The sequence below is a fragment of the Rhipicephalus sanguineus genome, chromosome 8 (assembly GCF_013339695.2).
Source record: "Rhipicephalus sanguineus isolate Rsan-2018 chromosome 8, BIME_Rsan_1.4, whole genome shotgun sequence".
NCBI lineage: Eukaryota > Metazoa > Arthropoda > Arachnida > Ixodida > Ixodidae > Rhipicephalus > Rhipicephalus sanguineus.
This window is the reverse complement of record NC_051183.1, coordinates 31,638,260-31,760,155: the sequence shown is the minus strand read 5'-3', so window position 1 is coordinate 31,760,155 and position 121,896 is coordinate 31,638,260. Positions and strand designations below refer to the sequence as shown.

The window sequence follows — 121,896 nt, the reverse complement described above, 5'->3', positions numbered from 1 at the left end:
TGATTTTCGACGCACCCGGGAGTATCAAGAAGGCGATCGATATCATTGCAGCTAGGTTGAGTCTCCCGCGAAAATAGACCCAGCTTATCTCGACCCGTACGTCGAGGAATGAATAAAGACTCAAAGCTGTCCACATTATCGGATAGTTCCGTTGTAAGGAGAAAAGCGTTCGAAACCTTAAGGCGTACTTTAAATAGTGCTTGGGGACATGAGCGTGTCCTCATGAGTCAAGAAGGCTTGGGCGCTAAAGCACAAAGTGATGCACCAGGCCATAACAGATTTCTAAAGTGTTCGGGAGTAACGTCCAGCAGAGTGACGCAGTTTTCGTGCGCACCAGAAGGCAGGGCGTCTGTATTAGAAATGTGTTTAACGTAGGATATAAAAAAAAGCCAAATAGAAGTAACATCTAATGCCAAACATATTGCTATCGAAATGATGACCAAGAGTAAGCCATATTTATACATGGAAAAGCTGTCTGAATTCAGCCTCATAAGTCTAACACCATCTAAACTGTCCTTTAGAAGGCAACATAGCCCCAGGTGGCATTTCCAGACACAGAAACGCATACGAGACCTACAAAAGAAAGAAGGAAAAAAATGCCGATTATTTCCATATTTATGGCCGAGATGCAGCGAAGCGTGCCTCGGGGGTTTCGCAGCAAAACAAGTAGCAACTTACATTTAAACTTTGCTCATGAATCACTGCAGAGTCGACGTTTAATATGGATCGACATTGACACACCTTCCGAGTTTCGGTACGCAGGAAAGTGAGATCACCTTTTTCCGACGCTTGGGGGAAGTTTCTAACGAGGAAAAAAGTAAGAGGGGGCGGTTATTCGTTCCGGAACGTCTCGAAGAAGTCGTACGTCTTCATTCGCAAGGAACCGAGAAATCACGAGATCTTTCACGCTTGGCCTTTGCGTGCCGAAGACGTCCTAACAGCGTTTTTTTTATTCACACCCATGATTCTTCGCGACTACAATGACGTCACGGTTGGCTGCACACTCTTTTTCCTCCCCCTTCGAAAGGTATCTCTAGCTCGGCTCGATTCTTGTTTGACCTTGGCTATATTTCTAAATCGCTACACGGAAGCAGCTTTCGCGATGGCTCGTGGATCTCCGAGACTCGATCGCGCACCTTTTAGCTGCTGCTGTTGGGCCAGTCTCTCTTCATACGCTACCAGCGTTGAGCCGTGAAGTGACGCTTTGCTTTTCTCTCGACCCCTGACCTGTTTGCGTTTTTTATCTACCTGCGTGTGTGTGTTTCTTTTTTCCATGTGACATGCCAGTTGTGTCAAGTCGTATCGAATAGTCAAGTCGTTGTAGACACCGGTGGTTCTTGTCTATCGACTTGTGTGTCTTTTCTTTTTGGGTGCGACATGCCAGTCGCGTCAAGTCGTACTGAATAGTCAAGTCGTCGTAGACACAGGTGGCCACTGCGTCAACGACAATGGTGTCGCCGGGCGAGGCCGTATCCCGTCTCATCCCGAGCCTCCTGCTGGGAACCGTGAGAACGGCACTGGATTTCCCGTCCGAGCTGGCGAATTTCTACACCGGAAGTGATCCGGACCGATGCACCGGAATCGTAAGTATGTGCTCTGGTGGAATCTTTACCACTATATAGATCACTGTTTGTACTAATTTTGTTGTTAACACGCTGTTAACTTTAGAGGCCCTGAATAGATCTCGAACTGAACTCGGCGCGATCTCGCCGTCGCCGTGCCGTCCCAAGTTGGAGACCATACGTGTGGCTGAGCCTACTCAGCGTCTACTTAGCCGAACTGTTACGCTACCCGTGCGCCACATGTTGTAAATCGCGCTGCATACCACAGCGAGCAGAGTGTGCTAGTGGCGTGATTCGCGCTGTATTGCTGCACATCAAAAGGTCACGTGATCCGCAGGGTTTTGGAGACACGTCACTACAGAGCGGTGTAAAGAGTGGTGGCAAGGAGCGTTCACCTTAGGAAAAGCAAGCGCACTGCCCACTGCAGTGTCACTCCTCGACATGATAGCGTTGATAACAGGAGGGTTGGCGGTCATCGAGCGAGCTGTTTTCACGACACTCTAAGGCGCGTGAGGCCAGACGTGTTTCGTTGATGGGCCATTGTATTTTGTAACTAATGCTGCCAATATAACTTCAAACCTTAGTTTGTGCAAAATTACAATACGTTGCTATGCTGTGTGCGTATTACCAGCCTCATTGGCAGAGCTGCAACTTTTCTGTCATATCGACTATCCCTTTGGTCGGGCACAAATATGCATATTTCTCGTTAATTGACGCGGTGATTCGTTCGAAATCACGCAATGGCACCCACACATTCAGCTGGAACCCAAAGGCGGAGAGACGTTTATTTCCGCACCTAATCATGTTTCAACCAACATGCGTGTGCACAATAATGTTTCAGACCATAGGTACAGACATGCGATATTAAGAAAAAGGATCGACATGCTGTGGGAGTTAGACAACTAACTGGTGTTCTCCTTGTGCTACAGGCGAGCGGGATGCACGATTTTATTGGCGTGTCTCTCAGTTTTTGAGAACACTCAGAGCCTGTCGCCTGCCGATGAAAATCTACGAACTCATCAAGTCTTTTGTCTTTTAGAGTATTTAGATATCTCATTACCTCCCTCACGCAGAGTATATCCTAGGCGAACTTGCCCAATTCGGCAGGAATATATGCGTTTCATTAAACAGCTATTTCTTTCTCATTATCTCACATGTATACAGAACGCTTTTTCTTGTCCGCTGCGGTGGTTGCAGAGCTCGGCTACTATTCCGAAGGTCGAGGGTTCGATCACGGCCGCGGCGGTCGCATCTCGATAGAGGCGAAATGTAGAGGCTCGTGTACTGTGCGATATCAGTTCGCGTTTTAAAGAACACCCTATGGTCAAAACTTTCGGAGCCTTCCGCTACGGCGCCCCTCAAATTGATATCGTGGTTTTGGCATGCTAAACCCCAGATATTATTTAATAACAGTGTGCCGTTAACAGCGGCCATTTTACTGGAGCGTGGTCCTGGGCGTTTTATTGGAATAAGTTTTGACATATGGGAGCACTCTTTCCATACATTTTCCAGTTTCGCAGAACACGATTTCGCGGAAATAACAGAAAATTTGAGGAAAATTTTCAGTTGTAGCTGCAATTTATGGAACGAGGGTACAAGGGTGCACATCCTGGAACTCAAGCCAGTATCTTTCCAGGACACGTTCGCTCGTGCTGAAGACTCAGTAGCGTTCCAGCACACCTGGAAACGAGGATGCGTGCGCACACGAACGGACGTGAAGGATCCGCTTTTCCTAACCTCAGCCACCTGATCGGCAATCTCGATGCTTTCTTCATCGTGGTGCAACCCCATGTTTCAACGTCTTTCCGGTAGAGACACCCCCGAAACGTGCGGTCACTTACACAAGCCAGCTCCCCGAACAGATTCAATGAAGCCTTCTCCGTGTCACAGCATCGAGTTCGCCACCCGTACGACGCCGTGTTCCGTTCTGTTTGCCCCGGAAGGGACTCCCGTTGGTAAACGACCCAGAGTGTAAGAAGTGTGTCAGTTGCATGTCCCTGAAGTCATCGCACGCGCAATGAACTAGGTGGATGTGTTACGGAAACAGAAACGCCCTTTTTTTCTGAGACACGTGAATGCGCCCGATTGCCAGTGCGGATGAAAGGGCACGTTTCGTTTCGTGTGTGCTGGCTTGCGAGTGTGTGCTTCTCTGTATGATGTACTGTTTCATGGAGAGTTCAGCTTGTGAGAGCAGCCGGTAGATAGATAGATAGATAGATAGATAGATAGATAGATAGATAGATAGATAGATAGATAGATAGATAGATAGATAGATAGATAGATAGATAGATAGATAGATAGATAGATAGATAGATGAAGAAAATGAAAGGCAGGGAGATCAAGGAGACAGTCCTCTAGCCTGCTACCCTATCGAGGAAAGATATCCACCCTGAGCCAACGTCTACCTTTAGCTCTAAAAGACAAAAAAGGTAGAGCTGTATTAGGAAATGACAGCTTTACAATATAAGTTTGAGCAAAAGCAATAGGTAGTGTCCCTGTCTACGCTTCACCCATAATTATCATGTTATCGCTGCGAATGACACTAACTGTGCCGAGTGGCAGATCATTGACATGTTCGTACTTGGGAAGGTTTACCGTGAGGCATGCAAGAAGATCACGCGGATGGCGATCAGTAATCATGAAAATTTATGATGCCATAGAACTATATCTCTCAAGTGAATAACACGGGTAGTCTTTAGGTCATTTCTTTACGCTTTGGTGTAACGAGGTGGCTGGGTGGCAGTGTTACGGAGCGAACACTGGCTCATCGACTAACCACAGTTACAGAGTTACCGCTCGGCCCTGTAGAGGCGCCTACACGATTCGATACGTGTTGCCAATTATTCTTCTAGCAGATTATATACCGACATAATTTCGTATCTTTTCTGCACGGCAATAATAATTGCGTATACATTCCGGACAGCCTTCTATATGTCCTCAATATCGAAGCTTCCGAAAGTTGGCCGTAGACTTACGCGAGTTATGACGTCATTCAAACGGAAGTCAATCTGACCTAGGCCGATGAATGTGTTAGCATTGTCCGCGTAGCTATTGTGTCTGCGTGCGTTTTCTTCAACGAAAGACATGGCGCAACCGGAAACAACGCGCCTTTCGCTGCCGGCTGTTCTGTGCTAATACCTCTTCGCTGATACAATCGCTTTAGGAATAATGGAGAGATTATAAGCACGTGCCTATCACAGTGCGTAGTTCATGAAAACATCCTCCGTATGGCATGCGGCCATAAGTATTGGATCACGACGGATCAACGCGCGTGCGGCTTGGCACGGAGATGGCCGCGCTTTTTGTACGATTGCTATAGATGTTAGAATGAAAGAGAAAGGTCATGGTTAAGTATCACTTGTTTATAACCACAGCTGTACTCCAGAAGGTTGCCAAGGGTGGGGGGCCGGTGGCGTTCTTTATGGTGGAATGAAGAAGAATGTTTAAGAAAGCACCATTAGGGACATGGTAGCGAGAAGAATAACACCTTATGTTTTATCGCTGCTTGGCATTTTGCTCCAAAGGCTGCTCCAAAAAACGTAATTCTTTCATGTCGAAACATCCAAGTATCCTTTTTGGAACAGCGCAAAAGACGAAATACACAGAAGAAGACTTAACAACACGAGTCTGTTGTTAAATCTTCTTCTGTGTCTTTCACCTTTGGCAATGTTCCAAAGTGAACCGGAACCAACTAGCCCAACTCTCCCTTTTGATCCAAGTATCCCGCTCATAGATGAACAGAACGTACAACAAAATCCGTAAGACCATAGGCAGGCGTTGGTGACGTCACCAAACCCTGAGGACCATGCTCCGGCTGGTAGAAAGGGTTCGGTCATCGGGTGCAAGCCATGGCTACCTGAAATAAGGAAGTCACCCACTTCTGGGCGAAGAGAGCGCGCGTACCGGTACGTCACCGTACGTCACCCACGTGTTGCCACTGCGAATGTAAATTGTGTGACGTAAAGTGTATATATATACAAATGTATGTATTTGGTTCCTCTTTAATGCTCTTCTATTTTAATCCTCTTGTTATGATTCGTATATCGTCTTGAGTTCTGGATTCCGTTTTCCCTTCATTTCGTTTTCGTTTTTCGTCGTGCCGGTGTTCAGTTTCGATTTTGGTTTTGTGTAGCGTGACGGACGCCGACAAGGCTAGGCCCTAAGGCGCTTTGCCCCTAAAAATGTTTAATTCTCTCTTTTTCGAGAGAGAGAATGAAAGTTACAGGAAATACAGTGAAATTAACCAAAGAAACTCCCATCTGCAATTGGTTTCAATTCAATTGTGATAAGAAACTACGACAAGGAAATGTACGAATGACACACATACTGCGCGCATGGCGTTGGGCGTGTGTGCAAGGGAAATCAAAATAATTAATTTGGTTGTTGCTGGTAGATCAACGGTGCAGCACTGATGAACACGATGTTGTGGATTTGCTCCTAGCCGTGGTCACTGCACTCCAGTGAAGGTGCTATGAAAAAAAAACAACAAAAAAACATAACTGTACGATAAATAGAGTGGCGAAAATGATACGCAGACTCCGAGACGGCGTCTCTCGTAGCCATAAGAGCGTTTTCTTGAAGCGAAGCGCCATAAAGTGAAGTAATTTGCATTCAAAGAAATAACTCGGGTATATACATAGTGTAACGCCTTATACAGCCGCAAAAAGCTAACGCGACACGATATCTTAAGTGTGAGTGAAATCACGTGGTTCGCTTACGACGAAGAAATACATTCATGAAAACATTAAAGCGCGTTGAGCTGCTCCCTTCCTTGGCGCAGGGGTGAGATAACGCTACGTTTCCGGTGCGTAGAAGAAAGTCATGAAAATCCCCGTGACACACACTGAGTTCTCAGAGATCAAGCAGCGCTGAAATATGTAGAAAAACGACTGCGTTTCCTTTACCAGTAGGCGTCGCCTTAAAAGAAGCACAACAAGTTAACACGTTCACACAAGGAGGAAAACACTGCACACGTTCGTGGCATAGACAAACCATCAAATCGACTTTCCTAGACCTTGATTTGGAAAGAAGACTGACAACATGCACAGGGCCTTGGAGCTGTCGTTTCTTTCTTCCTTTTTCCGTGATGACTCAGAGCTTATACGGCGGATTGGCTTTTGCTCAATGAAATGAATGTGCTCTTTATAACGCAGTCAAAGCTTATGGAATAACATCGTGGTATTTCCCATCCTCGTCACTCATTTCGTAAAGATGCGATGCTCTGGTGGTTAAGCGCGAATAAAACTATAAAAAAAGGCCAATGACGAATTGTTGTTGTTGTAAAGCAACGTTTCCAAGGCGTCATGACTTAAGTTAGTGTATCTGACGCAGGTGACTCAATGTGCACGAAAGCAATCAAACCACAAACAATAATAACGCAAACGAATCAATCTATTTTGATGACGCATCTTGCATACATTTGTACTGTAGAGAAAGCGACAAAGAGAGAGAGAGAGAGAAGCAAGGAAAGACAGGGAGGTTAACCAGACGCACGTCTGGTTTGTACCCTGCACTATATCGCTGCATTAAACTGCCTAGGTGGGATGAGTCCCATGGACTGATTTATTTGCTATTGCATCACAAAAGAAGTGCAACATCAGCAGCAAGAAAAAAAAAATATGAAGTAGGGAGTATGGGCCGTTTGAGTGGTTGGCTTGATCTCTTAAAATGTGATGTGTAACTGGGAAGAGAGAAGGCAGCAGAGGATGACAGCAATGTCGTCCTCCCTTTACTTCAGCTGCATAGCCAGAAATTTTTTTCGGAAAGGGGGGGTGGGTTCAACCATACTTTACGTATGTACGTGCGTGCGTTTGTATGTGTGCGTGTATATGTACACGTACAAAATCTAAAAATTCCCTATTCCGGTAGCCAAGGGGAAGGGTAGTTGAACTGCTACGCGCCTGCTTTACTCCCTTTCTCTCCCTCTTCCTCATGCAGGAGCAACTGATTAGAAGCAAGGGTTACCCTTTCGAGCGCCATAATGCGATTACGAGTGATGGCTACATCATCGAAATGCACCGGATACCCCACGGCCTGGAAGACTGCAAAGAACCGTGCCACAGACAACCCATCCTCCTCATGAGTGGTCTACTCGGTGACTCGTCAAATTTCGTGCTGGACTTCCCTAAGCAATCAATCGGTAAGATACGTGATCACGTTTTGTCATTGAGTTAATTAATTAATTAGTGTCTTCTCGATAATTTTTTCAGCTGTGTCAGCTTAGTGAATCAATAAGAACACAGAATCCCTCATGCACTCGCCTAAAACGACTCCAAGGCGAAAGCCATCTCCTTTTTCTTCTCAGCCAATGTACTGATCTTCCATGGCCCCCTACATAAGCTTTCGGCACCTAACATGGTTTTGCAATGCCTCCCAGATCGTAGGCATTGAACATTTTCTGCATCTCACCTGGTTTTGTACTGTCTCCGGAATCGGCCCTCCTTTGACCAAGCTAATATGTCATCATGACGTCATCACGTGACGTCATGGTGACAAGGTGACGTCATCACCTGATGATTTTTTGCATCACTTGTGTTGACTTTGCCTATGCCGACGGTAAATTTTTGCGTTTGGTGAGGCATCTAAGGCTTTCGCCTTAATATAACTGCCGCCTTCCGAAACACTGCGAGATTCAAGCCTCGGCTACAGGTACCGACATGAATTGCTTCGTAACCTGTCACACACAAGTTCATGAGCGAAACGTCGGAGTGTGCTGCCCACTGCCCTCGGTCTAGTCTTTATATACAACTTGAATCACAAGCAAGTCCACCCGCATTTGTGAGCACATTGACAAAACGTCGCATGACATGACACAGTTTTTGTATTTGGTTCCCCAATAAAATACACTGATTCAGCCATCTTATTGAGGCTACGTCCCGCGAAGCCTAGAGGCAGGTAGGTAGGTAGTAAACTTTATTAAGCTCCAGAAGAAAATACACCCCGTTTTTATATGGGTAAGACTGCGGGCTGCTGCCAAGCCCAAAGAAAAAAAAATAGGATTAACGTCCAACTTACATCTGTACCTCATGCATGTTGCATCTGCAGGTTACGTGTTGGCCGACAACAAATACGACGTGTGGATGGGAAACGTACGCGGAAATACGTACGGCAAGCGTCACAGGAAGTACAACAAGCGTTCCAAAAGATTCTGGAATTTTTCGTAAGTTGTTTTGCTTTTCTTTTCGTCAATGCATGTAATGCTCTTTTTATTTTAGCTTGTCATTCTGTGTACCGACCTGCACTTTATAGACCATAAGAGGTACAGACATTTAGGTCCATCAGAATTGGTGTATTTTCAATGGATGGTGCGACGTTTTGGTGACACTTTTCACTTCCTCGGAATACTTCCAGAACATTGGAATGACGATGAACGTCATTCATTACTATGAGTAATTAGGGAATGAAAATTTTGATATTCGTGATATCTATACTTTATGGATTGCAGGTGCACTGTTATTCTCCGATTACCAGTATTATTTATGTACTCCTAACACAATTTCTTGACGTGGATTGATTTCCTGAATTTCGTATTCATTTCCTGCAACTAAATGACAAATCCGCTTAGTAAACACCCTACTATGTGAGTATTGTGGTAAGAAAACGGCTAATTAACAGGAAGATAATAAACATATACATATAAATAAAAAGAACAGAACGCTTCACAATTGTCCAAAAGCAAAAACCTCTACATTGTAAATATGTAGCACTGAACACATGACAAATTATGTAGAGCTAGTTATATATTATAGAGCCACAACAAGACCTTTGACAAGTGTTACAGTGCCGTAGTCTTCTCGAGTTAGGTTAATTCGCATCAATGTGCCCTAGAAGTTAAATCGATCTCAAAAACTCATCAGGCCACACGATAATGTCATCGTTAAAGTCCCTAGATTTTTCGCTTTTAAATCTATGGACTTTAGTCATCGTGAGTAAAAGTACAATGGCATAAGTGACTCTATGAGTACTGCGCGATTCCCAGGACATTGCGAAATATTATAAAGATACAAGATGTGGTTTAAATAATGGTGTTCTTACAACGATGTTTCTTAATGGCGTTCCCAACTTTGCGTTTTGTTGGTACCCGTGCGTACACCTTTCAACATGCATGCAGCAAAATCAAAAGAGTTGAATGATATGAGTGACAATGTCGTGCCATCGATTTGAGGTGCATGAAGGAATTTTTGATGCACAGAAAGCGTCAAACTTAAGATTCTGTGCAAATAAACGTCACAAGCTTATCTGCTGTTCTACAATATACAAACCACTGCCTCAGGTTCCACGAACATTCTAAGTACGACCTGCCGGCCCAGATCGAATACATCCTCAAGAAGACTGGCAGAAAGGATCTGCTGTACTTGGGAGTCTCTCAGGGCACGCTGCTGTTCTTCACCATGATGTCTGAGAGGCCGCAGTACAACGAAAAAGTGAGGACTCGCGAAACGTCACCGACCCCTATGAAAGTATTCCTGCTTTATGCATCGAATGAGAAGTTATGAAATCTCGCAAAGCATTTCACACATACCAGTAAAAACTGTGAAATCTAAAGCGACCTTTGGCACTCGCTAACTGGTGTCGTATGAAAGCCATATGTCATAAATGATTTCTAGCTAACTTTTGAAAGACAGTTGTCAATTCGCGGCATGCTGAATTTAAGCTCATAAACTCGTATAAGCACAAAATTCAAACCAAGAAGTCACTTCTGTACTTAGAGGAAGTGTAGATGCGTTGGTCTGCGAGAACGCACTCAATGCTCGAAACATCGACAGTGGGTTACGAAGGGGGGCTAGTTAGGAGTTTAATTCGAGCGTGGGGGTGGGGGGGGGTGTAAGGAAGTGAGTTAACGCCCCATTGTGCATGTGTAACATAGATACATGCAATATGGTAAACAATTCTGTCGAATTCAGTCTTAAGGAAACAGCCACTTTCAAAATAAAGAAAAATTTGACAGCGGCTATTTCATACACCATACGAAAATTTGGGATCAAGAAATGGCAAAAACCACAACTTACACAAAAGGCACACAACGCCCAGAGAAAGTGGTTGCTTGTAGGGCAGATAGCTGAAATAAATATATACGCAGGTATATTTAATATATCTAGGGAAACTTCGACGCATAATTTCTGTGCTTGGTGTCGTGTGTCCGTTTATATATGCTTCGTATTGAATTTCGTCCTTTTCACCAAAATTTAGGCATGTCTTAACAGCTTTCAAATCACTATAGACGTCATCAGAAGAAGTGCCGGCCTCGTTATTAAAGAGACACTAAAGTGAAACATTGAATCAGTTTAGATTGATAAATTGAGTTCTGAGAACTCTAATTTCGCTAATTTCACCATCATAGGTTTATGAATAGAGGAGAAAATCAAAGTCAGATTCTCGTTTTTAAATTTCGAGCCGTAATCTCCGTGCTTGACGTCAGGGATTTCAAAACGTATTTTTCGTAATTTGGCGGCGTTGGCTCATGATAAATTTCTTCAAACTTGATATGTTAAGTCTATGGCCCCTTCAGAGGACAATGCACTTCATTTTTAGTGTTTAAGGCCCACGTAGGGCTTTGTAGATGCCGTCAAAATCTATGACGCCACGGCGTTTGGTGCGAGAATTTCAATATGGCGTCGCCACCCACAGTTCCTTCTTGCGCGTTTTCTCAGCGTATTCTCGCGGCAAGCGTAGTCGTTTTGATATTGTGGAAGAGTAATTTACTAATACGAGAAAAATCGTTTTTCTCTTTAGTGTCCCTTTAATATTTTGTCTAACAAAGTCAAATTAGCGCGAATGAAGACGTACACAAAGACGAGGCAAACGAGGATAGGCGCTGCGATCAACATGTTGATGAGCGATGATGAACGATCACTCATACAATCAATATTTGACAAGTGCAATCAGTATTTCTTTTATTTCTGTGTTTTAATGCCTTATTTACTCGTAGACTTCTTGACGGACATGATGCAGGTGAAGGCGTTCGCGGGCCTGGCTCCATTCAACAAGCTGTCCCACATGAACGTCGACTCCCTCGCAATGCTGATGCCTTTCGCTGATCAGGGATTGGTGAGTTCATATTTCACTCAAGGATCGCATTTCATTGTCCACATTGTTCAATACAACAGCTGGAACTTTTACTAGCCTTGCTATAAAATAAAAAAGAAAAATGTAATTGGCACCTGTCGTTAACTAATGAAAATGAATCTCGGAGGCCACGTTTTCAACTCGCTGCGGGCACCAGATGTGGTACAACTTCCGTGCTTTTTAAACATCACGTACTCGTTGGAAATGGCGTAAACGATGGTAAATTCGATATTTCTTCGCGGCATACTGGGGAACTAACAGTAGCAAGTGTTATAGCATTGAACAACCCAGACCAGAACAATGGAACCTTACAGTGAAATTGTGAGCAACATTTCAACGATGTGCGCTAAACACTGTGCTAAAAATGATTTTGGTGGTATAAACGCAAATGGCTGTGAAAATTTTGGGCACATTGTTTTTTTATATTGCTATATTTTTTAGACATAGTGAAAACATTTTCTAAAAGCACGATTGCCATGCCCGTTTCCGTGGTGTAGTGGTTATCACGTGCGCCTCACACGCGCAAGGTCCCCGGTTCGATCCCGGGCGGAAACAATTTTTTTTTTCTTTTCCCAAAGTTTTTCTTTTTTTAGCTTATTTGAAGTATAGGGTCCCTTTGCACGAGAAATGTAAACAAAATAAAAAAGATGACCTAAATTGCAAATGTACGGAGGAAACGTGAGCTTCAAAATATTGTATAATTGCTTAAGGAAAACTGTATAATTGCACGTGGGAATAAAGGTGTGCAGCCGCATGACCTATATGTACGATTGAAATTTTTTTAACCATGTGGATTTAACCAGTACAATTGAGTGAGAAGAAAATCAAGATGTGTTTCGGCTTCGAGCTTTCTTACGTGAATGAGTAAGGGACCGTGTGACTTATTCTTATTTGAAATTAGGTTGTTCAAGTAGTCAAAGTTCTTGCTGGACTTAATGACTATGGTATCATATATCAAGAGCCATAGCACGCGTGCTAATGTACTGACTACATAGAAAATAAACTTGAATTGTAATTCTTGGCATGTCCCGTGGTTTCCTCTTTTATTTCCTTTATGGGGCAACGCTGTCCGCAATGGACGAGCCTGTTACCGTATTGCCGAACGTATTGCTTCGCACAAACACGTGGTAAGTGCTGAACATCTGTGTTGATTCTAATGTGCACGCAGCGCATGGCTTACGCCCTCGGAACGTACGAGATCATGCCCCGGGGATTCCCTTTGCTGCTGCCGCTGGCACGAAGCTTCTGCGCCTTGCCAACGAGAGCCATCTGTTCCTTACTCGGAGACGAGTTTGGCAACCTCGGCAGCAAGTACATGAACATGGTAATCGCATAAACCTACAAACTAAGCCTTGTTTGTTACTCTACCTAACGAGCCAATAACACAGGAAATTATGTGTTTCCTCATCATATTAAAAGTGAAATTGTATCGGCGCATATTAGCACTTAGCACATACTCCTGCATGAGTGTTTATGATTTATTACTTGGTTGATTTAGCTTTCCTTATAGCAAATGCGGGACACGCAAATTTGTTATCGCTGCTTTCGCGCATCGTATATTTAAGCATGCTTGCGCAATGCGCTTTTTTGCCGGCACTTTTTCAATGTACATTCGGTCGAGGGTATTTTTTACTGTGGAAGATTTACTGTATGTGCAGAAGGAAGTGACGCACTTGTTGCAAGCATTTCAACGTTCAACCAAATAAATCACTTATTCAGCGATGAAGTGATTACAGAGTACGAGCATATATTTAGGTGATTGCAATACAGACGTGTTGAAGATCGCCTTCGGATGTCTTCTTTTAGGAGCGGGCATAAAATAGGCTGTTGCTGATAATCATGATAACAGTGAAAAAAAAAAAAATGTTTTGCAGACACAGCGGAATGGCTATATCTCTAGTGGCTAATGCTTCGTTTTCTTTTACAAATAGGCTCACACTAAGCATTTTAAACCTATATTATCAAGGTTGCCTTATGTGCACCCGTCGTAATTAAAAACCTTATGAACAAGGACAATCGTTTGCGATATGGTTCTGCAACCAAAGTTGAGCTTTTCCTGTATCCTTTTCAGTCGCGTATTCCTGTCTACCTCTGCCATGTGCCCGCCGGAACTTCACTGAAGAACATCGTTCACTATTCCCAGGTATGTTTACAAAGTGCAAACAAGTTTAGCGTTCAGTTGCTTTCCGTAACAACAGTATTTCGAACTTCCCAGTTCTCTGAGGGCCACGTCGTAGCTAAATAAAATGGCGGTTGCGAATAACATAACGTTCTAGTAAGCCCATCGCTCGTACAGCGACAACGTGCGAGTCTCTTTCACATTCAGTTAAAGTTGAAACGACCTGAACATGTGAAGAAATACTGACAAGCGTCAGAGCGTCGTCAGAACTGTTCTAATATGTTTGTAGTCGCAAACAATCTGATTTATGCTAGCAGGAGGTGGACATGTCATGGCGTATGACATATCCGTTTGATCCATTCTTCTTGCTATTGATTGCTGCGGATTGTGCAGGCGAGCTTGAGCACAAGGCGCTCTTCACGGTTGCTTACTTTTTATGAGCAACAACATCGTATCTAGCTTTGCTCCAACTAGTTGTGGTAAAGTTTTCCTCGGTCAATACGCCGAAATTATGCGTCGGTCATTTTTAATTGCAAAGAACAAAAAAAACGTGGGGTTGTGGACGACGCTGGTGCAGTAGGAGGAATAACAGCATACATTTCTAATACAGACGAGTCCCAGCAATTGAGCTCATATTTTATGAGCAGTCGGGAATGAGATATGTTGTTTAAAGTATAAGAAAGATGTAAGAAACAAAGGGTTTGAATTCAAAAATATTTTCGCGTATGAGTGCTGTTTGTCACTTGGTGGTTGCCTCCGTCAAAGAGATTTACGACACTAGGTTTGAAAGGTGGCTGTTGCTGTTTGTGGCGAATGGTTTTGTAAAATTTGTAAATTTTGTAAAAACTGAAGCGAATGATACGTCGACAGGCAGGTGAAAATAATGCAGAACGGATAACTGAAAGCTAAGGGACGTAAAATACCACCGTCCCTTGAGCCCGTGCAGCGGGTTGGGGATCCTCCAGGCGTCTTAAGCTCCGCACCACAGTGGCACTATAAGACCACTACGAAGCCCGGCTGTACCCATTTGCAACCGCTGGGTGGGCGGCCGGCACCGGGGATCGAACCCGGCACCTCCCATATTGGATGCTGACACCCAAGCGTTTCGCCACCAATTCGGTTAAAATACCACCGTGGTCTCCTGTTCGTCTATAAGCGATGCTTAGCATTTTGGCCAAACTGTCTTTCTAGATCATACCACGGCCTTCGAGTGATGCCAGATCTCGAAGGCCTTACTTCTACTCTGGGTTATTTGAAAGCTGCCATCACGTATCCGCATCACGCATCGCGCAAACGAAAGCTAACATCCTTCGTTACCGGTCTTTGAGAAATAGTTGCGCGCGGATGAATTATAAACCGGAAAAAAATTCACGAAATTATGTTGCTACATAATGAAGTTAAGTGAGCTGGGCACTATTGATCGATACCAGTCATTCGAGTTCAGATGGCATAAAACGTATGTATAAAAAGTCACATATTTAAGTGCACTAGAGCACCCTCGGAACCACAATAGCATTTTGTAAAAACGCTGTCTCCGGCGACGCTCCCTGTTCAATGATTTCTCATCGCTTGAAGTCTCCATCTCCCCGTTTACTTATGTCTTGTTTGCATATATTTAAGTGTGATTTTGCTTCAAACGCACTTATGCTTGAAACATTCGTTTTTATTTGTTTCTATGCGAAACACGCAGCTTGTCAAGTCCAAGAAAGCAACCAAGTTTGACTACGGCCCGCTTGATAACAAGATCTATTACGGTCAGGTGAGCAGTACAAAAGATGACTTCATCGCATTTATTTTGTTATAACAATGTGTCCTAGCTACGACGGGGAAAGTTGTGCAAGAAAACTGCTTACGAGATACGAAATCGGGCGCATCGCGGTTTTCTGTCAGCATCGAAGTCGTCCGCAAGCTGGGGCACACAGTGGTAGATCTGCACGCCGTGTTGAGCTTGTGGTTGCAGGTTTGTTCCCAGCCATGTCTTCCGCAAATATCTGAGGGCGAAATGCAAGAAGATCAAAAGTGTTCCGGGGCCTTCCATTATGACGTGCTTCACAACTATATTGCAATTTCGGCACATGAAAGCCCGGTGATTTTCTCTTTGGCATGCTGGAGCATATAGTAATTGAGCTATAATTGTTTAACTGAATGGCCAGTGGAGATTATGCAATAACTAAGCAACTGATGTAACAGAATAGGTAGGAGAAACTTTATTTCGTCACCGTTACGTAGGTTGATTTGCCCTTGTTTATCCAGGCTGGCTGGCGACATCCTGAGCTCGTTATGAGGCCTAGAGTTCGGCGTCAGGCTGGAATTAGAACAGCACCGCCTACCATATTTCAGGTTCAGGAGAGTACGTGAGGTTAGAGGGAGGCTTGTAGACCATAAGGTCTGATATTACGTGATTCATTATTGCTAGTTCCCCACAGAGCCTACAGAATGGGCTCACTTGACCGAGTTATATGTAGGAATATATGTGCAGGTTTTGGCAGGAGTTGGTTTGCAGTCGCTGCATTGTGAGTTCTTAAGCCCGAACGCTGAATCCTTCACGTTCCAAAACGTAACGTCCAAAAGTGCACAGGGCACTTCACTTATCTTTTTTTGCGCTTCGGAGCTGACGTAACAAAAAGTCGTACAGAAGAGGGAATGGTTAATTAGCTCTCACTACAATGTCACCAAGAAGAAGAAATGGGCATGGGCAGGGCATGTATCGCGTAGGCAAGATAACCGCTGGTCATTAGGTGTAAAAGACTGGATTCCAGAAAAGGCAGGCGTGCATTGGAGAGGCAGGACGCTAGGCGAAAAGATGAGGTTAAGAAGTTTGTGGGGATAATGTGGCGGCAGGAAGCAAAGGACCGTGTTAATTGGCGAAACATGGGAAAAGCATTTGCCCTGCAGTGGGCGTAGTCAGGCTGGTGTTGACGATGACGATGTAATATGTACGTCCTGCAGGAGGAGCCACCAGAATACCAGATAAGCAACGTGATGACCGACGTGGGACTCTTCTGGAGTCGCGGTGATCAGATCGTGCCGCCTGCTAATGTGCGCGAGCTCATCGAGGACCTGGGACCATGGGTCAAGAAGAACCACTTCATCGACGACCCCTACTACACGCACGTGCACTTTGCCATGGCACTGAACAACCCGACGAAGTTGTACAAGGACCTGCTACAGTTTCTGGATAAATACGCGACGTCTTCCTAGGACTGCGAGTTATTATAGCTTGTATATACAATGCCGTACGCTATAAGCCGTCGGTGCAGTGCACATATGAAAAGAACGGAACTGCGTCGTCAGTAACGAAAGGTTTGAAGCATTGAACATTCGGAGGCAGTACTTGTGGAGCTCTCCAATTGTCTTTTGGAGCTCACAGCATTTCCCATCGATGACATTGTAGCATACAATGCTGTAGGGCTATAAAGCAAGTTGGCGCAGTGCATACATGGAAAGAACCGAACCATGTCATCAACACCGAGAGGATTGGAGCATTGAACATTCGAAGGCAGTGCTCCTAGAGCGCTCCAACGGTTGTTGGGAGCACTCGACGTTTTCTTCGGGTGAAAGAAATATGGAAGAAAGCCAATTTCTAAATTTAAGGATGTACTTCGAGTGCACCCACAACCATAACGTGTTCCGTTTACGTCATGAGGCCGTGACGCGCATATGAGCTTGACTGGGAAGTTGCTTTGAAGAGCTGCGTTAACTGTAGACGTTTCTGCGCTCAGTAAAGTCGAATAAAAGCAAAGGGTAGAGACAAGCGCAAATAAATTTACGCCCGCGTTTGTCTACCGTATACTTCTCGTCTTCCTGTTTATGCGCAAAACGTCTTCATTGATGGAATGCCACCAACTCTCTCAAGCCAATATTCTCCTCTGCTGCGTTAACTGCTGTATGTAGGCCACAATGGAGCAGTCACAATATTCACAGCAGTCGCAGCGCCCGTTCGCTTTCACGCACACCTAGACATACGACGCGCGGCGCGATCTTATAGGTTTAGACTTTATACGGAACATGACGGCGACACCGACGGCGACGGCATAAATGCGCTTGGAGTGTCCATATAATTGCAATCGAAATAAAAAATAATAAAAACCCGCCTCCAAAACCTGCCCCCTGCCCACGCCCACCAAAAAAAAAAAAGACCTTTATCGCACACATTTCAAGAACGTTAACACATACGTTTTAATACCACACAGTTGTGGCAGTTACACGGGCATTTTTGACAAAATTTGCTTCCTCTCATTAATAAGCGCAATGCGCACACTTTTCACAGGAATGACAACCCCGTCAGCTCGAAGCGCTATCTATCTATCTATCTATCTATCTATCTATCTATCTATCTATCTATCTATCTATCTATCTATCTATCTATCTATCTATCTATCTATCTATCTATCTATCTATCTATCTATCTATCTATCTATCTATCTATCTATCTATCTATCTATCTATCTATCTATCTATCAGTCCAAAGGAGCCGCGTGAACTCCAGTATTTCTTTCTTCAAAGGTGAAATGCTCTTTTTACAAGTAGGCCCTAATGCTGCCGTTTCTCTTCTTCGCGTTCGTGAAAAGGAAGCAGATGAAAGACAGCACTGTGTTGCGCGGCAGTGAAAACAGAAGATGAACGGGAGCCTTTTGTAACCGTGGCTCTCGCACGTAGTCACAGCCGCAGATAGACGACGCCCCTCTCGCGGATCGAGTAGCGGACGAAAGTGCCTTGTGGTCAAGCTGAACCCACAGAGACGTTCACTGCATGAGAGAGACAGAGAGGAAAGGGTCAGAAGCGGTGGAGTATGTATGGGCGGCGGACAACCGTTCAGGTCTCGGCGGGTTATTTGCCCGTACGTACGCGTCGCGGTTTTCTATACAAGCGCGGTTCCGCCCGGTGCACACACAGCGAAGCCACGCGTTTCATCGTCGTTCCCTTTCTTTTGCTCGTGATGCTTCGACTAGCCCGCAGCTGACTGCCATCGAAGCTTCCTTATCACCGATATAAGAACACGTGTGTTCGTGGTATGGGTGAGCTCATCGTGCCAGAGGTGTTACTGCGGCGCACCTTGAGGTAGGTGCGTTGATCGTTTATCTAAAAATGATCGACGCGTGTGCTTTGAATATGCTTAAGATTGCTACATTACTTCGGCTAAAGATGGACCTGTGATACGCTTTGCTTGACTTGTCCGGGAGGTAGCGAGTGAAGCACTTTTCGGTCGTATGAGTGAAAGCGAAGTGTATCAGGATCTACAGATAAAGATGACTTAGAAAGAGGGCCGCTTATAAACGGGTCCACCAAAGTACTGATTTCTACCGTGTATACCAACATCAGCAGATGTTACAGACATAAACGGCCCCTGGTAACGGATCAAGCTCTTGACGACAGGTCCATGTCGGAACAATCAGCACTAAATGCAGACACGGACTGTTGTCGCACCGGAAATCAATTAAGGCCTCATTGAACTTTTTTCGTGGCCGTGGCCCGTTGGATACGTTATAGTACTCCCGTTCCACACTTTCTTCTTTTGTTTGTTAGTTACCGCGCGCCGCTCTTCTTTCCATCTTTCTTTGCCCTCCCTCCTCCCTAGTGTAGGGTAGCAAACCGGATGTTATAATTTTGGTTGAACTTCCTGTATTTCACTCTTTTGAATCTCTAACTTTCTCTGAGAGTGAATCCAGATTATTACGCTTCTGTAGAAGAGGCACTGCTCTCGGCTGAACCTATGTGAGATGTACAAAGAAGAGATTAAAAAAATCTTCTAAGGAGCTCTTCAGGGGCTACTGAAGATTTTGAGAACGACCGGCTGAGTGATGCAAATTTGTGAGCTGCCAAGAACCACATCCGGGACGCTCGCGCACGCTGGCGAAACTTCATGGAAAGTTATGAAATCAAAACAGGTCTGGGAAGTGTGTAGACTCAAAAGTCCAAGAGTATTTCTTAACAGTCAAATAAGAGAAGAAAAAGCCCGAGGCAGCGCTTTCGAAAACAGAAGTCTAACATTACTAAAAATAAATAAAGAAAGTGAGAGATTTCAACGCTATTTAAATTTATGGTCTATACACAGCGAAACGTGTTTTGAGTGCCTCGGGAAAAAACAAGCCGTAACTTTCATTCTGACTTCGCACTGAACCGTTAGTCGACGCTTACAATTTGTTTCCTTTTTAGACCAAGACGGACGCCCTTTCAAGGTTTCTGAACGCGGCAAAGTGCCATTTACGTTCTGAAACTCGCGAAAAGCACCCCACCTCCGCCAAAGAGCCTTAGAACTTTCGTTCCGAAACGTATCAGCAAGCCAGCTCGTTATAATAGGGGACAGTGGCCGTCTTGCTCTTGAAGCCACGTGGTCTGCCGCCCACAGCCAGTGCTACACCTTGGCGAGCTCCTTCTTTCCTCTCGCCCATCATTCTTCCATGATGACGTCACGGTTGGCTGGTCATCTCTTTTCCCCTCTCTCTCGGAGACTCTCTCATTCACCTAAGGCTGGACGCTAATTGACCTTGGCTATATTCCTTTATCGTTTTTACCGAAGGCGCTTTTTGTGCGGTGGCTCGCACGTCATAGAGACGCCGGTTAACCTACACTCCTCCTAGCCACTGCCGTGGAACTTTGGTGTCCTCCTCGCTCGCGCAACCAGCGTTGCCACCAGCCGAGGAGAAAGTGACGCTTTAGTTTCTGCTTTTGTCTTTCAATCTCTGGCACCGTTTTCGTTCACTCGCTGACGCTCTCCTTGTGTTTTCTATTCCACGCCACGCTACCAGTCGCGTCGAACGAGTATATGTGTGAGTCGCGCCGTCGTAGTCGACAGTGACTTGTGAGCAGTGTCGACGAAGATGGTGTCACCGAGTACGGCCATATCTCGGCTCATCCCGAGCCTCCTGCTTGGGACCGTGAGAACGGCTCTGGACTTTCCTGCCGAGATGGCAAATTTTTACACCGGAGGGGACCCGGACCAATGCAGCGGAATTGTGAGTAAATATGTCATTCCTTCTTGCATGACATCCGAGAAATGCCGTAGTATATTGCACGAAATTTGACCAGTTTCGGAAAGGTGCAAGCGAGTACTTGAACGTTTATGTAGTTTCCAGAAACAACGTGCGAGGAGTTCTAATTTGATGTACAATAGGAACATGCACGAAGAGATTATAGAGAAAATCTACTTAACAAAATACATGGAATATACTTTAAGAAAGGGAATTTAAGGGCTCGTTTTAACGAGCACCAACAGACAATCAGGCCAAGAAAAGTGTGGTAGACGTTATTTGTAGTAATTATGATTATAACTACTACAAATAACATCCACATTACATTTGTAGTAATTATGATTATAATTACTACAAATAACGTCCTATATGCTTTCCTTGGCTTGATTGTCTGTTGGTGCCCATTAATGAAATATACGCGAAATACATAAAACCTACTATAATAATTCCTTTAGGAATATCATTTTTAGGAAAGAACTGTAATATACGAAAATGTTAACACGGTATTTCTTACACTGTCGAATGAACCTTGCAAACATTTTTCGCCCAAGGTGCACTTGTTGGCCTCTTTGGATAACTTTTGCACCACGCGGCACTATGTATTCGTCGCTTTAGAAATTCTGTTGTCTCGACAGGCACTTCCGGTCATGCTTCAGACACTATCAGAAAGCATACATATGCTTGTCACAAGTCACGCGTTGAGTATTCAATGCTCGCGACATTGCCTTTACAATTTTGCTTGAAGTTCAGAATGTACAGCATAACTAGGGTTTCTGTTCTTCAATGCAACCGGGGACAGCTTCGACAGTTTCGATATGTGTGCATGTGAGGTTCGTCTAGGGGTATTGTGACAGCTTGTTGTTTTCAAAAGACACCTTACGCGAACTTTTTCGTCGTCTTCCAATGTGAATCGGGCAGACAAAATTGGTGTCAACTTTTGCGAAATCTAACAACAAAAATGCGTTTATACCACTTCCATTGGTATTCGCATGCATGAGACATTTCATCGAGGACAACTATCGCACATAATCGCCGCTGAGTTATTATTAAAAAGGACCGAAATTAATGTGGATAATAGATTATCTTGATTTGGCAGACTAAAGCGTATATGAACCAATCAGCAAAATTTGGGAGACCAGAAATTCGAGGAAAATAACTAATGGCAAGTGATAAGAGCTATAACAACAATACCTGGTATCAAGGTGCAGAGTACGATGGCATGGGTGAGGTTAAGGTCAATCAGCAGCAGTTAACAAGGTTCTCTTTCCTGAGCGCAAACACTAAAGCGAGTCCACGTTTCGAGTACATACGGGATACGATTTGTATACATCGTGCTATCTCTGTCGATCGGCGTCACCACCCTACCGAGCATTCCATTCGGTCGTAAATATGACCCCGTTGCTAGATACGCACTTCCGCGCACAAGCATCCTGATTTGCAATGTCGATTGCTATTTCTGACGGTGATGCAATGGCATATTTCGACATGTCTACCGGGTAGCTAGCTGCACACGCCGATACGTACACGGTCGCTTACATAAATGTGGCCCGCATGAATTCACCGAAACCGCCCTCCTCGTGGCAGCATCGTGTACAGCACCCGTATATTATACAGCGTGTTCCGTTCTGTTTGCCCCGGAAAAGGCTTCCGTCGGTGTAGGCGACCCCGAGCTTTGGAAGTGTGTCAGCCCGCTGTCCCTGAAGCCCTCGCATTGAACATGGTGGGTGGGTTACGGAAAACGGAAGCGCTTTTAGAACATTTTAATTTGAGGCGGGCGAATGAGCTTGCGCATGAGTGAAGGTGAAAGAGCTGTGTTATTTGTGCGGGTATGAATGAAAGGAGGGGAATGGATCACGAGACCCGTTTGTTTTGTTGTCAGACACACAGCCATATGGCGCCAACAGATCATGAAGCCGAGGAAAGCATAGACAGAGTTACTTGTAGTTTTTATGCGAAGGGCAGTCTGATGGGCTCACATAACATTAAGAGACAGGAAGATAACAGACTGGATTAGAAAAGAAAGAAGGGTAGCCGGCACCCTATAGCTGGCATTAAGAGGAACCAATGGACCTGCGCCGGCCACATGATGCGAAGGTCAAGTCACCGTTGGTGGTTTAGAGGGACGAAATGAATACCAAGGGACGTGACACGTAGACGAGGGCGGCTAAGGGTTAGATAGAGTGACGAAATCAAAGAGATTTGCAGGCATAATTAGAATTGGTTCGCACAAGATAGGGAAAATAGGAGATAATTGGGAGATGCCTTCGTACTGCAGTGGAGATAATAAAAAAAATTAAGGCGGCTTCGCACCAGTGGTGCCAAGTCTGAAGGAAGGGCGGAGCAGGGCGGCCTTCTTTGTTTCTCTTTATTTTTTCTCTTTCTTTCTTCATCTCTTTCTTTCCCTCTGTTTTTCTATGTCTTTTTTTTGTTGACTTATATTTCTTTCTCTCTCTCTATACACTTCTTTATCTTTCTTGCTCTCTCATCTTTCTTTCTCTTTCTCTCTCTCTATTTCTTGTCTCCTCCTTCTTTCTATTTCTCCTTTTGTCTATACCTTTCTGTCAATTTATTTGATTCTATCCCTTTCTGTCTTTTTTTATCTTTATGTTTTCCTTCCATTAATTCCTCTCTATTTCTTTCTTTCTCTTTCGAATCCAGCCTCGTGAAGAAATGCTTTTCGCAAAGAATTTCACTCTATCTCTTTCTTTCTATGTCTTTCTTTCTCTCTCTCTCTCTGTACTGGTTCTCTCACCCATCAGTTATCAAATCTGACGCCGGACAAATCGGCGCACGTGTTCCAGTAGCGAAGCAGAAGATGAAGAAGAGGACGAAGATATCGCGAGCCGGTTCATGATGATGACAAGTACCTGTCGACGCGAAACGGCACAACGAAAAGCTTGACAGCTCCGCCGTAATATGTTGAAAATGATGATGATTAATCACGGCATCAACGGAAATCGAATTAAACTGGACAAAAAAAAACAACTCGCTACCGATGGAATCTGAACTCACAGCCTTCGCGCTACGTTTGTGGTGCTCTACCAACCGAGCTACGGCGGCGGTCGTTTTGGCGCCCACTACCGGTCATTTGTGCATCTATCCAGTATATGGTTAGCCATATATCTAACCAGTATATGGTTAGCCAGTATATGATTAGCCAGTATATGGTTATCCAGTATATGGTTGCACCTCAGTGCGTGTGCTTGGCACGGGAGAGACACTGAAGCTAGTAAATTTCTAATTTGACGATGGAAGCCAAACCTGCACGAAGATTGCTACCGTTAGCTGGCGGACTATGAGTTTGCAAAATCCTTGCTGCAGTCCTGGCACAAGACCCAACTGGAAACCTTCAAAGTAACCTGCATTTAGCATTCCTATGTCTTGCACCGAATTCTTCCGAATAAAACTGAATATAAGAACAAAACCGGTCACAAGTCAGTGCCGGAGAAAAGAAAACAATTCGTAGACAAATCACTAAAAGAAACAGGAAAGGCTGTTGGAGCTATCCAAGACTGTATCAAAGTATAGACCTGACATGCATATGCTGGAATCTCGATGATGTGCGCAGATTGTTTACCTTAGCTTTTGTTCGACGAGTTTATCACTCGATCTTATGAATCAATAAATCATGGTCAAGTGTGTTGTAGTTCACCACCGGTGTTAGGTGTTTTATGACAAATTATGAATGATTTGTAGAAGTGTATCTGAAACGGTTGCGTGCAAAGACCACTCCTAAATATATGACTTCGTGAACACGAAGTTCTCAAAGTTCTGCTAGCCCAGGTGAACTCAGGTTTATACCTGAAATAATCAATCAATATATGTATGAATGAATTGTAACAGGCTTCTTATAGAGAACAAACGAATGATTCAGTCATAACCAGTCAATGAGCATTTATATTAGACCACGCGCAACCTGATTCTACATTTATGCATATTTAGGTACCGGTCCGTGGCTGAAGGAATGACATGATTGTTGTGTTCGTTCTGCATTTCTTAAGGCGAATGCGGATGCACTTTGCGATAGCGAGCTCCATGCGAGCTGAACGTTGAATATCCCGCGACTCGGCCATGAACTAAGTGTTGCGGTCAGGAAGTAAACATATAGAATCACGCGCACGCGCGTAGGAAAGTAGCGCATGAGGATAAAACGTGCGGCAAAATAAAGATCACGCATTAGGCATTAAGATAACGCGATTACGTACAGGAGGACGCAGAGGATGAAGTAGGACGAAAACAAGAAAGCACTCTCGTAACTTCTTAGGCAATCAATGCGCGATCAATAATTTCTATTGATGTTCGACTGGAAAGGAGAAAGCTAACTGATGAACTACAACGTGAAATCTTGTGAGCGATATGGGAAATTAATGGTGGTCTTCATTTTCATGAGATACATGATAGAAGAAGCTTAGAATAACAGAGAGCTGAGCTAGTTGGTAACTATTCATTCTAAAAATACAGGGCGTGCAAACACGGACACAAGAAAAAGTCAGTACATCACAAACGCCGACTAACAACTAAAGAGACGCACAACGGCGGAAAAGAAAGAACTTATCTGCGCATGCCCATGCAACAGGCGAACCTATCAATCCGGCACGCGTGGCGGTCTACGTGGAAGATAACTGTTAAGGACGTTGATTTCTTTCTTTCTTTCTTTCTTTCTTTCTTTCTTTCTTTCTTTCTTTCTTTCTTTCTTTCTTTCTTTCTTTCTTTCTTTCTTTCTTTCTTTCTTTCTTTCTTTCTTTCTTTCTTTCTTTCTTTCTTTCTTTCTTTCTTTCTTTCTTTCTTGTGTTCGTGTTTGGACGCCCTTTCTTTTTAAATGAATAGGAGAAGGTTGGGATGCATCTAAGGAAATATGTTTACACGGACTTGACGGTAGTGACTGTCGAGGAAATAAATAAACGAAAGTATAAAGACACAAACGAATAAATAAGCTAGCGAGCAATCAAGCAAGCAACCAAGCAAGCAGGTTAACCGAAGCAGAGTTACATCCACTAATAAATAGCTCTTCAAGAGATGAAATGGATGAACCTGCCTACTTGGGTATCTGTTATTCTCCTATTTTGCATATTTATAAATTGTTATGGATACAATCAGGTTATCACTGTGATAAAGATATTACAGGAAGGAGTTTCCCACGATTCTCGATTTATAATAGGCCATACTCAGAAAGCTTTCCACACGTAAGTTAGCTTTTCTATTTTCCCGGACGCGTTCGCTAATAATACATCCAGTATTGGGATTGGCTATTATTTTTTTTTAGAGAACGATTCAAGCCCACGCTTTCAGCATATACACGTCCAACTATTCTCAGTAGTTCTTCGTTCCTTATTTTTTCAAACAATGGAAGCGCACGCTTTCTGTAAATAAATTTCTTACTTTTCTGGGTAGTTCGTTTCTCATTTTTGACGCTGTTGCTTGTCTCGGAGAATAAAAAAATAGCACGGAATTCAACCAGAGTGTAAGAAAAATACCATTAGTATTTTTCTTACACCATGAATTCAACTAACTAATCGTTCTCGAACCATCCAGTTAACTGGTACGTATTGGCTATACTAGGAACTTAAGTGGAATCACATTTGTATATCTACCCGCCGCCTTAGCTTGGTGGCCAATCTGTCGCGCTGGTAAGCTAGAGGACGCGGGTTCGATTGCAGGCCACAATGGCCACACTTCGGTGGCGGCGAAGTGCAAAAGGAGAGCCTTGTAGATAGATTTAGGTGCGCGTTAAAGGGCCCTGCACCACCCCGTCTTCAAAGACGAGGGAGTGGTTTCTTTCTCGTCTTCGCTACCTTTCCTAGAGGCTATATTTCCTCCTCGCCACTTATTTCTTAAAAGCACGTGTATATGTAATGCCAGCACTAAGCGTTGAGCCTATCAGGATTTCGCGTTGCTGGTTATACGCTGTTATCTCGGGCTGCGCAGTCGAAAACACAAAAAATAAAGTGAAATCAGTTGATCGCGCACGATAGTCATGCGAGGCAAGGAAGAACGGGTGGGCGGCTGCATGGCAAAGCAGTGTAGGACACAATTCACAACTGATATTTCGCGTATATGGACCAATCGAGAGTATGTACCCTAATGACGTCACGCGAATTGCTGTTCTTGCTTCACGAAGTGCGCCAGAAAGACGAGAAACGCCAGGAGAGAACAACGCGCTCGTTTTTCTTTTTTTTTTGTATATTCAGAGGCTGGGGGAGGGGGGGGTGGTTTAAAAAACCTTATGTAGTCAAAGTTAAGCCGGAATGCTCCAGCTGCGGCATCCCTCGTAATGAAATCCTAGTTTTGGCGAGTAAAACCCCGAAATTAATCTTTTTCTTGACCACTGCTGTAGCAGTTCAGACGCTGGGCCGCAAGGGCAGGTTACTAGTCAGAAGCCAAGTGCGCCTTAAGCGAATTTCACGTTATTACACAGCCCCTTGCGCCGCGACAGGAACGTGCCCTTCATCGATGCACGGGCAGCAAGACAAACCAGTTTACGGTTAAAGGTGATCTTCGGTTACGCGTAACTCTTGGAAGGGTGAATGCGTAAGTGTTTCGTTACGAAAGGTCTGACGCTGCCAGGCAGGACTATGGTTTTCACGGAGCGCGTTTTCCCGCATACGAATGCACGCGACAGCAGCGAGATATCCTACAAAAGAAAGTTCCGAATGACGTCAATATTGAAACGTACAATGAAGCGTGTTTTAAATCATGCAATGCAACGCATCTGCATCCATAATAGCGGTGGGAAGTTCTGCGCCTCAGGCAACTTGGGTCTCGCTTCGTGTGATGCCCTCAGTACACTGATACCTATTGAAGTGCAACGCTCATGAATTTTACGTCCTTAGTTTCATATGGGCTATAGGCAATGCTGTAAAGAACAGGAGCTCTGCAATAATTTTGTACATGAGGGTTTCTTTGTAGTACACGAATGCCTCACCACAGGAATTGTCGTAGGGTTCCTTTGTGGTATACGAATGTCGCACCACACATATATTACCTCATTCAGTCTAGTGGTTATGGCGCTCAACTGGTGACCCGAAGGTCGCGGGACATTAACGGCGAAAGATAAACTTCTACATTTTTTAAGATGGAAGGCCTCGTCGCCGTGCCCAACATGACATGACATGACATGACATGACATGACATGACATGACATGACATGACATAACATAACATAACATAACATAACATAACATAACATAACATAACATAACATAACATAACATAACATAACATAACAACGTAACAAAATACACACACACACACACACACACATTAAGTAACGCAAGTTTCCTTCGTGCTGCGGCAGAATAAAGTACGCACGTTGGCCATGACACATTAGGCTCTGTTTTTATTTGTACAAGGAATGACTTCTCACAGTAAATTGAAACGAAAAAAAGGAAGTCACGGATACTTCCTTGAGCAGTATGCATTACAAAGATGCATTTTCTTCCCAGCGCTTAATGAAGACTAGCAGGCATAATAGCTTTACCCCTTCGGCTGCCACCTGTGGACTTATTTCCTTCTAAGATCCGTGAGGTGATCTTTGGCATTCCCTTTACTTTGGGGTTTCTCTTGACAACGCATCTTACAGCACTGTGCGCGTTGCAGTGCTAATTGCTACTGTTTGTAAGGCATCGCACACGAATGTCAGTCTGCCTCGAGAGTCGCCCATCACCCATTCTCTGACACACATCGTGGTGTGGAGATCGTAGATGCATATTATCGTAGTGGCTACGCACACTGTCACAAGTCACGCGAGAGGTATTTTCCTGGAAAGAGGCATGCGGATATTTCATTGATAGAGAGGTCACAGTAATCGCAGTCTATGTGTCTTCTTCGGTGTCGTGTCGGCTGGCGGCTGTGATAAAGAAGGTCTTCAGCACTCGGCTCCCATAAAGCCCTGTTGTGACGTTTCCGCTGACAGCTGGAGGCGTACGATCAAGAGGTTTCAGACTTAGACGCGCTCACAAAACTGAACACGTGAACGCAGACACGCACGCACAGTAGCAAACGCGCCAGTCTGTACACACACACACACACACACACACACACACACACACACACACACACACACACACACACACACACACACACACACACACACACACACACACACACACACACACACACACACACACACACACACACACACACACACACACACACACACACACACACACACACACACATAGCGTGAGGTACGCAGTGAGTAGCACTGCGTACCTCACGCTACTGAAGCATTTTTGAGTAGTTGTAGCAGTAATAGACTATTGAAAGCTAGTATGAGTAAATCTTGTTGCAAGAGAAGGGGCCTTCAAATTTGTAAGAGACACTGGTGTCATCAAAATGCATTAGTTTGTTTATTTATTTATTTGATTTATTTATTCAAGATTCTTTATAGCGCCCAATAGGGCATGAGTAGAGGGCACAAGAAGAAAGCAATATATAAGGTGAGAATGCATCAATAAGTACAGATGAATGAATGAAAAAAGAAAGACTACAAAGGAAAAAAATGAGCAAAAGAAAATAACGGGCCAAATATTGCGAACAGAGAAGGGTGATTCCACGTAAGATCGAACAAACGATGGCTGGTCGACCTCTCAAATTTATTTCAAAATTTTATATATTATTGCCTGATGAGTGGAAAGAAGAGATCCGCAATTTATTTTGCCGCCAAAAATTTTTTCGAACCACAGGAAATCAATAATGACGAAGAGGTGGAGTGGAGCGCTCATCCGCTCTGCTGTTTTGGCCAACTTTCGTTATGAATTGCACAAAATATATTAAAGTTAGGTAGCTGAAATTTATTTACCTAAATATATGCATGTTTTTGCTTCTGCTCAGGTATTTTTAGTTTTTATGTGTAGTGTAGATGTTTTTATAAAAAACCTCAAAAATGGCCCAATCGGCAAAATTTTCTTTAATTTGAAGGTCTTTATCTCAAAAAAGCCTTGTAGCAGAGGTACGAAAATTCCGCATTACGTTCTTCGCATGCGTATCTACCAAACTGCCAAATCTTGTATTTATATAACTTTTCAGTAAAGAGATATAACCGGGCTAATTTCAAGAAAACACCGAACAATGAAAACTTCTGACGACAATTAAAAAAAAACCCCGTTTTTTAAATTTCTTAAACTTTGTCCACTTATTCTCCTCCACATCAGCTTTCACAATCATTAAAAACATGTTGCATAATGTCGTTGCACTAATAGTTACGGCCCCTCCAATGAGACCCTTAGGCAAGGATGGGCAATTCCGACTTCTTGCCCAGCAAGTGTATAAAATGCAGGCAGGATTGAATTTCTTTTTATTAAAAGGTCAGCAGGTACCTAAAAAGGTGTCGCCGGCACTGAAGACGTTAATTTTGAAATTATTTGGTCACTGCAGCGGCCACGAGCGCGGAGCTACCGAGTAGGCGCGCGCGCACCCGAGATGCTCGTTGTAAGAGACGGCGCAGTGAGAGCTCGTTCTCGCGTCCTCAGACCGATTGAGTTCGAAACAGCAACACCTCTCAGGTGACTTGAACGCACGTGCACCGGTAGTCGCAGTGATCTGGTTAATTGCGTCGATTTCTTTTTCAGGGGGCATAAGAATGTCATCGTTAAACTGTGCGTTCCGTGAAGATCTTTCATTGCAGTGGTAGCAAAAGCACGCGTAGCACAAGTAGTCCGTCTCACTGACAGTCACTGATCTTTCGGGCGTTAAACGTTCCTTCAAAGCATTTATGTCTAGGTCGGTAACTCTGCGAAATTTTGGCTACTTTGCAATAATTAAAGGAGTACTGACACGATTTTGAGACATCGCAAAAGGGACATTTTTTGCTTCGTTGGTATGCAGTGTCCACGCTGTCCACACACTGGAGTCGGAGAACACGTATAAAATATTTTAATTTGACTTTGAAGTTTTCGTCGCTGAGCATTTGCAAGCCAGGCACACTGCAAGGACATTACCCGACAAGTCAAGACAGTTCCTCCGAGTTCGCGAGTTCTGCGTCCTGCATGCAGCCTAAATCGTAGAAATCACTGTGAGGGTCACTGGACGACAATTCACTCATCGTTGTCTATTGCACCACGACCAGATGACGGATTTCTCGCTAGTACGTCGCGAATTTCTGTATCTCCGTGACGTCACACTGCTATGAAACGACGCTGAGAAGCCACCCCCTCGATATCGAAACCGAAAGTGTCTTTTTAAGATGGCGCTAATTAAAATATATAGGATGCATTCCCAGGCACCACAATAGTCGTTTTACGTTTCTCGACACCAGTATTTTTATTTAGAGCAACAATCCGAAATTTTTTAAAATTCGTGTCAGTACTCCTTTAAGCTTATTGTGCTTCGAAAGGTAGTCTCCACAATAGACTCATTCAGAGCTATACTTTCTCGTCATGACACGCACAGGAGGAGTAGAGTAAGAGCAAAGCACAAGAACTATCCGCGCCGAATGAAGTGTGAACAGCGCACCGAACGCGCGGCCAGTTCACGCCGTCTGCTGCCGACATCTAAGATAGCCAAGCGCATCCGGTTACGGATAGTTTTGCTTTTCTTTCCTTTGACAATCCATATTTTGCTTTGCCACTGGAGAGCCACGTTCATGCTTTCCACTGATCGCAACTGGCGCAGCGCAGTTTCTGTGGCAGCAGCGTGCGTCAAGCGAGCGCTCATAGCTCCCTTATAGAGTTTTCATCTTGCTTCCATCTCCGCCGTGTTATCAGCGCCTAGCTGAGATGCGAACAGAGGGCGGATAGAATAGCGAAGCTCCAGTGCACGTGCGTTCAAGTCACCTGAGAGGTGTTGCTGTTTCGAACTCAATCGGTCTGAGGACGCGAGAACGAGCTCTCACTGCGCCGTCTCTTACAACGAGCATCTCGGGTGCGCGCGCGCTGATCGGTAGCCCCGCGCTCGTGGCCGCTGCAGTGACCAAATAATTTCACAATTAACGCCTTCAGTGCCGGCGACATCTTTTTAGGTACCTGCTGACCTTTTAATAAAAAGAAATTCAATCCTGCCTGCATTTTGTACACTTGCTGGGCAAGAAGTCGGAATTGCCCATCCTTGCCTAAGGGTCTCATTGGAGGGGCCGTAACTATTAGTGCAAGGACATTATGCAACATGTTTTTAATGATTATGAAAGCTGATGTGGAGGAGAATAAGTGGACAAAGTTTAAGAAATTTAAAAAATGTTTTTTTTTAATTGTCGTCAGAAGTTTTCATTGTTCGGTGTTTTCTTGAACTTAGCCCGATCATATCTCTTTACTGAAAAGGTACATAAATACAAAATTTGGCAGTTTGGTAGATACGCATGCGAAGAACGTAATGCGAAATTTTTGTACCTCTGCTACAAGGCTTTTTTGAGATAAAGACCTTCAAAGTAAAGAAAATTTTGCCGATTGGGCCATTTTTGAGGTTTTTTATAAAAAGATCTACACTACACATAAAAACTAAAAATACCTGAGCAGAAGCAAAAACATGCATATACTGAGCTAAAGAAATTTCAGCTACCTAACTTTAATATATTTTGTGAAATTCATAACGAAAGTTGGCCAAAACAGCAGAGCGGTTGAGCGCTCCACTCCACCTCTTCGTCATTATTGATTTCCTGTGGTTCGAAAAAATTTTTGGCGGCAAAACAAATTGCGGATCTCTTCTTTCCACTCATGAGGCAATAATATATAAAATTTTGAAATAAATTTGAGAGGTCGACCAGCCATCGTTTGTTCGATCTTACGTGGAATCACCCAGAAACAGCATTAATTGTTGAAATAAAAAGAATAGTCACCATTCACACACATAAAGAAGAAAATGCATGAAGACATTATGGAAAAAAAAAAGAATGAGGACGAAATGATATTCTTTCAGAAAATGTATCCGCACTTGATCATGAAATGATTGATGGTAATTGAAGTGGATGCGTTATTGTCGGGAAGATAATTCGAATTGTTCGTGGAAGTGCTGATGAACAGAAAGCGTTAGCTCGTCCGTTTACGCCTTTGATGTTGTATTGATTATGTCAGTGACGTGAAACTTTTGAAGGCGCTACATGTGTTAAGAGAGGTGGCCTGATGCTGTAGCGATATTTATGAAATAAGCATAAAAAAGCGATGTAACGACGTGTATTTAATGGCACAAGTGATATGTCATGCTTGCTCCGTGCTGTGATGTAGTCTGTACTCATGTACGTATAATGAAACGAGCGCCTATGTTTTGTACAGACTCTAGCCTGTTAGTTTGGTAGTTTTGATTAGTGTTGTGGTGTGTTCAGGGTATGTTTTCTGCATGTAGCGTACTCATCATACTCCTCTGGAGTAGCGTTCTGTAGGCGTGCCGCATGCCAAACCTCCCCAATACTCATCAACAAGCCTTGCGCTCCTCTCTCTTTTTCTGACTAAAGCACCTTGCTTCTGAGCACGTGGTCTTGCGTTCCAAGGCCTTTGATTAGGGTAGAATGCAAAAGAGACATACGGGGCTTTTAGTTCACTTCGTAGAAGCTGATTCGTCGACAGCTATGGATGGAGGGGAACTGTGTTCCTAATATCGAATCTACTGCTTTGGAATGGCAAACTGCCCATGAGTCATTCAGTCATACGCATACATACACAATACCACACAAACATATTGTGCAGCGTTACAGTACTTACGTAGGTCGCATTCACGGTTTCCTTTTCGCAATATGTCTGCGTGCGAGTTGTTGGAAGCACGTGCTTTGGAGGAAAGTCCAGGCGTTTTCTCGGAGTCGCTACGCATGAACGATGAAGGAAGCGAATTCCGAGATCGCCCTCGAAACCATCACTATTAGACTATTAGCGTAAACTGTTACCTAGCGCTACAGGCGCGACGTCGAGCGTGCCAGGCACGCATGAGAGTGAAAGCTGCCGTCGCGTGATACTGCAAAGAAGACGAGCTTAAAAGCCACAGAGTTTCCCGCCCAATTACGTCAATGCGTGTTTCAGAACGCCTCATAGAGTCACGATTCCCATGGCGCGGTATACCAGGCCACGTCGAGCCTGATTGCGTTTGACCGTTGCCGCTACATGTAAAACCGAAACATTGTGATCTTTTTATAAAATGAGATTATTTCTTGCTTCATAGCTGGCTTCGAATGGAGAGAGTTGTGATACGGCTTTGGCTTTGGATGTACTTATAATAGCAGAATACACATTAGTTAAAGTTGAATATTAACTGGAATAGTTGATGACGTTGTAAGCAGACACAGGTCGTAGACTCTGAGGTACTGAGAAGTTGGTTGGCAGAAGAACTAGAGGAATGACCTTAGGAATATCAGCATAGGTAGTGACGAAAATATGAAACTTTATATTCATCGTAGATCAAGAGATGTTATGGAGGATGACGCACATGTCGACTGTTAACCATCGAAAGAAGGACGCCACGGGGCTATCGCATCACAGTCACTTAGGTGTAGCCATAGAGACCTATGAGAATTTTTTATTGTCACGCTCTTTTCTGCAGGCACAAGTGCAGTGTTTGAGTGGCTATATACGTCGTCAAAGTAGCGCAAGCTTGTACGCGTATCGACAGTTGACAGTGTGTGCGGTGTCGCTGCCATAACATGATGCCATAGATTGACATTGGCCCGGCGCTTACATGTGCAGGCACATTTGGGCAAGTGTGTCTGCACCACAAAGGCCGTTCCTGCTCCAAGGATTTTAGAGTGTTTAGAAACAAGGACAAAGATGATGTCTTTCATCTACAACGATTCAGACATACGTATAGCATGGGACATCGAACGACGAGCAACGTTACCGCACACACGTACATTAGCACGCACAATTTTGCCGCGGACCTGAAACATATTTCATGCGACTGCAGTCGATATCCATTACTCAATCTACGAGTATGATGGTCACGGTGCGCTTGCATCACGACTCGGGCTTCAATCTGCGGTGCATTCAAGGGTCGCGAAGAAACACCACTTGTGGTACTTATAGACATTTCGAAAACCTTTAATATGTGTATACGTGTTACAAGATATCATTATGAAGCATACAGTTACAGCGCTGGGGAATACAATATAAAAACAGAAAAGGCAGAGGATTGATACATGCGCACGCATGTATTCGTGTTTAGTCTTCCCATTGTACCGTCACTCTGTTTCACGATGACCAATTCGACAGGTTTTCATCAATATTGACGCATATATCAAGTTTCAGCATTTATTTTAGAAGTCCGCAGCCACCTGTGCTGCACTCTTAATCAGGTCCCGCTTAAAGTGCTAGATGTAGCCAGGAAACCGGACATTTTTTCGTCTGTTTCCTGGCTATAGCCAGCATTTAACCAGGACCTGATGAAGAGCGTAGCACGAGATAACGTGCCATATTTGTTCGCACTCCTATTTCCGTGTAGATTCGTAAGTTTAACGTGGGTTGAATTTAATGATATGAAGCACTCCCGCTGCACATTTAACGTCATCATCTGAACGGCTATGCAGAGCAAGCTCGGTCGAAAGCGTTCATTTCTCCCTTCTGACTTCGTAAATGATTGCTTGCGCCTCAAAGGTCCTTTCTGACTTCGTAAATGATTGCTTGAGCCTCAAAGGTGAATGCGTAGTAGAATAATCACACGGGCTTGCATTCGCGCCCTTAAAAGTGACGCGGAAGTTTCAAAGTTGCATAAAACAAACAACGTACGAGGTCACCACGACCGCATGTATAGTATTGGGAAAACTTCTCTTACGCAACTGTTATCCTTTAGTCACAGCCGCGAAAGCAGTGGCGTTATCATGGGTGACCCAAGGGCGGTTAACGAGGAAACGCTCGCACACTTAGAAATCTGCGATTACGGGCCTTTCTCTCATTTATGTGGCCATGGTGTCCTTGTTTTGGTTGAAGCTAATGGCTAGCTGGCTTATGTGGCGTCAGCAGGCGCAATGATTCCAATTATACTTATACCATGCGTCCCCAACTAAGAGGCGCCATATTGTTGGTCATAGGCCTGCATTTGGTGCGTCGTTGTTTTCACATGTAACGTGCGCCGGGTGAGTGGGTAAACCCACGCCTAATTAATGGCCTACGGGGCTTCGTTTTGCTAGCGCTGTTCCTTTTCTTTTGATCTTGCCTCTCTGCCCGGATAGGTGACGTCACGGCAAGCGAGGTGTTTTTACGCCGGCTTTCAATGGCTCTAGGTTGCTACCTTGGTTCTACTAAATAGAACCGAGAAAGAAGTAAACATGCTGGCAAACTGGTGCGTGCCCACACTGTCTCAGATTTTGTACAGCCCGCTGCATTGTTAAAGGGAACAGTCAACTGTTAGTAAAAGCAGCGTAGCTAGAAAGAAATGCCCATTCTCTCGACGCAAAAACGCTGGATTAGCCGAGCTAATTGGTTAGCCGAAGATTATTGTTCTATGAGTCTTTCGTCCGCGCACGCGATCCTCCAAAACCAAGCCGCATAATGCTTCGCTTTAAAGATTATCACAAAAAAGAGAAATAGGAAAATACCGTAGGTAGGTGACAAGCGAAAGCCTTCAAAGTTGTTTTCCTCGACCTTCATTCGAAGAAGAAGGGGGATCTCTTGTCTGCCTGGGAGTTCTTTTTTCAACTGTCTCCAGTTTCGAGATGATTCACGCACGGCTTATACGGGGCATCGGCCTTAGGCGAATCGAGTAGGCCTGTACTCTTTAGGACGAAGTAGACCGAACGGCAGCGCGGTATTTCCCGCCTTTATCAGTCATTTAGTAAATGTTGCTTTAACGGCGTCTCCAGGGAAGACAGAAAAAAAAAGAATTAACGTGATTTGAATATAGACGTGAAGAAAGCGTTTTCGAGGGTGCAATCCATCAGTGTGTATAGGAGGAGTGACTCAGTGTATGAGAAAAACGAACACGCGAAGCTCAGGGTGACGCACGATTTCTTGCGCCTGCGCTGAAGACAGTGTGGGCGTGGTATTTGGCGAACGCTGCAGTAAAAATAGAACATTGAGCAACAAGACGGCTCGTGAAGGTGTGCAACTCCAGACTGGCTTTCCTGCTATTCTTTAACTAGAATGGCTCTGGTATACGCCCGCCACGGTGGTCTTGTCGTTATGGCGCTCGGCTGCTGACCGGCAGGTCGCGGGATCGAATCCCGGCCGCGGTGGCCGCATTTCGATGGAGGCGAAACGCTAGAGGCCCGTGTGCTTAGATTTAGCTGCACGTTAAAGAACCCCAGGTGGTCGAAATTTCCGGAGCCCATCACTACGGCGTTTCTCATAACCATATCGTGGTTTCGGGACGTTAAATCCCAACAATTATCATTATAATCGATTCCTGGCAACGGGAGCCACATTTGAAAGGGAGCGAAATGCAAGAACACTCGTGCGCATAAACCTAGGTACAAGTGAAAGAACCCGAGATGGTCAAAATTAATCCAGAGTCCTCCTCTACGGCGTGTTTGATAATCAAATCGTGGTATTGGCTCATAAAACCATATCAAAAAGGTTTCGGCCGGACACGCGTAGAGGGGTGGGGCGAAGAACCAAGCAAAGGTGTACTTTAAAATAAGACGACGCAAAGACAGCTTAGGCGGCATAACCGGCTTCAACAGCTGTCCGAAGTGAAAAGAAAACGCACAGAAAAGTACCTAGAAGTCATGCCGTGACGAGAGCAGGTTGCCAAGGTTTTCCAAGGACGTCTCCGCTTGGAGTCGCAGTGTTTTCCGAGGCATTTTCGACGATAGCGGAAGAAGCGCGCGCGAGCAACCGATCATAAAACAAGAACGCGTGGCTCGTTCGATCTTTCTAGGAGAGGAGGAAAAGGACGTCATTGCGAATGCGTCAAGTGAACCAGCGCTGCTTTTATTGTCGTGCCCGGCTTCGCATTGCGTCCGAGTGCACGGTCGTTCGAGTCACGCCCCTGACGTTTGATTACCGACAAAAAAAAAAAAAAAGAAAGTTCCTTTGGGGAGGCTTGCGACGGAAAAAAAAAAGAGAAAAGCATTGGTTGCGTGTTCTGCTTTGCGCTGCAGTGGTGAGTCATATTTGTTGAAATGTGACTAGCATTACTGGAGAACCACCGCGCCGACTATAGCGTGCTGTGGTGGTGTTGTCTAACCCCTCGTACAAGTGGCGTAGTCAGGGCGAAGGTTCGGGGAGGGGGAGGGGGGCTTAAAGAATATACGAACTCTTTTTAATTTTGTACGTTTGTGTATTATACGCGCAGACATAGAAAAACAAGCACATACGTACATAAGCACAAGTCGGATAATCCCCCCCTCTCCCCGAAAAATGATTTCTGGCTACGCCCCTGCCCTGTAACCAGCGTAGTCAGAGGGGAAGGGAGTGCTAAAGGGTGCTCAATCTCCGCCTCTCCCCCTTCCGAATTTTCACAGTTTGTATATATATTTATACATGCACACATACAATCACAAACACGACCACACATATATAGGGGGAGGGGTGAGACACCCTCCTGTCTCTGGAGTAAGTAAAACTCTGGCTACTCACCTGCCCTTGAAGTACGATCATATGTATTACGTCACATGTTTGAGACTTCGATCCCCTTTCCCCCATGGAAAACATGAGAAAAAAAAAGATAGAGAAAAACGAATTAAAAATAAAGGAGCGAGAGAGCAAATAAAGATACGAAATATAGGACTAATATTAATAAAATAATATTATTTGGCATGATTCCAAAGTTATAACACAGAAGAAGCCACAAACTGTAGACGTTTGCACCTTGGCGACAGTTGTACTTAAAGGGGTGGTGCCATCAAATTTCGAGGCTATAACAAGCCTGTTGTGGGCTTCCCCTGTATGCAAGGACATTCAACACGAAGGGTCGGAAACTGTAAACGTTTGGAACATATTTTAATCCACTTCCAAAGTGAACCTAAATGCTCATCCTCCCGATCGAAACCCATCGCTAGCGCGCCACACTGACGTAGATCTATAGGATGGTCAACGAAAGTTGTAGTGACGTCACACCAAATCTGCTGTAGTAACGTGAGTGGCCTCCGGACATCCGCCACTTCCGCAACGTACGTACCGGCTGTAGTGAACTAGAATATATTCAATTCACTACAGTACCGGCAAAGCATCGGTTGCTACATCACTCGCCGAGTTTCGATCGCTTCGTGGCTAAGTGCGTCACAGCCTTGTGTGGTCACGTTAACGCCTCCTACACTTCTACGTCACTGCCCAACCTCGGCGCCCAGAAACCGAAAACGAAAGTTGTCCACATCAAAAGGCGATATTAAATTATTTAGCGAGAATACATGAATCTTGGTGCGTGCATCATGCTTCCTGGAGCTGTAGGAAACGCTTATAGCAAAGAATTCGCAAGCCACAAATTTGGTGGCACCGCCCCTTTAAGGTGAAAATTTCACGGAGTCCCTTTTGCATTCACCTAAGACGAATTGAGGGCGAAAGACATCTTCTCTTTCTTCTCACTTGAAGTATTGATCCTGCACCGCACCCTTCAAAGGCTTCGTGCACCTAGCGTAGTTTTGCACTGCTTCCAAGATAGGAGGCACCTCACCTGGTTTTGCACTGCCTCCGTGATCGGCCCACCTTTGACCAAGCTACGATGTCATGGGATGGCGGCATCATGCAACGTTACATCACGTGACCTTATGTCACAGATTTTGGTGATCTGTGACATCATGTGGTGACGTCACCTCGTGATAATTTTTTGCATCACTCATCCCCGACGCCGGAGGACGCGAGACGCCGACGGTCAAATATCGCGTTTCATTAGGCGTGTAAGGTTTTTCGCCTTAAATGAAACGCTAGCAGGTTGTGTTTTGTTTAGCCAATTTGAATATTTTGTGGCGTATGAAGGAACTGCATTAATTTTATGCGGCGTTACTTGAAGAGACGGACATGACATAGGTTGGATATCAAAGCTCCTAAATCAGTAAATTATTAGCGTGTTTGTTTTCATCATTTTTGAGATAGATACGTTAATCCACATGCTGCACTTCGCCAATTTTAGCAGATGGTATTGTAAGCCCGATTCATTTGGAACTAGTTTTGAAACTAGCGGCATCTTTGCGATAATTAAGTGCATTCCAACACTGTCAGAATGCGCTTTCCTATCCACTTTTCAAAGATGATTTTTTAAGTGACTAGAGCTCGAAAATCCCTAAAACAGCAGTGCATCTTGCGACAAACTCTGGTAACTATCTAATGAAATATGGCATCGTCCTCAAAATTTTCTGCAAACGGATACTATGTGTGAAGCCATCAACATTTAGTCAAGAGCCGTATCTGGACATTTGCCACTACTGGTACTACAGACAAAGTACACATTGCTTTGAATACTAATGTTCTTGCGTACACTTTATCCTGTTGATGAGGTTACACGATACTGCGATACACGTTTGTGTATATCACTGCAGATTTCACGTCATGTTATCTTGAAAAATGTTTTATTATCCTTACAAGAAAGCTGTTTCTGAAACGCCAACTTAGTTCGAAACAGAATGCTTCGCGTTACTATCGAAGTGTAATGACGGCTATGCATGAATGTAATGCATTTTCTCTGTGGTTCTTTTGAATCATATAGGAACAACTGATTCGAAGCAAGGGTTACCCTTTCGAACGCCACAATGTGATCACGAGCGACGGCTATATCATCGAGATGCATCGGATACCTCACGGAAGGGAACCCTGCAAGGAACCGTGCCACAGACAACCCATCCTCCTTATGAGTGGTCTCCTCGGTGACTCTTCGAATTACGTGCTGGACTTTCCGAAGCAGTCACTCGGTGAGATTCACATGCCTTCGTGAATGAATGACTTGATGAATTATCGTATTCTAGAGAAGTTAAGTGGTGTGGTTAGTTAAAGGAATGCATTAATATGCTAGAATCTGTGAATAGCGGTATTCCAAAAGATGCTAAGGAATTGAGGCCCTGGCTGCGGGTTCCCGCAGGCAACCTAAGGAAGAACTTTCAAGCAAATTCGCCCTCAATATCTTCGAACTTCTTGTGCAATGCCCTCTATTAGTGACTGTGCAATTCGTATCACAAGGAAGCTCATTCGCATCAGCAAAGAGCGTGTCAAAGCATCGCATGATATCGCGTAGGTCTTGTTAACCGTGTCAGAACATGCTTACATTAATCCACCAATCGCATTGAAAGTTCAGTTGTTTTCGTTAAGCCCTATAGAATCCCGCTGAAAGAGGAGCACACTTACTTTAGTATTCCCAAGGGAAAAAAAAGGACAGTAATTCCTATCCCACTCACATGTGTGTTTATAATGCATGTTATCTTTGCAGGTTACGTTCTGGCGGACCACAAATACGATGTCTGGATGGGAAACGTGCGAGGTAACACGTACGGCAAGCGTCACAAGAAATTCAATGCACGTTCGCGAAGATTCTGGAACTTTTCGTGAGTGAATTTTCTTTTTGTCGAGATAGCAATTACATCAGCACAACAGGCGCATTTTCACCGTCACCGTCGCCGTGAGGTTCTGCATAAAGTCCAAGGGCGATTACACTGCCCCGCGCGTCGTATGGTCAATGCGCGAGTGAAAGCGTGCGGGGTCAGCCGACGATCATGGCTCAAACAGAAAGGAAACGTGCTGGCTGTCTTCCATAGCACGGAAGGCTCATAAGAGTGGGGGAGATCCTGATGAGGGGCTGCGTGGCTCCAATATAAAGTGTTTATTTTGAGCTGCCGGGTGCGGTGGCGCGCGTCCTATCATGACAGGAATCAGCAGACGGTTCATACCTTTGTACGTGGTGTGTTCTCACCGTTCAATTTGTGTATAAGTCATAGCGAGCGCGGAAATCCTTTCGCCCGGTGCAGAGGCTGCGTTTCCATGCGCGAGCGTTTTGTTGAATTACGCCAGGTCCACATAGAGAATAAATATCTTTATTTAGAAGGTAGCTTAGCTTAGTCCAGGATGCCTTTAACTCGGGCAACGTTCTGGGAACTTGCGAACAGCATTAGCTGATCCTCTTGGTTGGAGCTGGTGAGATGCTAAATGACAAATCTGCTAGCTTTACTTCGTATAACACTGCAGTTTGTTGCTGTCGCATTCACTGGTTCTAACTTGCGGCAAAACTTAATTTTTTCTCGTTGTTTCGGAAGAATCTCGTATTTTAGCCACGATTCATTCTCGTAGTTAATGTAGCTATGTAAAAAATATTTACATATTTAGACGCCATGAGTGTTTACATATAAACCATGAATTAAGCCAACAATGTTTGTGACCAGCAAAATCCGAGACTAATATGTTTGACCGTTAAAATGTATGGTTGCTTTTCAAATAATTCTTCTGATGTAACGGTACTTTTCACTATGAGTAAACGGTGATTGTTACTGTTGGTTTCTTACTTGATCCTTATAGGAAAAAGTGCGACATCCGGAATGCATACATTACGGTTTGCGTTTCTTCGATATACGACGTACCTATACGTCCTAGTGTGCTCGAATAATCAACCATCAAGGAAAGTGTTGCAGGCAGAGATACCGTGCGTCGTCGAGTGAACATCACAAAGGAAGTGAGAACGATGCAGTTTAGCAGAACTCCGCAAAGGGTACGAAGTTTCAGGACAGAGAACATTGTGATACATCTGAGTCATAGCACAGTACCTACAGTTTACCGAAGAGTACAGTTTCGTCATGTCACGCACTTGACGGAAGCTTTCGGGTGGTTGTCAATATTTTATTTCATAGAGAGAGCCTTAGAGGAGAAAAAGGCGGGGAACTTGAAGTGCTGGGGAAACGTCACGATACAGTTATACCTTGCCCGATTATAACGCAAAACTTTTGTCCACAGGTTTCACGAACACTCGAAGTACGACCTGCCGGCTCAGATCGACTACGTCCTCAAGAACACGAGCCGGACAGACCTCCTCTACCTGGGCCTCTCGCAGGGCACGCTCATGTTCTTCACCATGATGTCCGAGAAGCCAAAGTACAACGACAAGGTGAGGGCATGAAACGTCACACTTTCTTGGTGGTATATAGTCATGATTAACGACACCACGATGGTGAAAATCGCGAAGTGACAAAGCGAGGCATCGTCTGTCAACAGACCATTGAGTGTATTTCGTAGCGTAGTGTCCATATGTCACAGCGACCGTAATTATCCGAACAGTTGAGGTCATGGTGTATCGGTTGTGACGACGCATGCGTGATCCGCAAGTTGTTTTTCAGAGGTCACGTGACTTGTTGAATTCAGAACACGTAGTACGTTGACATAGTAAATGGAGCGGAATGTTGGGAGGGGTGCCACGGAACGTAAGCTCTGGGGAAAGCCGCCATGTTTTTCTTTTTTAGATGCCGCCCTACAAGCATAAGCAGATTCTGCGTCCTTTATGTATGTTCATGCGTGCGTTTGTACGTGCACCTGTACACACATGCAAAATTGAAATATTACGGGGAGGGGTAACCCCCCCCCCCCGTAATTTTTGATACATACTGTGGGCAGTATGTACTGTTCACAGAGACAATCACTTTGCAACGCGCTCGACAAATTGGACGACCGCACTCTGTCGGAAGAAAGAATCCTGCGCCATCGACTGGCCCCAACGTCACAGAAAAAGGCTGTGCAAGCGCTACTGCGCTTTCTGCGTTCGACCGGTCTCTCAGAACGGCTCAGACTGGAACGTCTTGCGTGTGTGTGCATGTGCCTGTGTTTTTTTTCGTTTTCATTTTATCTCTCTCACTCTCTGTCCTCTTTCCTACCCCTATTTCCCCACCCTTGTGCAGGGTAGCAAACTGGTCACTCGCGCCAGGTTAACCTACTTGCGTTTCCTTTTCATATATTTCTCTCTCTTGATACATACGTACATACACGCACGGGTTTGCTTATTATAATGGCTTGTGCTATTACACGTTCCTTTGCCGTATGCATTGTTACATTGTCGTACGCCTGACGCAGGTGAAAGCATTTGCGGGCCTGGCACCGTTCAACAAGCTGTCGCACATGGATGTGGATGCTCTCGCCATGCTGGTGCCTCTTGCAGACCATATTACGGTAAGTTATTACGATAAGTTTACGGTACATATAAATCAATGAATAAATGAATAAATAAATAAATAAATAAATAAATAAATAAATAAATAAATAAATAAATAAATAAATTTCAGAGCATATGAGATATAGCCTCGTTAAGCGTTATAGGTAAAACCACAACTTGTGGTTTTAGATGCCTCCAATCCTCCGGCAGCCTGGAGCTGACAACGCAGCAAAAATCGCATTCTGTTACACAACGGTTATTGCAATAACTTTCACTACGTCTCGCAATACCAGATACAATCGCAAACTTGATGACTTTTGTTCTACGGCTCGCGCTCGACCTTAAGGCACTGATCAACGAACCTTTTCTGCAATTATAGATGGTCCAAAGTCGTTAAGAAGTGCGTTCTCGCATCCGTTTCCGTGGTGTAGTGGTTATCACGTGCGCCTCACACGCGCAATGTCCCCGGTTCGATCCCGGGCGGAAACAGATTTCTTTTTCATCGTGAGGCACATTCTTTAAATTTTTTTCTTGTGAAACAAACATGGCTTCTTTACGGCTGGACAACAGAAACAAAACATAGTGTACTGGGACAGGGAAATGATCGGGACGGCCGCAGCACCAATGTACAGAAAGTGAAGCCCAAACAGGATCAATCCGCTTGTGGCGCTGCGATCAGCAGTCTGCAATGTGTCGTCGTTTAAGAGTTGTGCGCGACTCCGTCAAGGTGGTGCACGGGCAGAATGCCCGCTTCCCACTCAAAGGCCCGGGTTCGAATCTCAGCTGCAGATGGTAGGTTTTTATTCTTAGTGTCACTTTTTGTAGCTGTATTGGTCTTCCTTTTTTTTCTGAAATCTAGATTCAGATGCTGCGTATTGCTACCAAAAGTAAAGTAAAATGTGACATCTCGTTTTGAGTCTGGGGATCAAACATCTGGGAGGTCACACGTTGCGTTTTTGTTGAATCCCTGGCGGTGGCGCTGCAAATAACTACGCTCACTGCTAAATTTCTTCTGTTTTACTTCACATTTCGCGTTACTTTTTGAAGCAACACGCAGCAACTGAAGCTAGTTTTAAGAAACGAAGGAAAACCTATGCAGCTAAAAAAAAGGTGACACTAAGAATAAAACCCCACCATATACAGTTGCGGCTTGAACCAGGGCCTTTTGAGTGGGAAGCGGGCATTCTACCCCTGCACCACTTCGGCGGAGCCGCGCGCTACCCTTAAAGGAGTACTGACATGAATTTTAAAAATTTTCGGGTTGTTGCTCTAAATGAAAGCACGGGTGTCGAAAATCCTAAAAAGAGTGTCGTGGTGCCTGGGGATGCATTGCATATATTTTTAATACCGCTTCTTTCAACCAGCAGTTTCGGTTTCGGTTTCGAGAGGGCGGCTTCATAGTGACGTGTCAAGTCTGCCCGTGACGTCACGGGCAGACTGCAACCCAGGAAATATGCACCTGCTGTTCTTTGATGTCAGTCGAACGTGGTTCATGATGAGTGAACTGTCGTCCAGTGCCTCCGACAGCGATTTCTGTGATTTAGGTTGCATGCAGAACCCAGACTTCGCAAACCAAGTGAGCTGACTTGAAACGTCATAGGGTTCTCCATGCGGTGAAGCTACCTTGCAGATGCTTGGAGATGAAAACTTTAAAATCAAACTGAAATATGTATACGTGTTTCCCGGATGCGGTGTGGGGAGAGCGTTAACACTACATGCCAAGGAAACCAAAAACGTCCGTTTTGCTGCACTTCAAAATCGTGTCAGTACTCCTTTAAACGACGACACGTTGCAGACTACCGATCGCAGCGCCACAAGCGGATTGACCATGTTTGGGCTTCACTTTTCGAAACTCGTTCCGAGCACTCCCCTGTTCTAGTATACTCTAACCATGGCCTCCGAGATAGCCGGCGCGCGGCGTGTAACAAGCCGCGCGCCCGCCATCTCGGAGGCCATGCTCTAACAAAGAGGATGTACAAGAAAATTTGGAGATGGCTCTAATCCTTCACTTAGGTGTCCGGTAGTGGCTCTCGCACCTCGGTGTTCGTGTGCCCTGGTGTATTCTCTAGGTTAACATTGCGTATCGTCCCACTACTGATGCGGATCTCAGGGGCCACGTAGAAGGAAACGCGTGGTTGAGATCTGCTCCGCCAGGCGCTACAACGATCCGAGCTGCTCACAAGAAAAACCGTCTGCTCCTTCAGTGAACCCATTCACTCAAATTTAATTAACTATCCTGACAGTTAATTGACCCTTATCCTAAGTAAACATAGGCTCCGATAACATATGTATACAATATAACTCTTAACTTCAACCAGGACTTTCGATTTCGTACCAGTTTTATTTTTTTACAAGACTTTTTCTGAATATTCGGAAAACCAGAAGTAAGGGCTTTACCGGAAATGCTCGGAAGAGAAACAAGAGCGTCACTCTTTACTCATGCCACTAAAAATTATATTTACGACAGTAAATGTCAAGTGGGCGTCTTAATGTTCGTGACAGCCTGTAGACATCAAAGTACGTTATTGCATAAGCTATACACATCTAATTAACATTTTCAAAAACACGTGTACGCTCTTTCATCACTCTGACTCAAAGACTAGACAAAGTACCTGACAGGGCTAGTTGGTTGTGCACGCTTGAAATAAACAGCGCAAAAAACGGACCTGTGTTTCCTTTCCATCGCCGTCCGTTTATTGCGCTGTTTATTTCAAAGATTAGAGCCATGAAAGAGCATCCGACTGGCTGATATGGGTTGGTAAATAAACGTTTTTTATTAACGCCTAATGTCGTCAGGTTCATTTTTCGTTTGTTGTGCGCGTGGTGAGATTTAGTCGGTACGATGAACAATGCCGAATCAGGCAAATTAGCAGTCCTAATTGTGCCAGTGGTGACAAGTTGTCTTACAGACAGCGACAAAGAAAGTTAAGGGCATCAACATTAACTATGTCTGGCTTGGAGGTAGCCCCTGGTAGTCACCATAGCTTTATTTAAAACCTTTGTCTGAAATTAACGTTTTTGCAATGACCAATTGACAGTTGCTTTCGCTTAGTAATATTGCGATGTTCTCTTGTTGGGATTCGCCTTCTACCTCTATTTTTCCCTATTCTTGCTACCTTTCCCACACCAATACGATAGGCGTAGCGTTGCTGTCTCCTCCATCATGAAGTTTCTATCAAAGCCTACGTCTATAGGCGCATTATCTGGCGTTGCTGTGTTCCGATGGAACAACAACAACAAAGTCGAGGACAGCAACAATAATAATGAACGATTGTTTGACACTGATAACAAAGTCATACCTTAGTGTAAAAAAAAAAACAAAAATGTTATCACCTTTTGCTGAGGCTTTTCCTCCCACAACAACAACATTCGTCAGTCAAGCTAAAAATGCAGTGCCCGGCACTCTTCTATCAAGAATGCTGTGTCAAGCTGACGCGCGAACGCCACTCGTGACCTAAACGTAGCAGGAGAACAACATCAAATCTAGTGCAGACACTCAAGTGTAATCGCGTTTATTGTTGTGGGACAACAATGCGCCGATAATAGTGCGCCTGTGTTAACATGGACACTGTTCTGCACTAGAATTCGCAACCATCTGAGTCACGAAACGTTGACGCGATGAAATAACCAAGAACTGTGGCACATTACATGTATGGTAGAAGCTTTCAGAGTGTCACCACGGATCATAGGAAATGAGCAAGGGTTGACCAATTTTTCCTGCTCGTCTTTTCTTTTTCATTAAGCATTCATTCTTTCAGCGATATGATGTGTAAAATACGGCAAATGCATATCAATCAATCAATCAATCAATCAATCAATCAATCAATCAATCAATCAATCAATCAATCAATCAATCAATCAATCAATCAATCAATCAATCAATCAATCAATCAATCAATCAATCAATCAATCCGGGAATGTGTCAAACTGGTTTAAAACAGCTCTTCTCTCCTATTTGCGCGCAGCGTATGGCCATTACCCTTGGCCATTACGAGATCATGCCCCAAGGGTTCCCTATGCTGCCACTGTTCCGAACATTCTGCGCCCTGCCAACGAGAGCGGTGTGTTCCTTCCTGGGCGACGGCTTGACCAACCTGGGCAGCAAGTACATGAACGAGGTACTGAAAGTGCACTTTGTACCTTAACGGTGTACCGGAAGCGGTGACTGATAAGACAGGCCGAGTACCATACGTCATCAACTAGCTACCACGTTACAGATATACTTGAATTTGTTGTCGAAGCGTTCCTAGTACTCCTTTCATCTGCAGCGCCGTGTAGAGAGCTTTTGTTTTATTGTTTCGTTCGTTTTCCGCTGAGTTTTTTTTATTAGGGTTTTCACACATAAAAGGAGGCGATGAATTTTACTTACAGCTTGCAGTAGACGTCTCCTTTAGGTATGCAACTTGTTCACAAAAAATCTGCGGCTTTAATTACAATTCCACAGTTCAATTTTGGAAATGACCATACGACGGCAGCGGTGATCGAAATAGTTTAACTAAGAGCGAACGTTTGCTCGTCATCAGACACTCGTTGAATAAGCGTGCCATGCTCCATGACCAAACCAAAACTTATAGCTTCGTTGAACCATGCGACAACGTGGATCAGCCACTGGCTATCGTGATCCGCTAATAAGCACACGAGGTCGAAGGTTCGATTACTGGCCTTCGCGGCTTTGCCTTGGTTAGTGTGAACCGCAAGAAAAATTCCCGTGTAGTTAGATTTAGGTGCACGTTAAGGTGCTCCAGATGCCACATATTACCGAATTGTTCATAACCGAATGTGCATTTTCCGCATGTCAAACGCCACAATATAATTGTGTTTTGCTTGCAATGTTTCAGTCTCGAATACCGGTGTACCTCTGTTACCTGCCTGCGGGGACTTCACTGAAGAATATCGTTCACTTTTCACAGGTACGTTTTCAGATGACACACACTCTTTTTCGAGGGTTTGCTTTCAGTAACACGGCGATGTCTTCATCAAGTGATGACGATATGAATGTTCAAGAAGTGTCGTTACAGAGGAGATATGTGGTTATATGACACCATCTTGTTGTCTTGTCGTTTTTCTTGTGTGAAATATTGCTTTCTATCCTTTAAACATGTTTAATGAAACACTGGAAAACGTCAGAGGCACCTTAGTAATCTGCCTTGCGCACAAAGACTGGCATTTGCAAAGTTCTGGCATTTGCCAATGTGTCACTTCTTATTCTCTAACCATGTCTTTACGTGCATTTCGTTTGCCGTTTCAGATATTACTTTTTGTTGCACTCTACACAGTTGACTATATTGTATTCCACTGATATTTCATATATCTTAAGCACTGTTATTGGCTTCTGATTATGTGCTATATTAACGTCTTTTACGTTGACGTCAATGATATGTTGCCAATAATATGCCAATTACTATGTGTCTAATTACTCATAGACCGTCCCCCATACAGTTTTGTAACTCCGGGACATTCTTCTGTACTTACGGCGATTAAATGAATCAACGAATAAAAGGTTGTGGTGAGGAACATAACCGCGGGTTAAAACCTGAAAACATATCTTTCATAAGTTCTTTCTGATATTGGTTGGTCAACTTCTAAACGACGTATTCCCTGCATCAAGATTCGCAGAAAATTATTTTCACGTACAGTTCTAACGTAATAGCGGTAGGGTATCTCGAAGGCCATGCTCATGCACTTGTATAACTTCAGAACTTGCCAACATGTGTTTTTATAGCTGTCATTCAAAAAATTCTTGGAATATGTCAATAACTGAAAGCAGCTGCTGCGGAGGTAACAAAAAAGAAAACAACTGCATGAAATGTCATTCTGTAAGTCATGATATACCTATAATGAACTGTGCAATTCCTATTAAATAGCACTTATGTGGCCATTAATCTTTTTTTGGGTCGTGGAGAATGGATAAAAAAATACATTTATGCAGGCAAAATGTGATTCACCATCACATTAACAGCCAACTAATTTTGAAACGTTTTTCTTTCTTGGCACTTCAAAACAGCTCATCAAGTCTAAGAAGGCTACCAAGTTTGACTACGGTCCAGAAGATAATAAAATATATTACGGCCAGGTGAGTACAAAAAAGTCGAATTTATTTTTTGTTTTAGCAGAGACCCGTGATTTTTGTTGCTGGCGCATGACATATAACTTAGCGCATATTATTTGGTGCATATTACAGTGCATATGCACTAGTGCATCATAGTGCAAATTATAGCTAATTCAGATGTGTGGAGATATAAAATTTTTAACGAACTTGCAGTCTTAACGAGATTATGAATATAGTGAATTAGTGCACGCCAAGTACGAACCCCGTGTACATTACTGTGTACGAATGTACGCCTTGCAAGGCTAGGTCTGTGTGCAGCGAACAACATCCTCCATCTTTTCCTAGAAGTGTGTTTCAGCTGAACTGTCTCTTGGACCCATTGGTATTTGCTGAATGACGTATTTTGCCGTAAATTAAAACATCAACAAATGGAAAACACGTGGACGACATTCCCGGTGCCCGTGACATCATTTGTGTACATTGTTTATGTATTTAAAGGCGTGTTAATTCGCAGCAAAATATGCCATTTTTATTGGCAAGGAGCTTGAGGGTATGTCTGGGGTTGCCACGGTCAACTTCCAGTGCTTTAGTGTATGCAGAGGCTCGACAACCACCTTTGGCAGTACTCCGAGCTAAAGAAACATGTCGAAATTTATTTAGAATTTTCACGCAACATGAAAGTCATCCTTTATCTGGTGCACTAACACAAAGGACGGCAACGAGACTACAGGAAAGTGTATCATCATTTCAAGCAGTAGTACCAGGATTTAAACGATGGAAACCTTCAAAACCACCTTGGACGCTGCCGCTTCTCAACGTTATCTATGAAATAGATGGCATACGGAAGAAAGCAGACATGGCGCCTCTAGTAGCCGCACAGATGGTACTTCATCATTTTCATATAACGCATAATGACAAAACGAAGATATATACAGATGGATCATGCACTGAAGAAGCGTCAGCCTGTGCGGTTCTTATACCCGAAATACAGGAAAAGAGAATGTACAAATTATCCCACAAATCTTCATCGACGACAGCAGAATTGGTGGCTATCTTTGAGGCAGTTAAGCTTATCTGCGAGAATTCTGAGCCACGAAAGTGGGTGATATGCACGGATAGCAAACCTGCCCTTCAGCTAATCAGAAATGCGAGATCACTTTACAAAAATGGTGAAATAGCACAATGTATTGCAGAAACGGTGGAATATGCCTCAGCGCAGGGTCACAACATTGTATTCCAATGGATACCCAGTCACACTGGAATAAAGGGAAATGAAGAGGCTGACAGCCTCGCGAAGAAAGCATTGAACGAAGGACGGGATTGCGCAATCCCTGTGTCTGGGACGGATATTCGACATTTTATAACGCAAGGAGCTAACCATTGTTCGATGGAGAAGTGGTTTGATAGCCCTAAATCAAAGGAATCAGTACTTTATGAAGTTGATCCACACAGAAAATTTTTCATAGCGACAGATCTCCCACGACACTTAGAGACTTTAATCCACAGACTTCGATTGGAAGTAGCCTACACAAACAGCTTCCTGCACAAGATACATCGATCCAACTCCCCGGAATGCCATTGTGGTCAAGCAGAAGAAAATGTTCGCCACATTATGTTGGAGTGCGTTAAATACGCGAATGAAAGAGAAAAATTAAAGAAAAAATTAGCAAGTTTGGACAGACGGCCCCTCACATTAAAGAAATTACTTGGACCATGGCCTGAGATGCATCTTCAGAAAAAGGCGAACATCTTCCTGACAGATTTTTTAGTGGAGACCGGACTGGATAAGCGCCTGTGATAAACAGCCAGGGATTGATTTATATGAAATGTGTTAGTGCATATACTGTTAGTAGAAAAGGAAGGTGTGCGGGTGAACAGTTTATGATAGTGTGAACTGCTGCAAGCAAACTGTGTATTGGTATGATTTTTTTTTCGGATTGTTCATGTTTAGGTACCGTTCAGTATTATTCTTTGTTTTTTTTTTTCGCTGCATAACTTCGTGATATGGAGTAGCCGAGGCAATATGGACCTCAACCTCTCCACAGCAAAACAGATAGAACAGAACAGAACAGATGCCATTTTTTCAAGAGTAATGCATGATAGCGAGGGTAATATTTGACTGGCTATGCATAATCTATCTATCTATCTATCTATCTATCTATCTATCTATCTATCTATCTATCTATCTATCTATCTATCTATCTATCTATCTATCTATCTATCTATCTATCTATCTATCTATCTATCTATCTATCTATCTATCTATCTATCTATCTATCTATCTATCTATCTATCTATCTATCTATCTATCTATCTATCTATCTATCTATCTATCTATCTATCTATCTATCTATCTATCTATCTATCTATCTGTCTGTCTGTCTGTCTGTCTGTCTGTCTGTCTGTCTGTCTGTCTGTCTGTTTGTCCGTCCGTCCGTCCGTCTGTGGTGACATCTTTGTTAGGTCTCCTCTATAAGACGGTATCTTGCAGACGTCGAAACGATGAATTAGCAGTTATATCACAACTGTGATGTGCCTATGTCCACAGGAAGAGCCCCCAGAGTACAAGTTGAGCAACGTTAAGACTGACGTTGGAATCTTCTGGAGTCGTGGCGATCAATTTGTGCCACCTGCCAACGTGCGGGAGCTCATCAAGGACCTCGGACCATTGGTCAAGAAGAACCACTTTATCGACGACCCGTACTACACGCACTTACACTTCGCCATGGCGCTAAACAACCCCAGATTGTTGTATAAGGACTTGCTCGAGTTCTTGGATCAATACGCGACGTCATCTTGAGTATGCGTGCTGTAGCAGTGCATATAGGGCTTGAAGAACAGTGTGGAAGGCGTACCGCATGCTTCGTGTGGAAGCTTGGCGGCATCTTTCCTATCCAATGACTATATGCCTAACAGTATGTTATGTACAATATACTCTGTGTTGCCTAATCGTTTAGCAGGTGTATTCTTATAGGATGTGGGCTGATACACCGGAATCTAGACAGCCTCCTTTCATTACTGGCATTCGCGGCGAAAATATAGTGCGGTGCAAATGAAGGAATGACATAGGTGTACATCACGTAATTCGGTGCAACATAGTGTATCATACTGTTATATTGCAAAATACGCAAACATGATAGAGGAGGTGTAATATTTCAATATGTTGGCCACAGAACCAGCGGAATGATACCCTCCTGCTACAACGGTCACAACGCAGCACTCACGCTTGCCAAAAGCAAAGCATACCACTTTTTATGCTACCAGCATAAGAATGTTCCATTAATGTCTTGTTCGTAGCAGCCTTTTGGTCGAAGAGTTATAGTTGCAATACATAAGGTAGGGATTACCTATTAAAAAGCGCACTGTGAAATTCGCGTAGCAAACGTGATAGTTTTTGAAGGCACTACATCAGTACACTAAAGAAAATCGGTTGTGCCACAGTTAGCCTCTGTCAATATTCATGTTACGATTCCTGTTAATATGTATGATGCACATAACAGATGTTTCCATCACTCGTATTTCTGAGTTGAAAGCGTTTCCCCCCTATAAAGTTAGCCTTCTTTCGTGCGCTAGCAAACGCAGACCTACTTCAGTAGCTAAGGGCTGCATGCTAAGTATGAAGCGGATAAGAAGTGCATCACAGTTGTCTAGAAAATCACCTTGAGACTTGCCCCTGAAATAAGTTGTACCTATATGTTATTATAAATAGTGATTTTTGTAGATTGCAAAATGCTTAGTCTCAGAATGTATGTACTTTTGTATATAGTGTAGTTTGTAACGCAGTTACATGTGTAAAAAAAGCTTGTAAGTTGTTTATGTCATGTATTAAGGTGCACACACGTCTCGACGATGTAATGACCTTGGTAGTTTCTGGTTCTACTCTTTTTACACGTGTATTTGTTTCCGAAGAAGCATAAAATTGATAACATGGTCTATGCCTCTGTCTTTGTGAAGCCTACGCTAATTACTCGCATAGCACCAGCCCTGCTGGCCGATGCTGTCTGTCAAAGTAATTGAAATAATAAGTTGTAATCAACGCAATGCTTTCGCATACGTATTTCTCACATTTAGCGCTGAATCGCCGCAAAACAGTTTTTCGCATCAGTCAAGAGAAGTCTACTCGGAATGAGAGTGACAACCCATAGGCCCAAGCAATTTGGAAAAAAAATAATATTGCATGTAAAGAGACGCTGCGTTTTCAAAACAAATTTCAAAGGTAAGTCAGTCTCGTATTTCGCCTCCCCTTCGGTATTTCAATTCGAAGGGGAGGAAGAAAGGAAGGAAGGAACAGGAGATAAAGAAAGGGTAGGGATGTTAATCAATCTAGAAAAACTGGTAAGCTACCCTGAAATATTCATTGAACTAGGCGCTTAAACATATTTTATAAAGAAACTCACCTTTTAACCATATTCTTGTTGGATATGGCTCTAGTAATATTCTTGCCAATGACAGCGACCATTTCTTCATTGCACGCCATTTATCTCTCATATGGTTCTTCGACGGGGAGAATGATTACAACCATGCAGCGAGAGGTGCTAAATAGTTTCTGACTCCGAGTGTCAGCACACCACGTCTTCGATTTGGCCTGTTCTACACACACAAAAAAAAAAGAAAAAAAAACGCGTTTTTTTGTACAGAGTGAGAAAAACGAGAGTACACAAATCTGTACAGAAGCGCCCCAATGCGTTAAGAAGGGTGTGACCCATATTTATGCGTAAGTTGTCACGCAAAAAAAAAGAAGAAAACAAAGAAACCACGGCTCCTTTTTACCCATTACGCATTATTCCCACAACAAGCAGATCTCCCGCGCTTTGAAACGCCGGTTTAAGGGAACGTTTCGTTGGGGACCCCGGGGAGCGTTGTAGTTGCTTATTGATATTTCGCAAACATGCCACAGAAAAGCAAATGTTAGACGCTAACTACTCTGACGACGTCGGATAAAGCTAAGCTGCGAAGAGCTCAATGAACTGAAGAAAGCGACGATGCACATAGACAGAAGTGCAGTTACTCATATATAAAATTCGAGAACAATCGATGGCTTATAATTGACGAGACCTAAATGCTTGGTGCATATGGCTACGGGTAGACGAACCCCTTTTGAACAATCACGTTAACTCGTTCACAATAGCAGGCATGCATAATTTAACTAATACATATGGATAAGGACAGCCTTCTAGAAAGCATAAAAATAAACATGCATAAAGACAGTGGTGTTCTATTTATTGCAAAGCATTTGGAATATACCAGACGCCTTACCGGGGCGTTTATGTTTTGTTCCTCAAATACCTGAACTAAGACGAAGGCTGTCGACAAGACTGCAGTCTACGTCAAAGTTTCGGTATTTGAAGAACGACGTGTGAACGCCCCGGCTGGTTTCCAATAGTTTAAATGCTGCTTCCAGTGCATTTTCAGATTGCAGATGTAGGAAGGACACAATGCGAATTATAACGTACACATGCACTTTACGACATGGCGAATGGCGAAATCTAGATGGTTTGGGTGCACGCCTTTTGTAATATTCAGGCACTGAAATGCCATTACATAGAGAAGATAAGCAGCGGTGGGGGCCCATATGAGGCAGATGATGTAAAGGAAAAAACCAAAACTGGTGTGATGCGCTGACCACCAACGGACCCCATCATTTGCTCTATAGTGTGTCCCGCAACAGAGATAACAGGCTGTCGTTGAAGTGCTTAGAGACACTAGAGAACGCCGCGGAACCACCAGGCAATCCAAACACCATTGGAAAATTAAGAAATTTTTCTAGTGCACCGCTGTAATTCTGGGGCTGATAATGATATGAAAGCGAAAAATTACGGTCAAGAAAGGAGTCAAACAGGAATATACAATCTCTCCAATGCTGTTCACCGCAAGTTTAAAAGTATTATTTAGACGACTAAATTAGAAAGAAGGAAGATAAATAGGAGAGAAAGGAAAGACAGGGATGTTAGCCAGTTTAGCATAAACGGTATGCTACCCTATACACGGAAAATAGATGGGGTAGATTGAAAGAGGAAAGAAAGAGGGAGTACACACACCACGCCCCAGTCCGGAAGTCTTGCGCGGTATACGGCACCATTATGAGTCCACAGCCGCTCGTGCAAGTCTCTTGTCCCTAAAAATCTTAACAAGGCTTTCGTTGTTTTAATTCTAGATGTCTTTTCAGGATGGCCTTCAAAGATAGTTGCTAGCGACATCGATCTGTGGTGCAGGAAAGCAAGATCAATTGCCGTCTCTGCACAGCGTAGCGAAGACAGTTGCAGAAAATGTGCTGCAACGTCTCCTCAATACCAGACGTATGCAAGAGCGTTGTCGATATAGCTTCTTCCTTGTCGCCTTCAAAGCTGACGAAGTAACATTAAAGGTGTGTTCGTTCCTATCACGCCGTAATGTCTTGATAAACACTAAAATGTCACGTGTTGTCCTTTCTCAAATGCCGTATGAATGAGGTGTCTGATATCGAATACCATTTGTTCGTACGGTCTATGCCGCAGGCGTAAATATCACTTTTTAAAAGCATTCACATGGGTGGGTAATCGATACACAATATTAACACGATAGCGCTAAACGGCTAATTTCACTCAAATTCTAGTGTCGGTGTCGCCGCCGTTGGTTGTGGGCACAGAAGCTTCGTTATAATGAAAAATCGCGAGAAATCAAAATATTAAAATCATTGCTCGAGCCGTAATTGAATCCAGGCCTTCTGCGTGGCAAGCAGTTGTCCCACCGCAGAGCCACGCCAGGATTGATACGAATGGGGGCCAGTGCCAACTTGAACTGCTTCATTTTATGATTTTTGCCATGACCGTAACAACGAGCGCTAGGTCTGCGCCGCTGGCAAATGTAACCTTTTTGCACGCACTTATGCCTGTGAAAATGCTTGCGAAAAATATGTGACCATATAGCACATGCTCAGAAAAATTAGAGATATTTCATTTGTTACGTATATAAGATCTGCAGCCTAACAGCGCAGAAACACAACAAAAGACAAGATGACACACCGACAAACGCTTGTCGACGTCCTCTCTTGTCTTTGGTGCGTTTCCGCGCTATTACACTATAGATAATACAGTACCAACTAGCCTGAAGCTCTACCGTCCTAATGTATATAAGTTTAGTTTCCTGTTAAAACACACGAATAAAGTTTAGAAACAAAGCAATTAGTTTCATCGGAACCTAGCACGTAAATTTTTAAGATACTTCAAAATGGTCAGTTGTCGGGCTAGTTGGTTAGACATCTTGCATAGGGGAGCGCGGATTTGGTTAGGAAGAAAGAACACACGGCAGAAAAGACGCTCTTTTCTGTCGTGTTTTCTTTCTTGCTAACCAAATCCGCGCTTCCCTATGCAAGATTCCAAGATACTGCGGTGCACATATGCGCGTGTTTAAAACGCGTTGTGTATATTTCTAGTAAGTTATTTTGTTAAGTGCACTACCAATGTTTGCGGGAACGATCGTTCGAGGGATCATAAAACTCGGAGGACGCTTGAGCATCGCCTTCAAGAGTAGAAGGCGATAGCGTAATCGGGCCCCGTGTGCATCGCCTTCTTAAGTGCTAGCCCGGCTTCGGTCCTTGGTGCAGACCTCAACCGCGCCGCAAGGAAACGGACTTCTATGCGCGTAACATTGGCCCTTTCGAGATATTATAGAATGCCTACTGCAAGTACAGATGCGCAGTGCCCACTACGCCATAATTCTTCCTTTTGCGTATCAGCGAAGGGCCCACTATGCGTCCATAAGCCAACACGCGAACCTACGCAGCAGCTCACTTTGTTGATGCTTTTGCTGATGACGATGATTAAGTATGTCTGAGCGCTTCGTAATGGGCGGGCCTTTAAAACACCCACTCGTTGCGCAATTCGCATGTTTTGACGCCTGGCGCTATTCGACGCTCTGCCGCGCAATATTACATCCGTTAAGAATACTCCTCCCACTAAAAGGTATTCATATATTGCTTTTTTTTTTCGAATCTGCTTCAAGCAATGGGGTGGCTCTGTAGTAGAACACCTGCTTACCACGGAGAAGTCGTGGGTTCGATTCTCACCCGAACAAAATATTTTCATTTATTTTATTTGCATCTTTCTCGATTTTTCGGTCACAGACATTGCGCATTTTTCGCTCACGACGAACGACGCCGACACAGACACCGGAATTTCTGCGATACGAGCTGTTTAACGCTATCGCGTTAAAATGATATTCGCCAGATCAACAGCGGGCAGTTAGCCCGTGTGACTGCAGATTGCAAATCCGCATTTGACAAGTACTTGGTGGTGTGACGGAGTGGTTCCCAGCCTACATGTGAAATTATTGAGGCCATTGAGATTGCCATATTGGGTATACAGTGCGTGACTGTGCCATCTGCTGCGCTTAAAAAAAAAACAGTTTCAATTTTTGTACCTTGAGCTTGAGCAACACATGTGATATGGGCAAAGGTGCCATTTTTCGTCATATATTCTGATCTTTTTTTTTGCCATTTCTTGATTTTCGTTTTCCTATTATTATTCGTTCTTGTTTTTACATCATGTCAAGTCTCCTTGCATTTAATCATGCCAAGTCACCACTGCATTTCTTAAATTTCAGTTGTAACTCAGCTCTTTGTCTGTTGTCATCATTCTCGTTTTGTCTGTTTTTTCTGTGCCGTGAGCCTTTACACGTAAATGAAGATGTTGCAGTCTAGTACTATGGGACCCTCGTCTGTATATCTTATGCCTTGTAATTAACATGTTACGTAAAATTAAATCTGATTGGCTGATTGATTGAAAGCGTGATTGTGCTGAAATGGTGAACACAATATCTTATATCTCACATTGACAGAGTGGTAATTTGGACAAAACATTTCCTGTACAGTTAATTCTTCAAGAGATATTTTTGGGGCCGGACAGAAAAGAGCAACCAAATGGTTTCCCTTCCCAGTTTTTACAGAAAGGAATGCAGATCGATATGTTGAAAAGGAACTTTCCTCCACCTGGCGGGGAGGAGTCTGTGTGTGTGAGCACAACTACCGATGAAATATACGAGAAGAAATGTGAAGTAACTCAAAAGATAAAATTTATGCCATATCGTGGTGCAGGGTAAGATATCTTTAATTTAACTTTCATGTCATTGTAATGACCTAACCGTCACATGAAAGTGACCAAAGATAAGCATATGTGTATAAATATAGGAAGCATGAAGTTTATCAAGTCTGTGGTTTTATGCAGTGGCAACCGTTATTTATTGGCAAGTTTTAGAAGCAGGCTTCTGTTGGTTCTAACAAACGTTACTGTTGACCCTCCTTGGTGCGTTACCGCAAATTTTAAGGCAATGTTACACAATAGATGGCCTAATTATTCATAACAATTAATTAAATGTATTGCTAATTAATGTTTTAAAATATTTTAAAATGTGATTAAGTTACTCTGCAAATTAGAGCTGATGGAAAGTAATGACATTATATTACTATTACTTTTGAAAATTAATGAAATGACTTGAACAAAAGTTCATTGGTCATGCACATCTCATGTACACTTTAATTAGAGCCCGTACACATTGAAATCTCACAGATATTTATCCATTTTCTCGCGCTTGAGGTTGGTGCTAAAATGAACTTGTATTTGATTTTCTGTTCTTTTATTGTCAATCTTTCATTCCAAAGAAAAGCGGACATGATATGTTTCAGTCTAGGGTAATTGAATGTAATAAATAATTTTCTTGAATTACTTGCTTGAAGTAATTAATTATTATACTAAATTAGCAGACCACAAAAACAATACGTAGTAGTAGTAGTAGTAGTAGTAATAGACTTTTATTCAGCCAAATTCATAGGCCGAGCATTTCGACCGCCTGCGCGATCAGTCGACGCTGTTCTTCTTCCCCTTCGGCGCCGATCCAGTCGAGCCAGGTGGTGATGGAAAGGGAAGGGGGAGGGTAAGAGCTGGATTGCTGAGCAGTTAGGCAGTAGAAAAGGCAGTGTAGCAGGTCTGCATATGTAGATGGGCAATTGGGACAGCAGGGGTCCGATCTATATTTATAAAGAAAAAGGCGAGAGGGGGTGATCAGGCAATTCATTTGTATGTGCCGTAGAATTCGAGCTTCTAGTAGAGTGAGCGATGGATGAGGAGGAGGGTAAAGACGCTTGTCGAGTCGGAGCTGTAGGTATACCTCCTTGATAGTATGGCGCAGCGAGATCTTCCCATCGTTCTTGACGGAGCTCCCACTGTCTTCCGAAGGTGTGGGCCAGGGGATGAATGGTGCCCGGTGCGATATATCACGGGCGAGCCGGTGAGCTAGCTCATTGCCGTCAATCCCCGAGTGCCCAGGAACCGAGCGTAGGAAAACAGGGGAAGGTTGCAGTGCATAGACAGCTCGCTCAATCTCCTGTTGGAGGTATGGGGGTAATGTGCGGTTCTGTTACGGATGGCGGCGTAAGAGTCAGAGTATATCGTGTACTCGGGAAGTGAAGGGAGGGAAGAAAATGATTGTAAGGCATGGACAATGTTACATTACTTATTACAGCAAAAAGTAATTTATTTGCTGGAATTTGTGTATTGCCAAGTCTGCTGTGCAGGCATCAGTAGAATTGCGCTGCTGAGACAGATGCCATGAACTGACCCCAGCTGCGATAACAGCATTTCGATTTGATCCCTCATAATCATGTCGTGGCTTAGGGATGTTGAACCCCAACAATTAATATTGTAGTACTTTGATTGGGTCAGAATGTGGCAACGTTCGCGCACGAGGGTTGCCTTAGACGTTTAATCCGTAGTGCCCTGCGAACGCGTTTCTCGTGATTATTCTGGTGGTTTGGCATGCAAGCACACCTGGTGCCTTTAAAAAATTATTGGTGCTACGATTGTCGCTCTTCTTTCATCAACCCGGTGTTGTGTTGACATGACTTTCATTTATACAAATAGTTACTGGTGAGCATACGTGCAGGTGGAACGCCGTTAAAACTTTGAAATTGGCAGTTACAGCACCTTCTACCAACGATATTGGGTTGGCCGGAACAACAAGACCATACAAACAACACCGTTCACCAGTAAGAAAACTCCTTATTTGTTTATTCCCTTCTTGCTTAACGTGTCACCCCGCATAATATAGCGTACACCTAAAACCCTCAAAATAGAGTATTAAAGAAATTCTTGAAGCATATGAGAACATTTCAGTAAGCCTGTCGCCGGGTATTGCGGTCCTACTGTTGGATATATTCAAAGTTTACTGAATCTGTACGTATCCAAGCGTCTTTGCCACACCTTGCTGATATTAGTTCCATGCCACAAACACAAAAAATGTTTTGTAGCTCTGAGCCAGCACAAATTTTTCTTATTCTTAGTGATACGAGGTACACTGGATGATTCGCTGGTCGCGTAGACGTGTTTTTAGTTTTCTCTTTAAATTATGGACGTATAAAAAATGCAGGCTACCCTAACCATTGGCTTAGGTGTCTGGTAGTGGCCCTCGCAGGTCGGCGTTCGTGTTCTCTGGTGTATTCGTTTAGTTAACCTTGTGCTAGCTCTGAGATCCGCTGCCGAAGCGTATCTCAGAGGCCACGTTGGAAGAAGCACGTGGTTGAAATCTGCTCCGCCAGGTGCCGCAACGATTCTAGCGGCTCTGAAGTAAAGCGTCGGCTCTTTCAATGAAGTCATTCTACTAATTTTTATTAATTATCCCGAAGTTAGCTGCTTCTTATCTTAAGTAAGGTTATGCTCCGATATCAAATCTATGAATTATAACTCTGAACTCGAACCAGAGCCATCAATTTCATACCGTTTTTTTTAACTTATTTTCTGAATATTCGGAAAACAGATGCAAGTGCTCGAAAGGAAGTGCTTTGTAGAGAAACATATGTGTCACTCGTTCTTCGTGCCACTAAAATATTTTTGGTCAAGGAATACATTTCTTTGTAGCAATTGTGGTAAGCAGTAAAGCTCCGGTACATTTTTCACGTAATACGTGACAAATGGGCAGATTTAGAAGGTAGCTTTACGCCAGAAAACTAACGCGCGCAATCTGCGGACAGAAACTGGAGGTGCAGCCTACAATGACCAACATCCGAGATCCTAGGAAACGTTTGCCGCTACTCCTAAACGACGCCACAATGCCACGCTACTTATCTGCCGGATAAATGACAACAAATCATTTTTATGAGCATTCGGAATGACCAATGAGCATAACGTGAGCAAGATTGCTTCTTGCGCTGCACGTGATAGTTACATACGTACCCGTTACTGAGCAGCTGAAAAGCTTGTCAAACTACAACAAACTGGCGTGCTTTACAGAATACCAAGAGCTGGTGCACTATGGGCAATGCTACTGTTATGTTTCACGTAAAATGCTTGAAGATGAAACACTCATGAAACATAAACATACAAAAGGCGCCTTGCGTCTACAGACGTAACACTGAGCGCATTGGATTAGCATGTTCTGGTGTGTGTTTGGAAAAATTGTTGACGATTTAAAGTATTATACGTATTCTACTATGGGAGAGCAATGAGCAGTCCTGAATACTGCTATGGTGACACCGAAGAGGCTATTAGGAGCGGAAATGGCAACAAACGTATGAGAAAGACACTTTAACGACGCCCATTTTCTTGTATAATTTTTGCGAGCCATGGATTTTACTCTATTCGCCTCGGAACATGCCGCCTTTACTCGAGTATAGGCCGGCCCCGATTCTAAGTCGACCCCCGAATTTCGCAAGGCCAGAAAAAAGAAAACTTAATCATTGTACTCGAATCTAAGCCGACCCCCCCCCCCCCCCCCACTTTCGCACACCGTTTTTTCGAAAAAAAAAAACACCGGCTTAGATTTGAATAAATATGACAGTAATCTAATACGCCCAGCTTTCCATTCTGTTGTCCTTCCATACGTAGAAGCCTTTTTGAAGTCGAAATGGTGGTTTTAGTGATCACTATAACCAGCCCCCTTCGCTTACAAGCTGTGAGTAATTTATAATTACTTTTTTTCGACAGCACTACCACACGCAAAGTATGAACTTCTGGCTTCTGGCTCGAACTGTGCCGTAGTTAGTGTGACCTTTATTGGAGGTAAGTTTAAGATTCAAGTGAAGAAAGTACAGCCCCGCACGGCTGACATAAATATATTACGATCTTCCTGTTAATAAGTAAATGATGTTTCACTTTGAATACGTGATAGCACGCACATATGATGCTCCATCGCACTCGTAACAGGAAATGACCACACTGGAAATCACAGCGGTGCAAATATATGGCCGTTCAACGGTATGCCGTGAGGTACAAGCACGTCGTGATGCACCCCCACGAGCCAGATCTATCTTCCTTAGTTTTTCCAATGACCACGTGAAACGTTATGTCTTTCGAGGGCGATAATGTGTTACGCGGTCACAGCGCATTAAAACACTACCGATGGCGGGAAAGCGGACTTGTCCGGAAAAAATATTTTAATAAAAAAGTTTGCGCTTGCACCAAAGGGCTCATATAGCAGCCCTCCTGGCGAACTAAGAAATATGGCTGTTTAGACGCGTCCTTTCATTTTGACGGCTTCCAACACAGCGATGAACGTCATCACCCATCAGTTCTGAATTGTACAGCAGTTCGTCATAGGGCTGTCTTTAACACTTGCCGCGCACAGCAGCGCTCGTAAAGATCAAGGGGCTTTAAGCGCTCGAGGCCTCTTGCACCATCTCGTGAGCAGCTCGTGAACACCGCTGCGGCATTGAAGAAGCTGAAGTAGCTCAGAGACTCACACGTCGCCAACTTCAAAGAATGTCTATAAATAGTTTACCGTTTGCACATTGGGGTCATTTATGTGCTTGTGGCTGAATTGTCACACGCCATGACGCTGAGGTCGGTGACTTGACTTCCCAGACTCGCCCACTTAGGGTTTCACAGCGACAGCTGCGAAAATGCGACGTGAGTTTCTATATATTCGCTACCGCAATAATATGACAATAGTCCTGATAAAATTGAAGGTTTCACGCGAACGTTTGAAAGGTCAGAACAATAGTCAACACTCGGATCCTCTTTTGCGAAATGCAAAGGTTCTCAAGAGAGAAGAGAGAAGTTAGAAGTGTCAAAATACCAAGAAGATCAGAAACAAATAAATACATCGCTGGAAAAGTGCAAGTCAGCAACCTTTCTGCTGTTGTAATCTCACATAAAAAGATGCGCTAAAAATTTCCCATAAAACTTCGCTGGCTATCGTCACTCTCATCATTATCAGCCGGCTATGTCCATTAGAGGGTTCCGTCCTCTAATGGACATAGCCGGCTGATAGTAATGTCGTTCTACAGTTAAAACTCAATCTAGTGAAACCCTAATTACGAAGTTCCCAACCTAACCAAGAAAGTTCTATTTTCCGGCAGGTACCCACCATGGGGATCAATGTTTTCATCAGTTTAAGTTAGCGAAATCAACTCGGCAGCACACCCGATGCTCTGAGAACTTTAAGGTCGTTAATTTCGCCATCATTGGTTTATTAATAGAGGAGAAAATCAAGTTCAAAGTTTCATTTTTAAATTTCGCGCCGACACCTCCCCGCGTGACGTCACGGATTTGAAAGTGTATTTATCGTATTTTGGCGCCATTGGCTCAACAATGTTACCACAAACTTGGTATGTTAAGTCTATGCCCCCTTAGAGGACAATGTACTTCATTTTTTTACCGATTAGGGACAACGTAGTCCGTAGTAGGCGCCGTCAAAACATGTGTTGCCACGGCGAATGGTGCGGAAACTTCAAGGTGGCGTCGCCACCCACATATTGTTTTTGCGTGTTTTCTCGCTTACTAAGCGTCTTCTCGCAGTAAGCGTGGTGTTTTTGGCATCATGAAATAGTACTTTACTAATATGATAAAAATAGTTTTGCTCTTTAGTGTCCCTTTAAAGAAGGTTTTTGGACATAAATGTGTAAAAAAGCGGCGATTTCTTCCTAAGTTTGACACAGACTGGTATTTCTTGAAGCGTGCGCTCAAACGCGATTGTGTTTAAACATCTAACCGCCCTAGTCCTGACCCAAGTTCTATTCTGGCAAGGGTACACGCCGCGCCCATGCCCGGAACAACGGACTCAACAGTCAGTGTGGCTCTTGCGTATCAGATGGCGCTTGGGGCGGCGGTGTCTTTTTGTCGCTATAAATGCTCCCACAGGAGCGTATGGTGGTATCGTTTATACAACCAATGGTGCTAACCGTATCCTCGCCACTTTCTTGCTTAGCCTGCTCGCACATTCGTTTTCCCCGTCTTTGCATATCGGCAGCCTGCCACAACTTCACGCCACCGTTCAGACCCTGGCCTGCATCGCCCGGACATGGGAGGCCCCATGTCCGGGCGTCGCTGGGTGTCGCTGCATTGCGTTACAACTTTAGATTTCGAAGCACAAAAAGACTGTTCTTACAATTTTAAGAACTTCCACCTGTAGTTAAAACGGAAGCACATTTTTGTGAAACACTTGACTAGAAGCTATCATTTCAGTTCTTATTTAAATGCAAACGTGTACTAAAAGATACAGTTCATTCCAGATTCGGCCGATACGACCACTAGCCATAGCGACGGAGCAAAGGGAACACAATGTGTTCTATGGGTGATGCACAAGGATGTTCGTAAGCCAGATGAGTGCTGCAAAAAGTACTTTGAAACAGAATGTACAACTGGAACGCCAGAAGAGGTGTACAGTCCAGATGAATGTGATACCGGCTCACGAATAGTATCAGTTTAGACGAAAAGAGACTAGCAAAACCAGCAGAATGTAACAATTCTTTATTTCTCACCGGTAAAAATATCCCAATAAAAGCTGCGGAAGCAAAATGTTGGCTACAGTCATACTCGCTGTCAAAATTTGCGTATGCTTGATTTTGCAACGTTCATTGACATTACCGGCGAAATTAATTGAGCCTAATCGCGGAGCCGTTCAGGAGTCCTAAACAAAAACATGCTGTTTGGCTGACGCAGATAAACAGAGACGTACCTTGCACATAGCAACTACCTGAAAATAAAATTTACAACACAAGTAATACGCCGAATAAGCAGGGAAAAGGAGTGACAAAATACAAACGCATATAAAAACGTCCCAGACAAGAGTAATTGAAGGTGCTTGTGAAGCGAACATCGTAGTTCAAAACGAAAGTCCATATAAATGGCTTCTCTCGGTGAAAGTTTCTGCAATAAGTAAAGTTGCAATGAAAGCTTTTTGCGCCGAGCACCGATTTCCCTCTACAATTGTGGCTCCTATTTTAGAGCTCAGTCTATCAGTGAGCTTAGAGACAGAGCTGGTCTAATGACGGTGAAACGAAAAATGCAACATAATGGACTGCTATTCTTTTTTCACATACTGAATGAAGACTACAGGGTTCACCTAAGGGAACACATCGCACTACAGCCATTTACCACATCCAGAACAAAACGCTCGAAACATATCACACCACCTAGCTACTGAACATATTTATACAAGTATTCTTTTTTGGTTCGGAGCATCGATGACTGGAATCGATTGCCTCAATACATAGTCGAACAATGCGATTTACAAAGGTTCGAAAAGGCTTTGTCAGAATATTTGTAACTAAATAGCTTGTTCCTTGTTGGTTGAATATGTTCAATGTACTGTATCAATATGTTCAATATGTACTATGTCACTTTAAATATTTTTTCTCTTTTTATTCTTTCTTTTTTGGAAACGTGTACGGAATGTATTCGAATATGTTTCTTTTTATCGGTGACCTATGCGGGATGTATTCTAATATAGTTTTGCGTTTTGTTTTATTATTTTCATATAGTGTGCCTTCTTGAGCGTACCATGTGAAATTTGTTTCCACAGTTGTTCTTTGTACATGTCAGCTATGTAACCCCAACTCCTGTCTTGGCCCTTGGGCGGACAGTATGAATAAATAAAGAAATAATTAAAAAAAATGTTTGACCTTTGGAATGACTTGTAGAGATTTCTCCTTTGCTGCATGCATTCTCCATGAGAATGACAGCTGAGAATATTGTACATTCATTATTAGTATACTTTGACTAGATAAGATAATGCAACTCCTCTAACATAGAGACGGCTTGGCCATGCTGTTCATAGAGGAGTAGACTGACATATCAGATTTGCACATGTAACAGGAAAAAATAGCCTATAAGGATCGCAAGCGCTCTGTCAGACTGTGATTGATTGCAGCTAATAATCCTTGGATTAAAAGAGCTAACTCATGAATTACTCAAATGCAACCGACTACAGTTACGTTACTTTCCTTTCAGTTCTAAGCCCGCCTCGTTGAACGATTGTGACACTCCTGTGGGAGTGTCACAATCGACAGCGCAACGGAGTCAACACGGACAGAAAGAAGAGAAGGACACAGCGCTGAACTCACAACTAAATTTATTTTCGAAAAGAAAGAACATATATACAGATCAATGAGTCACCAAGACCAAGCACGGGTGTAACAACACAAACAGAATAATCATGTCTTGTCTAACAGATACTTGTATTCCTCATCTAGAAGAATGATTGATGGATGACTTATGCACTTGCTGTTACATCTAATAAAAAAATGCTTCAGCTATCGACATGTCTATATTTGATAGTGGTTTTCTGCTTGTGGGGCACACATCTACATGATCTACAATGGGATGCCAAATGCGACGTCACAGCGGCACCTGAAAGTGTCAACTCCTGCTCACGTAGGCGTACGTTTAGGCAGCGCCCCGTTTGGCCTACGTATTCACTGCCACAAGAGAGAGGAATGGCGTACACCACGCCAGTAGCAGAAGGCACATACTTGCGAACATGATTGGTGACACACTTGTTTCCTTTCCCTGGCCTCTAACACAACGCTCTATCTACCCAGGCGCACACATTACCTACTTTATTACGCGCTGGAAACAGCACGTTTACGCCATACCGCGCACCAACGTTTTTCAAACCATGCGCGGTTCTGTGTAGGTAAGGGATGACAGCATGCCTCTTTTTCTCGCTAACTTCCGGGGCACTAGGATCACGGTGACCAGGCTTCTTCAACTTATCAGTTTTTCCAAGACGGAACAAATCACGTCACTCGGAAAGCCAGAGTTTGTAAGACGAGCGACCTGAATATCAAACGCACGCGCCATGACGTGCTTGCATGACTTCTGAAGAGCGGCACCCAGTACAGATGACGCAATTCCTCTTTTTACAGTTTTTGAGTGGCCTGAATTGAAATTTAAAATTGGCTTAGTGGATCTCGGTTGGCATTGCCAACAAACGTGATCCCTGACAAAGGCCAGTCTTAAATTGAGGAACTGTAGCTCATCGTTTCTTGGCAGCTCCAAAGTGAAATGCAGACCCATGCCGTATTCCCTGAAAACCTTCATAATATTAACAACCAGTACAGAGCAAAGGTTAGTGTCAAGTAGAACCAAGAAGTCATCGACGTACCGGAAAACATGGGACGCTAACTCATTTAAATGCTTTTGCAGCTGCCTATCCACAAACCCGAGAAACATATCGCTGATTACAGGAGCTACACAGGACCCTATGCAGATGCAAGATTTCTGAACAAAATTATTTCCCTCCCAAGACACTATGGTTAAATTCAGGTACGCCTGGACGAGCTCTAGAAACGATTCAACGGAAATGCCGCACTGGCTCTGAAACAGCACCTCATCGTTATCCTCTCTGATACACTGTTTTATGCACCTTAACACTTCACTATGGGGCATAGAATAATACAAATCTTCCACATCTGTACTCATGGCATAGCGGTACAAAGAAGGCTGTTCTTTTAGTGAAGTGATTACAGATTCCGAGTTAGAAATTTACTATTTACTTGCCAGGTGTCTTTTTCTGGGACAATCGTTCTTTAGTGGCATCCAAATCTTGTGCGTCTTTACTGAAAAGAAAACAGATAGTTCTTGCTTTTTTGCCTTCTTCACACTTGTCGCTAGGCGTTCCAGATTGTGCGTTAGTAACATGGATCGAACATGTTCCTTCACTCGCCCACTTTTTACATCAACGCGCTTAAAGCTTTTCTCTAATGCAGCAGTTACCTTATCCTTATACATAGAACCATCCATAGTGACAAAAAAACCTTCCTTGTCAGCAACCAACACACGCAACTTAGCTTCACAAAGAAAGTCTACTAGCTTTTTCAGCCTGCCTTTGTTATGCGTAGTGTGTTCAGTCCTGACAACGGTGTTCATGCAGTTCGAGACGCACCTGGAGCGGTGATCCTCGTCGACGGCACCCGAAACACACCTCGCTGTCGCCACCTTCTCCAAGTGGTTTAATGACGGTTCAAAGCAAAACTTCCGCTTGTAAATTGAGGGGATTCAAAATACACATTTTGTCGTGTCAACGGAAGTGAATTCTGCCACGTCTATTTTGTTCCAACACAGAGCTCAAGTAACAAGAGTAGTTTGTAGTGCCGCAGAAAAAAAATTAAGGCAGCTTCGCGCTAGTGGTGCCGAGCCTGAAAGAAGTGCGGAGATGGGTGGCCTTCTTTGTTTCTTTTTATTTTTATATTTCTGTCTACATCTATTTCTTTTCTAATGTTTTGTCCTTTTTGTGTCGGTCTATTTCGATTGCTTTCTTTCTTTTTTTCTCTATAGATTTCTTTCTCTTTTTCGCTCTAACTTACTTTCTCTTTCTTCCATTGCTGTCTTTCTCACTTTGTATTCCTCGTTTCCGGTTTCTTCCTATCTATTTCTCTTTCTTTCTATATCTTTCTGTGTAATTCTTCGGTTCTCTCTCTGTCTGTCGTTCTTTCTCTTATTTTTTCCTTGACTTTCTATTTCGCTCTTTCTAAGCTACGCTTTACTCTATCCCCTCCTCCTTTGCCTCCTCACCCGCACATCTATACCTCTCACTCTCACTTCCCTTTCCCAGCTTCGTGCTATATTATAATATACAAGGCAATGTTTTGCTCTTCTAGCATGCCTGGACAGCCGAGTGGTTGGCAGTGCAGCGTCTTACAAGATGGGGGAAAGGGCTAGGCCCCCTTCCACCCGAAGAGATGAGGGAGGGCGGTGTTTTACCGAAAGTAAATATTGAATATAGGCGTTTTTCAAGACCTTCAGGAAGTTATATTACAAGTTATGAATACGACCAGGAGAGCGCCCAGACGTAGGCGGCTAGATAGGTAGATACGTAAATAGAAACGGCAAAAGTGCCTGACGTTCGCTATGAAATGCTACGCAAATAGAAATACAAAACCACAGCGATATTTCAAGCGCGGTGCGGACAACATTAGCTGCATGAGCTGCCGTTAAGTTGAGAAAACTGTAACAAAGCCCCAAGTGCATGTTTCGACAAAACTTGCCGAAAGATGCACGCTCACAAGGCGGCCGTGTTCCATGGCTGGGGGCCTATTGTAGCAGCCCGCGAAAAATATAAATGCAAAAGATGCAGCTCCTGTTAGTTTTTCATGCGAATAAAGCGGGTGGTTACATGCCACTGATTGCAAAAAATTGTTTATTTAGTGTCCGTAAGTCGTAGAGCAAAAAGCCACCAATGCATTACAGAAATATCAAATGATTTAATTGATTACAGCGGGTCAATCGGACCTAATCGGTTATGTAGGAGTGTGGTAAGAATATAATTTAGAGAAAGTTGCTGCCTTCACTTCAAAGTTATATATTGCTTCGATAGACGAGTGCAGAATAACGGAGGCAAAACAGGAATGCCTGCATGTTATGTGGTCGGCTCAGAGCATTTTCTGCCTCCACGGTGGCCATTTATCTCATGTCGTCAACTTGCTTTGCAAGGTACATGGAGCAAGGTACATGGAGAGGTACATGCAAGGTACATGGAGAGTGTGAGACTTTAGACGTCTTCAAGGTGAGCAGTAAATATATTTGCAGTAATAAAGTCCCAAAATAGGCTGGACAATTTTCCTTATTCCTGTTAATACCTCTATTACACATTGTCTTTTTACTCGTCGGTTCCGATCTGTGCTTCCTATCTGCAAGACCGGTACACTGTACTGAAGGGAATAGGATTGGTCCCTTAGCGGAGATTCAGTGAAAACATTTTATTTTGCTGGTAAAGTTCCAGCGCGGAATGGGAGGGCAGACTCGTCAGGCCACCATCTCATTTTCCAGGCTGCTTGGGCCCGACAGAGGAGGCATTGAGGTCGCTCAGGGCAAACACTGCGAAGAATGGCTTCCGAGAGCTCGAAAGGAGCTACGGGATGGGGTGTACCACGGGGTCAAACGGGCACCACATTGTTTCGTGCTACTGGTCCACGAGCTCTCGGATATAAGGATATTTCCGCTTGTAAATAGATGGGATCCATAATTAAAATTTTAACAGAGGGTGGAAAGGGTAAGCTTCGACGGGTTTTCTCCCAATAAGAAAATAATTGCCGGGGTTCTACATCGCAAACCACATGATTATGAGTGACGCTACAGTGTGCTCGGAAATTTGGACCACCTGGGGTTATTTAACGTGTGCCTAACTCTATGTACACGGGCCTCTAGCATTTCGCCTACATTGAACTGCGGCCGCCGCAGCAGGGATACGATTGCGTGTACTCGTGTAGTTTCCTAAGGTTCACATGTTCACAGCTGGGCGGGTCACTTGGGTTGCATGATGGCGTTGTCAACGTCGTACAGCATTATCCTAGTTCTCTTAAAAAATCGCCATTGAATTTGTACCGGCAGTTAATTTTTTGTAGTTTAGTTTGCCCCTTCTACAGCAATCGCATAAGCTGTGGCGTAGTCACTTGGCATTGCTGTCTATTTGTTTCAGTTATGTGGGATTTCAGAATGTGAAGTTAGACGGAATAACTGGTTGACCCTAGCTAGCAAGAACGAATGGGAACGCCGATAGAACGGACAAGGCTGGTACATGGAGGAAATGTCATTCGCGTGCCTGTTCAGCAGCGTGATGGCTTGCGAAATAATATCGTATGAAAGTGAATACACAAATGGCGACATTAGCTAACGGGCTGATAAGGGGTGGGCACATGGAAGTGGCGCCTAAGGCGGTCGTATGCCCCTGTCACTCTCCGAAAAGAAGTGATAAGCTTGGCGTGAAGCTCCTAGACGGCTGTTTAACGACCGTCGGGTATGATGGATAGATATGTTCAGGTTTACCTGCTGAAAAAAAAGTCGTGACAGCATAATTCACTATCTCGCAGTACGGGTATGCTTAGGAATGCTTTATCCAATGTGTGCAGCCAAATCGGTCATGGGTAATAGAAATAATGTCCAAGAAAGCATAGTGGTCGGAAATGCTGCGGGAATCTGTGAGGCGTCCACACAAGTAATCAGTGCCACTGAAGAAGTGAACAAATTTTTAATGAATGCGTCCGATTACGCGTGCTTCTTTAATCGCAATTCGAAGCACCCCAGCAGGAGAGTGGGGTCCTTGGGCGTGGACAACTTGAGCAGCGCACATCGGTGATCTCAGTAAGAAGGAGCACACGGGTGAAGCTTTGCGACTGCTAAAAAGGAAAACTCACGTGCGCTTGATGATGGGGTAATATTATTCTGTTAGCGTTTCTCCGACCGAGTGTTACATCTGAGTGTTTCTGGTTGTTGCGATCAGTGCATTTGCTAAATGGCAACAAAAAAGTTTGATATGAATTGTGGTATCTCATTTCCACGGGGCTTGGCTGTTTAAGGACGTATTGAGTCCGTCATAGTTGATTTGTACTTACTAGCCTAATTTCTTGCTGAATACAGTTTTGCTCCGTCTAATCATGATTGTCAATTTTCTAAGGGTAGATATGAGTTCGTGTGAAACTTGATCAGAAATGCCATTTAAGATAGTTCATAACAGAAAACATGATATCCATAACACGTTTAGCAGAATGCGGAACCATGGAAGACGTCGGCGCTATTTCAGACTGCTTTCCCGCAGATGGTGTTTTCTCAGGCCCAAAATAGCACAAATCAAGCCTTGACGTAAGCGGCATTTGCACAAAGCAAACATGAAGGGAAATAAACACGCTCAAGAACTGAGAACTGGAACTCAATACGTCAAAACCTATGAATCACTTCCTATTGATTCTTGCAAAGCCTCACAAATTCCTAGATGTACATCGATTACTTTGGGGAGGCACATGTCAGCGAACGTTGTTGACGTCCTTTACTTCCTGTTTACTTTTCTGCGCACTTCCTGCGGTCTGCCTGGAATAGTTCAACTCTTTTTTACTTAGGTCAAAGTCACTCCGATTCTGGATTGCCTCAAACATCTTTAGGAAATGTGCTAAAACGTAAAGCATTGACGTATACCTGACGTTTAGGGAACTAACTTCATTTGGTTTTTTTTTTTGTACGCATAACAAGGATGTGGCTGATTAAATACCGACCACTTATGGTGAACCTTTTACGCTGCGTTCAAGCAATTTCGCAATATTCTCAAGAGCGAACCTCGCCGGCGATCATAGCACATTGATTTAACGGCGGCTGGGCTAGTTGGTAGCAGTACTTGAAAATTTCAAAACAGCGCAAACAAACAAACAAAACAAAACGACTCGGACAAGAGGAGAATGATGCCCTTCCGTTTTTGTCCGTACATGGCGTCTTTCCTCTGTTAGCAAGATGCATAAAAAATAGCGAAGCTTGCACCAAGTCACGCAAGGCTTCAAACTGCGAAGCTGGACGACTCTGAAGTCTAATCTGGTTGCTTCTAAGTTGTTGCTAGGGTTTATCTAGGTGATGCTAGGTTGTCACTACACTCTAAGCACGGTAACGTTTACTAAATGTGCACGTTTTCCTATATTCGTGTACCTATAAAATAAATGTTAACTGGTGACCGTTGCAAAATTCATCGTCAGCCTGTCTACGCCCACTGCAGGGCAAAGACCTCTCCCATGTTCCGCCAATCAACCCGGTCCTGTGCTTTCTGCTGCCACGTTATACCTACAAACTTCTTAATCTCATCTACCCACCTAAGTTTCTGTCTGCCCCTCATGCGTTTGCCATCTCTTGGAATCCAGTCAGTTACCCTTAATGATCACCGGTAAAATTAACCTGACCAAATGAACCTTTATTAAAAATGCACAAATTTACTTTTGAAACAGAAGTTACGAAACTGACCTTCAGTACCGGTTCACAATATCGAGCGTTCTCACGTAGAAATATAGGTTAAGTTCACAGTACACGGTATACTGTTTACACAAAAAGGCTTGCAGGAGATTTTATACGGCAACCGCTCTGCGCCTCTTCTTTCCTTCGCTCTTCTTTCTTCGACGCATTCCAGGAGGCTAGGCTCATCGCATGCTTTGATCAGCCAGGTGTGCCGCAGCAACAGAAGCCCGGCTTTCCATTCTTTCGCACTTCCTGGCTACGCGAGCCTCGTTTTTAAAGACGATAGTCTTTCTTGGGATACCTAAACGGAGAAATTTTGGTCTGTCTGTCTTTCTGTTTGTCGGCACGTCACTCGATTCAGCCACTCGGCCAAAGTTGAGCCACTTGCCCAAAGGCCAGCCATCTTGAACTGGTACGGCTGTTCATACTTGAGAACGTTGTCGATCAAAAAGTAAATATCACGCGTATCTGAGGCGCAACATCACTAGGTAAGTATTAGGTGGTGTGTTCGTTTAACAGAAAATGTATACATACGAAATTCTAAGGACCCTAGTTTCTTAAGCTGCGGTGAAAATGGCTGAAACTTGCCTTCCTCCGTGCCCTCTGCACGAGCTCATTGTTGTGTTTTGGTTTCGGTTCTGTATTGCACTGTACGAATGCCAAGGGGCGCCGCTCTGGCATTTCTGTTTTACGCAGGCGACGTGTACATAAAAGAGTGTGTGGAGAGTACTCGTTGAGTGCGGACGTTTCTTCTGCTTCAGCGCATCTCGCCAAACCGCGTGTTCGGGCTGGCTGGCGTCCCCGCCGGTCGCGTTGGTCACCGCCGGCCTTCGCCTGCTGCTGCGCCGGGACTACCAGCCCGCAACACAGCACTCATGTTTCCCGACGTATTGCCAGATGGCGTCCATATCTCACGCAGCGCCTCTTCTATCGTCTTGAGACGACATTTGCAGCGAAGCACGCAGATACGCGGCCAATTTTTTTTTTCGTTTTTTTCTTCGCGCTTGCTTGTGCGGTTTTAATACACCGTCTATATACATATGCTAATAAATGCGAACCTTTGCGGAAGACGTTACATGGAAGGTGCTTCTCGGAACACGCGCGCTGGCACATTGTAATAATTCAAGTGCATGGCTGCTTATAGAACGTGACAATTGCGGTGACCGAGACCAAACATGTCACCCGCGCTCATTACAAGAGGGAGCCAAAAACAAACAAAGAAAAAAAAAACGAAAAACAATAGCATATTCGAGGCGACTTGGAGAGCGTGTACTAGAGTACATGCTCAACAGCGATTAATATTAAAATGTGGTCGACCTGTCAGTATCCGTGAAGACCGCAGATTTTATAAGAGTATCATGATATACGTGTCAGGCTATCCTCCCTTGGTCCAACTTCTAAGCAGCTTAGGCATTATGTCGGCGTGATTATACCACTTGAATTATTTTCCTCCTGCTCGTGCTATTTCATTGTCTGTGATTTGTGCTTATCAAAGTATTTGTTATGTGACAATAAATACCTGTCGTCTATGTGTTACAAGGCTATTTGCCATTTTTTTCACCTACAAATATGGGATCAGCAATGGAAACGTGGATACTGACAAAACGTGAATTTGACAAAGCAGGGAAGCTTCTGAAGGCGGAAAAGTTGTGTGCGGAGAACTGACATTGCTCCTAGCGGCGAAAGATAGGCAAAATAGATATACAAGCCGCTAGCCATACGCCGCGTTAAGTTAGTGTTACGTATTTCTCGTTAAACTCAAATAAATGTCTGAAATCAGCGCGTAATAAGCAGCTGGCTGGTACGTATGTGCATATTATATACGAATGCTGGATGATGTCATCAGAAAATCTCGCAGTAAATGTATGAATGCGCACAAATACAATACCAACAGCGCCTATCGAGAGCTGGAAGGCTGCTTTTCGAGAGATGCAAACTGTAATGCCTAAATATCTTCGTAATTGGATCAAAAGAGGATACTTGTCAGACACAAATGGCACAACTTATAATTAAGAATGCCTATCCATCACCTGCTCTTCTTAATTATTTCTTTAGAGGCAGACCGCATTTGACCGACACGATGCTTGGGGTAGAAAGAGTGACGTTATGATGCATGCAAGCTCTAAGCCAACTCCAAAGGACATTGTTTTGTGTTTTTTCTTGCGATGAGGCAAACGTACATCTCTTGACACGGACACCGCAACTGTCGTGCTCTAAGCAGACATGCACCAAAATTATTCTAAAGCTCCAGCGCGTGCATTGAGGAAAGGGCTGCCATATGGCCATATGACATCCTCCGTGAAAGTTATCATCACTGTGTGCACTTATTTGTACGCTGCATATTAAAGCCGCAGAAAGAAGTACGAAAGATTAGGCGTGCACACAGTGAAGCACTAAAGGTAAAGCCACGCCTCTGTTGCTAGGCGACAGTTGGCTGGGCCAATCATGCACGTAGTGAATGGTCCGGAATGTGTTACAGAAAGAAGATCGAAAGAAAAAAAAGATCGGCCGCGTATCTGCGTGCTTCGCTGCAAATGTCGTGTAAAGACGATAGAAGAGGCGCTGTGTGAGATATGGACGCCATCTGGCAATACGTCGGGAAACATGAGTGCTGTGTTGCGTGCTGGTAGTCCCGGCGCAGCAGCAGGCGAAGACAGGCGGAGACCAACGCAACCGGCGGGGACGCCAGCCAGCCCGAAAACGCGGTTTGGCGCGAAGAGCTGAAGTAGAGAAACGTCCGCACTCAAAGAGTACTCTCCACACACTCTTTTATTTACACGTCGCCTGGGTAAAACAGGAGCGCCAGAGCGGCGCCCACAAGCGGCAGCCTGAAGGCCGCCCAGAACGCTGCTTTTTCATTTTTTAAATATTTTTTTTCACCTTCTTGGCCTTCTCAAAACTAAAGTTTATCAACACCAACCCATGGCATTCGTACAGTGCAATACAGAACCGAAACCGAAACACAACAATGAGCTCGTGCGAAGGGCACGGAGGAAGGCAAATTGCAGCGCAGTCGCATTTTCAGCTTTGTTGAAACAGCGCTCACTAGACGACGACGAAGTAAAAGAAGGCACAGGACAGGCAGCGCCTGTCCTGTGCCTTCTTTTACTTCGTCGTCGTCTAGTGAGCGCTGTTTCAACAAAGATGAACGCATACCAACTCGCTCAAGCTTCCATTCTTATGCATTTTCAGCGCAGCTTAAGAAACTAGGGTCCTTAAAATTACGTATGTATGCATTTTCTATTAAAGGCACACGCCACCTAATACTTACCTAGTGATGTTGCACCTCAGATATGCATGATATTTAATTTTTGATCGACAATGTTCACAAGTATGAACAGCCGAACCAGTTCAAGACGGCTGGCCCTTGGGCAAGTGGTTCAACTTTGGCCGAGTGGCTGAATCGAGGGACGTGCCGACAAACAGAAAGACAGACAGACAGAAAGACAGACCAAAATTTCTGCGTTTAAGTTCCCCAAGAAAGACTATCGTCTTTAAAAGAGGCACATACCCTTTGTTAGGCGACACCAGGGTTGGTTCAGCAGGGGCAGAGCGCTTAGACTGAGTGGAGCCCCCTGCAAATAATAGATGATCAGAATTGTGCTTCTTCTTAGGTATACTTATGTGTGCGGTATACCATAACTGCTGGCACTTTGCGCTTAAGCAGGACGATGAAACCCAGAGGGAAGCCAAAAAACGGGTGATTGTCAGTCCTTGACTTTTGTTGCTCGTGTTGTGCGTGGAAGGTCTGCAATTCTGTAATGCTACGCACTCACTCAAACCACTAACACATACGTGCAGGATGAATGAGAATACACGTGCAAATCCTCCGGCTTTCTCCTTTGCTGAAACCCAAATGCGCTATCTTAATTTTGTTCAGGTGATATGATTTTTAATGGTTCAACAGGTAACTGTGGCATAGTTTGGAAACCGGAAACCTCTGCCCACAATACCACACGTAATTGCATTTTGAAACTACGAGATAATAATTAATGGTTTCTTTTTTTTTCTGCGTGGGTGCAAAACACCAAACTGATAGTGAAAACAGCTTCTGCAACATAGGGGCAGTGTTCGATTTTCCTGAGCATACGCTGCACAACACGGCTTGTGAAGACGTACAAGACTGTGTACCTAAACGAAAAGTTCAGCTAAAGAAAACTTCAAAAACAGGACCAAATCAAGCATTATACAAAATTTCTGTGGATACGGAATTGTCTGCAAAGAAAAAAAAAACATGCACAATTCAAAAAGAATTCACATTTTATTGCTTTCATACTTTCAAAGCGGAAGACAATGTATATGTAAACTGGTAGCGTAACTTCCGTAGAAGCCCACGTGTCAAGCCGGTGGCTAGTTGTTGCAACAGTCGCCATCTATGTGAGGAGGGGACAAACAGAATTAAAAAAAAGAAAAAGATGACGTCACAACCGGAAGCGGGAATGACGTCACGTTATAACGCGATGGGCGCGAAATTATGAAATTTTTTGACAGGGCGCCGCTTCTTACTTTTTTTTTTTTATAGCTGCACGTTCTTTTTCTTATCACTATGACGGCTGTATAATGGAAGCATGCAAGATAACGGAAAGACGAAAAAGACAGATTTCATAAATAAGGTGTAATTTATTGGCGAAATATTGCAGTTGAACAGGATATTACCCCAAAATATATAACTCAGAAATCAGAAGTAGCATAACAATTCAACGTGCACACAGACCTTGCACACGTGTTGCTCTTGCATCGGTAGACAGCGCAGCGTTTCTTCGCGTAGCGTGGCGGACTCATCGTCCCGAAGGGCGACAGCACGCCGGCCGTGCACTGGCAAAACACAGTCACTGAAACGGTTCCCGATGGCTGCGATGGGCTATATTACCTTCTGCCAAGTACCACGACTAGAAAACAACGCTTATGCGACGAAATCAGCTACGGACGACAGGCACAAACCTACTGCTACAGTGGCTAGAATAGGGGAAGTGTGATGAACGTGCCGGCTAGCGCGTGCCGCCTTGGAAGGAAGCCGCCAGGTGGCGCTGGCACACGCTTGCACGTCGGCCGCGGAGGCAAATGCGCTGCGCGGGGACTGGAATCATCCGCACGCGCAGGCAGTGCGCAACTTTTTAAATAGTATTGTTGGTCGTGCATGGCTTCACATGGCGACGGAGTAATTATGCTAGCTTCTGAAACTCCAAGTGAGCGCGCGACGCCACTGAAGTATTTTAGCGATGGGACCGAAGGGGTGGTAAAGAGAACGACAAACTCAGTTGTGAGCCATTATTTGCAACATCTTGACGGCTAACTCGGTGAACCATCATCTATTCAAGCTTTCGTCTGTAAATAAACACCCATCATTCGTAACAATATATATGACTCGCTATAGCCACTTTACTTCTGCTAACACATAACCAAACGGAAACACAAGAATTCCGAGCGGTAACTCGGAAGAAAACATTTTATTTTCTACACATTGCTCTCACAACACATTAGGAATGGTGACTCATTATCTGTACGCAACAATACATTCTCGCTCATCGATGTTGCTGAGCGTGATGCATATGAGCTGGCACGTATCTTTTTTTTTATCCAGGAAGAAAACGTTTTATAGTCTACAAGCACATCACAGGACGTTGTCCGCCTTAGGCTGTAAACCTAAGTGACCCGCCTGTGCTTCAGGCGCTTCTTCTTTTCACGGGAAGACGCTCTATCCTTGTTTAGAGCCTTCGTGTAGAAATGCAAGCGGGTGCGCAGAAGGAACTTTGTCACCTGCTTGGTGAGGCTCGGTCCATGTTGTGCGCAGCCCAGTGTGACGTCGTTTTTTTTTTTTTTTTTTTTTGCAAGCAGGAGACAAGCTCTTCCAAGCTGTCGCTGTGCAGCTCGTTGTAACTAAACCACATTGAAAAAGTGATTTCAAGGGCGTCAACAAACGAGAACAGCTTCTCCGAAGGGTAAAGGAGGCCCCCGTTGTTGCAGAACTTGGTCAACATCGCTAGGTTTTCCTTAGCTTCATCTGGTGGAACGAGGAGCTCGTCTAAGCATTCGATCCTTACACGCAGTCTTCAGGATTGTTTTGCGTGCAACATAACCTGCCATGAAAAAGACTAGCCGCGAGTCGCTCAGCTTCTCAGGGTACTCATGGTCAGGGAGTTTTGCAGCCCTTTATCATGTTAGAAGCTTCTTCAACTTTGCCATTGTCCAGCAGTGCTTCCAGCTCCTGGCTTGCATCCTTAGCACCGCGAAGAAATGTCACATTACAAAAAGAAACGAAGACGAGCGTGCGCTACTCACCGCCGGTCAACGTGCAAGCAACGTATAAACGACTGCGCGCGCCCCCTCGCGGTTCCCTCGCGGCGGCTTGAATGCGCTCCGTAGGCGCCGCTTGCCGCTCATCACACTTCCCCTATTCTAGCCACTTATTATTGAGGAGCTGGCTCGGAAATAATCGGGTAAACGGTGAATGCTCCGTACAATTCCTCTACTGTGATATAAAGACGTCACACGTTGTTATAGTAGCGATTGTGGTCAGGTTGCTGCCGAACCACAAGCGGTCGCAGACCTTGCAGCTGTGGCCGAACGTGTGGTCGAGGAAATCGAGGAAATGTGGTTTTGGCTGCGTTAATTTCATCATCAAGGCGCTCGAAGAACAAGAGGAAGAAGACTTCTCTTTTGCGCGAGCTGCGTTTGTAGCGGTCGCCTAGTTACGCTTACGCCGCGGGACATTGCCGCAGTTTAAGAAGCTATAGTCGGTGACAGCCTAAGAATAAATATAAGCTCCGCCCACGAGGCCGCATTGCTCATATTTTGCATGCCTCCGCGCTACAAACGAAGTAGTTCCTAAACAATGGCAATAATTTTCACTCATATAAACCTTATTTTGCAATACTGCACTGATATTGAAACAAAGAAAGCAAAGCTGGATAAAATAAATTGTGAAGGCACGGAGTTCAGCGTCAGCACAACAATATATGTGTTGTTTAAACCGCACCCCCAACGCGTTCATCTCGGAGTCTATACGAAGAAGTAATGAACATCTCAAAGGTGATGTTTCTGAGCAGTACCTATTCGGGTATTAAAACAAAGAATGCCAGATTTAACATAAAACTTAAGGTAAAGGAATCGTTATTTTACGGTTTCACAGAACAAAACAAGGACATTAATCACATTTAATTAGGTCACGAACTGCGCCATTTTGCATTCTTCATTGGTTTGTCTTAACCATTACGTCATGGCAAAGAGCGGCCGTAGTTGGACGCGCATAATAGAAATGGACCGCGGTACAGTTTACTTTTTATTCTTAGCTTGTCACCGACTATAGCAAGCCAGCTCCTAAAATTTTTAAGCCACAGCGTATCGCATACTCCGTAACATATAATTCTCAGCTGCCCCGTTTTGACAGCGACGCAGTTAGACGTAATGCAACAATGGAGAGCTAATACTGCCGATGACAACGGATCGCGTAAAAGCATGACATAATTTGTTTTTCTGACATGACCCACCTCTTGAAGTAGCGTAAGCATGAGCATGAAGTCAGGTAACCAGAATTTTGAATGCCGTACACTGTGATCTGTATAAGTGCAAGTGCAACTATGGAACGCAGATGACTGCATATATATTTTTGGTACGGTTTCAAGTTACGATAAACACACCGAAGCAGTTTAAAGTTTGGCGGAAGCACGTCTGGTGAGGATGATACATGGTGAAGGCAGAAAAGCCAAGGCGCACGCGCGCGCGCGCGCGCACGCACACACACACACACACACACACACACACACACACACACACACACACACACACACACACACACACACACACACACACACACACACACACACACACACACACACACACACACACACACACACACACACACGCGCGCGGGCGTGCGCTTCACTTATAATACGCCTGAATATATCACGTGTGCAGCGCGCATAAATTGAGGGCAGATTGCCATCACTCGTGTTGGGAGTGCATGGCGTGGTCTGTGTAAAGAGCGACTCAAGATAAAGACGTCGTGACAGTCATTTATGTCCAGCGCGTACACGTGCCTTCACCCAGTCGATTGCATGTCCCCCTGAAATGTGCTCAGCCAAAGCACTAAATTCAACATTTCCTTTCTTCACTTCATAAACGTCCTTTAGTGCGTGTGTATTAAATTTTTACTTGGTCGTTGAAGCTTCTCGGGTTTTCTATCTTCACCAACACACGGAAGCATGCTGTGTTTCCCTGAAGACACTTAGAACACACCCCTAATGCCATTTCATTGTCTTTCGTGTACCTAAGCCCTCACTGGCATTCATTTCGGTAGCGCGAAAAAAAAAGTTCAAGACACAGGCACAACAAAGAACACGTAGACAGGACGGGCTCTAGGCATCAACTGGCTTTACTGCAAGGAAACATACAAAGACCCATTGGACAGGCGCGCACGTGCAACATCACACTAGGGGCTCCTTTTTATGTCTATTTTTTGCGTTACCGGTATGAATGCCAGTGATCACAACCAACTAGCCCGCATTACCGCCTTAAATCATCACCCGTGCACTTTAATCTACCCCAGGTAAGAATGAAGTATGGCGAGAAGTTGAATTAGCCGACACAGTGCAAAGAAGCCACGAGATACCATCTACCTGCGACCAAGGCGTGAAAAAAAGCCCAGACTGCCATGGAGAGCAATTTACTGCGCACTGGCAACGCTGATCTGGGGCACTTTGTTGATGCCGCCTACAGTATTTCACACCGTGATTGCAGCTTTCATCTAGCATTTTCAAGGTATCGAGACGGCGACAGCCAGAAAGGTCAGACTTCTTAACTTTATCGCTTCTCACATAAAGGTGTAAGATAACAAATGATCTTAGGCGGATGTTTGATAATATACGCCCAAACACCCATCTTGTAAAGTCATATGCAGAGCAAATACTGCCGATAACAATGCATTGCATAAAAGCATGTCATAATTTTTCTGACACGACCCATGCCTTACAGTAGCGTAAGCATGAGCATGAATTCATTAAAACACGCTACATAAACACATATACACAAGCAAATAAAGTACTGAAGAGAGAATATTGCTTATCTGTAGATCACATTTACTACTGTCTTCGGCCAGCATAACAACGGAAGCAATACGCCTGACAATTGTCAGTCTCAGGCAAGCGAGGAGTCAGGAATACAGCTCGTTGCAATGGCCGCGCAGCGCACTAAGCATGTCCTTGTTGCATTGCCTCGTGGCTTATTTGCGGTGGATCACGCACGTTTACGAGTGTCTTTACTTACTGCATCACCAGTTATACGTCACTCACGTACAAAACACGATTCAATCACGCACGTCGTCAAACCGCGGAGCGTAGAACCTGGTTAAATCGATGAAAAAAAAAAAGCACAGCAAAGCGCGACTTCAACCGCTCGCATTCGAATGCTCTTCCCGGCATACACCTCAAGCTTTTTTTTCTTTGTTGTGAGGTATGAAAAAAGAAAAAAAGAATAAAACCTCGGCCCGCACCATAATAATATAGCAGGCAATGCCAATGAGAAAAGAAAAATGAACAGGGCAGAGCCAAGTTAAATTCTGGAGGGGAAGGAGAACGGGACCGCAACCCAGGATAGAGAAAAAAAAAAAGCTACTGTTCATGCTTACATTGCTTTCTTGCTGCTAACATGTGTCATGAGTTTAATCTTCGGTGCTGAATCTTGAAAGTGGTAGCTCTTCAGTCTTGTCTTCGTGGAATCCTACTTGTCTTGTTTCCTATGGGGGCAGGCTGTTGATTCTTGGTTTAACTTCTCCTACTGATTAAGTGCTCTGTAAAATAATGACATTTTGATTACTGACCCCCCCCCCCCCAACCCCCACCACGGTAGAATGTGACTTGCATTACGTGTCAGTAGTAGATGCGGAGAATATATCTAAGTTGAATTAATCTTGAATTCTTGTTTTTTATTTTTTTATTACATTACTGATATCTAGTGGTTGAAAGTGTGAGAGAATGGTGCGGCGCTTACATATTCCGTGGTTGACTTGTTAGCGTGGTTAACCTTTCTTCATGAATTTTAGAGATGTAATTTCATGATTTTAATTGTGAGAAAGAGAATTTTGAAGTGTGACAGATGGTCCTCGATAGTTAGAGGTTGGCATTCGTGAGTAAACATAGTATGTATATATATTTTGCATATACTTCGATTTTCACAGTTTTGGGTTTTTTCTTCTATTTTATTTGTTCTTTTGCATCAGTCTCTGTTTTTTTTGTTCTTTTCTTTTTTTCTCTCGATGATGTTTTTGTTTTTTTCTTCTGTTTTCTTTTCACTTTTTTGTTTTGTTTTGTTTTATCTTTTCCTCTTTTGTCTTTTTTCCTTTTCTTCTTTTTTTGTAACGCAATACTTTTTTTCGCTTTTCTTTTTTTCACTTCTATTCTTGTTTTCTTTTTTGTCCTTTCTTTCTTCTACATTCATTTGTCGCTCACTTCCTCTTGTTTTTTTTGTTTTTTTTTTCTTCTTTTCTTTTTTTTTCCTTTTTTTCTTTCTTTTTCCAAATTCTATTGGCGAATTGCAGTTTGAATGTTCCTGAGCATAGACAACCATTTGAAATAATAATACTTTCGTTTTCTTGAAGAGAGTGTTAGAAGTCAGAGGGAGCATTTGCTTTCGGTCGGTTTTTTTTCCCTCAGTCCAATATAATTTCTTGTCCTTACAGCTCTTCCCCCATTTTTTTTATATTGATTTCATGGTGAAAAAGTTTTTGTTTTTGTGTTCTGTTATTTATAATTTTCTTTTATTGCCTTAATAGTCTCCTAAATGTTTTAGGGCTGTGTCTATAGTTTGACCTATATTGTTCTTTGTTCGTAAAGGTTTTCGAAGCAGCTCTGATTTGCCCACCGGTGGGTCCTGGGGGTCTTATAGAGCTGATTCGCCACCACGTTTTATTCTTATTTTAAACTTCTCCTTGTGCACCGATTGAACAGCGCCACGAGAGGATTGCCCACCTCGCATCTCCAAGGGGTCCTGTTTCCTCCGTGGTTATTGGTATTTGCAAGATTTCGCATTTGCTCGAGGTTGCCCTGCTCCATTGCACCAAATACGGCGGTCGGAGGGGCTTTTATGCACCCACCTTGTATCCAGGGGGTCTAAGTTCCTCAGAGCTAAGGAGGAATGGGGTGGCAGGAGTTTTTGTTCGAGGTTGCGCTGCTCCGAATGCACCGAAGTTACCGTGTTTGTTCAAAAAGGCTTAAGAGCCGTCCTGTTGTTCAGGGGTCCGGTTTCCTCTCAGAATTTGTAGGTCAGTTGTGTACATTTTTAGCTTTTGTATTTTTATAGGACCGTTTTGTGATATTCTACAAGCGACGCACTGCCGCTCCCGGCACATAGGCGTGCCGCCGCTCCGGGACTCGTAAGCACCGGCTTCCGGTCACTCATACACCTCAAGCTGTGCAACTCCGAGGAGAGATGACGCCGTCCCTGGTACGATGAAGTTGAAGCGGCGCCTGAAGGACCCCACATTTGTGACTGACCGCGAGCTCACACATCTCTCTATGCGGCCTCACTGGAGCTGCCGTCGCTCATTGTTGTGTGAACTTCGCGGCATCTTTTTCTGCCTTGTTGAAGAATTTACAGCGGTTAAACGTGTTTGGTGCTATGTTGTCCCCTCACGTTTGCTGTACTTTACTTCTAGTTAATTTTAACGTGAAAAAAACAAAACAAAACTAGACAAGACGACACGAAAATTCGTATAAATTGTATTGCGAGTTTTGGAAAATATTTTTCTCGCACCACGGAATGGTTCTTCGATCGCATCGTTAGTTTAATTTTGTCGTTGTCGTGTGCTCACAGTACTTTATCGCGTCGCCATTTACCCTCTCATGTATCTTCTCCGCTATTAGCGAAGCTTCCCTGGGGCAAATCAATTTCTCCTGCGGCCTAAAAGCAAAAGCGATTTAAGAACAACTTAAAAAGTTGTTTAGCACAGACAGTTAACCAACGTAAGATGGTATTTCGTTCTTGGGCTTCTGCCGATGTCCGTGCGGATTTTATGTTACTTCTTAAATTTCGTGTTTTGGAAGCGGGCTCACTTTATTGAACTCCAGTTTTAATTCATACCCCACCATCGCTTGCCTCAGTGTACCGCAATGTAAAATCGATGCTTCTATGATTTGCTTTTCTTCTGTCAAGACCCGTTCTGTGTATACATTATCCGCTCTTCAATTGCTAAAGCCAGTATTGAACAAGATAGATCGCGATGTGAAACACTGATCAATAAACTTCCACTCCATAGTGTAGGTCCCCTGACGGATGAATCATTGCTCGTTTATAAGTTACATTGTAAAGGTTACAATGCTTATCACAGTGCTTCAGCTTTTAAAATGGCACGCTACTGCCAATGTAACCTCTATGAAATAGGGAAATGAAAAACACAAAGATGAAAATGTTGTAACAGCCATGTAACTTATAATATATAAGTTACTTGGCCTTTCATGTTGTCGTAAACGTTACCGTGATTAGAGTGTAGTTTGCATCTAGGCTGTTGGTAGGCTTTAGCTACGTCATGCTAGGTTGTTTCTCGGTTGCTTTTGAGCGCAGAGAGGTTCGAGTTAAACCACAGACCATCACAGACACGACGCGGATGCCCAAACTCCAGAGAAAGAAACTCGCGCTGAAACCAAGCAATCGCATCTCCCTTAGATCTACGGCCACGTTGTCGTTCTGGTAGGGCTTCCACCGCTTCGGGGTCTTCTCGCAGCCGCCGTTGCCTTTCCCGTTCCCTAGTATTCTTTCGTTGTACGTGCCACTGAAGCACTCCGTACAGATGCTTCAGACAAGCTGAAACGTGCGACCACGGTGTGTATCACTGGGTTAATCCCGACGATTTAATAAAGCTTTTCTCGATTGCTGGTTACGTCTGTCTAGAAATCTTCATTTGTGTTTGCCGCCTATCCGTTCCCTTCTTCATTTTTAGTGGACAAGCGTTGAGTACTGGGATATGCCCAATTTCTGTGGAACATACCTGTTCATGATAGTGATAGTTTTTAACACGAAATTGTTTTATGCCCCAGTGTACCACGGTTCCACTGACGTATTTCCGTCACAGATACGGCGTTGTAAAATATAAAGACTAACAGATGCTAAAGAAAAGAGCTAGGAGAAAAAATTCCGTCACCATGAGTCGAACTTGCAACCCCTCGCTCCGCAGCGCGCGGCGCGAAACGACTCCACAGACGGCACGTTATTCGCCGTACTAACAGCGAGCTATTTATACACACCATTTGCCGGTGACCGTACTGAAAGATCGGTGGTGCATCAGCGTGTTTTCGTTTTCACTAGCGAGATGGCGTGAAGGGCTCGAAGGGCACGCTTTAAGGTCGTCGCCTCACGCGTTGCGATGAGTGCGCGCCTCTACAGGGAATGGTCGCTCATGTGCGCGCTCTTATCTCGTGATGGCGGTGGTTTGTGCGTCTTGTGCTCTCACCGCAAGTTTGCGTTGAAGTTACAGAGAGCACGAAAGTAACTTCGCTCATTGCAGCGGCCGCTTTTGCGAAAGGAGCACGCTGCTCAAACACAAATAAGTTACAACTGTGGAAGTTAGTTCACGCTCACTGTGTATACTTGTGCACTCGTTTCGTGCGTCCTCCTTAGTGTGTGAGCGGCGTGCTTTAACTGTCGAGTTGTGACATTTGCTAGTTCTGCTCATCCTGTGTATGTTGTTCAGTGCGTCCTTTCTGCTCCAGCAACGCGTTGCAAGTTTCGAGCTGCTTGCCGTTCTTCGCGTGACATTACAGTTTGCTCCTATAGCATTCATTCCTTCGACCTTGGGGCGAAACAATGGACAACAAACGCTCAACTACGTCTGTGAACAGACGTTTCATTTTCGTGTTATAGCGATTCTTATGAGAGAGGGATCAGCCATGTTTTTTTTGTACACATTTGTACATACCAATGTTTTTACGGCCGGCATAAACAGCTTTCCTGTGAACAGCCAGTATATTGTCGGGGTCCACGCCGTCGAGTCGTTCCTCTTCGCCGCACGCAGCCGCGTCCCACAATGCAAACTATGCTTTGTGCATGGGCCTTAGCGTATATAGCTCTGAGATAATATCTGAACATACGTAAGGTAACTTTTATCTTTCTCCCCAAAAAAGGTTTGCTTATTTGGCAGATTATGCTCTACATTGAACACGCCGGCATGCAACGCCGTAAAAACCATTGTGCTGAGGGTGTCTCTAGGGTATACTTGAAGTAGGGTGCACAAAAGTTCCAGTCGTATATCTTGTCTCCGTGGGTACGGTGACACGCGTGTCATTAAAACGTCGCGTAACTGGCTAGGACTTGCGGGTGTTTTCAGGACATCCGCAGGATGTTTTGCGTTGTACGAATAGCATGCAATATCCTGGTGCGCATTCGCAGAAAATGTCTCGCACGTCGATTCTAACTTCTACATCTTGCCACCAACCTTGCCAACTACGCCATATTTTAAATGCCACAAGTCGTCTTTCTTGCGCCGAGGCACGGGCGGGTTTAATTAGGACGTCCCTAGGGCTTTTTGGGTCGTCTGTGAAGGTTTTCTAGATAAAATGCCGCCAAAAAGTTTTCACGACTGTGAGAAGCTGTGTGCAAGATCGGCGTTCTTTTAATAATCAAGTGATTATTACTTCCTGATTTATAATATAGTGTCATTATAATAGGCTGGCTGGCTTGGTTGGTTTGTGAGGTATAACGTCCCAAAACGGCTCTTACTGTGAGAGGCGCCGTAATGGAGGGCTCCGCATGATTTCGAGCACCTCAGGTTCTTTAACGTGCTCTGACATCGCAGACTACACGGGTATCTAGCGCTTCGTCTCTGTGAATATGCGACCGCAGCAGACAGATCAAACCCACGTCATTATTTATTTCTTTGTTTTGAATACATAGAAAACACGAAGACACAGAGGAAATAGGGAGGGAATAGACTGACAACTACCAGTTATAGGGGCACACCGCCTGCCTTCTCATTTGGGAAAAGGGAAACATAGGGGAAAGGAAGATAGGGGGAAAGAAAGAGGAAAAAGAATAGAAATAAAAAACAATTAACACAGACGTGAAACGAATAAGTGGTCACATGAAAAAATGTCTATAAGCGCGGTGCAAAGTCGGTATTTTTTAAGTCAGTAAGCAGGGCTCGATGAGCCTGGTGACGCCGAGCAGCACAACCTCCCAGGAGCAGGCAATCATCAAGGTTCGTACACTTAAGACCAATAAGCCCATATTCCTTGATGAGCAGTGCTCGCTGGGTAACGAATGCGGTACACTAAAAAATTATGTGTTCTAGTGTCTCACAGGAGCCACACGACGTACCAGAACCGCCACTAATGTACCTCCGCGGCGCAAGTTGCGTTGTAATAAAGAGAAACAAAGTAGTAGTACTTATATTCAAGGATGCTAAAATTCTAGTCTTATAAACGGGTAAAAGCGGTAAGGAATGTGTTATGAGAAGTGACGATCATGCCGGCAAAGTACTTGTGCATTCAGGATGTCATAGCCTCTCGGCCTGTGCAGGTTCGTGGTATGAGTTTCCTTAATACACGAAGTTTATTTTCCGTCACACATTGTGATGATTTCGCCGTGATAACTTTTTATCTGGTTGCCCAGAAGTTTCTAAATTATCTCAATTTTGTATATGGCACGCGTTGAAGTTCAAACGTGGGCTAGTTCGTCAAGGTAGTTGGCGCAATCAATTAAGTATGCTTAAATCGGCGGACAAATCAGCCATTGAGATGGTTGCGAAGCTGCCTGAACCTATAGTTAAAGGTCTATCTGAAGTCATAGGTAAATGAAAAACCACATCATCAATAAGAGTTACAAAACAATTGTGAGATGTGTAATGACATCATTATTCTGCTTTCGCAGTGTCCTGTGGATTTCAAAGACTGTGAGAAGAAAAGACACTGGTGGCAAAGAGTCCTTCACAGTGTAGTTCTTTCAGATCAAGGAAAGGCCGTCCAGAAGGCCCAGGATACGGCAGTAAGGTTGAACCTTGCTGTCCCGACGTGGGACCTGCCTGCGTCAACTTAAGGGTTGATCTTCAGGAATCGAATAAATTTCATCATACCATACAATCATCAGCTAGGTATACAAAAAAATAAAGGACAATAGTTGTGTAAATGTCGAGAGGCATGCCCAAGTTTTGTGCCTACCATCTTTTCTAAAAATGTATTACAAGAAAATCCCGAGTTAGTGTGATTGTGAAAATAAGGGGGCGATCGGAGATCTGTTCGTTCCGCTTGTTCGTTCTCCTGGGGAAGAACAAGCGCGCTGATTGGCTGAAGCAGGAGATGCCACACAAGGCCGGGGGGTGTCGCCATTTTTTTTTGCTTGATCTTTTCTTTCTTGGTGACGCCATATCGCGGCATAACGAGTGGGGTGATCGGAGATCTCGGTCCTGCGCCGTTCGTTCTGTACCCATTCTGGCGGCGTACACGATTGGCCGAAGCCGGAAAAAACCACGTCTCTGAGGGCCGTAGCCATTTTTCTTTATGCTTGATCTTTTATTTTTTGGTGACGTCATACCGCGTCATAACGAGCATGTCGTCTGCTACAAACGAACGGAGCGCGAGACCGTTCGCAGGCGTTCTCTCGAGCGAAGAAACGGCTTTGCACGGCGTCATGCGGCGGTTGCGGCTGCCGCAACAGCTGATTTTGAGAAAATGGCGCTTGCGACGTGTGCTTCTCTTGCGGTTGGAGGTGCGAGATGCCTTTGAAGAGATGAGCGAGTGCGGCGTCGCTTTCTGTTCTCGAAACGAACAGTGGGAACAAATTGAACGGGCCTGCCACTGGGCTGTGGTCTTACGCGCAGGGACTTCTTAGTTCAAAAGCGCTACCAGCTACTGCCACGTGTCGTCCCGGTCTTCACTCGTGAAGGACGGCCCCATGGGCACGACGGCGTAGGTATCTGTGGGTGCTCTTTTATAAAAGCTAGCAGAAGCTCCTTTTGACGATTCGACACCCGGCAGCCAAGCCAGACATTCCGGTGGGACATCTTGAAAAAACTGCGCCAACCGCTACTTTTCTCTTTTTTTTTCGCGTGCGCGACTTCACATAGCGAGCACGTTAGAAAAACTAACACCAATAAATATCAGCGCTCAAACCTATTGCTGTTTCAGAAACTGTTTGAGCTTGAAAAGTAAAACAATATCTTTTCGTTTAACAACTGTATTTATTAGAAGGCGAGAAACACTTCGTTTTGAAATATACGATCCCCTTGCCGAGGACAAACGATGCGCGTCTATTTCCGGAAAGCTCGCCGCTCACCGCTTGACGATTGGCTGTCCTCTTCCTCTCGGCGGATGAGAGCTCCGGACCGCCCACTTTTGTGACGTAACACCGCCAGAACGAACGCGGAACGAACAGAGATCACCGATCCCCCACCCCCCCTAAGTTAAATGTTAGAAGATTGAGAGTAAAAAACAATGTGGTACAATTCTGCAAAATGTAAACAACACTTGGTGTCATGACGGGCACAACAACTAATTGACGTCAACAAGGGTCACCGACGTCAGCCTATTCGACTTCAACGACGTTGATCAAAACATTCTCGGGGATTTACAATGACAATGCTTAGAAGCGATTGAAGTGTTTTCACTTTTCAATTTCGACTTCCTGGACTCGAACTTGTTTACTCTCTACCATGTTTGTTCTGCACACAAACACCCTTCGTCAAAGCTTAATTGTTTTTGATCACGTTTGTCCTGTCCAAGTGCCACCAGCGTGAAAGCAGTCACAGAAATTGTCTGCATCTGTTGTGGTGCTGCGGTCTGCTAAATATGTTATAGGTTGTGTTCTGATCAGAATGCCGGTGCATGTCTGCGGACCTCCTTTCATTTCGTTAAGAAAAAATATATTTTGCTGTCCGAGTCCCCAGGGCAAGGGAACCATTCTTAGTTTTGCGAAAAAAGTTTTTTATTCATGAAAACAATCCAGTATTCTCCACCCAGTAGAACCGCTTTTTGCGAATTGCGTGAAAATGGAATTTTGACGAGGTCCTATAAAAAAAAAACACGGCTGATTCCTGCGTCATAGGAATCGGCATAACACGAAAGTGACACGTGTCTTCACAGAAGAAGTGCTTATTGTGTAGTGATATATGAGAGCTTGTACAACGACTATTCGTGTTTGGCAGCTACAGTACCGTTTTGTCGTGGATGCACCCATGATGATGCCTAGTGGCATGCCTCCATCGCAACGACTAACGCCCATGATCATGATTAAACCGTTGTCGTAGCTGAAGTTGTGATCATATATTTCGACACAGCGAATCCTGAATCCCGCGTAAAGACGACATCAACAAGCTCATAATCAACACTGGTACCCGATATGCTTTTCTTCAAAACGTCGTCAATTAAGGAGAGAAACGGCACGGTGTGCGCTTTCTAGTAATGGGTAACCGACGCCTTTGCTCATGCATACACTACCACAATGGGCTTCAGCAACACGGGAGGCAGAGGTTTGTAGCTTGAGCAGCAAACGCGTGCGTCCCGCTGGCCTCTGTCTCGCTCCACCAAGGCACGACATTCGCCCGTTGAAATTGTGTCCTTTCTGTAAAGCGTATTGCGGCAGTTTTGTTAGTCGGTGCTCTCGCATCGAAGTAGTCGGCGGCGGAGAAATTCCGTTGGTGCATGTGGAAGCTGCACTACTCCGATGAGCCGGCGCACGCTAACATGAAGCGAAAGGCAAAGAACGTAACTGCGTCTAGGGTGCCTCGGCGACGCCAGCGCGGCCACTGTCCCTCTCTGGTATCGAGACGCTTTAACCATGGCCTCCGATATCGCGCACAATCTCGGAGTAAGCGCTAGTTAGTGTCCGATCGTGACGCATTACTTCATTTCAACTCTCACAGACGGCGGCACCGCCCCGCTCCACCCCGCATACCTACGCCACCAACAGAGAGCACCGTGCGAGAGAGAGTGTGTAAAAGATATAAGGCGCGTTCGTGCCGTGTCCAGCATCTCCGAAGGTATCTTGGTCGGTTTAGCGTCGGGCGCTTACCGTCGCGGTCGCAAGGTCATGGGTTCGATTACCAGCGGCGGATCTTTTCCTTGGTTTTTTTCTTTCCCACCCGTTGGCGTCCATTTTATCAATGTCCTCTCCATAACAAATCTACCTGGTGGACCCCGGCATAAAACACTTACGTGTTAATAACTATTGTAGCTGGGAGTCTCAAACTCTTTCCTCGCATATTATGAGTACCGTGTGTTTGCAAAACGTTGTTATCTTGCAATTGTGTGGCCCACAATTTACGAAAGAAAATCGTAAATACGACAGAATGCTCAATAATGCTCTAGTTTCAGATTTTATTGCTTCGCGTCTACACCATTCAGAATTTCCAAAATTCTGAATTTTTTAACTTCAGCAATATTTTTTTGAAATTTTGTATCTCCACCAGCTTTTCGCCGACGTAACTCAAGCGGCATGAAGCACTCGCAAAGGCAATCTTCAGCCCATGCCCACTGACCTGGGATGCAGACGTCAAACATGGTGCTGTCTATAAAGCAATGGAAAAGAAAATGGGGTTGCTTTATAGGCAGCACCATCCCTATTGCAAAACTCAGCGCCACTGGGTGCCAGCGTCCAGTGCCATGCCTGATTATGGGCCCAGCGTCGCGTTGGATACTGGGCCGCTGGAGAGGCGTTTTACTGGGAGGCGCTGGGTACTCAAGCGCAAAACGGCTCTACAGCGTAAAAACGGCGGTGCTTACGTGCCCTACATAAATATATTACTAAAGAAAGGCATATAGAAAGCATTAGTGCAATAAAAAAAAAGCCGTATGAAAAAAAAAAAAAAAACTCCATCACCACTAGGATTCGAACTAGCCACCTCTCAATCTCCAAGCGAGTACTCTACCACTGCGCCACGCTGAATCTTTTTTCTTTAATTCATGGAAATATGACCCGTTATTGCTGTGAACCACACACTACATACCATACACTACATACAGCGCCCTCATCGTAGCCCTGGCACTAACTGGGTAGTGCAAAGAGAGCCGCCCGCAAGCGAATGTGCATAGGCTGCAATATAACCCTCCTCTTTCGTTGGTGTCGAGGCGCGGTTTCCTGAAAATCAAGGACCTGGAAAGCTTCTTCCGCCAATCCACGCTTCAGAAACAAAGGAAGCTGATCAAAGCGAACTGCGAGTACAATGCAAAATAAGTTTTAGTTATTCCCGCGCGCTGCAACTCGCAAGTACAAGCGAGCATCACACGACACCGAGTTCGAGGCAAGCCCTCCGACATCCGTTCTCTAGAGCCTAAATCACGCTGAATCACGTCAACGACGCTGTAAAAGGGCTAGTCAATACAGTAAGACAGCATTTCGTTTCATATTTCCATGTCGCGTATTCAAGGAAGACGCGATCTTCCTCTTCAAATAACGCTTGCTTCTTTATTAGACACAAACAAAGGGTGGCCGGAAACGAATGAAATGCCCAAATTGGGCTGAGCGCTAGGTTTCTTTAGGAATTCCCGTTTTAACTCCGAAAAATATCAAATGGATCGAGGACCAGCGTACAGTTGGACGGCTGTTACTGCCGATTTTTAACAGCCGTTTCTCGACCTTGCTAATGATGAACATGTACAGAAGCTTTATGATGACGCGTTCGAAAAACACGCGCCTGCATGAATTCATACCGAGTATTTCTCGCGCGAGCGACGATATTACTGGGGGCGGGCGTGGCTGTATTCTGATTTGCAGTTCTATCGATACCTACAACTATAGACGTCAGACTCTGCCCAGGCGGCGCTGCGAAAAACACCGCCACCAGCGCCCTCATCGTAGCCCTGGCACTAACTGGGTAGTGCAAAGAGAGCCGCCCGCAAGCGAATGTGCATAGGCTGCAATATAACCCTCCTCTTTCGTTGGTGTCGAGGCGCGGTTTCCTGAAAATCAAGGACCTGGAAAGCTTCTTCCGCCAATCCACGCTTCAGAAACAAAGGAAGCTGATCAAAGCGAACTGCGAGTACAATGCAAAATAAGTTTTAGTTATTCCCGCGCGCTGCAACTCGCAAGTACAAGCGAGCATCACACGACACCGAGTTCGAGGCAAGCCCTCCGACATCCGTTCTCTAGAGCCTAAATGCGTTAAAATCGGGTATATACGTATGCCACAGCGATAAAGTACCTACATACACGATCAATTTACTTAGCCATGCATCTTACGATCAGTGCTACAAAACTCGGTTCATCAGGGGCGAATGGCTCCGGCGATTTTCGCCTTTTCAGTTGCATTCTCCCTTAATTCATCTCTCGCTTCCTGTGCATTGGAGTGTTTTATTACGCATCCTCAAATGGTCTCTTGATGGTCATCTTCCGTTTGTATGTACTGCAAATGGGGATACGTGCGTGTCCACTTTCGCGGGGTACAACCAAAGGCAAAACCGTGGCCTCCGAGATAGCTACGGCAACCGCGGAGGACACGGGCGAAACAAACCTGAAGGGGGTCACTACCAACATTCTGCGATTTACTTGCATGACGCACGTGGTGTCAGCTAGTTAGAACCAGAGCTCTGAGCCTTCAAAACGTACATACGTCCGCGATGCGTGACGACCAACTCGTCGCGGGGTGCGTATCACGCGTCTCCAGTCTGCCTCTAGCTGCTCACTTCGTGTTCCACGACAAGCACCGCGGTCAGAGCCTCTGCTGAGCTTCATAGTCAAGGTTACCACGGTTTTGCATCAGGGCTACGCAAAACAACAGCAGAGCCACACATTCATGCCACCGGCTGTGGAGAACGCGGGTACTTCGCTTACCCAACACGCTCGCAACGGCCCGTATCCAGCGCTCTCGCCTTTCTTCTTCGTACGACAACTATGGAAATCGGTAAAACTGAACGTTGTTATTCAGTCTTTTACGTGGCAATTCACAACGCAACAGTGCGTCTTTTGCGGAGTTTCTTCGTAGCGTGCGGAGGGCTCTCGTCTGCTGCTGTTTTCGCCGTCGTTCAGGCGAGTGATCTAGCAAGCACTTCACGACGGCTCGGTGGCGCGTCCGACTAGCGGAGAGCAATTCACAGCTCTCGTTCTGAGTGCTAAATGCACAAACACACGCGATATTAAGCTCAATCGTTGTTTCGCACTCGCTAGTTGCACCTGGTCCCATAGCAAACTGTGCGAGAGAGTCGGTCTATGCACTACTCAATACTTCTCCGACAGGTGGCGCCACACATCTTGGAAACTCCAGAGTCTGACGTCTATAAAACCGCTCAGCAAAAACAAATACAATTCGTTGAAAAAAGATGCCGGTGTGTTAGTTTACTAACGCGTACCAGTTGACACGTATGTGTTCTCACGTATGAGTCAGAGAAGTACCGGCGAGTGCGGCCGGCTGCTTTCGGTGAGCATGCGTTCGTTGCTGAAAGCGCGTCGCATTAACGTCGCATCGATGGCCACCGCTCCTTGTTCGGACACCGTACAAAAGAAAAAATGGTTAATTTAGGTTAACGGATGTCCAGACTATACTTTACAATAAATTTTACACGTTGGAATTGCGTGTACTTAAACGAAGAAGCGCCGGTGGCATGTAGACGGACTCGGCCGGTACGCTAGGCCTAACACTCGCTGGGAGCCGCACTGGGTTTATTTATTTTTTTTTATTTATTTATAGGATACTGCAGGCCCATTGAGTGGCCCAAGCAGGAGTGGTTACAATATTACATTCAACTGAACATTATACATTGTACACAGATCCGTGCAACAACAACAAAAAGGCAAAACAATCGCCATGCATTGCAATACACACAACAAAGGTAGAATGTATATACACGCATACAGTAATCATAAAATATAGTAGGTAAGGTGACATACAGTAAATACAGCAGATATGGTTACATCAAAACAAAACGACATACGTCTATTTAATCATTTGCTCTATTAGTTCAGCACTATGTAACCATGTCAATGGAAGGGCATTCCACTCGTTTATCGTACGAGGGAAAAATGAAAATTTAAACGCATTGGTTCTGGTGCTGTAGGGCGTAAGACACTCGGCATGACGATGCCTCGTTTCTCGGGTTAAGAGGGGTGATATGTATTCATCTGGATTTAAAGCTATTTTTCTGTTTTTTAGCTGAAAAAGAAATTTCAGTCTCTGTATCTTACGTCGTAGCTGCAATGTTGGGATACCGTGTTCACACATTAAAAGTGTTGGAGAGTCAGTTTTCCGATACTTTGAATAAATAAACCGTATAGCTTTTCGTTGAATCCTTTCGAGAGCATCGATGTTTTGTTTAGTATGTGGGTCCCAAACAATAGCGGCGTATTCAAGCTTCGGTCGAATTAGTGATAAGTATGCTAATTGTTTTGCCTCAGCTGGTGCTTGTTTTAATTTATGTCTGAGTAAGCAGAGTTTTCGGAAGGAGGACGCACATATGTTTGATATGTGTGAATTCCATTTTAGCGTGTTTGTTATAGTGACACCGAGATATTTGTAGTTTGTAACTTCAACAAGCGGAATTGATGCAAGCGAGTACGGAAAGGAAAGACAATGGCTCTTTCTGGTTATTTTCATGAAAACAGTTTTCTGGGCATTGAGAACCATGTCCCATTTTTCGCACCATTTATGAATTTTCTGTAAATTATAATTAAGGAGTACTTGATCCTCAGAACATTTCACCTCATTAAACAGCACGCAATCATCAGCAAAAAGTCTGATACAAACCGGCTCACTAATTACATCAACGATATCATTTATGTACATAGAAAACAACAATGGCCCAAGGACACTTCCTTGTGGCACACCAGAAGTCACTGGTAGCTGTCTTGAGCAATGGCCATCAATACACACGAATTGCACTCTGTCGCTTAAGTATGCTGCAACCCAAGAAATAATAAAACCTGGTAAGCCTAGTGCCTGAAGCTTTAAGATTAGTTTAGAATGACATACAAGGTCAAAAGCCTTCTTAAAATCCAGGAAAATAACATCGACCTGACCTGATTTGTCTAGAACCGAGGCTAAGCGATGTACGATTGTTGTCAACTGGGTGACTGTAGAGAGCCCCTTTCTAAAACCATGTTGAAACGGAGTTAATTTACTATTGTCAGCTAAAAACTTGTTTATGTAATTCGCGATGACGTGCTCCAGCATTTTGCAACATGATGACGTCAATGAGATCGGTCGATAGTTTGTTAATAGCATGCTGTCTCCTTTCTTTAAGACGGGAACGATTCGTGCTGTTTTCCAATCAACAGGACTGCCAGCTGATGACAAGGAAGCACGGAAAACAACAACAAGATATTTCGAAAGCACTTCGGCATAGCGACGAAGAAAGGGGTTTGGTATATTATCAGGGCCAGGCGACGATTTCGTCTTTAAATTCAGTAACATAGAAACAACACCAGCTTCTGAAATTAGGGTGGAATTTTCATGCAGGCTATTACGGCTCTGACGTAACGGCTCAGTTTGATTAGAAAAAACACTGTGGAAGTATTCATTGAACCTTTCAGCTATACTTTTCAGCTATACCTTTTTAACCTTTTTAACTGTTACCTAACGTATTGCGGGTTGGACCGATCTCGGCACAAATGAGTTGCGATGGTTGAAGTTTTTGCATTTTAGCCTCGAAACCTTTTTAACTGTTACCTAACGTATTGCTGAAGTAAGTGGAAGTGCGAGAATTGCCCGAGATGCGTTTCCGGTGTGGCGATATCGAACGACGGCTGTTTTTCTGGCCTCCGTTCGGAAGGGTCGCGAAGCCAGAGCTCATTTAGTTCTTGCCATTTGCACAGCGATGTAACAATTTGCTCTATATGTTCAGACCAATGCCTCCAGACTTATAAACATTAAAATATGAAGTCACTACCGCAACACATCACGAATGCAAAACTGATATATATGAGCGGCATGCACGAAATGTGTATTCACTGCTCGTGCTCCGCAAAAATTAACGACTTCATTGGCACTGAATGAGTAAAAAAAAGCTTGGTAGAAAGCAAAATTATTATTGTTGGCTGCTTTGGGTTATTAACATATTTTCCTCCACATTCGACAGGGAAACAATAAAAGTGACCGTGATTTCACGTATATCATATCACGTATATTATGAAAATAACTCCTCGTCTTTCTCTGCAAAACTAGAATTTGTGACACATGTTTGGGACCCGTTAGGATAGCATCTATCGGTACCATCGAATCAGACATTTGATATTCAAAGATACCAAAGCATTCCGCCGCGAACGATACTGAAAGAAACGCTCGCACTGGCAGAACAGGGCGGGCTCCAGTATGTGCCAGCGCACGCCAGTGAGACTTCCAGCGTCTCCAGCGCTCCCAGTGAGCGCCAGCGTCACAGCGGCAAAGCCAGTGGCTCTACCAGTGCGACCCAGATCTTTCCCAGTGCTTTCACCGACGTCCCAGTGAATTCGAGCGTATACCAGTGTTCCCAGTGCGGTCCAGCGCCAAAAACGTACTGGTATCACGCTGGGGGTACTGGAACGGCGCTGGTTTTTGCAATAGGGATGTTTGACGTCTGCATACCAGCTCAGTGGGCATGGGCTGAAGATTGCCGTTGTGAGTGCTTCATGCCGCTTGAGTTACCTCGGCGAAAAGCTGGTGGAGATACAAAATTTCGAAGAAAATATTTCTCAAGTAAAAAAATAACACCCCTTCGTAACTTTGCCTATATTCAGGTAATACATGGAGCTTTCAAATGAAGTATCGTGCATATTTTTAGTCCGACCACCAAGGCAAGTTTTTTGATGCCAAATACAGAGCTTTTCTCAAAAAAAAAGTGAAATTCGCAATTTTTTTTCAGACGATCTGCTGCACCTTCAGCGACTAAATTATTTTTCTTTCGTTGTATGTCGAATGGGCCACCAGTATATAATTATTTTTTTACCCTCTGAGTTTGCCTTGTTTCTGGAAAAAATATCGAACTTTGCTGCTACTTTATTCAATTTTGCTCGTGCGAAAAGCCCTCGAAGAATCAATATACATAAATAAGTCATTATTTTTACAGTTACATCACTTCATTAGCTTGCCGGAAATACCATTTTATCGAGTGCATCCCATAAACGTGCTTTGAAAAAAATTGTTGTTTTATGCCCTTTAGCTCAGTCGGTCCACTGGTCATGACATGAATAACGCAAAATACCTGTCGCGTACGTCATGGAACCCTTTCTCTCAGTCACGTGTGGCACATACCCGCATACCAGAGTTTATGGTTTGCAGGTATGCGCCACAGGTGATAGAGTTCAACCAACACAGTAACCGCAAACAAACAGCAGTGACACGCAAGAAAAGTGATAATAATAAGTGTTGGGGTTTTATGTCCCAAAACCACGACATGATTATGAGAGACGCCGTAGCGAAGGGCTCCGGAAATTTTGAACATCTGGTATTCTTAAAAGTGTACCGAGATCGCACAGTACACGGGCATCTAGCATTTTGCCACCATCAAAATTCTACCGCCGCGGCCGGGATCGAACCCGCGACCTTTCGGTCAGCAGCCCAGCGCCGTAACCGCTACACCACCTCGGCGAACGCAAGGAAAGCGAGGAAGCTGAAGACAGAACACCGCTGGAAGACGCTCAAGTACCATCCACTCGTCCACGTGGCCCGCGACATGGACCACGTGGATTACGCAAAAACAGGGTTCAATGCCTCCTACAATAAATCTGCCGTGAGAACCAGTCCTCCCATCATTACCGGTGACTTAAGCATTGCTTTATCAAGGCCCAACAACGCCTAGTCCTTATACTGCGTGAAAGACGGCTTGGATGTGGACAGGGCATCAAAAGACCTCGCTGCCACGTCCAGGTCAGAAGGCATCATAGATCATTTCATCGGGAGAGGCATCCAGGATTTCCACCAGCTGTGCTATACCTCGCAGTTCACTGCGCCTAGACGCATCGTAGCCGCGATCATGAACGGATCCGAATACCTAGTCCAGTCCAGCTGCTGGGGCTCACTGGTCACGGTGATGATGACCTTGTTCAAGAACTGTCAAGAACCCCTTCCACACATGCACACGGGTTCGTACGTGCGTGCGTGTGTTCGTTCTCCGTGCGTGCGTACGTTCTTCGTCATAACAGACAAGTATAGGCAAACAACTGTAACAACTGCAACTGTGACTGTAACGTGCGTGCAGTGCACCTGCGCGAGCCACTCGGTTGTGTATATATCTAGGGAAACTTTCCTGAATGAAGCTTAGTTGCGAGTAACGCCTGTCCTGCGCATCTGTGTTCCTTCTATTTAGTATTCAATAATATAAGCACTACATATCAGCTTACCGCGTCTGGCGTTGGTAACACCCATGCTACTGTTGGCATCTGCACGCATCTGTAAACAACTGGTTATCTAATACATATTCAACTCTTCAACATATGAGTGTGCGTATACCAGTACCACATTTCTCTAGCGTCATTCCGTAACGTTTCGCCCTCAATGTGAAAAATTACGCCACCGTCACCATCTCCTGCATGCGTCGCATAACATCGATTCCCACGGTACGTGGGATCTGCCGAAATTTTCAGAACAGTTTCAAGCACTGGCGTTCCTTTGTGGTAAAGCACCTGCTTGCCACGCAGAGGTTCTTGGTTGGATTCTCACTCGAACCAAAGATTTTTAATATTTGGAATCTTGGCTCACCGGCAACGCTGATTTTGCGCTCACAACCCAGGACAACGACACCGAAATTTCCGCGAAGCGAGCTCTTTAACGCTATCGCGTTAATGACTGTTGGGGTTTTACGTTCCAAAACCACGACATGATTATGAGCAACGCCGTAGTGGAGGGCTCCAGAAATTTTGACCGCTTGGGGTTATTGAACGTGCACCTAAATCTAAGTACACGAGCCTCTAGCATTTCGCCTCCTCCGAAATGCGGCCGCCGCGGCCGGGATTCGATCCAGCAACATTCGGTTCAGCAACCGAGTACGATAACCACTTGGCCACAGCGGCAGGTTCCTGGAACTGTCGGAAGCTTCTCGAATAGTATTGAATTTTCTGACCATAATGATAGCACAACGTGAGTGGTGGAGTACAATCCGGACAGCGCGCCACCACTGCGATTGTGCTTGAATCCACAGTGACTCATATATATCCGTTGTATTACTTCTGTAAATAATTAGGGCCACTGAAGAAGTCAACAGGTTTTTAATGAATGCGTCCGATTACGCGTGCTTCTTTAGTCGCATTTCGAAGCAACCCAGTAAGAGAGTGGGGTCCTTGGGCGTGGACAACTTGAGCAGCGCACATCAGTGATTTCTGTAAGAAGGAGCACACGGGTGAAGCTTTGCGACTGCTAGAAAGGAAAACTCACCTGCGCTCGATGACGGGGTATTACTATTCTATTGGCGTTTCTCTGACTGAGTGTTACATTTGAGTGTTTCTCGTTGTTGTGATCAGTACATTTCCTAAATGAATACAAAAAAGTTTGATATGAATTGTGGGATCTCATTTCCATGGCGCTTGGCTGTTATAAGGACGTTTTGAGTGCGTGCTAGTTGATTTGTAGTTACTAGCCTAATTTCTTGTTGAATACAGCTTTGCGCCGTCTCACCATGATTGTCCATTTTTAAGGGTAGATATGAGTGCGTGTGAAACTTGATCAGAAATGCCATTTAAGATAGTTCATAACAGAAAACATGATATCCATAAGACGCTTAGCAGAATGCGAAACCATGGAAGACGTAGGCGCTCTTTCGGACTGCTTTCCCACAGATGGTGTTTGCTCAGGCCAAAAATAGTACAAATCAAGCCTTGACGTAAGCGGCATTTGCACAAAGCAAACATGAAGGAAAATAAACAAGCTCAAGTACTGAAACCTGGAACTCAATACGTCAAAACCTATAAATCGCTTCATATTGATTCTTTGAAAGCCTCACAAATTCCTAGATGTACATCGATTACTTTGGGGATGTACATGTCAGCGAACGTTGTTGACGTCACTTATTAGCTCTTTATTTTCTGCGCACTTCTTGCGCTCTGCCTGGAATCGTTCAATTGTGGATTGCCTCAAAGATCTTTAGGAAATGTGCTAAAACGTAATGCATTGACGTAAACCTGACGCTTAGGGAACTAACGTCGTTAGCTTTTTTTTGTACTCATAGCAAGGATGTGGCTGACTAAATACCGACCACTTCTGGTGAACATTTTACGCTGCGTTCACGCAATTTCGCAACATTCTCAAGAGCTAACCTCGCCGTCAATCATAGCACATTGATTTAACGGCGGCTGGGCTAGTTGGTAGCAGTACTTGAATATTTAAAACAGCGCCAACAAACAAACAAAACAAAACGACTCGGGCAAGAGGAGAATGATGCCCTTCCGCTTTTGTCCGTACATGTTTTTCCTAGCCGCCTACGTCTGGGTGCTCTCATGATCGCCTCCTTAACTTGGTGAAGACCAAAATTTGCATGTGAGGGTAAGTGGATTTGACGAATATGATTGCCGGGTCTTGACATGAATAACGTTAAAATCCTGTCGCGTACGTCGTCAAACCCTTTCCACTAGACACGTGTGGCACATAGCTATTTATCAAGGGCCGCGGTGTACGGGTATGCGCCACAGGTGATTGACAGTTTATATCTGCCCAGGAACGGCGAGAATGGACATTGGTAACATAAATGCTAGAGCGTTAAGGAAAACCAACAATGGCAGCGTTGACTCAACGAATGGAATGAATGAAAATTAGGATCCCTGCAGGAATCGAACCGAAGCATTCTGCGTGGCAATCAGATATTCTACCACTGAGCCATGCCAGGTCTATAAACAGGTTTGGAAAAACAGCCTACGCAGGCGTAATATCGGTGCAACGTCAATTGTGGTTGTGGTGCTTGCTATCTAATTTTACAAAAAAAGCAATAAACACTACATGATACTCCTACGATGTGTACTCCTACGATACAGGCGTCATATCAGATTATCGTCTGTAGTTCCAGTGTTGGCTTTGCTTTTATAGCTGTCTAATAAACATTAAGTTTGTATTCATATGATTCAGCAAGCTATATTGAAGCATTGCTCGACCCAGGAGGAATACATTAACGAAAGTTACATATGATATCCACATCACCGCACCGTAAATTGCACTTAGTCCGCAAGAACGACGCAGTGTCCACTTCATTTCTTACGAGGCTGGGCGATGGCCTCATGCTCACCGAGGATGATGCCAGATTGATTGACAGCCGCTTTGTAGACTAGGCTACGTGGGCCACATACGCCCAGGTAGTCTACGATTACGACAAACACCTTCCACTGATGTTGGTCCCCGTAGCACTATCCAGGCCTACCAGCCTCGACGGCCTATACATGACCAACGCGAAAGGTGGCTTCAGGTTCCTACTTGTCGCCGGCTCTGTCGACAGCCGATTTGTCGACGAAATGACCGAGGCATGAGGATGTAGATGCGGTCACTGACCAAGTCAAGGTGAAAAACACAGAGACGTTTCGGGACCCATACGGGTTCCTTGTTCACACTAAGCAGGCAAGAGCCGTGTGTCGCTTTTTTATGCTAAAATGTGACCTAATGAACGGGTGTAGGTGTAGGAACCGAGGCGTCCTAGAATTCGAACAGCTCTACTATACCACATACTTCACTACACATGGACCCCTCGTCGCCACGATCACGACTGGATCCTATAACAAGTCATGACCAGCTGCTGGTGCTCACTGATCACGGTGATGATGCTCTTGTTAAAGAACTGTCAAGAACTTCTTGTACACATGCACACGGGTTCGTGAAACGTGCGTGCGTTCTCGGGACACATATGCGGCTATTCAAAGTATATATGTGTGCGTATAAAATCTAAACATATCTTTAGCGTCATTTTGTAACGTGTCGCTCAGTAAAAAAAGTTACGCCACAGTCACCTACCCACCGCAAGCTTGGCATAACATTGACTGCCACGGTACGTGGGATAGAGCCCTGCACGGGCCGTGATTTTCGGCCCGGGCCCGGCCCGGGCCCGGACCTCGTTCAAGTTTACCCGCCCGAGCCCGGCCCTGTGATTCAATACGCGACCCGAGCCCGGCCCGAACCCGAGAAAAAATTTCGCCTACCCGGCCCGGCCCGGCCCGACGGCAGATCAGGTCCGACAGAGGCCCGAGAGCCAATAATATAGGTGGTGTTGCCAGAACGTAGAATCTACAGCAAGGTGTTTTAAATAGCAAATATCTACTCTTTGTTGGCGAATATTTCGCTAACAATTCTACTTTAACCTACGGTAATTTCGTGTAAAAAGGGGCTCACGGTGGAAAGAGTTGAGTGGAAATACTGGGTACAATGAACGTTTGTTCGGCAATGGTATACTATAACTTTTTTTTTTCTTGCTAATGCAATACGGATCATCAAGAGCGTTTTGTAGCAGATATTGTAGCACGGAAAGTGATTTGCAGCATGAGTTCAGTTTCGATAAGAATTGCAATAAAAAGAGAGGAGGCAGAGAACACAACACCTTATTGCGCTGTTTACTGAAACATAAAACATGCTCTAACGACAAAGCCAATCGAGCACCCTTTCGGATATGTAACACCTATCTTCAGCATGGCAGCACCTTGCCACAGCAAGATGGAGGAAGAAAGCCAAGTTTATTACCTTGCTGTATGTACACTAATCTAGATAAAAAGAACAAACCATGTGCACCACGTGTACTTTTAGAAATGCGTATAGGCAGCCGAAAGGACGAAAAAATATTTGTGGTAGCATTATTTTCATATATCATATATATTTCATATATCACCAGGGCTATATAGAGTCCACAAGTCTTTTGTGGCATATTTTATAGTTTATTTCTTCACGTCTTATTGTTCAAACAATCAAACTATCTAGAGATTCCGGCTTTAAGCACGCCATCCACCGTTGTATCACATATCCTGTCGCGCTAAAGTTTCTTGCACTGCATGCGCTAGCCGCAGGGGTGCACATCTGCCTTGCGAAATGTGAAGGCGTCGGCAGTCGTTCTTAACTTCCACCACTGGAGCAAATTTAGGATGTCTTTGTGGACATCTGCAGAATGAATGTAGCTGTGCAGCTTATCCCTTCATTTCTATAGTTCCCGAACGTCGTCACTCTCTTCAGTATCACTTATAAAACTCCTCTTTGAGCGCCTCCGTTTGCAGTTTTCAGCAGTGTATGTTATGCACGGCTTGCACTGCGCTCTTCTTTTCTTCCGTATCATAATACTCTATGCCTTCCTAACGATGTTGTACTGGTAGAAGGTGATCACTGCACTACGCGGGTAGGACTGGCAAGAGGTGGACGAAGCTATTTCGATCTATTTTTGGTGTTCGTTACAGTCTGGTAATAAAGGCGCGAGTAAGCTTCTCGACGCTTACTCATTGGATGTCTATGGTTCGAGGTGAAGGGACATCACCCGGCACGGAATTCGTAATTGTCTTTTTTCAAGCCTGATATTTCGTCAAGCGAATATATTTCGCCTCACGCCTTATGCTGTTTGAACCTATGCCATTCCTGCACATTCGAACGGTGTTGTGGCAGTGTCATATAGTTCTCACACTATACCTGTATAGCGCAGGGGACCCAAACACGCAGCCCGTGGGCCTCTCCCTAAAGGCCCGCGCGGCCCGCACATGACTGTCTTCGTCCGAATTTCTCATTTTCTTTATAAGTATGTACTTAAGATACACAGCCATGAGAAGTCTGAAGCTTTTTTGTTGTGAGGCAACCCCTGCGGCCACCATGTGTTGATACCTAACCGTGAAACAAAACTCTATATTTCAAAATCGGCGTCCTGATTTTAGTCATGTTGAAGATAGGTATTGATATGTTGTTGGAATTCTGCCGCCAAATACCCTTCAAACGACCTATATGTGACATATGGGAAAGCTCTTCTTTTAAATGGCAACGTTAGCTGACATTTGGTACGACCTAGCTCCTCTAACGCCCCCCCCCCCCTCCCCCGCGCTTTTAGGTTGCGTTACTGTCCTGGCCCTTGCCGGAGTAAATTTTCGTGAATGCGGCCCATTAGCTGAGGTGGGTTTGAGACGCCTAGCGAAACAAGGCGAAAGTTCAAATATTAACAAATTGGGCACACCAAGCAGGCTGTGCACGTCCATATCGCGTCACATGACCACTCGGGGCCGTGACGAAGCCGCGGAAAAAGAATGTATCTGTATAGGAATTCTATGTAACGAGATTGTGTGCAGTCCTTTCGTTTTAGTGGAAGGCTGGAAACTTCAAAAACGTGTCCTCGCTATGGATCTCTATAATCGCTTTTGCGATAAGTTACAGGTGTATATTTATTATATCACATTTATTACTGTGATTACAGAATAACATTTGGGATATAAAATCATAACGAATGCAAATAAAGCACAGAATAACGACATGTTAATTATATAAGCGCCTGGTATATCTTCTTTTAGCTCGCCCGTTTAAGATAAATCAAGTAGCCCCATATGCAAGGAGCAAAAGAAGTTCAGTACTTGTCTCTAATAAAATTTCTCTAAACAGCTTGCCCCACATAAAAAAGCGTTTTTTTTTTCGAGAGAAAATGTGAAACATATATGTACGTATGCACAACGTATGTGGAACAAACATGAAGGGGCACTAGAAAGAAAAACAATTTCTCTATTATCAGTAAATTACTCTTTAGCAATTCCTAAATCACCACGTTCGCCGGGACAAGAGTCTTGGTAAGTGAGAAAACGCGCAAAAAGGTAAATGCGGGTGGCGACGCCCGCTTTAAGTTCGCGTAGCAGATATCGTGACATCTTATATTCTGACGGCGTTTAATGGGGTCTACGTAGTTCCTAATCACTAAAAATGAAGTACGTTGACCTCTGAGGGGGCCATAGACTTAACATACCAAGTTTCAGCAAATTTTATAGAGCCAATGTCCCCAAATACGACAAATACAGTTTGAAATCCGTGGCGTCAGGCTCGGATATTTCGGCGCGAAATTAAAAAAAAAATTGAATTTTGACCTTGATTTTCTCGTCTGATAATAAAATTACCATGGTGAAATGTATGATATTCGAGTTCTTAGACGATCACTTTATCAGTCTAAACCGATTCAGTGCTTCACTATAGTGTTCATTTAAGAACCCAGCAAAGTCCAAGCCCGGCCCGACCCGAGCCCGCGACCTCAAACCCGGGCCCGGCCCTAAGCCCGGAGCTTCAGGCCCGAGCCCGGCCCGGGCCCGCCGTGAGAACTACTTTACCCGGCCCGGCCCGGCCCACGGGCCGGGCCGGGCCCGGGTTTTCGGGTAGGCCCGAGCCCGTGCAGTGCTCTAAAGTGGGACCTGCCGATTTTTTCTTGTTTTTTTTTTCGCGCTTGCTCGTGCGGGTTTAATACACCGTCTATAAACGTATTCTAAGAAATGCGAACCTTTGTGGAAGACGTCACATGAAAGGTGCTTCTCGGAACACACGTGCTGGCATATTGTAATAATTCAAGTGCATGGCTGCTTATACAACGGCACAATTGCGGCGACCGAGACCAAACAAGTCACCCGCGCTCATTACAAGAGGGAGCCCCCCCCCCCCAAAAAAAAAAAAACAAAGAAAAAAACAATCGCACATTCGAGGCGACTTGAAGAGCATGTGCTACAGTACATGCTCAACCGCGATTATTATTGAAATGTGGTCGACCCGTCAAGTGTCCGTGAAGACCACAGATTTTATAAGAGTATCATTATATACGTGTCAGGCTGTCCTCCCTTGGTCCAACTTCTAAGCAGCTTGAGCATTAGGTCGGCGTGATTATAACACTTGAATTATTTTCCTCCTGCTCGTGCACTTTCAATGACTGTGATTTGTGCTTATCAAAATATGTGTTATGTGACAATAAATACCTGTCGTGTATTTGTTACAAGGATATTTGCCATTTTGTTGACCTATAAATATGGGATCAGCAATGGAAACGTGGATACTGACAAAACGTGAAGTTGACAAAGCAGGGAAGCTGCTGTAGGCGGAAAAGTTGTGTGCGGAGAACTGACATTGCTCCTAGCTGCGAAAGGTAGGCAAAATAGATATACAAGCCGCTAGCCATACGCCACGTTAAGTTAGTGTTACATATTTTTCGTTAAACTGAAATAAATGTCTGAAATCAGCGCGTAATAAGCAGCTGGCTGGTACGTATGTGCATATTATATACGAATGCTGGATGATATCATCAGAAAATCTCGCAGTAAATGTAAATGTATGAATGCGCACAAATACAATACCAACAGCGCCTATCGAGAGCTGGAATGCTGCTTTTCGAGAGATGCAAACTGTAATGCCTAAACATCTTCGTAATCGGATCAAAAGAGGATACTTGTCAAACACAAATGGCACAACTCATAATTAAGAATGCCTATCAATCACCTGCTCTTCTTAATTATCGTTTTGGGGGCAGACCGCATTTGAACGACACGATGCTTGGGGTAGAAATAGTAACGTTATGATGCATGCAAGCTCTAAGCCAACTCCAAAGGACATTGTTTTGTGTTTATTCTTGCGATGAGGCAAACGTACATCTCTTGACACGGACGCCGCAACTGTGGTGCTCTAAGCAGACATGCACCGGAATTATTCTAAGGCTCCATCGCGTGCCTTGAGGAAAGGGCTGCAGGCCATATGATATGCTCCGTGATAGTTCTCATCACTGTGTCCACTTATTTGTACGCTGCATAATAAAGCCGCAGAAAGAAGTACGAAAGATTAGGCGTGCACACAATGAAGCACTAAAGGTATAGCCACGCCTCTGTTGCTAGGCGACACTTGGCTGGGCCAATCATGCACGTAGTGACTGGTCCGGAATGTGTCGCAGAAAGAAGATCGAAAGAAACAAGAGGCACATACCCTTTATTAGGCGACACCAGGGTTGGTTCAGCAAGGGTAGAGCGGTTAGACTGAGTGGAGCCCCCGGCAAATAATAGATGATCAGAATCGTGCTTCTCCTTAAGTATACTCAGCAAAACGGCTGTTTGGCCTAGTTGGAAATGGCTCATCATTTAAGAAGCGCAAAATGCCACGGGGAGGAAGCATAGACACACACAGGTCAAGCGCTTTCTAACAACTGATTTTATTATCGAAACAACTCAGACTTTTAATCCATACGGAACTGCGCAAATCACATCTGCTAATGCCTTAGCGCACATCGCTAAAACAACATAAAAGGACGTTTACAAAAAAGGAGAAAGCAGTTGTATCTCTTTGTCTGATAGGGCTCTTGAAGGATGACTAATGCAATCTTCCTTGTGTTGTGAAATCGAAAAAACTTCAGCAATTTCTCCAGATGTCTGGTTCTGATGAGTGAAGAAAGTGACGGTATTATCTATGTTAGGGTTGCACTCACATTTGTTGCAGTGCAATGCTAGGTGTGTGTAGGGACGTCCTTTTAGGCTATTCATGTGTTCCCTTAGTCTTGTGTTCACACATCTGCCAGTCTGGCCCACATAAACATGCCCACACGTCATAGGTAATCTGTATACGACCTTGTTCGCGCAGTCAACAAACTTGTTCTTGTGCGCTATGGTGCGCACTTCACCATTGTTTACGCTATCATATTTTCGATTCACTCTAGAGCACACACTGCCAAGTTTGTTTATTGCCGAAAATATTACTTTAACACCATAATTAGTAGCCACCTTTTTTAACCTATGAGACAGGCCATGAACATGAGGGATCGTAGACACTTTTGAACAACTAGCATTTTGCCTGCTAATTTCGCTTGTTCGTGGCTTATCATGTTTCAGCTTTTTCAAAAGCCTCCCGCACGAGGCCTGCAACACATAGTGGGGGTATCCAGCCTCCTTTAAGCGTTCAACTTGCGAAGCAAGAGCACAGTTCACAGAGTGAACACAAGATTTCATTAAGGCAGACCGGAGGCAAGACACCGCAATAGCATTCTTCACAATTTTTGAATGACCAGAAGTGTAGTTTAAAAGTGGTTTCTCGGCACGAGGTGAATAAGACCAACAAATGTGGTTTGGCTGGAAATTTAAGTTGACATCCAGGAACTGCAGCTTATTTTCAACCGGAATTTCCGAAGTGAACACCAGCCCTTTCCCCTTAGAAGAAAACATGTCTACAATTCTCTTTCTGAAAACATCTTCTTCTAAATTCGAAGCCAAAATTAAATAATCATCGGCATATCGGAACACCTTGTTGACTGCACCATCCAAATGTTTTTCCACTTTCTGGTCAACATTGCCCTGAAAGATGTTACTTAAGACGGGAGCAACCTTTGACCCTATGCAGATGCCGTTGGTTTGAATGTACGTGTCTCCACAAAAACCGACGTGAGTGCTATTAAGATAATATTCTAGAAGTTCTAAAAAGGATTCTACCGTCAATCCGCAAGTGTTCCGAAGTATTTACAGTATCCGCAGTATCCTCAAGTATCCGCAAGTATTTACAGAAAATGTTATTCTCGTTGACCATACAGGATCCTTACCTGTTGGTCAACTCGGAAGGGCTTGTGGAATTTTCGCGAAAGAAAGTGTTAATGGAGGCTGGGGTTTTAGTATTGACGTGCAAGATTTATATTATTCGTTGCTACATGGTCCGCTCATTAACTGCGTCTATGATGGTATAACCAAAGATAATGACGCAGTAACTTTTCGGAACACTTCCGGAATGACGGTAGAATCCTTTTTAGAACTTCTAGAATATTATCTTAATAACACTCACGTCGGTTTTTGTGGAGACACGCACATTCAAACCGACGTCATCTGCATAGGGTCAAAGGTTGCTCCCGTCTTAAGTAACATCTTTCAGGGCAATGTTGACCAGAAAGTGGAAAAACATTTGGATGGTGCAGTCAACAAGGTGTTCCGATATGCCGATGATTATTTAATTTTGGCTTCGAATTTAGAAGAAGATGTTTTCAGAAAGAGAATTGTAGACATGTTTTCTTCTAAGGGGAAAGGGCTGGTGTTCACTTTGGAAATTTCGGTTGAAAATAAGCTGCAGTTCCTGGATGTCAACTTAAATTTCCAGCCAAACCACATTTGTTGGTCTTATTCGCCTCGTGCCGAGAAACCACTTTTAAACTACACTTCTGGTCATTCAAAAATTGTGAAGAATGCTATTGCGGTGTCTTGCCTCCGGTCTGCCTTAATGAAATCTTGTGTTCACTCTGTGAACTGTGCTTTTGCTTCGCAAGTTGAACGCTTAAAGGAGGCTGGATACCCCAACTATGTGTTGCAGGCCTCGTGCGGGAGGCTTCTGAAAAAGCTGAAACATGATAAGCCACCAACAAGCGAAATTAGCAGGCAAAATGCTAGTTGTTCAAAAGTGTCTACGATCCCTTATGTTCATGGCCTGTCTCATAGGTTAAAAAAGGTGGCTGCTAATTATGGTGTTGAAGTAATATTTTCGTCAATAAACGAACTTGGCAGTGTGTGCTCTAGAGTGAATCGAAAATATGATAGCGTAAAAAATGGTGAAGTGTGCACCATAGCGCACAAGAACAAGTTTGTTGACTGCGCGAACAAGGTTGTATACAGATTACCTATGACGTGTGGGCATGTTTATGTGGGCCAAACTGGCAGATGTGTGAACAAAAGATTAAGGGAACACATGAATAGTCTAAAAGGACGTCCCTACACACACCTAGCATTGCACTGCAACAAATGTGAGTGCAACCCTAACGTAGATAATACCGTCACTTTCTTCACTCATCAGAACCAGACATCTGGAGAAATTGCTGAAGTTTTTTTCATTTCACAACACACGGAAGATGGCATTAGTCATCCTTCAATAGCCCTATCAGACAAAGAGATACAACTGCTTTCTGCTTTTTTGTGAACGTCCTTTTATGTTGTTTTAGCGATGTGCGCTAAGGCATTAGCAGATGTGATTTACGCAGTTCCGTATGGATTAAAAGTCTGAGTTGTTTCGATAATAAAATCAGTTGTTAGAAAGCGCTTGTCCTGTGTGTGTCTATGCTTCGTCCCCGTGTCATTTTGCGCTTCTTAAATGATAAGTATACTCCTGTGCGCGGTATACCATAACTGCTGGCACTTTGTCACAAGCAGGACGATGAAACCCAGAGGGAAGCCAAAAAAAGACTGATTGTCAGTCCTTGACTTTTGTCGCTCGTGTTGTGCGTGGTTGTCTGCAATTCTGTAATGCTACTAACTCACTCAAACCACTAACACATACCTGCAGTATGAATGAGAATAAACGTGCAAAGCCTCCGGATTTCCCCTTTGCTGAAACCCAAATGCTCTGTCTCAGTTTTGTTCAGGTGATATGATTTTTAATGGTTCAACAGGTAACTGTGGCATAGTTTGAAAAACGGAAACCTCTGCCCACAATACCACACGTAATTGCATTTTGAAACTACGAGATAATAAATAATGGTTTCTTTTTTTAGCGTGGGTGCAAAACACCAAACTGATAGGGAAAACAGCTTCTGCAACATAGGGGCAATGTTCAATTTTCGTGAGCATACGCTATACAACACGGCTTGTGAAGAAGTACAAGACTGTGTACTTGAACGAAAAGTTTAGCTAAAGAAAACTTCAAAAACAGGACCAAATCAAGCATTATACAAAATTTCTGTGGATACGGAATTGTCTGCAAAGAAAAAAAGAAAAACATGCACCATTAAAAAAATTCATATTTTATTGCTTTCATACTTTCAAAGCAGAAGACATCAAAGTTAGCGTGATTGTCATCAATACTGGAGGTTTATTGATTGCCTTTTTTAATAATATTGATTCAGGGACTTGTCTCGCTGACGGAAGGCCGCCGGCATTCAAAGCTTATCTCCTCGCTTTCACATGTGCCTAGTGCAAATTTACAGGAGCAGGTGGTTGGAATCTGCAATCAAACCCTCTCTTGCTGCACGCACAATCATGTTCCTTCGTCAAAATGTCAATTGCCGAATCCACAATCACCTTGCTGGACAGTGGATCCCAAAAGGAGAGAACAGATTTTTAAACTTTAGCAACGGTTACACAACTGCTGATAACTTGCAATGTGAGACACATACGAACTCCTCCCCACCTCCCTCCCAAAAAGGGTTTCACTTGACCAATACATAAACGCTCCTGAAATCTAGTATATTAGCCTGCGCAATACGTTCATCTGAAAACAAAAATTCTGAATTGAAAATGCGCGTTAATCCCACATGTAATTCACTTCTGTTTAACACGAGAGTCAGCAATATAATAATATAGATGACAGTTTGGTAGCACAAGCCCGACACCAGGTGATTAGAAACAAAAATGTTAAAATTAAAATTTTTCAGTTACCATACTTAGCACTTCACGTGGAGCTTGAATATGTTGGTACCTAATTGTTTTACTTGGCATTTCATAACCTCGGCTGCACTGAAGGTAAGGCATATCGGCGTCTGCAAGTTTCCAAATTGCCTGATAGGAGATTCTTAAAGCATGCCTTGGTCGCGATGTATGTTGTAAACAGTTTCAACGCAAAGCGCTGGATATGGCAAAAAATTGATTTGTGCTGTCTACATACCCTTAAAAATTCCGGCTTTGACGGTCACATAACATGTGTACCAATTATACTTTTCTAAGCACAATGACATGTTGCTTTCATCCTAGAAGATAGCGAGAACGAAAAAAAATTATCTTATTGCCAGAGAACAAATTCTTATCGCCAAAGAAGTAAGAACATCGAGAGGCGTACCAACCACACCAACCATGTCCCCCTTTAGACTCCTACTATGCACGACGGCTGGCATTCATGCTATCTGAAAAAATCACGCCATATCCACGAAGTGAATCATGATTGAGGAGCTGGCTCGGAAATAATCGGGTAAACCGCGAATGCTCCGTACAATTCCTCTACTGTCATATAAAGACGTCACACATTTTTATAGTAGCGATTGTGGTCGGGTTGTTGTCGAACCACAAGCGGTCGCACATGAGAGTAGCACAAAGGTTACTTCGCTCACTGCAGCGGCCGCGTTTGCGAAAGGAGCGCGCTGCTCACACACAAGTTAGTTACAACAGTGACAGTTAGTTCGCGCTCATCCTGTATATACTTGTGCGCTCATTTCGTGCGTCCTCCTTTGTGTGTGAGCGGCGCGCTTCAACTGTCGAGCTGTGACAGTTTTTAGTTCGTGCTCATGCTGTGTATGTCCATTCCGTGCGTCCTTTGTGCTTGAGTAGCGCGTTGCAAGTTTGGAGGTTCTTGCTGGTATTCGCGTGAAATTAGTTTGTTGCTATAACAGTCATTCCTTTGCCCCTGGGGCGAAACAATGCCCAACAAACGCTCAACTACGTCTGTGAACAGACGTTTCATTTTCGTGTTATACCAATTCCTATGACAGACGGATAAGCCATGTTTTTGTTTTGTACACATTTGCACACACCAAAGCTTTTACGGCCGGCTTAAACAGCTTTGCTGTAAACAGCCAGTATATTGTCGGGGTGCACACCGTCGAGTGTTCTTTTTCGCCACACGTAGCTGCATCCCACAATGCAAACTACGCTTTTGTGCATGGGCCTTACGGTATATAGCTTTAGGATAATATCTGAACATATTTAAGGTAACTTTATCTTTTTCTCCAAAAAGGTTTGCTTATTTGGCAGATTATGCTCTCCAGTGAACACGCCGGCATGCAACGCCTCAAAACCATTCTGCTGAGGATGTCGCCAGGGTATATTTGAAGTAGGGTGCACAATACGTCCAGTGGTATATCTTGTCTCCGTGGGTACGATGACACGTGTGTCATTAAAACTTCGCGCAACTGGCTACAACTTTCGGATGTTTTCAGGACATCGGCAGGATGTTTTGTGCTGTGTGAATAGCATGCAATATCCTGGTGCGCATTCGCCGAAAATATCTCGCACGCGGATTCCAACTTCTACATCTGAGCTCAATCCCCGATGGTGCGTTTTCCGGACCTTGCCAACTACGCTGTAGAGCCGGGTTGTACAAGACGGACACGTCTTTTCAGTAACAACGTCTAATTTATTCTGCTCAACAAGAGAGAGGAAAGTAGAGCAAGTGCGCACACTGCACCGGAAGTGGCGAGAATGAAAGAGAGAGGAATGCTCGTAAAAAGAGGAAAGAAATGGGAGCTCGCGGTCCGGTACCGAACCGAGGCGCCCCGCAGAGTTTTTACGACCGCAGGGGTGTGCGACAGTGGATGCGTCGCTACAGATTGCTCCCCCCTTAGAGAGGAAGCTGGTGCGACGAGCGATTTTCAGTTCAATTGTCATCCCAGTGAACACGGCGCAGTGGTGGCGACGAGAGGCACGATGGTGACGAGGAGCCGTTGTGTCCAGCTGAGGGAGGCACGGCGAGGTAATTAAGCGCGGGTGCCTCGCTGAACGCTGGCTTGAGTCGCTCAAGCGCGATGGTGTCGCGTGTCCTGTTCATGTCGACGACGAAGTTGGCAGGCCAGCGCTCTAACACACGGAAGGGGCCGAGGTAGTGTGGTTGAAGCGGGGCGCGCACAGGGCCGTACCGCACAAACACATGTGTCGCTGTTTGTAGGTCCTGAGCGATGTACGCTGCACGTGGCTGGCTGCGTGTAGGCTGCGGACGAATGTGTCGAAAGACCTCGCGCAGCTGGTCGACGTATTCAGTGGCTGTTAGCTTGTTGGCGCTGCAGCTTTCTTCGAAGAAATCGGCAGGCAGGCGAAGCGAAGTGCCGTAAACAAGCTCGGAATTGGAACAGGAGAGGTCCTCTTTGAAAGAAGATGGAATTCCGAGAAGCGTGAGCGGGAGGCGGTCAACCCACTTGTCGGGGCAATTGTGCGCCGTGAGTGCTGCCTTGAGATGACGATGGAATCTCTCGACGAGGCCGTTTGTTTGGGGATGGTATGACGCTGTTCTTAGGCGTGAAATACCAAGAAGTTTTAGAAGCTCCGAAAAGAGGGACGATTCGAACTGGCGACCCCGCTCAGACACAATCGTTGTCGGACAGCCAAAACGGGATATCCAGCTGGAAACAAAAGCTTCTGCGACTGTAGCGGCAGACGTGTCGCGCATAGGCGTCGCTTCGGGCCAGCGGGTGAAGATCGACACAGGTGAGAAGATAGCGACAGCCTTGACATGGAGGTAGCGGGCCAACGATGTCAATATGCACGACGGCGAAACGTTCATCGGGTTGCAAGAAAGGCTTTGGCGGGGGAACGGGGAACCGTTCAACTTTGGCGCGCTGACAAGGTGCACACTCACGGACCCAATCCCTGATGTTGGCGTTCATGCCCGGCCAGACAAAGCGTGACGAAATAAGCTTTTGGGAAGCACGAATTCCGGAGTGAGAAAGACCGTGATAGGCATTGAATATTTTCTTCCGGAAAGGGCTGGTTAGGAATGGTCTAGGTGTGCCTGTGGAGGTGTCGCAAATTATTGGCACATCTCCAGAAGTCACTGCTTCGAGTTGAAGTGACGTGGACGCTTCGCGTAGGTGTTGAAGCTCGGTGTCGTTTGATTGGGCTGCAGCCAGATCTTGGAGGTTGAAGGGAAATGATGTTGAGGTAGAGCTTTTGGAGCGACTACGCGTGATGGCATCCACGCGACTGAGGGCGTCCGCTGGAGCGTTGTCAACACCGCTGATGTGGCGTATGTCGGTTGAGAACTCCGAGATGAAGGCCAGCTGGCGCACCTCGCGTGGTGTGTACAGGGAGTCAGAGCGGCCGATTGAATAGGTGAGAGGTTTGTGGTCAGTGAAAATTGTAAAAGAGCGGCCTTGAAGTAGGTGTCGAAAATGCCGCACGGCGAGAAAGATGGCGAGCAACTCACGGCCGAAAACACTGTAGTTTGTTTGGGCAGAGGTCAAGCGCTTGGAGAAAAATGCAAGGGGCTGCCACTCGTCGTTCACCTTTTGCTGGAGTACGGCCCCAACCGCAGAACAGGATGCATCAGTCATGAGTGCCAAGGGGTAACTGGGGTTTGGGTGCGACAGCAGTGTGGCTTCAGCCAAAGCGTGCTTGATGGAGTTGAAAGCTTCGTCCGCCGCGGTGTTCCATGGCAGGGCAGTTTCCGAGTGCTTGCCACAAAGCAAATGGTCGAGGGGTTCCAACAACGCAGCACAGTTTCTAATAAATCGGCGGTAGAAGTTTACGAGCCCTAGAAACTGGCGCAGTTTGGTTATTGATGTAGGCATGGGGAACTCGACGATGGATTGCACTTTGTCAGGAAGAGGGCTAATTCCAGTGCTGTCCAAGCGATGGCCCAGAAAATTAAGAGATGAAACCCCGAACTCACTTTTGGCAGTGTTCACAACGATTGCGTTTGCTGACAGGTGCTCGAAAAGTTGACGGAGATGTTGCAGGTGTTCCTCGTGGGATGTGCTTGCCACCAGTAGGTCGTCGACGTAGGCGAACACGAACGGCAAGCCGCGTATAACCGCGTCGATGAACCGCTGCGATGTCTGTGCAGCATTTCGAAGGCCGAATGGCATTCTCAAAAATTCGAAGAGGTCAAATGGGGTGGTAATCGCTGTCGCAGGAATATCTTCTTCTGCTACTGGAATTTGGTGAAAGGCTCGGACTAAGTCAATTTTGGAGAATACTGTTGTTCCATGTAGAGCTGATGTGAAAGCCTGGATGTTAGGCAGGGGATACCGGTCCGGAACGGTTTTTGCGTTCAGGGAACGGTAGTCTCCACAAGGTCTCCAGTCACCTGACGTTTTGGGAACGAGGTAGAGTGGAGACGCCCAGCTGCTAGATGATGGTCTTATTATTCCAAGTTCTATCATGTGTTCGAACTCAGCCCTGGCAACTTTGAGCTTATCAGGAGCAAGTCGTCGTGGGCGAGCGAAAACAGGGGGACCAGTAGTGATGATGTGATGGCGGACATCATGTTGCTCGGGTTTTGTACAGTCAGGTGGTTGCGTGATGTTTGGGAACTCTCGAAGAAGCTCAGAGAAACGGTCATTGGCCACTGTTGTAGTTGGGGCGATTATACATGAGTCATGGGAAACGACACCATGAACATAGAGAAGTGTAGTAGTGTCTAGCAGTCCATGCCGTTTCACGTCGACCAGCAGTCCATGGTGGTTTAAGAAGTCAGCGCCAATGAGGGCACGGCGTACGTCAGCGACGAGAAAAACCCAACGAAACACGCGGCGCAAGCCGAGGTTGAGAGTGAGCGACCGCGATTTGTACACGGGGATCTTGTTACCGTTGACAGCTTGAAGGTAGGAGATCGGGATTGTCGTTCGGTCGGATTTTTGAGCCGGAATGATGCTGACCTCTGCACCAGTGTCCACCAGGCACTGCTGGTCTGTGATTCTGCACTTGACGTGTAGTAGGCGACTTTCTGGTTGGCCTTGACCCGTCGTCGCCGTTAATGGTCGGCCTGCTTGTTTTCCTGCCACGAGCAAGGTTGGAGACAGTGACGCGCGTCCTTCCCAAAACGACGGTGGTAAAAACACATCCTTGGTGGTGTGAGAGAGCGGGAGCGTTGTTCTCGTCCATACCGCGGGGTGCTTGGGCTGTGGTCTCTTCGGTGACGTGGTGGGGTGTAATGACGCTCCGCAGCACAAACCAGTTCTTCCAAGCGATGGCAAAGTGCGTCAATAGGAGAAGCAGGCGCAGATGGTATCTGTGGAACGACACTCACGTTGTTGGATGATGGCGTGACGTTGCACACATACGGCGTCGCTACCTCCAGGACTTTATCTGCCAGGCTGGCCAAACTGTTGAGGTGCAAAGTAAATGCAGTGGCGAGGACCATTTGCATATTGGCCGGAAGGCGCTGTAGAAAGAGTTCGCGCAGCAAGTTGTCATCTGTGGGGGTTGCAATGGAAAAGAAAATGGGGTTGCTTTATAGACAGCACCATGTTTGACGTCTGCATCCCAGGACAGGGGGCATGGGCTGAAGATTGCCGTTGTGAGTGCTTCATGCCGCTTGAGTTACGTCGGGAAAAAGCTGGTGGAGATACAAAATTTCAAAAAAATACTTCTCAAGTAAAAAAATAATACCCCTTTGTAACTTTGCCTATATTCAGGTAATACATAGAGCTTTCAAATGAAGTATCGTGCATATTTTTAGTCCGACCACCAAGGCAAGTTTTTTGATGCTGAATACAGAGCTTTTCTCAAAAAAGTGAAATTCGCAATTTTTTTTTCAGACGATCTCCTACACCTTCAGCGACTAAATTATTTTTCTTTTGTAGTATGTCGAACAGGCCACCAGTATATAATTCATTTCTACCCTCTGAGTTTGCCTTGTTTCTGGAAAAAAATATCGAATTTTGCTACTTTATTCAATTTTCCTCGTGCGAAAAGCCCTCGAAGAATCAATATACATAAATAAGTCATTATTTTTATAGTTACATCACTTCATTAGCTTGCCGGAAATACCATTTTATCGAGTGCATCCCATAAATGTGCTTTGAAAAAAATTGTTTTATGCCCTTTAGCTCAGTCGGTGCAAAACTAGACTCTCACAAATAAGCGGGAAAATTTCTGGCAACACAAATAAACGAGCAGAACGAGATTTGAACTTCAAGAAAAGCTGGAATTTTTTTCAGCCATATTTGTGATGGTCGGAAAAACGCTGGATGACTTGGCATGGAATGACCCTACTGCAAGTAGAGTTGCGAAGGGCCCACTACGCCATAATTCTTCATTTTGCGAACTGGCGAAGTACCCAGTACGCGTCCGTAACGCAGCACGCGCACCCACACAGCTGCACAAATGGTTGATGGTGAACACCTCGTTGCGCAATGCCCATGTTGTCACGCCTGGCGCGATTCTACGCTTCTGCCATGCAATATTACATCAGTTAAGGAGACTCCTCTGACTAAATGACATCCACAGGTTTTTTTTAGAACAGTTTCAAGCACTGGCGTTCCTTTGTGGTAAAGCACCTGCTTGCCACGCAGAGGTTCTTGGTTGGATTCCCACTCGAACCAAAGATTTTTAATATTTGGAATCTTCGCTCACCGACAACGCTGATTTTGCGCTCACAACCCAGGACAAACGACACCGAAATTTCCGCGAAGTGAGCTCTTTAACGCTATCGCGTTAATGGCTGTTGGGGTTTTACGTCCCAAAACCACGACATGATTATGAGCAACGCCGTAGTGGAAGGCTCTAGAAATTTTGACCGCTTGGGGTTATTGAACGTGCACCTAAATCTAAGTACACGAGCCTCTAGCATTTCGCCTCCTCCGAAATGCGGCCGCCGTGGCCGGGATTCGATCCAGCAACATTCGGTTCAGCAACCGAGTACGATAACCACTTGGCCACAGCGGCAGGTTCCAGGACCTGTAGGAAGCTTCTCGAATAGTATTGAATTTTCTGACCATAATGATAGCACAACGTGACTGGTGGAGTACAATCCGGAGAGTGCGCGACCACTGCCATTGTGCTTGAATCCACAGTGACTCATCTATATCCGTCGTATTACTTATGTAAATAATTAGTGCCACTGAAGAAGTCAACAGGTTTTTAATGAATGCGTCCGATTACGCGTGCTTCTTCAATCGCAATTCGAAGCACCCCAGTAGGAGAGTGGGGTCCTTGGGCGTGGACAACTTGAGCAGCGTACATCAGTGATCTCTGTAAGAAGGAGCACATGGGTGAAGCTTTGCGACTGCTAAAAAGGAAAACTCACCTGCGCTCGATGACGGGGTATTACTATTCTATTGGCGTTTCTCTGACTGTTACATTTGAGTGTTTCTGGTTGTTGTGATCAGTACATTTCCTAAATGAATACAAAAATGTTTGATATGAATTATGGGATCTCATTTCCACGGCGCTTGGCTGTTATAAGGACGTTATGAGTCCGTGCTAGTTGATTTGTACTTACTAGACTAATTTCTTGTTGAATACAGTTTTGCTCCGTCTAATCATGATTGTCAATTTTCTAAGGGTAGATATGACTTCGTGTGAAACTTGATCAGAAATGCCATTTAAGATAGTTCATAACAGAAAACATGATATCCATAACACGTTTAGAAGAATGCGGAACCATGGAAGACAAAGGCGCTATCTCAGACTGCTTTCCCGCAGATGGTGTTTGCTCAGGCCAAAAGAGTACAAATCAAGCCTTGACTTAAGCGGCATTTGCACAAAGCAAACATGAATGGAAGTGAACAAGCTCAAGTACTGAGAACTGGAACTCAATACGTCAAACCTATAAATCGCTTCCTATTGATTCTTAGAAAGCCTCATAAATTCCTAGATGTACATCGATCACTTTGGGGAGGTGCATGTCAGCAAACGTTGTTGACGTCCTTTACTTCCTGTTTACTTTTCTGCGCACTTCCTGCGGTCTGCCTGGAATCGTTCAACTCTTTTTTGCTTAGGTCAAAGTCACTCCGATACTGGAGTGCCTCGAACATCTTTAGGAAATCCGCTGAAACGTAAAGCATTGACCTATACCTGACGTCTAGGAAACTAATTTCGTCTGCTTTTTTTTGTACTCATAGCAAGGATGTGGCTGACTAACTACCGACGA

The 121,896-nt window shown here is 44.5% G+C and overlaps 3 protein-coding genes, 1 long non-coding RNA gene and 2 other non-coding genes across 6 annotated transcripts; 5 read left to right on the top strand and 1 right to left on the bottom strand.

Moving 5' to 3' along the window:
- Positions 1 to 682: 682 nt before the first annotated feature.
- LOC119401665 (uncharacterized) lies at positions 683 to 54,594 on the bottom strand. The gene is made up of 3 exons (XR_007417364.1): positions 54,433 to 54,594; positions 54,060 to 54,252; positions 683 to 802 (listed from the first exon to the last, which is right to left on the bottom strand). It is a non-coding gene; the product is annotated as an uncharacterized LOC119401665 (long non-coding RNA).
- On the top strand, positions 1,126 to 17,331 carry LOC119401661 (gastric triacylglycerol lipase). Its single transcript, XM_037668578.2, has 9 exons — positions 1,126 to 1,583; positions 7,500 to 7,701; positions 8,607 to 8,721; positions 9,835 to 9,985; positions 11,514 to 11,609; positions 12,796 to 12,951; positions 13,699 to 13,770; positions 15,437 to 15,505; positions 16,696 to 17,331. Exons 1-9 carry the CDS (start codon positions 1,449 to 1,451, stop codon positions 16,945 to 16,947), a joined length of 1,248 nt encoding a protein of 415 aa, XP_037524506.1. The 5' UTR covers positions 1,126 to 1,448; the 3' UTR covers positions 16,948 to 17,331.
- Trnav-cac (transfer RNA valine (anticodon CAC)) lies at positions 12,110 to 12,182 on the top strand. Its single transcript has one exon. It is a non-coding gene; the product is annotated as a tRNA-Val (tRNA).
- Positions 20,448 to 53,583, top strand: LOC119401663 (gastric triacylglycerol lipase). The gene is made up of 9 exons (XM_037668580.2): positions 20,448 to 20,702; positions 40,203 to 40,404; positions 40,917 to 41,031; positions 42,428 to 42,578; positions 43,535 to 43,630; positions 47,579 to 47,731; positions 48,452 to 48,523; positions 49,618 to 49,686; positions 52,211 to 53,583. The coding sequence occupies exons 1-9, from the start codon at positions 20,568 to 20,570 to the stop codon at positions 52,460 to 52,462; spliced, it is 1,245 nt and encodes a 414-aa protein (XP_037524508.1). The 5' UTR covers positions 20,448 to 20,567; the 3' UTR covers positions 52,463 to 53,583.
- Positions 44,030 to 44,102, top strand: Trnav-cac (transfer RNA valine (anticodon CAC)). The gene has a single exon. It is a non-coding gene; the product is annotated as a tRNA-Val (tRNA).
- A 3,987-nt stretch (positions 54,595 to 58,581) lies between the features above and the next one.
- Positions 58,582 to 67,070, top strand: LOC119402661 (uncharacterized). The gene is made up of 4 exons (XM_049418660.1): positions 58,582 to 58,733; positions 60,609 to 60,679; positions 62,613 to 62,687; positions 65,138 to 67,070. Exons 1-4 carry the CDS (start codon positions 58,591 to 58,593, stop codon positions 65,332 to 65,334), a joined length of 486 nt encoding a protein of 161 aa, XP_049274617.1. The 5' UTR covers positions 58,582 to 58,590; the 3' UTR covers positions 65,335 to 67,070.
- Positions 67,071 to 121,896: the final 54,826 nt, after the last annotated feature.

Excerpts from the sequence above, each read along its gene's own strand:
- LOC119402661 (XM_049418660.1), top strand. The coding sequence starts at position 58,591 with ATGCAGATCGATATGTTGAAAAGGAACTTTCCTCCACCTGGCGGGGAG. Across the intron at positions 58,734-60,608 it reads ATGCCATATCGTGGTGCAGG|TTACAGCACCTTCTACCAAC; the intron begins GTAAGATATCTT and ends TGAAATTGGCAG. Across the intron at positions 62,688-65,137 it reads TAGTGTGACCTTTATTGGAG|ATTCGGCCGATACGACCACT; the intron begins GTAAGTTTAAGA and ends AGTTCATTCCAG.
- LOC119401661 (XM_037668578.2), top strand. The coding sequence starts at position 1,449 with ATGGTGTCGCCGGGCGAGGCCGTATCCCGTCTCATCCCGAGCCTCCTG. Across the intron at positions 11,610-12,795 it reads CTTTCGCTGATCAGGGATTG|CGCATGGCTTACGCCCTCGG; the intron begins GTGAGTTCATAT and ends ATGTGCACGCAG. Across the intron at positions 12,952-13,698 it reads GCAGCAAGTACATGAACATG|TCGCGTATTCCTGTCTACCT; the intron begins GTAATCGCATAA and ends TATCCTTTTCAG.
- LOC119401663 (XM_037668580.2), top strand. The coding sequence starts at position 20,568 with ATGGTGTCACCGAGTACGGCCATATCTCGGCTCATCCCGAGCCTCCTG. Across the intron at positions 48,524-49,617 it reads ATATCGTTCACTTTTCACAG|CTCATCAAGTCTAAGAAGGC; the intron begins GTACGTTTTCAG and ends ACTTCAAAACAG. Across the intron at positions 49,687-52,210 it reads ATAAAATATATTACGGCCAG|GAAGAGCCCCCAGAGTACAA; the intron begins GTGAGTACAAAA and ends CTATGTCCACAG.